Source organism: Callospermophilus lateralis, chromosome 18 (genome assembly GCF_048772815.1).
Source record: "Callospermophilus lateralis isolate mCalLat2 chromosome 18, mCalLat2.hap1, whole genome shotgun sequence".
Lineage (NCBI taxonomy): Eukaryota > Metazoa > Chordata > Mammalia > Rodentia > Sciuridae > Callospermophilus > Callospermophilus lateralis.
This window is the reverse complement of record NC_135322.1, coordinates 1,706,069-1,847,323: the sequence shown is the minus strand read 5'-3', so window position 1 is coordinate 1,847,323 and position 141,255 is coordinate 1,706,069. Positions and strand designations below refer to the sequence as shown.

The 141,255-nt window shown below is 52.8% G+C and overlaps 2 protein-coding genes and 1 non-coding gene across 7 annotated transcripts; all 3 read left to right on the top strand.

The window, feature by feature from the left end:
- Positions 1 to 41,790: 41,790 nt before the first annotated feature.
- Positions 41,791 to 45,814, top strand: LOC143384170 (zinc finger and SCAN domain-containing protein 5B-like). The gene is made up of 4 exons (XM_076839220.2): positions 41,791 to 42,168; positions 43,991 to 44,191; positions 44,892 to 45,018; positions 45,150 to 45,814. The coding sequence occupies exons 1-4, from the start codon at positions 41,791 to 41,793 to the stop codon at positions 45,812 to 45,814; spliced, it is 1,371 nt and encodes a 456-aa protein (XP_076695335.1).
- A 24,291-nt stretch (positions 45,815 to 70,105) lies between these two features.
- On the top strand, positions 70,106 to 70,179 carry Trnav-cac (transfer RNA valine (anticodon CAC)). Its single transcript has one exon. It is a non-coding gene; the product is annotated as a tRNA-Val (tRNA).
- Positions 70,180 to 100,297: 30,118 nt separating this feature from the next.
- Positions 100,298 to 135,867, top strand: Znf667 (zinc finger protein 667). Of its 5 annotated transcripts, none has more exons than XM_076838079.1 (6): positions 100,298 to 100,496; positions 115,830 to 115,960; positions 117,920 to 118,011; positions 119,739 to 119,865; positions 122,260 to 122,352; positions 132,841 to 135,867. In XM_076838079.1, exons 3-6 carry the CDS (start codon positions 117,979 to 117,981, stop codon positions 134,418 to 134,420), a joined length of 1,833 nt encoding a protein of 610 aa, XP_076694194.1. In that variant the 5' UTR covers positions 100,298 to 100,496; positions 115,830 to 115,960; positions 117,920 to 117,978; the 3' UTR covers positions 134,421 to 135,867. The 5 variants fall into 5 exon arrangements, with proteins under 5 accessions (XP_076694194.1, XP_076694193.1, XP_076694192.1 ...); XM_076838078.1 differs by lacking the exon at positions 100,298 to 100,496 and adding an exon at positions 114,787 to 115,081; XM_076838077.1 differs by lacking the exon at positions 100,298 to 100,496 and adding an exon at positions 115,277 to 115,362.
- The last annotated feature ends 5,388 nt before the right edge of the window (positions 135,868 to 141,255 follow it).

Genomic DNA, 141,255 nt, shown 5'->3' with positions numbered 1-141,255 from the left:
GATGGAGAGAGAGAGAGAGAGAGAGAGAGAGAGAGAAGGAAGGGGGGAGAGAGAGAGAGGAGAGAGAGAGAAGGGAGAGGTGGAGGGAGACAGGGAGAAAGAAGAGACAGAGAGAGAGAGAGCAGGAAGGGGGGGAGCTGGAGAGAGAGAGAGCGAGGGAGAGAGATGCGGAGACAGGGGAGGCCAGAGAGGAAGAGGCTGGCCAGAATTCCCAGAAGAGCCAGGAGGCCCACCTCACCCCAGTCTCTCCCCTCAGGCCCACGTGAGTTGTAAAGGGACAAGCTCTGCTGAGGAGACATCTAGGGACAGCAGCTTGACCAAGCGATTGGAATTAAGTCACCAGCAATGGGTGAATCACCTTCCTATTGACACAGAACGCTTGGCCCACCCAAGCAATATCTGCTAAAAAGGACAGGGTTTTGAGGAAAAGGAAAGTTCTGCTGATTCACTAGCCAGGGAAGGGCAGGGAACTGAGGTCCCAAACACTGTCCGCCTCACAGGGGCAGGAAAGGAAAGTGCAGGCACAGGGCTCCCAGTGTCCTTACGACCAGTAGCTCTAGCTCAGGCCCAGGCTGGTGACTCGGGGACCTGTATCCTTGTGGTCACTGAAGGAACTGGCCTAGGACGTGGGCTGTTGACCTGGTTCCCCTGCTGCTAGGGAGGGTGAAAGGCAGGAGGGAGAAAAAAGTCACAAAGAGAACAAGAGGCAGACCTTGCGCACAGGTAAGGTTTGTACCCCGAGCCTAAAGGGCCCGCTAGGCCCAGCCCCATGCAGGCACAGAGAGCCACGGACACACCCGACACACCATGACCTCCGTGGATTGTCCACCAATCTGAACAAATGTTGGTGACATGGATTGATGGGCACCCTGAAAAATGCCCTGCCTCTGCCCTTTAGTAATGCCAAGGTCGTGGGGGCAAAGAAGATGGAGGAGTCTGAGGGGTGGACTGACTGGCAGGCTCCCAGGCTGGACATTAGTGCCACGTCGGTGTCAACTTGGGTATTTTGACAATTGTGCTGGGGCTACACCACAGAGCATCCTTGTTTTGGGGGAAGGCATTGAAAATTGAGGGGTGAAGGGCAGGGTGTTTGCAGCTTGCTCTAAACAGCTCACACACTTGGGGACGGCGCAGACGTGCCAGGCTGAACCCGGAAGCAGAGCACTGGGATTCTTTGGACAAAGTCTCTGTGAGTAGGAGATTATTTTAAAATAAAAACTTCAAAAAAGAACAAGAAAGTTTTTCTCCTTTATCTCAGAAGCCCCCAGAGAAGTATTTTCTCTTTTCTGGAATAAATATGGAGTGTGGATGGGGACCCAGAGCACGTAGGCACTGGTGCTTACCCACTGGGGGAGGGGGGAGAGGGGAGGAGGGGCAGGAGGGCCCCTGGCCCCCGTGACAGTGGACAGAGGAGCTTTGGGGGCAGGGGGTGGGAGCGGGAAGTGCTGGTGGCTGCAGGGCAGGAGAGGGGGCTCACCCCCAGCTTCCTCGGTTCCTGAAGGGTGAGGCTCAAGGCAGACACTGGCCAGCTCAGCCACAGAGGCCTGTGTGAGGCAGGCAGACAGAGGCACCAAGGGATGGACAGATGTGACCTGCTCATCACATCCTCACCAGCCGTGGAGGGCAGCGAGGCCTGGCCTCCCCCTCTGGCTCCTGGTCCAGGCAACCTCCCCTCCCTGTGGCCATCGCACCCTGGGTCCCCACTTCCTCTTTCCCAGCAGAGCCACTGGGGTCTCCTTGCCACTTTCTTGATCAGAGTGCCTCCGGCTCCCGCCTCCTCTCCCTCTGGCCTCCTCCCCTTCTATCCTCCAGATCTCAGTGGAGGGGCGGGTCCTCCCTCTCCCAAGGCCTTCCTCTTCCAGCTGAGTCAGAAGGTAACTTAGGGGCCGTGGTCAGCTTGCTGTCAGCCAGGCCCCTCCGCACAGGCCTGCAGTACCAGCCACCTGGAGGCCCAGGCAGGCGGGAGCTTCCAGGCCAGCCTCCGCACTTAGCAAGGCCTGGGGATGCAGCTCAGCAGAGGAGCGCCATGAGGATGACACTGACCACCACAGTGATGCATATTTCCAAATAACTAGAAGAGAGGTTGCTCCCACAGAGCCGGGTGATGCTGAGAGGGTTTGATTGACAGCCTCCCGCTGTGCCTGGCGGTCCTGTCAGGTGTCCCGACGTGGACACACAGGGCTGTGTGTGCATCATGTCCATCAAATATAAAATAAGTGGAGGAAGGGGTGGGCCTCCCTCCAGGACCGAGGGCCCCTTCCCTGGTGAAGTCCTTGCTCCTCTGTCCCCACCTCCATGCTGTGCGCCTCCTGCTCCTTTCCTCTCCACCCTCCTCCTGCCTGCTCCTTCCTCCTCAAAGCCACAAGAGCCACAGGCAGAGAGGGGCAAGAGCAGCCAGCAACCCAGCGGGGACAGTCCAGGGCCCAGGGAGGATGCAGGACAGTGGGGTCCTGGGAGAGAGGAGGAAGAGGATGGGGCAGCAAGAGAGGGGCACTGGTGACCTGGAGGTGGTGGGGAGCCTGAAGAGGGCAGGGCAGGCCTGGGCAGAGGGAGCAGGACGGGTGTGGGCATCTGGGCCTGGATGGCCAGAGGTGGTCAGAGGCCCAGGCAGGAGCAGGGCTGATTCCTCAGGTCATCCATGTCCTGGGGGGTGGCTTCTGTTTGCTGGACATTGCTTTATCTGAGCTGAGTCCTGACGATGATGCAGTGTGTGCTGGGATCTGCGTACACAGCGGGTGATGACCAGATCCGGGAGAGGACGTTTGTGTCCCTGAAAGCTTTGTCCGTTCTTGGTGTCTGGAGACAGAACCCCTGTCCCGGCTCTTTCACCACCGTGCTGTGGGACTCAGACGCGTCTGCATGGTCTCATGGATGCCCCGTGGCGGGGTCCTGGGGTTCCCTGCAAGTGCTGCTCTGTTCCGCGTGGGTGACTGGAGCATCTTCCGATTTGGGTGTCCCTGACAGTCCTGGAACGTGTCCCCTACAGATACTGAGGGAGGTTGGACTTTTTATTTTATTTTTAAATTCTTTTATGGCACTGGGGATTGAACCCAGGGATGTTTTACCACCGAGCCACATCCCCAGCCCTTTTATTTCTTATTTTGAGACAGAGTCTCACTGAGTTGCCTAGGGCCTTGCTAAGTTTCTGAGGCTGGCCTCAAACTCGCTATCCTCCTGAGCTGCTGGGAAGACGTCACGGGCCACCACCCCCAGCTGTACTTCCTGAACCAACATTTTGCCTCAACCAACTCTCTCTCTCTCTCCCTCTTTTTTTTTTTAAGTAATCTTTTTTATTTAAAAAAAATTAGGTGTAGTTGGACACAATATCTTTTATTTATTTTTATGTGGTGGAGAGGATCGAACCCAGTGCCTCACATGTGCAGGCAAGTGCTCTACTACTGGGCCACAGCCCCAGGCCCCAACCAGCTCCGTAACAGAGAGGCACAGCTCATCGCGCATTTACCTTTCTGAGTGTTTAAAAAGCCCTGTCCCTGAGCTTGCAGTCCCCACAAGGCACCTTCACGCTGGAGGCGGGGTGGCCTAGACGGAGGAGTTCTCCGGGCCCCTCTGGCTGGGGAAGCTGGCGGTGTGCTGGTGCCCTGGCAGCAGGGCATGTGCCCGTGGCTAAGCCCATCCAGCTGTGAGCTCTGTGCGGCTCTCGGTGGAGATGACACTGGACTCCTCCTGGCCAGGACTGTGCGTCCCTTGCTTCTGGGGAGCAGCTCCCACACTCTCTGCAGCATTCTGTGGCCATGCATGCCCCCTCTGGTCCCTCTGGTCCTTCTTGCCATCCTTCTGAGCCTGGCGGAGACTCGGGCATCTGCACCTGCCCACAGGTAAACCTGTCCCTTCCCAGGTTGGCCGCTGCCTTCTGGGGAGAGGCCTTAAATTTCCAGAGGCTGGTGGGAGCTCCAGGTGCTCCAGGCCAGCACCTCCTGGTGCAGAGGTGCCAATAGCGCCTTCCTCGGGCCCCACCCCAAAGCAAACCCCAGAGAAAAGGTGCCCGGAGGGACCTGGGATGAGCATTTCTGGTTGGTGCTGCACAGGGGCTGGAGAACTTGCCTCCAGCACACTCCCCGGGGCAGCTGCTGCGGAGCCGGATCTGCAGGGGCACAGCCTAGATCACAGCACCCTGAGCAGGAGATGCTCCAGAGGCCTGTGGTTGGAAGTTGCGGGGAGAGTAGGCTAAGCGTTCTCTCCCCCAAATGGTGAGAGGTGACGCATGTCCGTCAGCCTGGCAGAGCCAGGTGCTCAGTATTTCAGCGTCTGCTCACCATAAACATCTGTGGTTTTTATTTGCCAATTTAAAACACACTAAAAAGCAAAACAATTGAGTTGCTCTGAATGTGGAAACCAGCTCTGCTCCACGCAGCTGAGCGCCTGGCTGTGTCCTGAGCCTCCCTTGTACCTGACCAGGCAAGGAGCTGGAGTGCTGCAGCCCGGCGCCCTGGCATGCACCTGGGATCCCAGCAGTTGTCAGACCTCCAGTGCAAGGGCAGCCCAGCAACTTAGTGAGACCCCGCCTCAAAATAAAAAATAAAGGGCTGGGGATGTGGCTCAGTGTTTCAATCTCAAGTACTAGGAAAAAACAGAGAGAGTATTGCATTCTAAGGCTTTCTTGAGGTATGGTTAACACAACGTGCATTAACAGATGCCTCCTGTGCACACACGGATGAGCTAGGCAACGCACACCCGTGACACCACAGCCCGCCCCAAGCTCCCAAAGCCACCTCCCCGTATTTCCCTCACTCCCGTGCGCGCTGTTTTGTTTGTTTGTCGGAATAATTCTTTTTTTTCCAGTCCTGGGGGTGGAGCCCGGGGACACTCTACCACTGAGCCATCTCCCCTGCCCTTTTCATTTTGAGACTGGGCCTTGCTGCGTTGCCCAGGCTGGCCTTGAACTCGAGCCTGCCTCAGCCTCCCAGAACCTGGGACACCCGTGTGGCCGCCACACCCACCTCTCAACGTATCTGAACACAGATATGGGTTATTAGCCGCAGGCTCGGTGCTGCAGAGCCCCCTCCTCACCTGCCTGCCTGGCTCTGGGTGCAGGTGGAGAGCCGTCCGGCTGCCGCCCAGCTGGCAGCCCCTCTGCTCCCACAGCAGTGCCTGTGAAGCTGTTCCTGATGACTTGCCGTGTGCCAGGGGTCCTGACTGGCCTGCTCCAGGGCGTTGGCAGAGTGGCCTGGTACCTGCACCACCCTGGGCCTGGCCCCTCTGAAACTCTGGATCCTGATTTCTCCATCTGTCCATCTCTGGCTAGACCTTCAACAGTGCTGGCTACCCTCTGGGTCCTGGTGAGGGAGCCCTCTCTCTCCTGACCCAGCTCCAGAGGGTGCAAAGACCCCAACCCACGCCAGGGAGCCTGTGGTTAATCCAGATCTGCCTCGGGGGCTTGTCCAGGCAGAGGGATGGGCTCGGAGCTCTGCCGTTTCTTGGTACACAGCCTGCTACCCCCGTGCCTCAGTTTCCCCCTTGAGTCAGCGGGGGAGGGGTGATGCACTGCTGCCTAGGAGGCGAGGATGGGGAGGGCTGTGCTGGCACACCAGGGTGCCACCCACAGCCGGCCGGGGTTCCTCCTCTTCCTGCCTTCCTCCCTCCGGGTTTCCCTGCTTTCTGGGCACTTGGGCACACGGCCATGTGCTGATTGCTGCCCTTAATCCCAGGACAGCTGAAGTCCCCCTGATGCTTGAGGCAGGTTCATGCAGGGCTCTGCTTGGTGGTCCAAGTGTTGTAGGGACAGACGAGGCAAGGCACCAAAGACAGCAGGAAACAGTCCTATTTGGCTGCAGCCAGGTTCAGAGGGCACAGCTTTTGCTCTAATCAATCAATCCCCTGAACCCCGAGTTCCTGTAGTTTCAGAGTTTTACACCCAGCATGTAAGGGGAGGGGCTCAGAAGTTCACAGTCTGCAGAAGTTCCCATAAGAGCAGTTTTTCTTTCACTGTTCTGAGCAAGTTAACCCTCCAAGGACAGCACCTGAGAAGGGGAGAGCTTCTTCTCCCCTTTCTTTCCTCCCCCTGCTAGCTGTTACCATGGAGCCCAGTTGGTAACTCCTCTTATCCTAAAAATGAAGACATCTCTGTGAAGCCCAGCTCAAGGCCAGAGGCCTTGTTTGCATATTTCTACACACTACTATACTGCATATGTTCGTGAAAAACTAGTAAGGGCTGTGCAGCCCCTGGAGTGCTGGTATCTTCTCGGCCAGTGGCCAAGTAAACAGGACGACACGAAAATAGGAAGTTTATCTACATTGGACTCTTTTGCTGACAGTCCTAAAATCAGCCATGGTGGAGATTTCTGGAGAACCCAGTTAAGACTTTTCTGTGGAGCAAGGGGGTGCCCCTTCACAGTAGACCCAGGCTCCTGCACAGGGAGGCAGAGCAGGGAGAACGGAGCCCTGGAGCCAGGCGCAGCGGGGTCCACCCCAGCCCTGCCTCCTGCCTCCTGGCTCTGAGGGCAGGGCAGGGTGGGGAGGTCCAGGTGTAGCGCCCTGGCCCCGGGGAGGCACCTGGTGCTGCACTTCACCATCTGACCCTCCCTCTCTGCGCCCTGCCCCAGTCCTCCACCACCCTCGACCCTCCTAGCTGACCAGGTCAGGGAGAGGGCGTGGGCTTTGGAGCTCCTAGACCTGTGGAGGGCCACAGGTGAGTGGGTTAGGGTCCCCTCTCCAGAAACCCCCCACTGGCTCACAAGTGCCTCAGCTGCCCCCGCCCAGCCACTTCCTAGTTGGGAACCTGGAGAGGGGACCCTGCCTCCACCTGCGTAGAGGCCCCCCAGACGTGAAGGGTGTAAGGAGTGTTCCAGGTCTCCCCCGACGCAGTGGGAGAACGCAGGGGCGGGTCCCAGGGGGGCATCTGCACGCAGGGGGAGCACAAACCCGTGGTCACTTCATGTCTTCCTGTGAGACCCCAGCCCTGACGTCTTTGCCCTGAGAAACTGACGTGACTCCATTTTTGAGAAACCAGCCTCTACCTCAGAGCAAACCCTGTCCAAGAAGGGGGCGTGACCCTTGTCCTTGAAAAGACCCACAGAGCACTCCTAGGCACATTCCCACCCTGCTAAGTTGCTTATCTACAAATAACAGGAGAGATCTGCTGCCCAGGTGTCCCTGACTCAGTCAGGCTAGGTGAGGACCCATAGCAACCCCCTAGCAACCTCCAATCACCATGAGACAGGGAAATACCTGGGATGCCAGACGACCCCCCAGTAGTTTATGGTGGTTGATAACATGTTGGGAAACCATGTAGTTCAGCATGTACACCCCTCATGGCCTAAACCAATCAGTTCAAATGAATCCCGCTCTTGTATTGACCAATCACCCCTCCCCAACTTGTTGCCGCCAGTGACTGTGCTAATCATGTTTTAGAGTTGTTTTATGATTTTCCCGCGGTGTGTGATGATTTGTTAAGGGATGCTATGATGTATGTGAAGTCCCTGCCTTCCCCAAAGAGTGTATAAAACTGCTGCAAACCCTGGGCTCGGGGCCTCTCAGCGTCACCAGTTGCTGTGTGTGCGCAGAGGACCGACTTAGGTGGCAATAAACACCTCTTTGCTGCTTACATCGATCTTGGTCTCTGGTGGTCTTTTGGGGGTCCCGAACTCGAGCATCTCAGCCTGTCCCTGGTGCTGGGACCCCAGCCCTGCCTGTCCTGGTCCCAGCCAGGACTGGCCCTGCCTGCCCTCCCAGGCTGGATGTCACCAGTCCCTCCCCTTCGTCAGCCTGAGCCTGTGTGCTGCTTCTCAGTGCCGACCTCCCAGGGTCCCAGTGGCACTCCTCCCCTAGAGGGGCCAGCACCGGCTGGATCCAGGCACCCTCCTTCAAGTTCCCACCCAGCCTTGACTGTCCCTCCTAAGTGGGCGTGGGGAAGGGAGCCGTGTGGGTGGGTGAGATCCAACAGGAGGCTGAGCTGAGGGGAGTCGGGCGCAGAAGGGGAGAAGGACGGTGGGCATGCCTGCGATTGGCCCTGAGTCCTAGCACCCACCCACCCTTCCTCTCCCAGGGCTCTGGGCTCCCTTGGCAGGAAGGTCCCCAACGCTGGCTTCCTGTCCTTCTCCCGCTCCTCCCTCCCCCTGGGAAGACCTCTACCTTGACCCCCTTACTGGGCAACCCAGAGCTTGAGCACCAAGACCCTGGAGCCGAGTCCCGGGTCTCGTGCAGAGGTGTCGGAGTATTGAAGAAGGGCTGCCAGATAGGGCTCAAACCTGCCGTCGAGCTGCTTGGAGGTAGAGGCAGGAGGAGCCAATGTTGAAGGCCATTATCAGCAAATCAGCAAGATCTTGTCTCAAAATAAACAATGAAAAAGCGGAGGCGGCAACTCAGTGGTAAAACCCTGGGTTCAGTCTTGAGCCTTAAATAAGTAAAAAAACGGATACAATATCCTTGGAGGGTCTCAGGTTTTATTGGTCAATTCTTGGAATAAGTATGGAATGTCCTTAAAGGACACAGGGGTGATCTGGGAACTGTTGGGGAGGCTGGGGAGGTCGGGAAAGTGACTGCACTCTTGAACCCTTCTGTCATCAGCCGTGAGTGACAGGTCTGAACTCTGTGGTGGCAGGACTGGGGGTCCTCCCAGGGGACAGCGCCCTTCCCTGTCCTTGGATACAGCAGGGGCGGTGGCCTGGAGCAGCAGGGCAGCAGGTGGCCGGTAGCTGGGTCTTGCTGCCCTTACCTGGTGCGGGATCTGGGGGGACAGCAAGGTCGGGGAGGGCCATTCTGGTTTCTACATGTCCCTGCTGCGTGGCTGGCCAGAGTCACTCAGGGCTCCATGGTGTCCCCCGCCCTCATCTCCCTTCTGCTTGACGTTAATGGCTCCAGGCCCCCAAACCCACTGGCCTGGGCAGCATCTCCTTTCACACAGCGCAGTCGTGCAGGTCAGGAACGGGGCGGGGCTCGGCCAGGGGTCCCCCACGCCCTGTGGCTTGCTGGCAGAGGTGCTGGCAGTGTTCAGCCTGGGTGGCCCAGTTCCCCCAGTCCAAGGTGGCTTTGCCCTTGAGGCTGCTGAGCTGGAGATACCGCAGGAAGGCTGGGTCCCGCCAAGCACGCACAGGAGCCCCTCCGTGTAGACAGGGAAGACCCACCCAGGGGCCGGGGCGCAGCTCAGGGCAGAGCCTTGGCTCTACCCGCTGCCACCTGAGGTGAGAGCCCAGGAAGGGGCTCGCAGCAGTGGGGAAGCGTCTCCCTCTCCAGCAGCACCTCGTTGCTGGCCCAGGAGGGACCACAGGGCCATCGGGTCCCTGAGAGAAGAGTCACCGTGGGCTTAGCTCCACAGCTCAGGCAATCCTGTCCCCAGGGAGGCTGGGTACACGTGCAGTTAAAAACAGGAGCAGGGGCACACTCTGATGGTCCCCTGTGCCTTGGAGTCGCACCTCAGCACACCACGTGGCCGCCTCACCCCAGGGCAGACAGGAGGTAGCCTCAGCAGGAGGCAGGAGAGGGGGAGCCTAGTCCTGCCTCCCCTTGGACGCCTTTGGCCCTCCCGCGGTCAGCCTGGGGCTCCTGGCCCCACGGGGGAGCCCAGCAAGCCTTCCTGGTCCAGAGTGCAGATCCACATCTCTGGGTCCAGGCGTCTGAGTCTTCGTGGTGCCATTGCCACCATCTAGTTGCAGGACGTTTTTCCCATGTCGCTCCACCCTCAGAATCCAGTCAGCAGTCACCCTCAAGCCCCCAAGTAGCCCCAGGTCTTCCGAGAGCAGCCGGAGGGCAGGCTTCGCCTGTGTCCAGGGGTGGGGACCTCCCAAGGTCCCAGCCACGTGAGCCTCTTGGAAGGTGTCTCTCAAGGACAAGGGATCACTGCTCTCCAGAGAGCTGGGCCCACACCTCTCATCCCAGTGACCCTGAAGGCTGAGGCAGGAGCACCCCGAGGCCAGCCTCCGTTACTCAGGCTGTCTCAAAGTAAAACATAAAAGGGTGGGGCTGTGGCTCCGTGGTAAAGCACCCCCAGATCAACCCCTAGAGCATCTTACACACACGCAGGCATGAAAAGGGAGGGGGCAGGGTGTGGTGGCCACTCCTGTGGGCCCAGTGTCTCTGGAGACTCACGCTGGAGGGTCACAAGCTTAAAGCCAATCTCAGCAATTTAGCGAGGCCCTAAGCAACCTAGGGAGACCCTGTCCCAAAAACAAAAAGGGCTGGGGATGTGGCTCAGTGGTCAAGTGTCGCCATGTTTGTTGATGGCCATTAATCACCCTGTCGGGGTGATTGTTCAACAACGTTTAATATCAAAGTCTCGGCCTGGTGACCACAGTTAAAATGTACTGCATACTTTGAAATTGCGAAAAGAACATTTTTTTTCTTTATTAATTTTTATTGTAGGTTGTTCAAAACATTACATAGTTCTTGATATATCATATTTCACACTTTGATTCAAGTGGGATATGAACTCCCATTTTTACCCCGTATACAGATTGCAGAATCACATCAGTTGCACATCCATTGATTTACATATTGCCATTCTGGTGTCTGTTGTATTCTGCTGCCTTTCCTATCCTCTACTATCCCCCCTCCCCCCCTCCCCTCCCCTCTTCTCTCTCTACCCCCTCTACTGTAATTCATTTCTCCCCCTTATATTTTCCCCCTTTCCCCTCACTTCCTCTTGTATGTAATTTTGTATACCCCTGAGGGTCTCCTTCCATTTACATGCAATTTCCCTTCTCTCTCCCTTTCCCTCCCACCTCTCATCCCTGTTTAATGTTAATCTTCTTCTCATGCTCTTCCTCCCTACTCTGTTCTTAGTTACTCTCCTTATATCAAAGAAGACATTTGGCATTTGTTTTTAAGGGATTGGCTAGCTTCACTTAGCATAATCTGCTCTAATGCCATCCATTTCCCTCCAAATTCTATGATTTTGTCATTTCTTAATGCAGAGTAATACTCCATTGTGTATAAATGCCACATTTTTTTTATCCATTTGTCTATTGAAGGGCAACATTTTTTTTTTTTTTAAGAGGCAAGGGACAGATCTGTTGAAGGTGAAGGTGGTTCTCTGTTAAGTGCACCACGGGGGGCTGAGAGAGGCTCAACGCCCCCACAGTAGATTCTAAATGTTCTCACCACACAACAAAGATCAGAAGAGGCACTGGATATGCTAATCAGCTTGATTTAATCAAGCCACAACATACACATAGATCAAAGTCTAACTCTGTACCCCATGAGTATATGCGATTGTTATTGGCCAATTAAAAATAAAGGAATTAATTTAAAAAATCAAGTTATGTACCTTTTATATAAGTGTTTGGTCAAATAAGTATATGTCATTAAACACAGAAAGCAAAGAGACTTTCAATGGAGCTTTGAATGAAAGCCTTTTGTCTGGGAAGGGATCCAGGGATGTAATCAAGACAATTCAGGGCGGGGCCGGGGCTGGGGGTGAGGGCTTGTCTGGCACCTGTGATGTGGGGCCCTGGGTTCCATCCTCAGCACCACAGAAAAATAACTCAATAAATAAAATGGAGGTCCATTGGCAACCAAAAGAAGGAATTATTTAAAAAGAGAGAGAGGGCTGGGGCTGGGGCTCAGTGGTGGCACACTTGCCTGGCCAGTGTGAGGCATTGAGTTTGATTCCCAATACCACATGTAAATAAATAAAGGTCTATCAACAACTAAAAATGATTTTTCAAAAAAGAGAGAGGTGCTGGGGATATAGCTCAGTTGATAGAGTGCTTGCCTTGAATGCACAAGGCCCCGGGTTCAAACCCCAGCAAAATAAGTACAAATAAACAAAGAGAGAGAGAGAGAGTTCAGAGGTCAGGCTTGAAGTCTACCCACTGAGCCAGCACCCCCCCCCCCCCCGTGGGCTTCTGTTAGGACAAGGCAGTGTGATGGCCCCGGCCTAAGTTAGACATGTCCAGCTCAACTGAGAACTCACAGCAGGCACACAGCCCCAGAGGACAGGTCTCCAGAGTGGAGGATTTTGCCATCTGGTAGGTAAATGGTGGTTTCAGACTCTACTAACTCCAGTTACAAATCCGTTCCTTTTTTTCTTAATTTGTAAAATACTTTTGTGCTGTCAAGGGTTGAAACCCAGGCCTCAGGAATGCTAGCCAAGTGCTCTACCACCAAGCCACACCCTAGCCTTTCCTTTCCTTTCATACCATTTCAAATACCGGGTCTCTCAAATTGCCAGTCTGGCCTTGAACTGGGGATTCTCCTGCCTCAGGCTCCTGAGTAGATGGGATTACAGATAATGTGCTGGCTGAATCCATTCTCAACTGACTTCTTATCAGCACCTCTGGTGTCAACAAGAAAAAGTAATCACAGTTTGTTTTTTGTTCTTTGATTAAATGACCTTGTGTGCCAGGCACAGGCGGTCGGGGTCTTGCTCACTGGAGGGAATGCAGGAAGGTGAAGTGTCCCTAAAGCCACCGGCAGGAGTTCAGGGTGAGGACCCAGAGGCTTGCTCAGGATCTCCCAGGGCAGTGAAGCAGAATCCATCTAAACCAACGTCCCTGGGATTCATCTTGGAGGTTGAACAAGTCCACTGTGAACTCAAATGTGCTAAGACTGTGCTTGAATGATTTTTTTTCTTCCACTTCCATCCTATGGAGCTTCCAAAATCATACCCTAATTTTGCCCAACCCTTAATTATTACCCAGCACTGACTCTACAATGCACAGTTCACAGCCCACATGAAGGCTTTTCTAAACCTGTGAGGCACAGCCAGGGGTTGGCAGCCCCGGTCCCAAGCAAGGCCCCAATCCACCAGAAACCACCCCCAGGAGCCCCGGCGTGGGGCACAGGGTGGGCCTGCTTTTCTCTGGTTCCCACTGATGCTGTAAAAGAGTACGTTGACGGATGTCAAACCAGTGATCGAATCTAGTTTGAGCCAAAGTTTTAACGTTAATTCCAAGCTGATGAAAACAAGTTAAACGTTCACTAATACTGATTATCCAGTATCTACCTTTCATTTTTCCATGATCTGGGAATTAGTACTGTCAAAACTTTGCACAAATCAGACTCCGTCACCAATGGGATACTCACCGCCTGTTGTCAACGTGTCCTGGTGGAGACACTGCTGTCTTGGGCACTTTGGGGAAGTCAGGGATACACTCTCCACCTCTCTGTCTCTCTCTCCTTTCTCTTTTGCTGCCTTTTTGAAAAGAAATCACAGTTTTACTGAGATGTCATGAACACACCACGAAACCCACACTTGGCAGCGCACAGTTTGGTGACTTCTGGTCCTGAATGGTGAAGGACAAGACCCCACCCAAGCACTTGTCCACGGTCATGCACCCAGATGGACACAGCATACGTCTGTGATCCCTGGTCACCAAATCTGGGGACTTGTCTTTCGGAGCAGTCCTTCAGGGACACACTGGGCCTCCTGGTCCTATTCAGTCCCAAGGTCCCTGGAGGGAGCGCCAGACCCCCAGCCTCTCGGCGGTCCCTCCCTGGGCCTGCCTAATCTGCTGGCGTGGTCTACAGAGTCAGGGAAGCGTGCCCAGGAGGATGTGTGGGACAGGTTGTGCCATGCGGGGCAGGCACCCCACACCCTGCCCACCCCCTCCCCGGCCTCCCGTCTCTGGGTCCTGATGTGCTCGGGTCCTTTCAGTTTACCCAAGCAAGCTCTGTCCCACTGAGCACAGCCATCCCTCTGTCAGGGTGTTCTTGTTTATTGTCTATTTATTTATGTAGCTGTAGATGGACCAAATGCCTTTATTTAATTTATTTATTTTTATGTGGATTGAAGGATTGAACCCAGGGCCTTACATGTGCTAGGCAAGTGCTCTGCCACGGAGCCCCAACCCAGCCCCAGTTGTCAATGTATTTTAAATGAAATCTTTTAATACATATTTAAAATATATATGTGTGTGTGTGTGTGCGTGTGTGTGTGTGTGTGTGTGTATATATATAAAATGAAATGTTTTCATACATATTTTAATATATATATTAGTTATATTTGGACACAATACCTTTATTTTACTTGTTTATTTTATGTGTTGCTGAGGATTGAACCCAGCACCTCACACGTGCTAGGCAACCCTCTACCACTGAGCTCTAGCCCCAGCCCCTTAATATATATTTATAGTTAAAAAAAAAAAAAAAGATGGACCCAAATTGGCTAAAAATTGTGCCTCTGCGCCCTTTCAAACTCATGGAGCACACGACATACTTCCATAGACTCGGAAAAGGCACTCCTTCCAAGTGGGTGTGTTGAATAAGTCAATTTCCTCCCGATGGGATTTTGCTGGTTTGTGTGTTTTGATCCTCGCAGAAAATCTGGAATGATCAACCTATCACTGGGCGGGGCCAGGTAACAGGAAGTGAGGCCTGACTTCTGTATAAATAGAGATGATTCTGGGAGTGGAGCCCAGATGCCAGAGGCTGGAGGCCAGGAGAGGAGGCCTGGAGAGAAGGCCAGGAGAGGAGCCAGGTGAGAGGTCCTCTGGGGTAGACGGAGGCCGGCTGCAGGGGAGCTGGTCCCACTCAGCCTTGTTGGCCGTGTCTTTTCTCTTGCTCTGAGGGGCTGTCCCATGCATGTCTGCAGGCAGCCCTGGCTCCTACGTGCTGACACCAGGTGGGGCCCAGCTGTGCCTGGAGGGGGCTGCGGCCCAGCAGGAATCAGTGCCCACCCATGCCCACATGCCCAGGCACCACCCGCATCTGCTGCCTTGACCCCCATTTAGAGTGTTTCTGTCCCCAGTTTGAGAAGGAGGTCGAGGCCTGGCAGGGCTTGGGGATGAGCTGAGGACTCTGCCTCAAGCTGTCACACAGCATTGAGGGTCTGAGGGCGGCTCCCTTGGGTGATCTGAAGGACGGGGCGATGGCTAGACTCAGGGTGAACCGTGCTGCCCTGGTTCCCTCTGGGATCAGCCTCCCTGAGGGGTGCTCAGCACACTGCCCCTCTGCTACAAAGCCTTGCAGGAGTCCTCCCTCCTCACGTCAAATCCAGCCTCTGGCTACACATCACCAGGAGGCAGTGCTCCCGCGAGGCGTCCACCCAGGACCAGGGCTTCCCCTGGGGTGAAGGGACTCCACATGGCTACGGAGCAGTCACAAGTGACCCCAGTAGCATGAATCCCTTGACTCACAATTCCAGGCTGACGTTTTTTCTCTTTTTAGAGTGTTTTCCCCCAGTGCTGGGGACTGACCTAGGGCCTGGCACTTGCTGGGAGAGGAGGCTCCCTTCCCAAGGCTGTGGACGCAGGGCACAACTGCTGTCTGCCTGTCAGAGCTGCTCTGCGGATCACACAGAAGAACTCTCTCTTTTCTTTATTCATTTTTATTTTAATCTTTTTTTTTTCTTTTTTTTTAGTATTGGGGACTGAACCCAGGGCTCTGTGCATACTCAGGTGCTCTACCACTGAGCTACAACGTAGTCCACTTTATTTTATCTGTTTATTTATTGGTACCAAGGAGGGAACTCAGGGGCACTCAACCTCCGAGCCACATCCCCAGCCCTATTTTGTATTTTATTTAGAGACAGAGTCTCGCTGAGTTGTTTAGGGCCTCACTAAGTTGCTAAGCCTGGTTTTGAACTTGCGATCCTCCTGCCTTAACCTCTTAAGCTGTTGGGATTATAGGTGTGTGCCACTCCACCCGGCTTGAGAATCTTTTTATATCCTCCTTTTCCTGGAGCAACAAAATATTCTGAGACCAGCAAGGAAATGTGGTGGGGGCCAAGCTGAGTCAATATTTCCAAAATTGCTGCGTCACATGGGATTCTCAGGGTGCAAATACTTTTCTTTTTCTGCACAATTCTGACTAAACATGATTTTTGCTCTGCATCTAGTAGATTCTGGGAGCTTCATATAATTATTCTATTTACTCTGCAATTGAACAGAACCACCTCGGGGCACTGGTGAGCCCAGCTATTAGGAGGCTGAGGCAGGTTGAGGACGGCTTGTGTAGTTTAGCAAGGCTCCGTCTCAAAGGACAGTTTCAAGAAAGAACTGAGGACCTAGCTGGGTGGTGGAGCACTTGCCCAGCATGCACAAGGCGCTGGTTCCATCCTCTGCACTTCAAAGTAAAAATAAATAACAATAATGTCCTTATTGATAGATAGGAAAACCAGCCCCACGTCTGGACATGCAGCGGTCAATCCAATGGCCACTCATACCCCTAAGTCAAAGCATGTAGTGGTGCCTGGGTGTTGGGTGAATGATAGAATGGACCAATTCCCCGTTAGGCACACCACCTGTGGGGGAGCATCTGGCGCTGGGTGTGAGGGATTTGGAAGGAGGATGGAGCGCTTTAGACTGACCAGCCCACTGTCCTGCAGAGTCCTCACGGGGAACAGGTCACCTCCTGTCTTTCTGACAAGCTCATCGGATCCTGATGGCGAGCCCTCCACAGATGGCAGCAGACCCCACCTTAAAACCAGGTGAAAGAAGGCCCCAGGACAGCCCTGGGCAGGATCAGCCCTTGTCTTCGCCGTCCCCAGGAAGCCCAAGGCCCAGCCTCAGCCCAGAGAGCTGGCACAGGGTTTTTAGAACATTCGTGGCCTCGCGGGACGCGGACCCCGTCCAGGATCTGAAGAGGATGTCAGAGCTGTGCCATCTGTGGCTGAGGCCCGACCTGCACACCAAGGAAGAGATCATGGACCAGCTGATTCTGGAGCAATTCATGATCTCCATGCCCGAGGACCTGCAGGTCCTGGTCAGGGAGAGCGGTGTGACGAGCTGCCGGGACCTGGAGGACCTGCTCAGGAGCCACAGGAAGCCCCAGAAATGGGTGAGTGCGTGGGGAAGAGGGCAGCAACGGTCAGCCGCCAGGCTGACTCCCTCATTGGCTCTTACCTGAGGGGGCAGCACCCCATGAGGGATGCTGGGCAAGGTCTGGGGACTTTTTTGGTTGTCACGATGGAATGGGCAGAGCTACTACCTGCATCTGATGGGTGAGGCAAGTGAGGCTGCTAACCCCCTGGCAAGACAGGGGACGGTCCCTAGAGCAGGGTGGCCCAGCCCCAAACGTCAGCTGCTCCAGGGTGAGGAGTGCGGGTCTACAACCACGGCGGGGGTGGGGGGGTGGGGGGGGCAAGGCCGTCCTTAAGATGTTCACCATGACGTGTTGGAGTCCAGGTGGCAGCTTCTCATTGTCTCAGATGGCCAGTGTCTGGTGGCCATGGGTTTGTGGCTGGCAGGGCAGTAACAGCCTTTGGACTCCATGAGGGTCCATGACACTGGACAGCAGGGGTGTTGGGTGGGTAGTAGTCCATTGTGAGTCCTGCGTCTGTGGGATACTAGCCGCTTCCCTGGCCTTCCCCACCAGAGGCCACTAGCTCCCTCACTGTGATGACGTCTCCAGTGTCTTGCAGGTGGCCTCCCAGCTAACGGCTGGAGTGGGTGGGGTCTAAACAGGGCACCTTCCATTAAGGTGGCTGTGTGCACCTGGATGCTTTGGAGAGTGAGGAAGGGAGTGTGGCAGGAGCAAGGGCCCCAGGGTCTAGTGGGGTGTGCACACTCTGCCCCACCATGGGGTAAAAGGTTCATTCACAGGGAGTTTTTATAAGTGGACACAACTGCAGTTTAACACGGAGTCAAAGGAAGACTTACAGACCAATTAAACTTACCAGTGTTTATGGGAGCAATTATAAACAAAACTGAGCAAAGCAGGAAGTGCAGTTGTCTGTGGGTATCCTCGGGGACCTGTGGTGGATACCCCATCCTCGGCATGGGATGGGAAGGGGAAGCCTGGTGTGGAGGTACTTTGGTCATGGTGCACTTGGCTAATTGGTTAGAGCACCCGACATTGACCTAAACTTAGCTCAACCGTCCTCCGCACAAGGCCAGTTCCAAGCCACGGCCTCCTGCAGAGTTTGCTTGACCACTCTGGCACTTCAGCCGTGTGGTGGGGTCTGTGGGAAATTCTAAGGGCGACCTGAGAATGGGAATGGTAAGCTTTGATAAAATTGCAGAAATTGCTCCCATGAGATACAGGATGTCAGCCTGGGTTACAGGGGCTCCCCGACTAGCCAAACAGCGCCCCCACAAGGCTCCAGTCTCAGGGCACCACGTCTCCACCTGTAGCCAGGTAGACAGGGACAGGACTGTGCCAGGTTGAGATGGAGCAGGTCAGCCCAACTTGTAAATTTTAAATTAGCATTTTATGTTACTTTTTAAGACAGAGACAGACAATAGGTAAGAGACCTCAGATGGTGATAAAGTCATCTTGCCCAAGGGCAGGGTGCAGATGCATTGTTATGATGCTCCAACTTCTGGCTTCTATTGGGCAGAACCCCACAGTACTGGGAGGACCCCCAGACCACAGCAAGGGTGGCTGGTCCAGGTGGCGATGGAAGCCCTGGCCCAGGGGCGGGGCACTTCTGGAGAAAGGAACCAGAGAATGCCACCATGTTCTGTAGCTGGAGACAGGGACCATTCAGATAAGACAGTGCAGCTAGAGAGTGAATTCTGTGTCCAGGAAGAGGGACTGGGCAGGGGACAACAGCGGGGCCTGAGCGTTCCAGAGCTGGGCTGAGGAGGGGGAGCCGGGCTGAGGAGGGGGAGCCATTTTGGGTCCTTACTGGGTGTCTGTCTGGTCATGTCCCCTACAGTCCATCATTGTTTTAGAAGGACAGAAATTCCTTATGCAGAATCCGGATGCTCAGATGCTGGAGGCCATGGCTGGTGAGTCAAATAGCATGGTGGACTTGTCCAGCAAGTGCCCATCCTCAGCCAGTAAGACACCTCCTCCGAGTAGCGAGGCCAGCCAGGAACTGCAAAACCCCCAGGAGGGCCAGAGACCAGGACAACGGGTGAGTGCGATGCCCCCCTGGGGAGGTGGGAGGAGGCACCAGAGGACACAGGTGTGCCTGAGAGATGCAGGGTGGGCTGGACCACAGTCCATGGCTGACAGAGGTGCTGGCAAACAAGGCTCTTGACCTTCTCCCTGTCCAAGCTGTTGGCATTCAGGGTGTGGGAGAGCGGTCCCTGAGAAACAGGGCTGGGTCTGCCTGCCATGGCAAGTGGGCTGGATCGAGTTTCTCACATCCAGTCTCCAAAAGACCCTTTCAGGGTACAACTGGCCACAAGGACCCAGTTTCTGAAACTTATTAATTCCTTATTGAAGGCGTGGTTCTCAGCCGGGGTAGTTTTGCCTTCCTCGGGGTAGCCGGCCATGTCTGGGAACTTCCTTGGATTGTCCTGTGTGTACATGGGGAGACTGTTAGTGGTGTCCAGCAGGTAGAGACTAGGGATGCTGCCACGGATGGACAGGGGTCAGGGACAGAGAGGAGCCCTGAGGAGGAGAAAGCCCCCTGGAGTGGGTCTCCAGGGAAGGGTGGCAGGTCCCATCAGCAGAGGACCTAGGAACTAGCCGAGGTCGCTTATTTTGGCCACGGGGTGGTCCAGACAGCTCCAGCAAATTTGGAAAGGTTGGTTCAGAGCAGGAAGAGACAGAAGTCCCTGCTCCACCCGATGGGACCTGTTGGCAATTCTGTGTGCCACCACTTGACAGGGTGAGGAAGTCCTGCCAGAGCCGGTTCCTGCCGAAGCAGACCTGCAGAACCAGGGCGAGGATGTGAAGGAAGGGGGAGACCTCCCTGTCCAGAGGTCTCCCGAGCCTCAGCTTCCGCAGGGTCCTGGTGAGTAGACTGGGAGCCCCAGGTGCCATTCGGGAGCTGGGGACTTCCCGCACCATCAGCATTCAGTTCCCAGGCCTCGGGCATCCTGGAGAATGCTCTCTGGTAAGTGCTGTGTGTGTTCCTTCTTCCAGCAGACTCTGTGAAGAAGCCCCAAGAAGTCTGCAGTAAAAATGCGCGCGCTGGCACCCCTGCCACCCTCGCTGGGCAGGGAGAAGATCCTCCCCGGGAACCCCGTTCCAAACGGCAGAGACGTTCCCAGGAAGCTTCCCCGGATCCCCGCCGGTTCTTGGGTCCAGCTGGGGTAAATCCCGCAGTTCCACCCAGCACCGCGCCACCTGCGGGCCCTGCCCGGCACCAGTGCGGGGTGTGCCCGAAGGGTTTCGCCTACCGATCCCAGCTGGCCGTCCACCAGCGGTCTCACACCGGGGAGAGGCCCTTCAAGTGCAGCGAGTGCAGGAAGGGGTTCATGCAGGCCTCAGACCTCCGCGTGCACAAGCGCATCCACACCGGCGAGAGGCAAGCACACTTCTACAAACTACTATTCTGGATAAATGTTTGTGAAAAACTAGTAAAGGGGTGTTAATCACCTGGAGTGCTGATTTCTTCCAGGCCACTGGCCAAGTAAAATACAGCAACAGGAAAATAGAAAGTTTACCTACATTGAACTCTTCTATAGAGACTCTGCTGTTGATAGTCCTAAAACCAATTATGGTGAAGATTTCCGGAGAAGCTTAGTTAAGATTTTCTGTGGAGGAGGGGGTGCTACTACAGGAGCATATCATGGGCCACTCCCCTCCACAACCAGAAAGACCCTCACACACATCCAAACAGACTTGTAGAGAGCTGTCTGTCCAAGGCTGCTTGGCATGGCAGAGGATTGGAGCGCAAGGAACACCTGTCGCCAGGGAGGGGAAGAGGAGGCACATCACTGAGGGAAGTCCGAGAACTCAGGGACAGGTCAGCTGAAGGTGCTGGGACCCTTGGGAAAGGAGACCTGGAGTGAGGACTGCTGAGGGCCACGTGCGGGGTCACACACCAAATCCAAGCCCTCCTCCACCCTGAGTCAACCCTTCCTCTCACAGCGGCCTGCTAGCTGGTCCTGAACCCATTCCAATTCCTCTTACGAAATACTCCCCAAACCAGCCTCTCTCTCCGTTTTCATCACCCATATGGGCCAAGCAACTTCCCCTATCTCCTTGGACAACTGGAATGACTTCCTATTGTCACCAGAGATTGGAATTGTCTTCTCAGCTGGTGTTCTCACAAAAGACAAGCAAGGCACAAAATGTAGTAAAAGTATGGCAAAGACCTTCCGGTTCTGGATGGACAGTCCATCAGGTTGGCAAACCTCTGCTGCGCATGCTTCTGTCCACAGATATCTAGGCATAACCGTTGGGGAGAAGAGCTACAGTTCCTCTGACATCATAGTGCTGATGAGCATCCTGTCATCCTGGCCCACCCACAAGTCCTAACTGGAACTGATCTTACCAAGCTTATGTTGGTGGGTGCAGGTCTTAATGTCCTGCTTCCCCAGGGACTTGGGGTCTTGTGACAACTGTGCTTTCTGGTGGGATTGTGCCTACTGGGCCACAGTCTGGTCTGTGTGGCTCATGGGCTTGTGCAGGTCTTGGCTGAATGTCTGAGCAGTTGGTCTCTTCTGAGCAAGTGTACCCTTGCCCTTTGGTTCTGACCCCAGTCCATCTGTCCCCTCCTGCTGCAAGAGGAGTAGTTTAGAGCTGAGCCCGGGCAGGGGTCTCTAAGCATCTCCCTCATCAGAGCTCACAGCGCCACTAGGGAGGGTCCTCAACTGATCCGTTCAGCACTAAGTCTTTGCTTGGCCCCCTGGCTGGTCACACAGGGCCGTCTCTGTGGTCACCACTTCTTGTGCTGCTTCTGACTCAAAAGAGGAGGGGGACATCTTCAGCTCTTTCATTTCCTGTCACTTGGCATCTACTCGTCCCTGGCAGATGGAGATATTCACTATTGTGCTGCTTGCCATCACCAGCCAGGCTACCGGACCCTCTCCGCCACCATGACGGAGTCAGCACCCTGCTCTCACGTCTCTCCACCTGACTGAGCCTGTGATGGCAACGTCCATAGTGACATTCTAACTCTGGCCCCAAATGGGCCCTCAGAGGCCACTCCATTCTGACTTACCTCGACTTCCCAGTGACAGGTTCTCAGGAGAGTCAGCTCTGAATTCTCTCCCTGGCTGCAGATTCCTATCCTCATTTCTTCACCTCTTTTTTGGCACTAGGGGTAGAACCAAGGGGTACTATACTACTGAACTATATCCCTACCCCTATTTTTTTGGGGGGATACCAGGGATTGAACTCAGACACTTGAACACTGAGCCATCCCCAGTCCTATTTTGTATTTTATTTAGAGACAGGGTCTCACCAAGTTGCTTAACGCTACACCATTGCTGAGGCTGGCTTTGAACTTGTGATCCTCCTGTCTTCAGTCTCCTGAGCCACTGGGATTATAAGCATGCACCACTGTGCCCAGCTCCCCAGCCCTTTTTTTTTTTTTTTTTTTTTTTTAATCTTGAGACAGGGTCTCACTAAATTGCCCAGGCTGGCCTCCACCTTGCAATCCTCCTGCTTCAGCCTCTCAAGCTGCAGAGGTTACAGTGTGTGTCATTGGGCCTGGCCTCTTAAACACCTTAGTCTTCCTGAAACCATTATTTTCAACTTCATCAGCACATTTGCCCTCAGAAAATCCAAGAATTTGTTTCCTCTGGTGTTATGAGTGAAGGAAAAGTGGCGCAGGACTGATCACACACACCTGGGACAGGAAGCTGGTTATTGTCCGGAGCCTGAAAAGCTGCTCTGCACCAAGAGAGGGACAGCAGAGCAGCAGGGAGAGCGCAGCCATTCCCCTTGAATGTGGCCTTTTACAGGCTGCAGTCCTGGCCATGCGCCAGGGGCGGGTTTGTCCTGACTGGCTTAGTGTGCATCCCTGGTCTTGTTTCTTGGGAACAGAGACAGGCAGCCTTCCTGTCTCTCAGAGGGGAGCAGGGAAACCAACATTTCCCTTTATCTTCTCAAGGAGAGAACAGGGAACCAGTGTGTCCCCATCTCAGGGGCAGTACGTTGTCTTCTATCTCTCAGTGAGACCAGGAGAGACCAGCGTGTGTCCAGGCTGCAGGTGGGTAGGTCTTACCTGGAGCCACTTTGTATTTCTTGGGCATAAGAAGAGTAGTCATAAAGTGGGGTGGGGAAGGAAGATGGCTGCAGCTGTGCTAACACTGGGGCAGACCACTCCGAACACTCACCTGTCCCAGTTTTGTCTGAATTGGGGAGTCTTTATTAGCCAGCCAGCAACTGCTCCTCGTAGAACCCAAAACTGTCTCTGCAGCCCTGAGCCTGAGCCTTTCAAGGTATTTAAAGGCAAAAACCACATCTGCGTTGATGTAGCTGCATGCAAGCAGGTACCGAAGCTGGATTGAGCAGTTAGCGAGGCAACACAATGCCCATAATCATATTTTCATTCTGGGAATTTCCATGTTCATAAGCAGAAGGGAAGTGGATCAAAATGACCCCAGTTGAATACAAGTTAAAGAATGATTACTAACATCTAGACAGTCATCCTCTGAAAAGGTACATTGTCCAAGAAAAATGGGAACCAAAGAGAACAATTTTACATTGTATAAGAATTGCCCTTTTGTGTAGCCAAACCTGCTGTCCTAAGCAACTGCTGATAGGTACAGGGCGGGGTGTTCCCATGGGAGAAGGATTTCTTATATGACGTGGAGTCTCAGGGTAAAATGGAGTCTGTTTGGTCATTGCCCATAGCCTGCCCAGAACACTGGTTCAAGAATCCCATCAGGGCTTTCTCCCACATTGACAGAGCTTTCTCAGCAATGTTCCCCAAAACTTGACTTTCTGGAATAAAATGGGAATCTTCCTGTCATTCTAGTGGAACTGAAAACTGGTACATGTTGCTGGAAGGCAATTTGGAAACACATTAAGAGTGTCAGAAGTTTATAAACTTTTGATTGAGTTGCTTTTCTCTTGGGACTTGAACCTGAAGAATCCCTCAGTTTTGTAGGATGTTCTCATACTAAGAAGTTCCTGGCCTGTTCTGTGTGATTGCATGTGGAAGATGAGGGTGCCACCGACACACCAGCAGATCTGTAGTGGAACCTCACCCTGTCCCTTTTGAGCTATGTGATCTTGGGCACAGCATCTGGACCCCAGACCCAAGATTCCCCTTTGTAAAACGAGGGTCATAGAAGGTCTATTTTGAGAATAAATGAGATAAATCATATAAGGCTATTTGCACAGTGCCTGGAATATAGGAAGGACCCTCTGCTGAGCCACAGATTTTTGTTGTTATTTGTTTGTTGTTGGTACTGGGGATTGAACTCAGGGGCACTCGACCACAGAGCCCCATCCTCACCCATCCAACTCACTGAGTTGCTTAGTGCCTCGCTATTGCTGAGGCTGGCTTTGAACTTGTGATCCTCCTGCCTCAGCCTCCTGAGCCACTGGGATTACAGGCATGTGCCATCGTGCCTGGCTCAGAGCCACGGTTTTATCATCCACTAATCATTGCTCTGGAAATATTTATCCCACTCCCCTAGCTCTGGGGAGCAGCACGGATCTGTTTTAGATGCAAATATTCTCTCCAGCCATCTGTGTCTTTTATCCATGTAGATGAGTAGGAACACAGCTACCTGGCCTCATCTCCTATTTTGAGCACTTCCTAAGTAGCAGGTGTTATTCTAAATACAGTGAGTGTGTTAACTCAATTTTCACAAAACAAAGGCAGAGATGATTAAGGTCCTATATCATTTAGCTGTGTAGTTTCTGGTTATCCATTGTCTGTTTAACTTCTATCTCTATCATCTGAGAGTCATCCATCTATTCCTTGATCCATCTAATACTACCTGTCAAACATCTGCCATCTGTCTGCCTATCATCCATCTAACTTCCATATAAATCATCTTTCAATCATCTATCCACCTGCCTATCATCTCCTTTTCCAGGTCTATCCACCTCACATTCTGTATTCTTTCTCAGTATTCCTAAGTGGAAGAGAGCAGATGGAAAACCTAGTGCCTCCTGCCTCTGATCTCATTCCCCTTCTTTTGATTCACATCATAATTTCATCCTCCAGGCACTTACTTAAAACTTGTTGTTATTTGGGGACAGACTGACTCCACCTCCTCCATCTCCTCCAGTACTGGACGGATAGTGAGTGGAGGGACCCTCAGTCCTTTGGCTGTGGATGGACGGGTGTTCTCAGCCAAGTAGATCCTGGGGCAGGCAAGAGGAGGGAGTGTAGAAAAAAGATTCTTAGCCACGATTTCAGAGGGATGAAGATTTGCACCCACAGAACCAAAGCGCCCAACTGGAGGGCGCAGGAACACTTGACACACGTACCCCCAGGTCCCTGCCCACCCACCCCGTGCCCCACAATCCAAAGGAGAGCTCCTGGCAGAGCCTCCTCGCCTGCTGGCTAAAGCCGGCTCCCTGTGGCTTGCAGTCTTCAACTCGGCGACGGACAGTTGAGCTTTCCAAGCAGGAAACTTTAGCTAAGCACTGAAGGTGTAGTATTGAAAAGAAAGGAGAGCGTCCCTGCCCCGTGAGCTTACCCTGGGAGACAGTCAAATCGGAAGCCCTGGAGCTGGTGCGGAGGAGACAGCCGAGCAGCGAGTGCGCTGGGGACACGGGCGAGCCTGGACCCAGGACCCGGTGCCGTGGAGCGCGGGAGGCGGGGGCAGGGCGGCGGCGCCTTGCAACTCACCCTGCTTAAGCCAGGGCGCGCCCGAGCACTGACGGCCGCCGCCCTGTTGCCCAGTCGGCCCAGGGTCCCTCCAGAGGCCACTTGCTCAGTATCCACCTGTGTGGGGCTCCTCCTCATGGTGACAGGGAGGCACGACAACAAGGCCCAGGGCTGTGGGGTTCTGGAGACAAGCAGAGACCGAGAGGAAGGAGCGAGATGGAGAGAGACAGGGAGAAAGAAGAGATGGAGAGAGAGAGAGAGAGAGAGAGAGAGAGAGAAGGAAGGGGGGAGAGAGAGAGAGGAGAGAGAGAGAAGGGAGAGGTGGAGGGAGACAGGGAGAAAGAAGAGACAGAGAGAGAGAGAGCAGGAAGGGGGGGAGCTGGAGAGAGAGAGAGCGAGGGAGAGAGATGCGGAGACAGGGGAGGCCAGAGAGGAAGAGGCTGGCCAGAATTCCCAGAAGAGCCAGGAGGCCCACCTCACCCCAGTCTCTCCCCTCAGGCCCACGTGAGTTGTAAAGGGACAAGCTCTGCTGAGGAGACATCTAGGGACAGCAGCTTGACCAAGCGATTGGAATTAAGTCACCAGCAATGGGTGAATCACCTTCCTATTGACACAGAACGCTTGGCCCACCCAAGCAATATCTGCTAAAAAGGACAGGGTTTTGAGGAAAAGGAAAGTTCTGCTGATTCACTAGCCAGGGAAGGGCAGGGAACTGAGGTCCCAAACACTGTCCGCCTCACAGGGGCAGGAAAGGAAAGTGCAGGCACAGGGCTCCCAGTGTCCTTACGACCAGTAGCTCTAGCTCAGGCCCAGGCTGGTGACTCGGGGACCTGTATCCTTGTGGTCACTGAAGGAACTGGCCTAGGACGTGGGCTGTTGACCTGGTTCCCCTGCTGCTAGGGAGGGTGAAAGGCAGGAGGGAGAAAAAAGTCACAAAGAGAACAAGAGGCAGACCTTGCGCACAGGTAAGGTTTGTACCCCGAGCCTAAAGGGCCCGCTAGGCCCAGCCCCATGCAGGCACAGAGAGCCACGGACACACCCGACACACCATGACCTCCGTGGATTGTCCACCAATCTGAACAAATGTTGGTGACATGGATTGATGGGCACCCTGAAAAATGCCCTGCCTCTGCCCTTTAGTAATGCCAAGGTCGTGGGGGCAAAGAAGATGGAGGAGTCTGAGGGGTGGACTGACTGGCAGGCTCCCAGGCTGGACATTAGTGCCACGTCGGTGTCAACTTGGGTATTTTGACAATTGTGCTGGGGCTACACCACAGAGCATCCTTGTTTTGGGGGAAGGCATTGAAAATTGAGGGGTGAAGGGCAGGGTGTTTGCAGCTTGCTCTAAACAGCTCACACACTTGGGGACGGCGCAGACGTGCCAGGCTGAACCCGGAAGCAGAGCACTGGGATTCTTTGGACAAAGTCTCTGTGAGTAGGAGATTATTTTAAAATAAAAACTTCAAAAAAGAACAAGAAAGTTTTTCTCCTTTATCTCAGAAGCCCCCAGAGAAGTATTTTCTCTTTTCTGGAATAAATATGGAGTGTGGATGGGGACCCAGAGCACGTAGGCACTGGTGCTTACCCACTGGGGGAGGGGGGAGAGGGGAGGAGGGGCAGGAGGGCCCCTGGCCCCCGTGACAGTGGACAGAGGAGCTTTGGGGGCAGGGGGTGGGAGCGGGAAGTGCTGGTGGCTGCAGGGCAGGAGAGGGGGCTCACCCCCAGCTTCCTCGGTTCCTGAAGGGTGAGGCTCAAGGCAGACACTGGCCAGCTCAGCCACAGAGGCCTGTGTGAGGCAGGCAGACAGAGGCACCAAGGGATGGACAGATGTGACCTGCTCATCACATCCTCACCAGCCGTGGAGGGCAGCGAGGCCTGGCCTCCCCCTCTGGCTCCTGGTCCAGGCAACCTCCCCTCCCTGTGGCCATCGCACCCTGGGTCCCCACTTCCTCTTTCCCAGCAGAGCCACTGGGGTCTCCTTGCCACTTTCTTGATCAGAGTGCCTCCGGCTCCCGCCTCCTCTCCCTCTGGCCTCCTCCCCTTCTATCCTCCAGATCTCAGTGGAGGGGCGGGTCCTCCCTCTCCCAAGGCCTTCCTCTTCCAGCTGAGTCAGAAGGTAACTTAGGGGCCGTGGTCAGCTTGCTGTCAGCCAGGCCCCTCCGCACAGGCCTGCAGTACCAGCCACCTGGAGGCCCAGGCAGGCGGGAGCTTCCAGGCCAGCCTCCGCACTTAGCAAGGCCTGGGGATGCAGCTCAGCAGAGGAGCGCCATGAGGATGACACTGACCACCACAGTGATGCATATTTCCAAATAACTAGAAGAGAGGTTGCTCCCACAGAGCCGGGTGATGCTGAGAGGGTTTGATTGACAGCCTCCCGCTGTGCCTGGCGGTCCTGTCAGGTGTCCCGACGTGGACACACAGGGCTGTGTGTGCATCATGTCCATCAAATATAAAATAAGTGGAGGAAGGGGTGGGCCTCCCTCCAGGACCGAGGGCCCCTTCCCTGGTGAAGTCCTTGCTCCTCTGTCCCCACCTCCATGCTGTGCGCCTCCTGCTCCTTTCCTCTCCACCCTCCTCCTGCCTGCTCCTTCCTCCTCAAAGCCACAAGAGCCACAGGCAGAGAGGGGCAAGAGCAGCCAGCAACCCAGCGGGGACAGTCCAGGGCCCAGGGAGGATGCAGGACAGTGGGGTCCTGGGAGAGAGGAGGAAGAGGATGGGGCAGCAAGAGAGGGGCACTGGTGACCTGGAGGTGGTGGGGAGCCTGAAGAGGGCAGGGCAGGCCTGGGCAGAGGGAGCAGGACGGGTGTGGGCATCTGGGCCTGGATGGCCAGAGGTGGTCAGAGGCCCAGGCAGGAGCAGGGCTGATTCCTCAGGTCATCCATGTCCTGGGGGGTGGCTTCTGTTTGCTGGACATTGCTTTATCTGAGCTGAGTCCTGACGATGATGCAGTGTGTGCTGGGATCTGCGTACACAGCGGGTGATGACCAGATCCGGGAGAGGACGTTTGTGTCCCTGAAAGCTTTGTCCGTTCTTGGTGTCTGGAGACAGAACCCCTGTCCCGGCTCTTTCACCACCGTGCTGTGGGACTCAGACGCGTCTGCATGGTCTCATGGATGCCCCGTGGCGGGGTCCTGGGGTTCCCTGCAAGTGCTGCTCTGTTCCGCGTGGGTGACTGGAGCATCTTCCGATTTGGGTGTCCCTGACAGTCCTGGAACGTGTCCCCTACAGATACTGAGGGAGGTTGGACTTTTTATTTTATTTTTAAATTCTTTTATGGCACTGGGGATTGAACCCAGGGATGTTTTACCACCGAGCCACATCCCCAGCCCTTTTATTTCTTATTTTGAGACAGAGTCTCACTGAGTTGCCTAGGGCCTTGCTAAGTTTCTGAGGCTGGCCTCAAACTCGCTATCCTCCTGAGCTGCTGGGAAGACGTCACGGGCCACCACCCCCAGCTGTACTTCCTGAACCAACATTTTGCCTCAACCAACTCTCTCTCTCTCTCCCTCTTTTTTTTTTTAAGTAATCTTTTTTATTTAAAAAAAATTAGGTGTAGTTGGACACAATATCTTTTATTTATTTTTATGTGGTGGAGAGGATCGAACCCAGTGCCTCACATGTGCAGGCAAGTGCTCTACTACTGGGCCACAGCCCCAGGCCCCAACCAGCTCCGTAACAGAGAGGCACAGCTCATCGCGCATTTACCTTTCTGAGTGTTTAAAAAGCCCTGTCCCTGAGCTTGCAGTCCCCACAAGGCACCTTCACGCTGGAGGCGGGGTGGCCTAGACGGAGGAGTTCTCCGGGCCCCTCTGGCTGGGGAAGCTGGCGGTGTGCTGGTGCCCTGGCAGCAGGGCATGTGCCCGTGGCTAAGCCCATCCAGCTGTGAGCTCTGTGCGGCTCTCGGTGGAGATGACACTGGACTCCTCCTGGCCAGGACTGTGCGTCCCTTGCTTCTGGGGAGCAGCTCCCACACTCTCTGCAGCATTCTGTGGCCATGCATGCCCCCTCTGGTCCCTCTGGTCCTTCTTGCCATCCTTCTGAGCCTGGCGGAGACTCGGGCATCTGCACCTGCCCACAGGTAAACCTGTCCCTTCCCAGGTTGGCCGCTGCCTTCTGGGGAGAGGCCTTAAATTTCCAGAGGCTGGTGGGAGCTCCAGGTGCTCCAGGCCAGCACCTCCTGGTGCAGAGGTGCCAATAGCGCCTTCCTCGGGCCCCACCCCAAAGCAAACCCCAGAGAAAAGGTGCCCGGAGGGACCTGGGATGAGCATTTCTGGTTGGTGCTGCACAGGGGCTGGAGAACTTGCCTCCAGCACACTCCCCGGGGCAGCTGCTGCGGAGCCGGATCTGCAGGGGCACAGCCTAGATCACAGCACCCTGAGCAGGAGATGCTCCAGAGGCCTGTGGTTGGAAGTTGCGGGGAGAGTAGGCTAAGCGTTCTCTCCCCCAAATGGTGAGAGGTGACGCATGTCCGTCAGCCTGGCAGAGCCAGGTGCTCAGTATTTCAGCGTCTGCTCACCATAAACATCTGTGGTTTTTATTTGCCAATTTAAAACACACTAAAAAGCAAAACAATTGAGTTGCTCTGAATGTGGAAACCAGCTCTGCTCCACGCAGCTGAGCGCCTGGCTGTGTCCTGAGCCTCCCTTGTACCTGACCAGGCAAGGAGCTGGAGTGCTGCAGCCCGGCGCCCTGGCATGCACCTGGGATCCCAGCAGTTGTCAGACCTCCAGTGCAAGGGCAGCCCAGCAACTTAGTGAGACCCCGCCTCAAAATAAAAAATAAAGGGCTGGGGATGTGGCTCAGTGTTTCAATCTCAAGTACTAGGAAAAAACAGAGAGAGTATTGCATTCTAAGGCTTTCTTGAGGTATGGTTAACACAACGTGCATTAACAGATGCCTCCTGTGCACACACGGATGAGCTAGGCAACGCACACCCGTGACACCACAGCCCGCCCCAAGCTCCCAAAGCCACCTCCCCGTATTTCCCTCACTCCCGTGCGCGCTGTTTTGTTTGTTTGTCGGAATAATTCTTTTTTTTCCAGTCCTGGGGGTGGAGCCCGGGGACACTCTACCACTGAGCCATCTCCCCTGCCCTTTTCATTTTGAGACTGGGCCTTGCTGCGTTGCCCAGGCTGGCCTTGAACTCGAGCCTGCCTCAGCCTCCCAGAACCTGGGACACCCGTGTGGCCGCCACACCCACCTCTCAACGTATCTGAACACAGATATGGGTTATTAGCCGCAGGCTCGGTGCTGCAGAGCCCCCTCCTCACCTGCCTGCCTGGCTCTGGGTGCAGGTGGAGAGCCGTCCGGCTGCCGCCCAGCTGGCAGCCCCTCTGCTCCCACAGCAGTGCCTGTGAAGCTGTTCCTGATGACTTGCCGTGTGCCAGGGGTCCTGACTGGCCTGCTCCAGGGCGTTGGCAGAGTGGCCTGGTACCTGCACCACCCTGGGCCTGGCCCCTCTGAAACTCTGGATCCTGATTTCTCCATCTGTCCATCTCTGGCTAGACCTTCAACAGTGCTGGCTACCCTCTGGGTCCTGGTGAGGGAGCCCTCTCTCTCCTGACCCAGCTCCAGAGGGTGCAAAGACCCCAACCCACGCCAGGGAGCCTGTGGTTAATCCAGATCTGCCTCGGGGGCTTGTCCAGGCAGAGGGATGGGCTCGGAGCTCTGCCGTTTCTTGGTACACAGCCTGCTACCCCCGTGCCTCAGTTTCCCCCTTGAGTCAGCGGGGGAGGGGTGATGCACTGCTGCCTAGGAGGCGAGGATGGGGAGGGCTGTGCTGGCACACCAGGGTGCCACCCACAGCCGGCCGGGGTTCCTCCTCTTCCTGCCTTCCTCCCTCCGGGTTTCCCTGCTTTCTGGGCACTTGGGCACACGGCCATGTGCTGATTGCTGCCCTTAATCCCAGGACAGCTGAAGTCCCCCTGATGCTTGAGGCAGGTTCATGCAGGGCTCTGCTTGGTGGTCCAAGTGTTGTAGGGACAGACGAGGCAAGGCACCAAAGACAGCAGGAAACAGTCCTATTTGGCTGCAGCCAGGTTCAGAGGGCACAGCTTTTGCTCTAATCAATCAATCCCCTGAACCCCGAGTTCCTGTAGTTTCAGAGTTTTACACCCAGCATGTAAGGGGAGGGGCTCAGAAGTTCACAGTCTGCAGAAGTTCCCATAAGAGCAGTTTTTCTTTCACTGTTCTGAGCAAGTTAACCCTCCAAGGACAGCACCTGAGAAGGGGAGAGCTTCTTCTCCCCTTTCTTTCCTCCCCCTGCTAGCTGTTACCATGGAGCCCAGTTGGTAACTCCTCTTATCCTAAAAATGAAGACATCTCTGTGAAGCCCAGCTCAAGGCCAGAGGCCTTGTTTGCATATTTCTACACACTACTATACTGCATATGTTCGTGAAAAACTAGTAAGGGCTGTGCAGCCCCTGGAGTGCTGGTATCTTCTCGGCCAGTGGCCAAGTAAACAGGACGACACGAAAATAGGAAGTTTATCTACATTGGACTCTTTTGCTGACAGTCCTAAAATCAGCCATGGTGGAGATTTCTGGAGAACCCAGTTAAGACTTTTCTGTGGAGCAAGGGGGTGCCCCTTCACAGTAGACCCAGGCTCCTGCACAGGGAGGCAGAGCAGGGAGAACGGAGCCCTGGAGCCAGGCGCAGCGGGGTCCACCCCAGCCCTGCCTCCTGCCTCCTGGCTCTGAGGGCAGGGCAGGGTGGGGAGGTCCAGGTGTAGCGCCCTGGCCCCGGGGAGGCACCTGGTGCTGCACTTCACCATCTGACCCTCCCTCTCTGCGCCCTGCCCCAGTCCTCCACCACCCTCGACCCTCCTAGCTGACCAGGTCAGGGAGAGGGCGTGGGCTTTGGAGCTCCTAGACCTGTGGAGGGCCACAGGTGAGTGGGTTAGGGTCCCCTCTCCAGAAACCCCCCACTGGCTCACAAGTGCCTCAGCTGCCCCCGCCCAGCCACTTCCTAGTTGGGAACCTGGAGAGGGGACCCTGCCTCCACCTGCGTAGAGGCCCCCCAGACGTGAAGGGTGTAAGGAGTGTTCCAGGTCTCCCCCGACGCAGTGGGAGAACGCAGGGGCGGGTCCCAGGGGGGCATCTGCACGCAGGGGGAGCACAAACCCGTGGTCACTTCATGTCTTCCTGTGAGACCCCAGCCCTGACGTCTTTGCCCTGAGAAACTGACGTGACTCCATTTTTGAGAAACCAGCCTCTACCTCAGAGCAAACCCTGTCCAAGAAGGGGGCGTGACCCTTGTCCTTGAAAAGACCCACAGAGCACTCCTAGGCACATTCCCACCCTGCTAAGTTGCTTATCTACAAATAACAGGAGAGATCTGCTGCCCAGGTGTCCCTGACTCAGTCAGGCTAGGTGAGGACCCATAGCAACCCCCTAGCAACCTCCAATCACCATGAGACAGGGAAATACCTGGGATGCCAGACGACCCCCCAGTAGTTTATGGTGGTTGATAACATGTTGGGAAACCATGTAGTTCAGCATGTACACCCCTCATGGCCTAAACCAATCAGTTCAAATGAATCCCGCTCTTGTATTGACCAATCACCCCTCCCCAACTTGTTGCCGCCAGTGACTGTGCTAATCATGTTTTAGAGTTGTTTTATGATTTTCCCGCGGTGTGTGATGATTTGTTAAGGGATGCTATGATGTATGTGAAGTCCCTGCCTTCCCCAAAGAGTGTATAAAACTGCTGCAAACCCTGGGCTCGGGGCCTCTCAGCGTCACCAGTTGCTGTGTGTGCGCAGAGGACCGACTTAGGTGGCAATAAACACCTCTTTGCTGCTTACATCGATCTTGGTCTCTGGTGGTCTTTTGGGGGTCCCGAACTCGAGCATCTCAGCCTGTCCCTGGTGCTGGGACCCCAGCCCTGCCTGTCCTGGTCCCAGCCAGGACTGGCCCTGCCTGCCCTCCCAGGCTGGATGTCACCAGTCCCTCCCCTTCGTCAGCCTGAGCCTGTGTGCTGCTTCTCAGTGCCGACCTCCCAGGGTCCCAGTGGCACTCCTCCCCTAGAGGGGCCAGCACCGGCTGGATCCAGGCACCCTCCTTCAAGTTCCCACCCAGCCTTGACTGTCCCTCCTAAGTGGGCGTGGGGAAGGGAGCCGTGTGGGTGGGTGAGATCCAACAGGAGGCTGAGCTGAGGGGAGTCGGGCGCAGAAGGGGAGAAGGACGGTGGGCATGCCTGCGATTGGCCCTGAGTCCTAGCACCCACCCACCCTTCCTCTCCCAGGGCTCTGGGCTCCCTTGGCAGGAAGGTCCCCAACGCTGGCTTCCTGTCCTTCTCCCGCTCCTCCCTCCCCCTGGGAAGACCTCTACCTTGACCCCCTTACTGGGCAACCCAGAGCTTGAGCACCAAGACCCTGGAGCCGAGTCCCGGGTCTCGTGCAGAGGTGTCGGAGTATTGAAGAAGGGCTGCCAGATAGGGCTCAAACCTGCCGTCGAGCTGCTTGGAGGTAGAGGCAGGAGGAGCCAATGTTGAAGGCCATTATCAGCAAATCAGCAAGATCTTGTCTCAAAATAAACAATGAAAAAGCGGAGGCGGCAACTCAGTGGTAAAACCCTGGGTTCAGTCTTGAGCCTTAAATAAGTAAAAAAACGGATACAATATCCTTGGAGGGTCTCAGGTTTTATTGGTCAATTCTTGGAATAAGTATGGAATGTCCTTAAAGGACACAGGGGTGATCTGGGAACTGTTGGGGAGGCTGGGGAGGTCGGGAAAGTGACTGCACTCTTGAACCCTTCTGTCATCAGCCGTGAGTGACAGGTCTGAACTCTGTGGTGGCAGGACTGGGGGTCCTCCCAGGGGACAGCGCCCTTCCCTGTCCTTGGATACAGCAGGGGCGGTGGCCTGGAGCAGCAGGGCAGCAGGTGGCCGGTAGCTGGGTCTTGCTGCCCTTACCTGGTGCGGGATCTGGGGGGACAGCAAGGTCGGGGAGGGCCATTCTGGTTTCTACATGTCCCTGCTGCGTGGCTGGCCAGAGTCACTCAGGGCTCCATGGTGTCCCCCGCCCTCATCTCCCTTCTGCTTGACGTTAATGGCTCCAGGCCCCCAAACCCACTGGCCTGGGCAGCATCTCCTTTCACACAGCGCAGTCGTGCAGGTCAGGAACGGGGCGGGGCTCGGCCAGGGGTCCCCCACGCCCTGTGGCTTGCTGGCAGAGGTGCTGGCAGTGTTCAGCCTGGGTGGCCCAGTTCCCCCAGTCCAAGGTGGCTTTGCCCTTGAGGCTGCTGAGCTGGAGATACCGCAGGAAGGCTGGGTCCCGCCAAGCACGCACAGGAGCCCCTCCGTGTAGACAGGGAAGACCCACCCAGGGGCCGGGGCGCAGCTCAGGGCAGAGCCTTGGCTCTACCCGCTGCCACCTGAGGTGAGAGCCCAGGAAGGGGCTCGCAGCAGTGGGGAAGCGTCTCCCTCTCCAGCAGCACCTCGTTGCTGGCCCAGGAGGGACCACAGGGCCATCGGGTCCCTGAGAGAAGAGTCACCGTGGGCTTAGCTCCACAGCTCAGGCAATCCTGTCCCCAGGGAGGCTGGGTACACGTGCAGTTAAAAACAGGAGCAGGGGCACACTCTGATGGTCCCCTGTGCCTTGGAGTCGCACCTCAGCACACCACGTGGCCGCCTCACCCCAGGGCAGACAGGAGGTAGCCTCAGCAGGAGGCAGGAGAGGGGGAGCCTAGTCCTGCCTCCCCTTGGACGCCTTTGGCCCTCCCGCGGTCAGCCTGGGGCTCCTGGCCCCACGGGGGAGCCCAGCAAGCCTTCCTGGTCCAGAGTGCAGATCCACATCTCTGGGTCCAGGCGTCTGAGTCTTCGTGGTGCCATTGCCACCATCTAGTTGCAGGACGTTTTTCCCATGTCGCTCCACCCTCAGAATCCAGTCAGCAGTCACCCTCAAGCCCCCAAGTAGCCCCAGGTCTTCCGAGAGCAGCCGGAGGGCAGGCTTCGCCTGTGTCCAGGGGTGGGGACCTCCCAAGGTCCCAGCCACGTGAGCCTCTTGGAAGGTGTCTCTCAAGGACAAGGGATCACTGCTCTCCAGAGAGCTGGGCCCACACCTCTCATCCCAGTGACCCTGAAGGCTGAGGCAGGAGCACCCCGAGGCCAGCCTCCGTTACTCAGGCTGTCTCAAAGTAAAACATAAAAGGGTGGGGCTGTGGCTCCGTGGTAAAGCACCCCCAGATCAACCCCTAGAGCATCTTACACACACGCAGGCATGAAAAGGGAGGGGGCAGGGTGTGGTGGCCACTCCTGTGGGCCCAGTGTCTCTGGAGACTCACGCTGGAGGGTCACAAGCTTAAAGCCAATCTCAGCAATTTAGCGAGGCCCTAAGCAACCTAGGGAGACCCTGTCCCAAAAACAAAAAGGGCTGGGGATGTGGCTCAGTGGTCAAGTGTCGCCATGTTTGTTGATGGCCATTAATCACCCTGTCGGGGTGATTGTTCAACAACGTTTAATATCAAAGTCTCGGCCTGGTGACCACAGTTAAAATGTACTGCATACTTTGAAATTGCGAAAAGAACATTTTTTTTCTTTATTAATTTTTATTGTAGGTTGTTCAAAACATTACATAGTTCTTGATATATCATATTTCACACTTTGATTCAAGTGGGATATGAACTCCCATTTTTACCCCGTATACAGATTGCAGAATCACATCAGTTGCACATCCATTGATTTACATATTGCCATTCTGGTGTCTGTTGTATTCTGCTGCCTTTCCTATCCTCTACTATCCCCCCTCCCCCCCTCCCCTCCCCTCTTCTCTCTCTACCCCCTCTACTGTAATTCATTTCTCCCCCTTATATTTTCCCCCTTTCCCCTCACTTCCTCTTGTATGTAATTTTGTATACCCCTGAGGGTCTCCTTCCATTTACATGCAATTTCCCTTCTCTCTCCCTTTCCCTCCCACCTCTCATCCCTGTTTAATGTTAATCTTCTTCTCATGCTCTTCCTCCCTACTCTGTTCTTAGTTACTCTCCTTATATCAAAGAAGACATTTGGCATTTGTTTTTAAGGGATTGGCTAGCTTCACTTAGCATAATCTGCTCTAATGCCATCCATTTCCCTCCAAATTCTATGATTTTGTCATTTCTTAATGCAGAGTAATACTCCATTGTGTATAAATGCCACATTTTTTTTATCCATTTGTCTATTGAAGGGCAACATTTTTTTTTTTTTTAAGAGGCAAGGGACAGATCTGTTGAAGGTGAAGGTGGTTCTCTGTTAAGTGCACCACGGGGGGCTGAGAGAGGCTCAACGCCCCCACAGTAGATTCTAAATGTTCTCACCACACAACAAAGATCAGAAGAGGCACTGGATATGCTAATCAGCTTGATTTAATCAAGCCACAACATACACATAGATCAAAGTCTAACTCTGTACCCCATGAGTATATGCGATTGTTATTGGCCAATTAAAAATAAAGGAATTAATTTAAAAAATCAAGTTATGTACCTTTTATATAAGTGTTTGGTCAAATAAGTATATGTCATTAAACACAGAAAGCAAAGAGACTTTCAATGGAGCTTTGAATGAAAGCCTTTTGTCTGGGAAGGGATCCAGGGATGTAATCAAGACAATTCAGGGCGGGGCCGGGGCTGGGGGTGAGGGCTTGTCTGGCACCTGTGATGTGGGGCCCTGGGTTCCATCCTCAGCACCACAGAAAAATAACTCAATAAATAAAATGGAGGTCCATTGGCAACCAAAAGAAGGAATTATTTAAAAAGAGAGAGAGGGCTGGGGCTGGGGCTCAGTGGTGGCACACTTGCCTGGCCAGTGTGAGGCATTGAGTTTGATTCCCAATACCACATGTAAATAAATAAAGGTCTATCAACAACTAAAAATGATTTTTCAAAAAAGAGAGAGGTGCTGGGGATATAGCTCAGTTGATAGAGTGCTTGCCTTGAATGCACAAGGCCCCGGGTTCAAACCCCAGCAAAATAAGTACAAATAAACAAAGAGAGAGAGAGAGAGTTCAGAGGTCAGGCTTGAAGTCTACCCACTGAGCCAGCACCCCCCCCCCCCCCGTGGGCTTCTGTTAGGACAAGGCAGTGTGATGGCCCCGGCCTAAGTTAGACATGTCCAGCTCAACTGAGAACTCACAGCAGGCACACAGCCCCAGAGGACAGGTCTCCAGAGTGGAGGATTTTGCCATCTGGTAGGTAAATGGTGGTTTCAGACTCTACTAACTCCAGTTACAAATCCGTTCCTTTTTTTCTTAATTTGTAAAATACTTTTGTGCTGTCAAGGGTTGAAACCCAGGCCTCAGGAATGCTAGCCAAGTGCTCTACCACCAAGCCACACCCTAGCCTTTCCTTTCCTTTCATACCATTTCAAATACCGGGTCTCTCAAATTGCCAGTCTGGCCTTGAACTGGGGATTCTCCTGCCTCAGGCTCCTGAGTAGATGGGATTACAGATAATGTGCTGGCTGAATCCATTCTCAACTGACTTCTTATCAGCACCTCTGGTGTCAACAAGAAAAAGTAATCACAGTTTGTTTTTTGTTCTTTGATTAAATGACCTTGTGTGCCAGGCACAGGCGGTCGGGGTCTTGCTCACTGGAGGGAATGCAGGAAGGTGAAGTGTCCCTAAAGCCACCGGCAGGAGTTCAGGGTGAGGACCCAGAGGCTTGCTCAGGATCTCCCAGGGCAGTGAAGCAGAATCCATCTAAACCAACGTCCCTGGGATTCATCTTGGAGGTTGAACAAGTCCACTGTGAACTCAAATGTGCTAAGACTGTGCTTGAATGATTTTTTTTCTTCCACTTCCATCCTATGGAGCTTCCAAAATCATACCCTAATTTTGCCCAACCCTTAATTATTACCCAGCACTGACTCTACAATGCACAGTTCACAGCCCACATGAAGGCTTTTCTAAACCTGTGAGGCACAGCCAGGGGTTGGCAGCCCCGGTCCCAAGCAAGGCCCCAATCCACCAGAAACCACCCCCAGGAGCCCCGGCGTGGGGCACAGGGTGGGCCTGCTTTTCTCTGGTTCCCACTGATGCTGTAAAAGAGTACGTTGACGGATGTCAAACCAGTGATCGAATCTAGTTTGAGCCAAAGTTTTAACGTTAATTCCAAGCTGATGAAAACAAGTTAAACGTTCACTAATACTGATTATCCAGTATCTACCTTTCATTTTTCCATGATCTGGGAATTAGTACTGTCAAAACTTTGCACAAATCAGACTCCGTCACCAATGGGATACTCACCGCCTGTTGTCAACGTGTCCTGGTGGAGACACTGCTGTCTTGGGCACTTTGGGGAAGTCAGGGATACACTCTCCACCTCTCTGTCTCTCTCTCCTTTCTCTTTTGCTGCCTTTTTGAAAAGAAATCACAGTTTTACTGAGATGTCATGAACACACCACGAAACCCACACTTGGCAGCGCACAGTTTGGTGACTTCTGGTCCTGAATGGTGAAGGACAAGACCCCACCCAAGCACTTGTCCACGGTCATGCACCCAGATGGACACAGCATACGTCTGTGATCCCTGGTCACCAAATCTGGGGACTTGTCTTTCGGAGCAGTCCTTCAGGGACACACTGGGCCTCCTGGTCCTATTCAGTCCCAAGGTCCCTGGAGGGAGCGCCAGACCCCCAGCCTCTCGGCGGTCCCTCCCTGGGCCTGCCTAATCTGCTGGCGTGGTCTACAGAGTCAGGGAAGCGTGCCCAGGAGGATGTGTGGGACAGGTTGTGCCATGCGGGGCAGGCACCCCACACCCTGCCCACCCCCTCCCCGGCCTCCCGTCTCTGGGTCCTGATGTGCTCGGGTCCTTTCAGTTTACCCAAGCAAGCTCTGTCCCACTGAGCACAGCCATCCCTCTGTCAGGGTGTTCTTGTTTATTGTCTATTTATTTATGTAGCTGTAGATGGACCAAATGCCTTTATTTAATTTATTTATTTTTATGTGGATTGAAGGATTGAACCCAGGGCCTTACATGTGCTAGGCAAGTGCTCTGCCACGGAGCCCCAACCCAGCCCCAGTTGTCAATGTATTTTAAATGAAATCTTTTAATACATATTTAAAATATATATGTGTGTGTGTGTGTGCGTGTGTGTGTGTGTGTGTGTGTATATATATAAAATGAAATGTTTTCATACATATTTTAATATATATATTAGTTATATTTGGACACAATACCTTTATTTTACTTGTTTATTTTATGTGTTGCTGAGGATTGAACCCAGCACCTCACACGTGCTAGGCAACCCTCTACCACTGAGCTCTAGCCCCAGCCCCTTAATATATATTTATAGTTAAAAAAAAAAAAAAAGATGGACCCAAATTGGCTAAAAATTGTGCCTCTGCGCCCTTTCAAACTCATGGAGCACACGACATACTTCCATAGACTCGGAAAAGGCACTCCTTCCAAGTGGGTGTGTTGAATAAGTCAATTTCCTCCCGATGGGATTTTGCTGGTTTGTGTGTTTTGATCCTCGCAGAAAATCTGGAATGATCAACCTATCACTGGGCGGGGCCAGGTAACAGGAAGTGAGGCCTGACTTCTGTATAAATAGAGATGATTCTGGGAGTGGAGCCCAGATGCCAGAGGCTGGAGGCCAGGAGAGGAGGCCTGGAGAGAAGGCCAGGAGAGGAGCCAGGTGAGAGGTCCTCTGGGGTAGACGGAGGCCGGCTGCAGGGGAGCTGGTCCCACTCAGCCTTGTTGGCCGTGTCTTTTCTCTTGCTCTGAGGGGCTGTCCCATGCATGTCTGCAGGCAGCCCTGGCTCCTACGTGCTGACACCAGGTGGGGCCCAGCTGTGCCTGGAGGGGGCTGCGGCCCAGCAGGAATCAGTGCCCACCCATGCCCACATGCCCAGGCACCACCCGCATCTGCTGCCTTGACCCCCATTTAGAGTGTTTCTGTCCCCAGTTTGAGAAGGAGGTCGAGGCCTGGCAGGGCTTGGGGATGAGCTGAGGACTCTGCCTCAAGCTGTCACACAGCATTGAGGGTCTGAGGGCGGCTCCCTTGGGTGATCTGAAGGACGGGGCGATGGCTAGACTCAGGGTGAACCGTGCTGCCCTGGTTCCCTCTGGGATCAGCCTCCCTGAGGGGTGCTCAGCACACTGCCCCTCTGCTACAAAGCCTTGCAGGAGTCCTCCCTCCTCACGTCAAATCCAGCCTCTGGCTACACATCACCAGGAGGCAGTGCTCCCGCGAGGCGTCCACCCAGGACCAGGGCTTCCCCTGGGGTGAAGGGACTCCACATGGCTACGGAGCAGTCACAAGTGACCCCAGTAGCATGAATCCCTTGACTCACAATTCCAGGCTGACGTTTTTTCTCTTTTTAGAGTGTTTTCCCCCAGTGCTGGGGACTGACCTAGGGCCTGGCACTTGCTGGGAGAGGAGGCTCCCTTCCCAAGGCTGTGGACGCAGGGCACAACTGCTGTCTGCCTGTCAGAGCTGCTCTGCGGATCACACAGAAGAACTCTCTCTTTTCTTTATTCATTTTTATTTTAATCTTTTTTTTTTCTTTTTTTTTAGTATTGGGGACTGAACCCAGGGCTCTGTGCATACTCAGGTGCTCTACCACTGAGCTACAACGTAGTCCACTTTATTTTATCTGTTTATTTATTGGTACCAAGGAGGGAACTCAGGGGCACTCAACCTCCGAGCCACATCCCCAGCCCTATTTTGTATTTTATTTAGAGACAGAGTCTCGCTGAGTTGTTTAGGGCCTCACTAAGTTGCTAAGCCTGGTTTTGAACTTGCGATCCTCCTGCCTTAACCTCTTAAGCTGTTGGGATTATAGGTGTGTGCCACTCCACCCGGCTTGAGAATCTTTTTATATCCTCCTTTTCCTGGAGCAACAAAATATTCTGAGACCAGCAAGGAAATGTGGTGGGGGCCAAGCTGAGTCAATATTTCCAAAATTGCTGCGTCACATGGGATTCTCAGGGTGCAAATACTTTTCTTTTTCTGCACAATTCTGACTAAACATGATTTTTGCTCTGCATCTAGTAGATTCTGGGAGCTTCATATAATTATTCTATTTACTCTGCAATTGAACAGAACCACCTCGGGGCACTGGTGAGCCCAGCTATTAGGAGGCTGAGGCAGGTTGAGGACGGCTTGTGTAGTTTAGCAAGGCTCCGTCTCAAAGGACAGTTTCAAGAAAGAACTGAGGACCTAGCTGGGTGGTGGAGCACTTGCCCAGCATGCACAAGGCGCTGGTTCCATCCTCTGCACTTCAAAGTAAAAATAAATAACAATAATGTCCTTATTGATAGATAGGAAAACCAGCCCCACGTCTGGACATGCAGCGGTCAATCCAATGGCCACTCATACCCCTAAGTCAAAGCATGTAGTGGTGCCTGGGTGTTGGGTGAATGATAGAATGGACCAATTCCCCGTTAGGCACACCACCTGTGGGGGAGCATCTGGCGCTGGGTGTGAGGGATTTGGAAGGAGGATGGAGCGCTTTAGACTGACCAGCCCACTGTCCTGCAGAGTCCTCACGGGGAACAGGTCACCTCCTGTCTTTCTGACAAGCTCATCGGATCCTGATGGCGAGCCCTCCACAGATGGCAGCAGACCCCACCTTAAAACCAGGTGAAAGAAGGCCCCAGGACAGCCCTGGGCAGGATCAGCCCTTGTCTTCGCCGTCCCCAGGAAGCCCAAGGCCCAGCCTCAGCCCAGAGAGCTGGCACAGGGTTTTTAGAACATTCGTGGCCTCGCGGGACGCGGACCCCGTCCAGGATCTGAAGAGGATGTCAGAGCTGTGCCATCTGTGGCTGAGGCCCGACCTGCACACCAAGGAAGAGATCATGGACCAGCTGATTCTGGAGCAATTCATGATCTCCATGCCCGAGGACCTGCAGGTCCTGGTCAGGGAGAGCGGTGTGACGAGCTGCCGGGACCTGGAGGACCTGCTCAGGAGCCACAGGAAGCCCCAGAAATGGGTGAGTGCGTGGGGAAGAGGGCAGCAACGGTCAGCCGCCAGGCTGACTCCCTCATTGGCTCTTACCTGAGGGGGCAGCACCCCATGAGGGATGCTGGGCAAGGTCTGGGGACTTTTTTGGTTGTCACGATGGAATGGGCAGAGCTACTACCTGCATCTGATGGGTGAGGCAAGTGAGGCTGCTAACCCCCTGGCAAGACAGGGGACGGTCCCTAGAGCAGGGTGGCCCAGCCCCAAACGTCAGCTGCTCCAGGGTGAGGAGTGCGGGTCTACAACCACGGCGGGGGTGGGGGGGTGGGGGGGGCAAGGCCGTCCTTAAGATGTTCACCATGACGTGTTGGAGTCCAGGTGGCAGCTTCTCATTGTCTCAGATGGCCAGTGTCTGGTGGCCATGGGTTTGTGGCTGGCAGGGCAGTAACAGCCTTTGGACTCCATGAGGGTCCATGACACTGGACAGCAGGGGTGTTGGGTGGGTAGTAGTCCATTGTGAGTCCTGCGTCTGTGGGATACTAGCCGCTTCCCTGGCCTTCCCCACCAGAGGCCACTAGCTCCCTCACTGTGATGACGTCTCCAGTGTCTTGCAGGTGGCCTCCCAGCTAACGGCTGGAGTGGGTGGGGTCTAAACAGGGCACCTTCCATTAAGGTGGCTGTGTGCACCTGGATGCTTTGGAGAGTGAGGAAGGGAGTGTGGCAGGAGCAAGGGCCCCAGGGTCTAGTGGGGTGTGCACACTCTGCCCCACCATGGGGTAAAAGGTTCATTCACAGGGAGTTTTTATAAGTGGACACAACTGCAGTTTAACACGGAGTCAAAGGAAGACTTACAGACCAATTAAACTTACCAGTGTTTATGGGAGCAATTATAAACAAAACTGAGCAAAGCAGGAAGTGCAGTTGTCTGTGGGTATCCTCGGGGACCTGTGGTGGATACCCCATCCTCGGCATGGGATGGGAAGGGGAAGCCTGGTGTGGAGGTACTTTGGTCATGGTGCACTTGGCTAATTGGTTAGAGCACCCGACATTGACCTAAACTTAGCTCAACCGTCCTCCGCACAAGGCCAGTTCCAAGCCACGGCCTCCTGCAGAGTTTGCTTGACCACTCTGGCACTTCAGCCGTGTGGTGGGGTCTGTGGGAAATTCTAAGGGCGACCTGAGAATGGGAATGGTAAGCTTTGATAAAATTGCAGAAATTGCTCCCATGAGATACAGGATGTCAGCCTGGGTTACAGGGGCTCCCCGACTAGCCAAACAGCGCCCCCACAAGGCTCCAGTCTCAGGGCACCACGTCTCCACCTGTAGCCAGGTAGACAGGGACAGGACTGTGCCAGGTTGAGATGGAGCAGGTCAGCCCAACTTGTAAATTTTAAATTAGCATTTTATGTTACTTTTTAAGACAGAGACAGACAATAGGTAAGAGACCTCAGATGGTGATAAAGTCATCTTGCCCAAGGGCAGGGTGCAGATGCATTGTTATGATGCTCCAACTTCTGGCTTCTATTGGGCAGAACCCCACAGTACTGGGAGGACCCCCAGACCACAGCAAGGGTGGCTGGTCCAGGTGGCGATGGAAGCCCTGGCCCAGGGGCGGGGCACTTCTGGAGAAAGGAACCAGAGAATGCCACCATGTTCTGTAGCTGGAGACAGGGACCATTCAGATAAGACAGTGCAGCTAGAGAGTGAATTCTGTGTCCAGGAAGAGGGACTGGGCAGGGGACAACAGCGGGGCCTGAGCGTTCCAGAGCTGGGCTGAGGAGGGGGAGCCGGGCTGAGGAGGGGGAGCCATTTTGGGTCCTTACTGGGTGTCTGTCTGGTCATGTCCCCTACAGTCCATCATTGTTTTAGAAGGACAGAAATTCCTTATGCAGAATCCGGATGCTCAGATGCTGGAGGCCATGGCTGGTGAGTCAAATAGCATGGTGGACTTGTCCAGCAAGTGCCCATCCTCAGCCAGTAAGACACCTCCTCCGAGTAGCGAGGCCAGCCAGGAACTGCAAAACCCCCAGGAGGGCCAGAGACCAGGACAACGGGTGAGTGCGATGCCCCCTGGGGAGGTGGGAGGAGGCACCAGAGGACACAGGTGTGCCTGAGAGATGCAGGGTGGGCTGGACCACAGTCCATGGCTGACAGAGGTGCTGGCAAACAAGGCTCTTGACCTTCTCCCTGTCCAAGCTGTTGGCATTCAGGGTGTGGGAGAGCGGTCCCTGAGAAACAGGGCTGGGTCTGCCTGCCATGGCAAGTGGGCTGGATCGAGTTTCTCACATCCAGTCTCCAAAAGACCCTTTCAGGGTACAACTGGCCACAAGGACCCAGTTTCTGAAACTTATTAATTCCTTATTGAAGGCGTGGTTCTCAGCCGGGGTAGTTTTGCCTTCCTCGGGGTAGCCGGCCATGTCTGGGAACTTCCTTGGATTGTCCTGTGTGTACATGGGGAGACTGTTAGTGGTGTCCAGCAGGTAGAGACTAGGGATGCTGCCACGGATGGACAGGGGTCAGGGACAGAGAGGAGCCCTGAGGAGGAGAAAGCCCCCTGGAGTGGGTCTCCAGGGAAGGGTGGCAGGTCCCATCAGCAGAGGACCTAGGAACTAGCCGAGGTCGCTTATTTTGGCCACGGGGTGGTCCAGACAGCTCCAGCAAATTTGGAAAGGTTGGTTCAGAGCAGGAAGAGACAGAAGTCCCTGCTCCACCCGATGGGACCTGTTGGCAATTCTGTGTGCCACCACTTGACAGGGTGAGGAAGTCCTGCCAGAGCCGGTTCCTGCCGAAGCAGACCTGCAGAACCAGGGCGAGGATGTGAAGGAAGGGGGAGACCTCCCTGTCCAGAGGTCTCCCGAGCCTCAGCTTCCGCAGGGTCCTGGTGAGTAGACTGGGAGCCCCAGGTGCCATTCGGGAGCTGGGGACTTCCCGCACCATCAGCATTCAGTTCCCAGGCCTCGGGCATCCTGGAGAATGCTCTCTGGTAAGTGCTGTGTGTGTTCCTTCTTCCAGCAGACTCTGTGAAGAAGCCCCAAGAAGTCTGCAGTAAAAATGCGCGCGCTGGCACCCCTGCCACCCTCGCTGGGCAGGGAGAAGATCCTCCCCGGGAACCCCGTTCCAAACGGCAGAGACGTTCCCAGGAAGCTTCCCCGGATCCCCGCCGGTTCTTGGGTCCAGCTGGGGTAAATCCCGCAGTTCCACCCAGCACCGCGCCACCTGCGGGCCCTGCCCGGCACCAGTGCGGGGTGTGCCCGAAGGGTTTCGCCTACCGATCCCAGCTGGCCGTCCACCAGCGGTCTCACACCGGGGAGAGGCCCTTCAAGTGCAGCGAGTGCAGGAAGGGGTTCATGCAGGCCTCAGACCTCCGCGTGCACAAGCGCATCCACACCGGCGAGAGGCCCTTCGAGTGCGCCATCTGCCACAAGCAGTTCACGCACGAGTCCACCCTGCAGGGCCACCGGAGGGTCCACACCCAGGAGAAGCCCTACGAGTGTACAGATTGCAAGAAGCGCTTCAGCCACATGGGCAACCTCAACGTGCACCGGCGCATCCACACGCAGGCCAAGCCCTACACGTGCGACGTGTGCGGCCGCGCCTTCCGCCAGCTCGGGACCTCCAAGCGCCACCGGAAAACGCACCGGGAGACGCCGCCTGCGCCGGCCCCCAGCCGCGTCTAGGTCCCGGCTCCACAGGGAGGCGTGGTCCTGCGCTCGCAAGGCCGAGCGCAGAGCGGAAGGCACCGGGGTCACCTGGTGGGAAATGACTCGGCTGCAGGTGTTGGGGACTGTGCACCACGACGGAGGGGTCAGGCGAGCGCTGCCTTCGCAGAACCGGGCTCTGCGCGGTGGGAGGCGGTTGCTAGCAGCAAACCTTGTTATTTGGATCGTCTGAACTGTAACTGGGTTTTGTTTGTTTGGTTCAAGGGATTGAATTCAGGGGTGCTTAACCACCGAGGCACACCCCCAGCCTACCCGCTGCTATTTGGGGACCGTGGCTTGCTAATTTGTGATCCCCCTGCCTGAGCCCCTCCAGCCTCCCTCCCCAGTTCCAGGAGTTAGCGATAGACTCCAGCAGGGGGCAGCAAAGGCCTGCTCTAGCTCGAGCTGGTTCTCCTTAAAATCCGGGGCGCTTCCTGTTCGTGGGTGAGCACCCTTAGAAACGAAGACTCCCCGGCAGGGGGAGGCCAACTTGTAGTCTCCACCGTCTGCCTTTTTTCTTGACTTTGAATTATGTAGAAACAAGTTTCTGATTACCGGTAATTACCGGCTAATCACGTTGTAGCCCATTTTGATTTGTTGTGTAGTTTGGGGGGGGGGGGCTGAAATTGTCATGATTTCACATATTTTTAATGGTAACAAATAAAGTGTCATATCGTTTTTTATTACCTCTCCCAAGGTCAAAGGACTATTTTAAGGTTCAGAGAGTAGAAAGACAATGAAGATAAAAGTGGAAAAAAAAAAATCTTTGAAGTGAGTTGCTTGGGAAGGCAGGTAGAGGACCCAAGTAGAAGAGTGAGCTTCTAGCTGAAGCTGAGCACAGCCGCGGAACAGGGATGGGCTCCTGCCTGTCCACCTGGGTCTTGGACTGCCTGCCTGTCCAGAACCCCTCCTGCACAGGAAGAAAGGACTCAAGCCTGTGCGCTCTTGAGCTAGCTGCCTGGCAGCGGGTGCAGGCGACTTGTTGAATGAGGGTGATCCTAGCTAGAAGCCCTGCTTGCTAGTCTGGTAGAGTAGCTCACCCAAGAAGACTCGGACGACCTCCTCTTCCCCTGGCCTGACTGGAGCCTCCCCCACCAGGACTCCCAGGCTGTCCCCTGCCCCCTGCCCCCTGCCCCCTGCGCCCCGGCACTCTACCTCCACTGCCTGCCTCTCTGATCTGTGAGCCACCCAGTTCAGACTGACCTCCTTGACCTTCCCAGGACTGGTCAGTCAGCATGCTGCCCCTCTTCCCAGTCCCGCTCGGCAGTCCCGGACCCAAGTGGACCTCCGGGATGTTTTCAGCAGACCAGCAGCCAACACGGGCCTTGGCAAGGTCAGAGGTGGCGGGACAGTAATTAGGACAGTGTGACAGCATTGGGCCAGCACCAAGGGCCCGGGGCCATGTGGCTGATCCCTAGGTGACCTTTTATTAGATGGTACTTTTCAGACAAAGGGCCAATTCCCAGTATTGCGTGCAAAGGAAAAATCACGGGAAATTAAATGGGGGACAGGGTTGAGAACAAAAAGGGGTTGTTGCTGATCATAAGCATCAGCCAAGACTGACCCTGGACCTAGGACAGACATCCGCATCCAGAGCACGCTGGGCAACCAGAGCCTTCAGGAGGCCAACCACGCATCCCCTACTGTCCCTGCTGATAGGGGCAGACAGATTCGAGTGGTGGGAACAGGAGGTCCAGGGAATGATCCTGTAAACTGGCCCACTGTGCTGATTTTCCAAGAAGCAATTCACCTGCAGCCCTGCCTGGCTTACGTGGACAGGGTGCGTCACGTTCCTCAGTATACTACCTGGTATCTGCAAGGGAAATGCAGGCCTGAAATTATGTGCAGGAGAGGAACCAGTTACCCCGAGGGGAGCCTTTTGTAGCCCTGTTCACAGTCCAGATCCTGAAATTCAGGGAGATAAGGCTTATTCCTCCTAACCCCAAATCTAGGAGAGTCTACAGTGAAGCCTTCCATTAGAACTGGTCAGCATGGGCCCAGGTGACCTAGTCGGTCAAAAGTCAAGAGCTGGACCTGGTAGGACTCTCTGGAAACTTCTCTGGGATCCCCAATAAAACTGGAGCAGAGGGGGGCATGTGGTCCCTCTCCTCTCTGAGGACCCACTCTCTCCCCTCTTCCTACCCTTCAGGCCTGTTCCTCTGAGCCACTTGCCCATCACAAGAATTGGGGTTTGAAGGGTAGGGACTCTTCACTCGCCCTGGTCTCCCAGGAGGCCCCGCCCTGGCACACCAGCAGGCTCCTCCTGCACCCCCCAGTTCTGTCTTCTCTCACTTAAATCCCACTCTGTCCACTCTTCTTTTTGTTAATGTTTGTGGATTTTATTCTTCAAATTTGTGAGACAAGAACCAGAAGGAAATTGGTGAGGCCTGCCCAGGACCAGGGACTCAGGTTCCATCACAGGACACGGCCACATCAGAGGTCACCTGCCTGGCTTCCAGGCTGGATGGCCAGAGTCCGGACAGCTAGCTTGATCTCTCACTTGATTTCCTCGCAGCTCCCCGCCCGCAGTGCCCACTTGGGACTGTCAAGGTGGGGAGTCACGAGTCATCTCGGGAGTGTCTGCAGCTGCTGCACGCCCAGTGGGTGCTGCTGGGGTCACCTGTGACGGCCACCTCGCTAGCCGTGCTGCTCTCACTGCTGGGCACAGCCTGTGAACCTGGGGCAGCTGCAGGCTGGATGCTGGCCTGAGGGAACGCAGTGATCGAGGGACATGCTTTGGATGAGGCACGCTGCCCTGGGGGAAGGAGCTGGGGTGCTGCACAGGGGGAGTCAGGGAGGAAGCCCCCAGATGTGTCACTCCCCGGGTTCGGAGGTGGGGCTCTAAGTTTTCTTTTGGAATTTTAGTTGAGATCAAGTACTGTAACAACACATCAGCTTAACCATTTTGTCTGTTGTCACCCTGTGCAACAGACCTGGAGAGCTCTCGGTCCTGCAAAAGCCGGGGCCCTGCCCCACTGCACACTGCCTTCCCCGTCTGGAGGCCTGGTCAGTGGGTCATGCCACACGTTCCCAGCTGCCCGCTAGTCCCGTGGCACAGGTGTGCTGCCCACTCACCATGGTCCTGGGCCCTGTTCTCCTGTGGGCAGTGCTGCACAGACCTGCTGTCTCCTGCGGCTGCTCCTGGGTGTTTGTGGCCAGGGGCCAGATGGTCCCCCCAGCTGGTTGGTGGTGAGCAGTGGCCCAGGGCTGTGGCCATCCCCTGTCTTTGGGGAATGTCTCTTTAAACCCGCTGCCTGTTTTCAGCCGGGTTGACATATTGGTTGTGGGTTTCAGGGGGTCTCTATAGACTGGATAGCCACCCGGGTCCTGTGCACCATTTACATCAGCTTCTCCCTCACCACAGGCCCGATTCACTCTCTTGGTTGTGTCCTTTAAGGCAAAAACTGCAATGTCTTAAAAACATTTCTTTCTAGCCAGGCATGCTGGGACATGACTATAGTCCTCAGACTCTAGAGGCTGAGAATCACAAGTTCAAGCCCAGCCTCAGCAACCTACAAGGCCTTAAGCAACTTAGTGAGACCCTGACTCCAAAAACAGAGGGGCTGGGGCTGGGGCTCAGTGCTGAAGCCCCTGGGTTTCATCACCAAAATGGATACTCTCCCCCACAATTCTGCCAGGGTTCACCACGCAGTGTGTTTTGACCTGGGCGTGTGCTGCCCACCCACAGCCCTCCTCACCCTGGCCATCACTCCGCTTCCAGCCACTGTGGATCAGCTGCCCTTCAGCGATTCAGAGAAGTGGACTGGTAGCTAGAGAGCCTCCCTGGGCGCCATCTCCCAGAGTCCTGGCCCCGTCCCCCTTGTTTCTCCCACCAGGGAGTGGGTGCTGGTGGACACCTGGGCTGGAAACGCAGCCTTGCAGGGCGCACAGGACCCTGCTGGTGTATTTGGACCTCCACCCTGTTCAGTGGCCCTCCTTGATCAAAGTGTTGTTTTTCTGTTTGTATTTGGTTTTATTTTTGATACCAGGGATTGAACTCAGGGGTGTTTAACCACTGAGTCACATCTCCAGCCATTGTTATTATTATTATTATTATCATCGAGACAGGGCCTCACTAAGTTGCTGAGGCTGGCCTTGAACTAACCATCCTCCTGCCTCAGCCTCTGAGCTGTTGGGATCACAGGGGTGTGCTCCTTCACCCGGCTCAATGTTGTTTCAGTCTCTGATGTTTTACACACTTCTCTCCTCACTGTTCTTTCTTTTATTTCCAGTTTTTTGTTTAGTTTGGTGCGTGGGCATGTTTTATTCCGTGTGAATTTTAGAAGCTGCTTAACAAATTTCATGTGACTATCCCATTAAAAACCCATCAGATTTTTCCTTTTTTTTTTTTTTTTTACAATTGTATCTCTAGTAACAGAGTTATTATTCTTTTTCTTTGCAACCATTTTTTTTTAATCAAGTATTGCACAGTAGCCCTCCTGTGTTACACGTCCCATAAATATTTGCTGAAAGAATGAATGAATAACCCTAACCCCGGGTGTGGTGGTATCCTCCTCTGTAATCCCAGCAACTCAGAGTCACAACTTCCTTCCCCTGAAGAGGCTGGTTTTCTCCAGCTGCAGGGGAAGGACATCACCATAATCCGCCTGCAGGCACCGTGAGAGGCGATCCTCCTCCAGGGCCCCTGTTCAAGGCCAGCCTGGGCTACTGAGCAAGACCCACCTCAAAATAAAAAATGAAAAGGGTTGGGGATGTAGCCCAGTGTAGAGCGCCCCCGGGTTCAATCCCCAGTATTAAAAAATAAAAATAGAAAATTATTTTAAAAGTAAAAAAAATCCATTTATTTTGAGTGATACATAAAAACATGACAATTGTACGTATTAAAGGGTGGCTGTGAGGTCTGGATACAAGCACGCACTGTGGAGGGCTCAGATCCAGCCGAACACGTGCACCTCCTGGAACACCCGTCACCCTTGGGGGGAGAAGCCTTTGTTGTAGCTTGATGAAGCAACCGTGCAAGGTCCTGGTCAGCGCCCCAGAGACTCCTTCCAGCTGTGACGTGGTGGCCACTGAGGAGTAAGGGTTATTTGCTGTTCTGGAAATATGCCCGTCACAAATTGATAACTGGAGAAAACCCCAAAAACAAAAAACAAAGCAAGTTCCCTAAGGGCAGTGGGGGGGCGGGGGTGGTGTGTGGTCCACAAGCAAGTCAGCCCTGCCAGCCGCAAGACCTGCTCTCCTGCTGGGCTTCTCCTGGAACCCAGGGGTAGGTCCCAGGGACATCTGCGCTCCCTCCGGATCAGATTGGGAAAAGTCGGTGCCTGTTTAGATACAGAAGAGATGTGCAAAGTTGCATCTCATCTGCAATTCCAGGGGGGACCGCAACTTGGTATGTCAGCCAGCAGGGAGCCAGAGCACCTACTGCCCACGGGACCAGGTGCAGAGGGACTCCCTGCTCCGCGTGGGGGTTGCGGGCTCTGCTTCTCATCCCCTGCGGTTTAGGCAAAGCTCCGAGCAGCAGAACAGCTGGGGGCAGGGCTGGGAGGGGTGGCAGGTGACCTCACTGCAGCCCAGGGAGCTCAGAAGTTGGTGCAGGGCTCAGTGGGTTTATTCCCAACCTTCGCCTCTGGCACTTCCTTTCCCTAAAGAGGCTGTTTTTCTCTGGGAGCGGGGAAGTAAATCACCGTAATCAGCCTGCAGGCACCTGAGTCCACCACCCTCCTTCAGGGCCCCTGAGGGACTGTGGCTACTTTTAATGAGCCCCTGTGGGAGGGAGCGGAGCAGCACTGTTTCACCTGCTGAAAGTTTACTTCAAGTCAGAAAGTTAACTCTGAGGATCAGGGAAACACCTGGCCCCCAACCCCCAGGGTGGCCTGCTTCCCTGCTGCTCATTACCGAGCGGGGCCTGCAGCTGCGCTGATCTTAAAGGTGACAATCTTAAAGGAACACGTCCAGCCAGTAACACCGGATATGTGTTCTGATACTCCGGGTGCATCTGTGTGCATGTGCACAAAGGGGATTTCTTTTAAGCCCACCCTGTGAACCCAAACCAGAGGCTCCCGTCCCTTACAGGAAGGTGCCTTATTCCCACTGTCCCACACGCATCCTTCCACATCCTTTAAACCGTCTGGATTACGTTGGGTGGAGATGCCATCACACCCCATGGCTTAGGAGTAACCGGGAGGAAGCCTGTGCATGCTCAGTCCAGGTGTAGACTTTCCTGTCGACATTTTCTGTCAGGTGTGGGCTGAATGGAGGATGTGGGTCTGTGGAGATGAAGGGTGACACAGATAATATCTATGTGCAGGTAGCTGTATAGGCATACATATGTACCTAAATGTAACATCACCTGTGTGCATGCACACGTCACGCACAGCAGACGTGCATATTAAAAGGCAGAACAACTGGAGAGGCTTATACACAACAGTGACGTGATCCAAATTTCCTTTAGACATCCCCGTGTAAGGATGACTGTTGGAGGAGATGGCTGTGCTAAGCACCTGACTTGATCCCCAGCAGTGTATTCTCATCCTATAACCCATAAACATGGGCGGTTCTTATGTCAATTGAAAACAGACATTTTAAACTCAGTCAGTGGGAACTCCTGTGGGAGCCCCTGGAGGCAGGAGCCAGCAGGGAGGTCATCGGGACACCTCCAAGATGCTGGCTGGTGACCATGCGGCCCAGAGGTAGGCCATGGGTGGAGGAAAAGTCTGGCAAGAGAGGTGCGCTGTCTGCCTGCACAGGCTGCTGCCAAGGAAGGCAAGCAGGTAGTGGTAGGGTCCCACAAGGGAGACCAAGGGTGGAAACCAGGTTGGGGAAATTGAGTTCCTGTGTCTGTGGATGTCTGGGGCCAAGGACACCTGGATCTCGGGGTCGGGTGGACGTTGACTGGGCCATCACCAGGGGGACGACACCAGGGACATGTGCAGAGCTGCATTCAGGCCAGGCACAGGGGCCAGCTGGGGAGAGATCGGGGAGGACGGGTCCTGAGCTCTTCAGGGCAGTATGATCAGAGACAGAGGTACTGGGGTGCACCAGCAGCTGGAACCCCTGCAACCCGGCTGACCAGGCTGCAGGAGGACCCAGGAGCCGTGGGGAAGGTGCAGAGGCCCATGGGCTTGTTCTCAGGAGGCGTCGGGGAGGACACGGACCACTCGTCCGGGGACACAGACTGCAGTGGCCTCAGCCGACACAGATCTCTGATGCAGAGAGTACGCACACGCTGCCACCTGGCTGGGGACTGGCCCCCCACGCCTGTCCCCATCTGAGCTCAGACACAGGCCCTGGAGGCTCTGTGAGCCCTGGGCAAGTTTCTGGGACTGTCCCTCACCTGCCCTCGGAGCTGCTGCAAGCAGTGGTCACCCGACCCTGGCCACCTCAAGGCCTCAGTGACCACTGGGCACCCCTGTGTGGAGGGCTTCTGAGGGCATCAGGACACGGAGGAAAGGTTCTTGTCCTTGCAGACCTCGTGGCCCCCACAGCCCCGTGGGGCACAGGCCCACAGACCGCCTGCCTCCCACCATCCTCACCAAACATGGCAGTTTCACACCAGAGACCAGTCCCTTTCCCGGGCCTGTGGGCAGGCGGCTAGCCGCTGTCTTGTGTCCAACAGAAGGTGGCAGAGAGGACACCGCATGGTTCCCAAGCAAGTAAGAAGGAAGTGCGACCTCTCTTGAAGTGCCCTCAGCTGTCCCTGCCTGGGGGTCACCATGTTGTGAGGGAGCTCAGCTTCCAGCTCCCAGTCCGAGCCCTGAGGAGGGCGGGCCAGAGCCAGGCCAAGGCTTCCACCCTGTAGGTGCAGCCCTGGTGCCCAGTGAGACACTGGGCAGGGCACCCAGCTGAGCCCTCCCCAGTCCTATGGCCTGGCCAGTTTCCCATGTCAAGTTGGTGAGTCTTGAGGGATAACTTACATGTGGTGAAACACGAGTCTTCTTCTTCTCCTTCTTTTAGAGAGAGAGAGAGAGAGAGAGAGAGAGAGAGAGGGAGGGAATTTTTAAAATATTTATCTTTTAGTTTTCGGCGAACACAACATCTTTGTCTGCATGTGGTGCTGAGGATCGAACCCCGGGCCGCATGCATGCCAGGCGAGCGTGCTACCGCTTGAGCCACATCCCCAGCCCCCTTTTTTTTTTTTTTTTTTTAACTTTTTAATATTTACTTTTCAGTTTTTTGGTGGACACAACATCTTTATTTTATTTTTATGTGGTGCTGAGGATTGAGCCCAGCGCCCTGCGCATGCCAGGCCAGCGCGCTACCGCTTGAGCCACATCCCCAGCCCCTTCTTCTTCTTCTAAGTTGTCAATGGGCCTTTATTTTTAAATTTATTTTTGTGCGGTGCTGAGGTTTGAACCCAGGGCCTCACACATGCTAGGCAAGCGCTCCACCCCTGAGCCCCAGCCCCGGCCCCCAAAGGCACCATTCTTAAATGACAGTTCAACAAATTTTGACATTTGGACGGGCACAGCTGTGACCACTCAGGATGTGGAGTATCCCCAGCAGTCGGGAGTGACCCTCCTGCGCCTTCCGACTCCTTTCACCATGACTGACTTTGCCTGATCCAGAGCTGCACTCGCTGGTGTCACACGGCACATGGTCCTGGCATCTGGCCGGCTTCCTCCCACGCTGGTGTCTAGGTCTCCGCGTGGGGTGGGATCCGCGTTCCTGCTTCCCGTGCAGTAGGGTCTTCGTGTACAGACTGGTTGCCTTTCACCCTGTCCACGGTAACGGAGTCCAACTCTCCCGTGCGCCTCTGCTGTGCATTTCATGTGTCTGTTGGTAGAAAGAGCTTTAAAACACACGTGTTGTGGGCGTGACTTCCTCACTGGTGGGCTGCTCCTGGGCTGGGGAGCCTGGTGGTGCCTCCCTCAGGGAGCCTGGGTCGTGCACTGACTCGGGGTGGTCCTTGCCCCTCTTTAGGGTGGAGCACAATCAGTTTGATAAGAGCTTCAGCTCTTCTTCCCAGAAGAGTGTCCACATGCTCGATGTTGTGCACGTGGCCCCAGGATGTGGTGACTCCGAGGGTTCCTGCCACATGTCCTTCGTGAGGTGATGCTCTGGGAGAAGTGAGTCCTGCGGGTAAGTCCAGCTGGTCAGGAATGGCCCCTCCGTGGGCCGGGAACATGCTCAGTGCCCCTGGACCCACCGCGACTGACGAGAGGCATCTTATCCAACCCCCCAACTTCCAGGCCCAGAGGGCTCACAGGTTCTGAGGAGCATCCAGAGGAGGGGTCCCACAGCCAGGCCACCAGATCCCAGCTCCAAGTGGCTCCATTTGATAGACACTTTCCCAGAGCTCCTAAGTACCTACCCCCGAGCCCTGGACTGGGCTCCCCTGGAGTCTGGATGAGGCTGCGGGCATCTTCCCACATCCCTCCCAGGTGACGCCAACAGTCACTACTCTTTATAGGTCACTCCTTGTCCGGGGGTGTGTTCCAGAACCCCAGTGGGGTCCTCCTTGTCCCTGGGTGTGTTCCAGCCCTCAGTGGGGTCCTCCTTGTCCCTGGGTGTGTCCTAGACCCTCAGTGTGGTCCTCCTTGTCCCTGGGTGTGTCCTAGACCCTCAGTGGGGTCCTCCTTGTCCCTGGGTGTGTCCTAGACCCTCAGTGTGGTCCTCCTTGTCCCTGGGTGTGTCCTAGACCCTCAGTGGGGTCCTCCTTGTCCCTGGGTGTGTCCCAGACCCTCAGTGTGGTCCTCCTTGTCCCTGGGTGTGTCCCAGACCCTCAGTGTGGTCCTCCTTGTCCCTGGGTGTGTCCCAGACCCTCAGTGGGGTCTTCCTTGTCCCTGGGTGTGTCCTAGACCCTCAGTGGGGTCCTCCTTGTCCCTGGGTGTGTCCTAGACCCCCAGTGGGGTCCTCCTTGTCCCTGGGTGTGTCCTAGACCCTCAGTGGGGTCCTCCTTGTCCCTGGGTGTGTCCTAGACCCCCAGTGGGGTCCTCCTTGTCCCTGGGTGTGTCCTAGACCCTCAGTGGGGTCCTCCTTGTCCCTGGGTGTGTCCTAGACACCCAGTGGGGTCCTCCTTGTCCCTGGGTGTGTCCTAGACCTTCAGTGGGGTCCTCCTTGTCCCTGGGTGTGTCCTAGACCCTCAGTGGGGTCCTTCTTGTCCCTGGGTGTGTCCCAGACCCTCAGTGGGGTCCTCCTTGTCCCTGGGTGTGTCCCAGACCCTCAGTGGGGTCCTCCTTGTCCCTGGGTGTGTCCCAGACCCTCAGTGGGGTCCTCCTTGTCCCTGGGTGTGTCCTAGACCCTCAGTGGGGTCCTCCTTGTCCCTGGGTGTGTCCTAGAACCTCAGTGGGGTCCTCCTTGTCCCTGGGTGTGTCCCAGACCCTCAGTGGGGTCCTCCTTGTCCCTGGGTGTGTCCTAGACCCCCAGTGGGGTCCTCCTTGTCCCTGGGTGTGTCCTAGACCCTCAGTGGGGTCCTCCTTGTCCCTGGGTGTGTCCTAGACCCTCAGTGGGGTCCTCCTTGTCCCTGGGTGTGTCCTAGACCCTCAGTGGGGTCCTCCTTGTCCCTGGGTGTGTTCCAGCCCTCAGTGGGGTCCTCCTTGTCCCTGGGTGTGTCCTAGACCCTCAGTGGGGTCCTCCTTGTCCCTGGGTGTGTCCTAGACCCTCAGTGGGGTCCTCCTTGTCCCTGGGTGTGTCCTAGACCCTCAGTGGGGTCCTCCTTGTCCCTGGGTGTGTCCTAGACCCTCAGTGGGGTCCTCCTTGTCCCTGGGTGTGTTCCAGCCCTCAGTGGGGTCCTCCTTGTCCCTGGGTGTGTTCCAGCCCTCAGTGTGGTCCTCCTTGTCCCTGGGTGTGTCCTAGACCCTGAGTGGGGTCCTCCTTGTCCCTGGGTGTGTCCTAGACCCTCAGTGGGGTCCTCCTTGTCCCTGGGTGTGTCCTAGACCCTCAGTGGGGTCCTACTTGTCCCTGGGTGTGTCCTAGACCCTCAGTGTGGTCCTCCTTGTCCCTGGGTGTGTTCCAGACCCTCAGTGTGGTCCTCCTTGTCCCTGGGTGTGTCCTAGACCCTCAGTGGGGTCCTCCTTGTCCCTGGGCGTGTCCCAGACCCCCAGTGGGGTCCTCCTTGTCCCTGGGTGTGTCCTAGACCCTCAGTGGGGTCCTCCTTGTCCCTGGGTGTGTCCTAGATTCAGTGGGGTCCTCCTTGTCCCTGGGTGTGTCCTAGACCCTCAGTGGGGTCCTCCTTGTCCCTGGGTGTGTTCCAGCCCTCAGTGGGGTCCTCCTTGTCCCTGGGTGTGTCCTAGACCCTCAGTGGGGTCCTCCTTGTCCCTGGGTGTGTCCCAGACCCTCAGTGGGGTCCTCCTTGTCCCTGGGTGTGTCCTAGACCCTCAGTGGGGTCCTCCTTGTCCCTGGGTGTGTCCTAGACCCTCAGTGGGGTCCTCCTTGTCCCTGGGTGTGTCCTAGACCCTCAGTGTGGTCCTCCTTGTCCCTGGGTGTGTTCCAGACCCTCAGTGGGGTCCTCCTTGTCCCTGGGTGTGTCCTAGACCCTCAGTGGGGTCCTCCTTGTCCCTGGGCGTGTCCCAGACCCCCAGTGTGGTCCTCCTTGTCCCTGGGTGTGTCCTAGACCCTCAGTGGGGTCCTCCTTGTCCCTGGGTGTGTCCCAGACCCTCAGTGTGGTCCTCCTTGTCCCTGGGTGTGTCCTAGACCCTCAGTGGGGTCCTCCTTGTCCCTGGGTGTGTCCTAGACGCTCAGTGGGGTCCTCCTTGTCCCTGGGTGTGTCCTAGACCCTCAGTGGGGTCTTCCTTGTCCCTGGGTGTGTCCTAGACGCCCAGTGGGGTCCTCCTTGTCCCTGGGTGTGTTCCAGCCCTCAGTGGGGTCCTCCTTGTCCCTGGGTGTGTCCTAGACCCTCAGTGGGGTCCTCCTTGTCCCTGGGTGTGTCCTAGACCCTCAGTGGGGTCCTCCTTGTCCCTGGGTGTGTCCTAGACCCTCAGTGGGGTCCTCCTTGTCCCTGGGTGTGTCCTAGACCCTGAGTGGGGTCCTCCTTGTCCCTGGGTGTGTCCTAGACCCTCAGTGGGGTCCTCCTTGTCCCTGGGCGTGTCCTAGACCCTGAGTGGGGTCCTCCTTGTCCCTGGGTGTGTCCTAGACCCTCAGTGAGGTCCTCCTTGTCCCTGGGTGTGTTCCAGCCCTCAGTGGGGTCCTCCTTGTCCCTGGGTGTGTCCTAGACCCTCAGTGGGGTCCTCCTTGTCCCTGGGTGTGTTCCAGCCCTCAGTGGGGTCCTCCTTGTCCCTGGGTGTGTCCTAGACCCTCAGTGGGGTCCTCCTTGTCCCTGGGTGTGTCCTAGACCCTCAGTGGGGTCCTCCTTGTCCCTGGGTGTGTTCCAGCCCTCAGTGTGGTCCTCCTTGTCCCTGGGTGTGTCCTAGACCCCCAGTGGGGTCCTCCTTGTCCCTGGGTGTGTCCTAGACCCCCAGTGGGGTCCTCCTTGTCCCTGGGTGTGTCCAAGACCCTCAGTGGGGTCCTCCTTGTCCCTGGGTGTGTCCTAGACCCTGAGTGGGGTCCTCCTTGTCCCTGGGTGTGTCCTAGACCCTCAGTGGGGTCCTCCTTGTCCCTGGGTGTGTCCTAGACCCTCAGTGGGGTCCTCCTTGTCCCTGGGTGTGTTCCAGCCCTCAGTGTGGTCCTCCTTGTCCCTGGGTGTGTCCAAGACCCTCAGTGTGGTCCTCCTTGTCCTTGGGTGTGTCCTAGACCCCCAGTGTGGTCCTCCTTGTCCCTGGGTGTGTCCTAGACCCCCAGTGGGGTCCTCCTTGTCCCTGGGTGTGTCCAAGACCCTCAGTGGGGTCCTCCTTGTCCCTGGGTGTGTCCTAGACCCTCAGTAGGGTCCTCCTTGTCCCTGGGTGTGTCCTAGACCCCCAGTGGGGTCGTCCTTGTCCCTGGGTGTGTTCCAGACCCTCAGTGGGGTCCTCCTTGTCCCTGGGTGTGTCCTAGACCCTCAGTGGGGTCCTCCTTGTCCCTGGGTGTGTCCCAGACCCTCAGTGTGTTCCTCCTTGTCCCTGGGTGTGTCCTAGACCCTCAGTGGGGTCCTCCTTGTCCCTGGGTGTGTCCTAGATCCCCAGTGGGGTCCTCCTTGTCCTTGGGTGTGTCCTAGACCCTCAGTGGGGTCCTCCTTGTCCCTGGGTGTGTCCCAGACCCTCAGTGTGTTCCTCCTTGTCCCTGGGTGTGTCCCAGACCCTCAGTGGGGTCCTCCTTGTCCCTGGGTGTGTCCTAGACCCTCAGTGTGGTCCTCCTTGTCCCTGGGTGTGTCCTAGACCCTCAGTGTGGTCCTCCTTGTCCCTGGGTGTGTTCCAGACCCTCAGTGTGGTCCTCCTTGTCCTTGGGTGTGTCCTAGACCCCCAGTGGGGTCCTCCTTGTCCCTGGGTGTGTCCTAGACCCTCAGTGGGGTCCTCCTTGTCCCTGGGTGTGTCCTAGACCCCCAGTGGGGTCCTCCTTGTCCCTGGGTGTGTCCCAGACCCTCAGTGTGTTCCTCCTTGTCCCTGGGTGTGTCCTAGACCCTCAGTGGGGTCCTCCTTGTCCCTGGGTGTGTCCCAGACCCTCAGTGTGTTCCTCCTTGTCCCTGGGTGTGTCCTAGACCCTCAGTGGGGTCCTCCTTGTCCCTGGGTGTGTCCCAGACCCTCAGTGTGTTCCTCCTTGTCCCTGGGTGTGTCCTAGACCCTCAGTGGGGTCCTCCTTGTCCCTGGGTGTGTCCTAGATCCCCAGTGGGGTCCTCCTTGTCCTTGGGTGTGTCCTAGACCCTCAGTGGGGTCCTCCTTGTCCCTGGGTGTGTCCCAGACCCTCAGTGGGGTCCTCCTTGTCCCTGGGTGTGTCCCAGACCCTCAGTGGGGTCCTCCTTGTCCCTGGGTGTGTTCCAGACCCTCAGTGTGGTCCTCCTTGTCCCTGGGTGTGTCCTAGACCCTCAGTGTGGTCCTCCTTGTCCCTGGGTGTGTTCCAGACCCTCAGTGTGGTCCTCCTTGTCCCTGGGTGTGTCCTAGACCCCCAGTGGGGTCCTCCTTGTCCCTGGGTGTGTCCTAGACCCTCAGTGGGGTCCTCCTTGTCCCTGGGTGTGTCCTAGACCCTCAGTGTGGTCCTCCTTGTCCCTGGGTGTGTCCTAGACCCTCAGTGGGGTCCTCCTTGTCCCTGGGTGTGTTCCAGCCCTCAGTGTGGTCCTCCTTGTCCCTGGGTGTGTCCTAGACCCTCAGTGAGGTCCTCCTTGTCCTTGGGTGTGTCCTAGACCCTCAGCGGGGTCCTCCTTGTCCCTGGGTGTGTTCCAGCCCTCAGTGTGGTCCTCCTTGTCCCTGGGTGTGTCCAGGACCCTCAGTGAGGTCCTCCTTGTCCTTGGGTGTGTCCTAGACCCCCAGTGTGGTCCTCCTTGTCCCTGGGTGTGTCCTAGACCCTCAGTGGGGTCCTCCTTGTCCCTGGGTGTGTCCTAGACCCTCAGTGTGGTCCTCCTTGTCCCTGGGTGTGTCCTAGACCCTCAGTGGGGTCCTCCTTGTCCCTGGGTGTGTCCTAGACCCTCAGTGGGGTCCTCCTTGTCCCTGGGTGTGTTCCAGCCCTCAGTGTGGTCCTCCTTGTCCCTGGGTGTGTCCTAGACCCTCAGTGGGGTCCTCCTTGTCCCTGGGTGTGTCCTAGACCCTCAGTGGGGTCCTCCTTGTCCCTGGGTGTGTCCTAGACCCTCAGTGGGGTCCTCCTTGTCCCTGGGTGTGTTCCAGCCCTCAGTGTGGTCCTCCTTGTCCCTGGGTGTGTCCTAGACCCTCAGTGGGGTCCTCCTTGTCCCTGGGTGTGTTCCAGCCCTCAGTGGGGTCCTCCTTGTCCCTGGGTGTGTCCTAGACCCTCAGTGGGGTCCTCCTTGTCCCTGGGTGTGTCCTAGACCCTCAGTGGGGTCCTCCTTGTCCCTGGGTGTGTCCTAGACCCTCAGTGAGGTCCTCCTTGTCCTTGGGTGTGTCCTAGACCCTCAGTGGGGTCCTCCTTGTCCCTGGGTGTGTCCTAGACCCCCAGTGTGGTCCTCCTTGTCCCTGGGTGTGTTCCAGACCCTCAGTGTGGTCCTCCTTGTCCCTGGGTGTTTCCTAGACCCTCAGTGGGGTCCTCCTTGTCCCTGGGTGTGTCCTAGACCCTCAGTGGGGTCCTCCTTTTCCCTGGGTGTGTTCCAGACCCTCAGTGTGGTCTTCCTTGTCCCTGGGTGTGTTCCAGACCCTCAGTGTGGTCCTCCTTGTCCCTGGGTGTGTCCTAGACCCTCAGTGGGGTCCTCCTTGTCCCTGGGCGTGTCCTAGACCCTCAGTGGGGTCCTCCTTGTCCCTGGGTGTGTCCTAGACCCTCAGTGGGGTCCTCCTTGTCCCTGGGTGTGTTCCAGCCCTCAGTGTGGTCCTCCTTGTCCCTGGGTGTGTCCTAGACCCTCAGTGAGGTCCTCCTTGTCCTTGGGTGTGTCCTAGACCCTCAGTGGGGTCCTCCTTGTCCCTGGGTGTGTCCTAGACCCCCAGTGTGGTCCTCCTTGTCCCTGGGTGTGTTCCAGACCCTCAGTGTGGTCCTCCTTGTCCCTGGGTGTGTCCTAGACCCTCAGTGGGGTCCTCCTTGTCCCTGGGTGTGTCCTAGACCCTCAGTGGGGTCCTCCTTGTCCCTGGGTGTGTTCCAGACCCTCAGTGTGGTCCTCCTTGTCCCTGGGTGTGTTCCAGACCCTCAGTGTGGTCCTCCTTGTCCCTGGGTGTGTCCTAGACCCTCAGTGGGGTCCTCCTTGTCCCTGGGCGTGTCCTAGACCCTCAGTGGGGTCCTCCTTGTCCCTGGGTGTGTTCCAGCCCTCAGTGTGGTCCTCCTTGTCCCTGGGTGTGTCCTAGACCCCCAGTGTGGTCCTCCTTGTCCCTGGGTGTGTTCCAGACCCTCAGTGTGGTCCTCCTTGTCCCTGGGTGTGTCCTAGACCCTCAGTGGGGTCCTCCTTGTCCCTGGCTGTGTTCCAGCCCTCAGTGGGGTCCTCCTTGTCCCTGGGTGTGTCCTAGACCCTCAGTGCGGTCCTCCTTGTCCCTGGCTGTGTTCCAGCCCTCAGTGTGGTCCTCCTTGTCCCTGGGTGTGTCCTAGACCCTCAGTGGGGTCCTCCTTGTCCCTGGGTGTGTCCTAGACCCCCAGTGTGGTCCTCCTTGTCCCTGGGTGTGTCCCAGACCCTCAGTGGGGTCCTCCTTGTCCCTGGGTGTGTCCTAGACCCCCAGTGTGGTCCTCCTTGTCCCTGGGTGTGTCCTAGACCCCCAGTGTGGTCCTCCTTGTCCCTGGGTGTGTCCTAGACCCTCAGTGTGGTCCTCCTTGTCCCTGGGTGTGTCCTAGACCCCCAGTGGGGTCCTCCTTGTCCCTGGGTGTGTCCTAGACCCTCAGTGGGGTCCTCCTTGTCCCTGGGTGTGTCCCAGACCCTCAGTGGGGTCCTCCTTGTCCCTGGGTGTGTCCTAGACCTTCAGTGGGGTCCTCCTTGTCCCTGGGTGTGTCCTAGACCCTCAGTGGGGTCCTCCTTGTCCCTGGGTGTGTTCCAGCCCTCAGTGGGGTCCTCCTTGTCCCTGGGTGTGTCCTAGACCTTCAGTGGGGTCCTCCTTGTCCCTGGGTGTGTCCTAGACCCCCAGTGTGGTCCTCCTTGTCCCTGGGTGTGTCCTAGACCCCCAGTGTGGTCCTCCTTGTCCCTGGGTGTGTCCTAGACCCTCAGTGGGGTCCTCCTTGTCCCTGGGTGTGTCCTAGACCCTCATTGGGGTCCTCCTTGTCCTTGGGTGTGTCCCAGACCCTCAGTGTGGTCCTCCTTGTCCCTGGGTGTGTTCCAGCCCTCAGTGGGGTCCTCCTTGTCCCTGGGTGTGTCCTAGACCCTCAGTGGGGTCCTCCTTGTCCCTGGGTGTGTCCTAGACCCCCAGTGTGGTCCTCCTTGTCCCTGGGTGTGTTCCAGCCCTCAGTGGGGTCCTCCTTGTCCCTGGGTGTGTCCTAGACCCTCAGTGGGGTCCTCCTTGTCCCTGGGTGTGTCCTAGACCCTCAGTGGGGTCCTCCTTGTCCCTGGGCGTGTCCCAGACCCCAAGTGTGGTCCTCCTTGTCCCTGGGTGTGTCCTAGACCCTCAGTGGGGTCCTCCTTGTCCCTGGGTGTGTCCTAGACCCTCAGTCGGGTCCTCCTTTTCCCTGGGTGTGTCCTAGACCCTCAGTGGGGTCGTGCTTGTCCCTGGGTGTGTTCCAGCCCTCAGTGGGGTCCTCCTTGCCCCTGGGCTGTATTCCAGCCCCCAGCCGAGGCCTGAGGCGGACAGTACCTGTGCCTTGTGCACTCTGCTCTTCCCTAGGTGTGCACTCCTAGGGTGCAGCTTGAGGGGTGAGTCAGGCATAGCCAGGGGTTCGCCAGGGGTTCGCCACGATTCACGAATCAGCGCAGGGTGGCGGTACACTGCAGCCATCGCCAGACTTACTGTGCTCACACTTTGGGGCTCTTTTAAACCAATATTGTGACAGTCAATCTGATACTGGGGGTGGCTACTAAGTGTCTGACAGTGGGCAGGTATGCAGCAGGGACACCTGGGACAAAGGGACAGGTCACCTCCCAGGAGGACAGCGCAGGCAGCGAAGTCCTTGTTCATCAAGTATGCAGAGCAGCGTGGACTAGAGATGGGATGCGGGCTGTACTTCTACCTGAAGGGAGGCCAGAGAGAAGGATGTGCTTCAACCAAGACCAGGAATTGATAAAGCCACATTTCAAAGGAGGATAGATTTCATAAGAACCTTGAGGTGGTCCCAGTGCATTACAATGACAACGGTCATAGCACTATCAGTGTGTCCCCAGGAGCCACATAGATTCTGTGCCACAGAACAGCTACATGTCTATGTCCCCACCTAGTTACTTTCCCCAAGTGTGTATGATTCCCTGTAAGTCGAAAAGAGAGCTCCAAGAGGGACTTTCTGCACTGTGTGGCAGGTGAGTGGCAGGTGAGGAGTGGCAGGTGAGTGGCAGGTGAGTGGCAGGTGAGGAGTGGCAGGTGAGGAGTGGCAGGTGAGTGGCAGGTGAGGAGTGGCAGGTGAGTGGCAGGTGAGGAGTGGCAGGTGAGTGGCAGGTGAGTGGCAGGTTAGGAGTGGCAGGTGAGTGGCAGGTGAGTGGCAGGTGAGGAGTGGCAGGTGAGTGGCAGGTGAGTGAGTGGCAAGTGAGTGGCAGGTGAGTAGTGGCAGGTGAGTGGCAGGTGATTGGCAGGTGAGTAGTGGCAGGTGAGTGGCAGGTGAGTGGCAGGTGAGGAGTGGCAGGTGAGTGGCAGGTGAGTGGCAGGTGAGTAGTGGCAGGTGAGTGGCAGGTGAGTGGCAGGTGAGTAGTGGCAGGTGAGTGGCAGGTGAGTGGCAGGTGAGGGGCAGGTGAGTGGCATGTGAGTGGCAGGTGAGTGGCAGGTGAGTGGCAGGTGAGGAGTGGCAGGTGAGTGGCAGGTGAGGGGCAGGTGAGGAGTGGCAGGTGAGTGGCAGGTGAGTGGCAGGTGAGTGGCAGGTGAGGAGTGGCAGGTGAGTGGCAGGTGAGTGGCAGGTGAGGAGTGGCAGGTGAGTGGCAGGTGAGTGGCAGGTGAGGAGTGGCAGGTGAGTGGCAGGTGAGTGGCAGGTGAGTGGCAGGTGAGGAGTGGCAGGTGAGGAGTGGCAGGTGAGTGGCAGGTGAGTGGCAGGTGAGGAGTGGCAGGTGAGGAGTGGCAGGTGAGGGGCAGGTGAGTAGTGGCAGGTGAGTGGCAGGTGAGTAGTGGCAGGTGAGTGGCAGGTGAGGAGTGGCAGGTGAGGAGTGGCAGGTGAGTGGCAGGTGAGTGGCAGGTGAGTGGCAGGTGAGGAGTGGCAGGTGAGGGGCAGGTGAGTAGTGGCAGGTGAGTGGCAGGTGAATAGTGGCAGGTGAGTGGCAGGTGAGTGGCAGGTGAGGAGTGGCAGGTGAGTGGCAGGTGAGTGGCAAGTGAGGAGTGGCAGGTGAGTGGCAGGTGAGTGGCAGGTCTGGATCCAACTCCCGAGCTCTTGCTCATTTCACATAGGAAGGTGACCCACAGGACTGACCAGAGCCAGCCCAAGCCCAGCAGGGGGCTGCCAGCCCAGGCCCTGGCCAGTAGCAGGGGACTTGGGCAGCTGGGAGTGGTCAGCCAGGCGGTCAACAGCACAGGAGCCTCGCTGTGGAGAGCAGTGGGCGCTGCTCCGTGGGAGTGACGGTCCCCACTGAGGGCAGGGACAGAATGCTCATCCCTCCACCAGGACGGAGCCTGGACCTTGCCAGGAACTGCACGAGATCGTGACCTTTCCGCCAGTCCGCCTGAGCTGCGCTGCGGCTGGGTCACCACGTTCTGCTCCTGCATTTGGTCAACACACAGTTCATTTTATGGATATTTTTGGAAGTTTTAATATATTTTTCCACACTTAAAATAATTTGAGGTAAAATTCACACAACATAGAGTCGCCCATTTTCTGTGAGTCCATAGAGGGTCTACCCAGGTGTGACCACTCCCCTCGCCCCAGGAGCCCGTCTCTCTCAGCAGCTGGTCCTCTTTCCCTGCTGTCCCTACATTTTGGAAACCACCAACCTACTTTCTGTCCTAGAAAGTGACGCACCTGCACCCATGGCGTGACCCAGCCAGTGGCCTTTTGTGTCTGGTGGAGTTCTCGGCCTGCGCCAGGGGTTCGGTGCTTCCTTTATTCCTGTGGCTGAGTGGCCACCCTGGCGTGGCAGCGCTGCGTCGATTCATTCATCTGTTGATGGACATTCTGCTATGAACACCGCGTGCAAACGCGTTGGATGCTGGTCTCGGATTCTTTGGAGTACAGGAGCGGGAGAGGGGCTGGTGGAGTGCTTGCCCTCCAGGTGCAAGACCCTGGGTTTGAGCCCCAGCACCAAATCATCAATCAATCAATCGATCAATCAAGTGAAAGCGAGAGGCAGGGACCAGGAAGTGAAGACACAGGAGAGCTGGGGCTCCGGCGAGAGGGAGAGGAGTGGCCCCCGATGGCCTCGACCAGGGATGGGAGTCCACAGGGACTCAGAGGTGCTGTGGTCAGGGCTTTGAAGACGGAGGGGGACCTCTGAGCCGAGGACTCTAGGGGCCTCCAGAGCTGGGCCCCCAGCAGCAGAAGGAAAGTGGGGCTTGGCCCTACAATCTCGGGCACGGGAGCCCGGGGCCTGCAGAGCCTCGTGGTCAGCGGGCCTAGGACGCGTGAGCTGCTGCAGGGAGGTGAGAGGAGGGCCCTGTGAGGCTGGACAGGCATCAGTGTGTGGGAAGAGCGAGGCACAGCCCCCGTGGGACCCCGGCTGGACCACAGCAGGCGGAGCTCTCAGATTCACCGATGGTTCTTGGCAAATGAGGTTTCACATGATGATCTTCGGGAGGAAAAGTTCTAGGGTCAGATAAATCCGGGGAATGCTTTCTGTTGTTCGTCCCTTTCTCCTTGAGCATTCTTGGCACCTGTTATCTGTGAGGCTCCTCTTGGGGGTCCCCCACCCTTTAGTGATTGACACCCCTGAGATGTTGAACCCAGCATTTCCTGAAAACATGGGACCCCAGAACATTCATTTCTGTCTCCCCAGATACCTGTTAGCTCAGCAGACACAGCCTGCACCCCACTGGTCCACACTGTGACTCGCAGGCCTGCGGTCCCACGGCCGGCACAAGACGACGGCACCAGCAGGCAGTGGACCTGGCACGTCCCTCGTGTGACTAGTAAGTGCCGGAGACACGTGTCAACACAGACGGTGTACATGCTTGTGGCCATGTACAATCTGACGAGGTTGTTGGCTTGCTCTGTTTTTCTGAAATTTGGAATGTGTTTAGGACACAGATCCACAGATGTGCTTTCTGTAAAGGGCCAGGCAGCGCATATTTTAGACACTGGGGACCAGAGGGTCTCGGCTGCAAGGGCCACCTTGCCCCGTAGTGTGCGAGCAGCCGAGTGTCCACGGTGAGAGGCACGGTGAGTCCAACAAAAGCTCACATTCTGTCATTTTCGCACGTCACAGTTTTCTTCTGCCTTTTCCCCCAAACACTTAAAAATATAAAAGCCACAAAAATAAAAGACAAAATAAAAATATAAGAGCTGCTCTTGGCATGGGCCCTCGCCCGTCGGCAGGTGGGCAGGACTCACCACGCGTAAGCAGATGACTGGCAGCGGGAGAAGCAGCCCCTTGGCCGGCGGCTGGTGGCGTGGGCGCCAGTCTGCAGCTGCCAGCTAAGCTGGAGGGCATGTGTGGGCAGCTGGCTTTGCCCCTGCAGCCTGGAAGAGGTGGAAGACCAGACTGCTGTCCACCCTGGAAGGAGGACATCAGCCCAGTCCCGGCCCCACCATGTGCTGCCTGGAGCCGTTTCTGAAGATGTCCCCGGTGTTCCTGCTCCTCCTGGGCCTCGCCCAAGCCTGCATCCCTCGAGAGGGTAACGGTCCCCGGGCATCTTGGGCTGGGTTCAGACAGGACCCCCAAGGCCTCACAGATGCCCCTGGTCCAGGCCTAGGCGTCGGGCTTCCTCTCCCCTTGGAGGAGGTGGGCGGCTGGGCGAGTCCCCGCTTGCTGGCCCAGCCTTGGAGACGCGCACCCGGTGTCTGCATCCTGAGCCTCACTGACGGCTTCTTGCACTCACTGTCCTCATCTCACTAGGGGGTCCTAGGGTCCCCAGTTCCCAGGACTGCTCGCGTCGTTGAAGAGGTTGCTATTGTGTAGATGCAGGACATCCCCATGGGGAGAGGGTCCAGTGAGGCTCCGGCCCCTGCGATGTGCGGACACCGGAGAGCATGCTGGGAAGGGACTCCCTCCACACGTGCTCTGCATGCTCAGGGCTGGGGACCCAGAGGTGTCCTCCTGGGATCCTCATGCTGGGCCAGCAAACGCGTTCTGACTGGGTACCCAGAGAAGGTCTGTCCAAGACCCCAGTGAGGCGCAGGGCTAGCAGCTGAAGAGTCAGGAGACCGTCCAGGCAGGCAGAGCTGCGCGTGCGAAGGCCCTGGGGCAGAAGGCCCCGAGGAAGGTGGACAGATGGAGGAGGAGGTGGGGAACAGTAACAAGAAGGGAGAGGGCTGGCAGGGGGTCTGAGGGCTTCTGAATGTCTTCCTCAGGGCAAAAGGAAGTGTCTCACACTTCTAGGAAGGGAGTGCGGGCGTGTGTGTGTGTGTGTGTGTGTGTGTGTGTGAGAGAGAGAGAGAGAGAGTCAGCTTTTCCCCAGGGTGAGGAATGTTTGGGTGGGAATCAGAGCAGAAGCAAAGTCACGAATTCAGACATGTCAGTCACCAAGGAGGACAGCAGCATGAGCAGGTGACAGACGTGGAGGAGCAGGAGTGGGGACCGGGTGCTGGAAGTCAGGGAATAAGGAGCGGGGTCCCCCCCTTTCCCTTCTGTGATCAAGGTGGCCCCTGACAGGCAGGAGGGCGCTGCAGAGCACGGTGCCACCCCGGGTCCCCGAATTCCCTCACCTGCTTCCTCCAACGTCACTCCTGCCTGCGGCAGCCCCACAGCCCACGAGAGCCACACCACACAGAGCTGGGGCCTAAAGACAGCTGGCACTCACATTCTCCCCTTTCCCTAACGGACGGCCTCTCCTGGAGGATCCGGCAGGGGTCCTCTTAGCGCTTCCTCACGCGGGGCCACCGGGGCCACCGGCTCGAGGCTGACTGCCCCTCAACACTCGGGCTTGGGCCCCCAGCCTCCCTTGTCTCCCATGAGCTCAGGACATTGGGACAGCTCTGGTCAGTTGTTCTCGGAATGTCTCTCAACCCGGGTTTGTCTCCAGTTCTCCCTGGAGGGGACCGAGGTCAGGCATTGGGACAGGAGTACCACCCTTGTGGGTCTCACAGTGCTGCTGGGTCTCACTGCGCACGTCGACTCTGGCACGTTGGTGGAGCTGGTCTGCCAGCCTCTCGTTACCGGTTCTCCGTGGTGGGCACCACATCTCGGGGGGTGCCTGGAGAATCTGTAGATATCCTGCTTCTCTGGTTTCAGCATCCATCTGTGCATTTCGCCTGCAGATGGGATCACTGTAGTGTCCCTCCAGGGGTGACTTTCCTGTCCCCCTTGTTCCTTTCACATGCATTAATGGAATTTCTCTGTAAGGAAGAGCTGACCCTTCTCCCTCGTTCACTTTTTTTCTCTTCAAGTTTTCGTATCCGTGTGAACCCATGGGTATCTACTGCATCGATAGATGCATTTTGTGGGCAGCAGAGTGATGACCAGAAGCTCCCTCTGGGCTTGCCGAGTCTGAAGTGTCGGCAGATGACCGAGACATTCACAGACTCCAGGTTCCATGAGCACGGGGCTTGGGAAGTGCTATTTACTCCTGCCCCCACAGCTTTCTTCCCATCAGATTTGCAAAGGCCCACAGAGCAGGGGCTGTGTCTGATGTTTCTGTGTCTCTAGCAGGAGGTATAGACCAGTGTCTGGAGTGTAGACCAAGGGAATGTTGGATGGTCGGATGGATAGTTGGGTGGATGGTTGGGCAGATGGTTGGGCGGATGGTTGGACGGATGGTTGGGTGGATGGTTGGGCAGATGGTTGGGCGGATGGTTGGGTGGATGGTTGGGTGGATGGTTGGGTGGATGGTCGGATGGATGGTCGGGTGGATGGTTGGGTGGATGGTTGGGTGGATGGTCGGATGGATGGTTGGGCAGATGGTTGGACGGATGGTTGGGTGGATGGTTGGGCAGATGGTTGGGTGGATGGTTGGGTGGATGGTTGGATGGAGGTTGGTGGACGATGGATAGGCAGACAATGGATAGGTAGAGGGATAGACAGTAGACAGACGGATGGATAGATGGGTGAATGAGGGTTGGGTGGATGGAGAGATGGGTGGCAGGTAGATGGATGGCTGGGCAGACAGATGACCTGGGTAGCTCCATTGATACAAAGTGGATGAGCCATCTGTCCTCCAGGGGCACACCTGCTCTAGTCTTCTTGGCTACTGTCGTGACCTGAGCCTAATGCTTACTTCTCTCCCTGCTCCCTGCTCCCTGCTTCTGATCCTGTTGGAATCCGAATGGCTGACACTTTCACCCCCAGTCGCAATTGAAGAAAAAAGTAAGAACTGTGATAGCCTCAGCTCTCTATCCCCGCAGCTAGCACCTCTTGACTCCCTTGGATCTGGAGATGCCCCTGGGAACTCTGGGGAAGAGGGGCCCCTCACTCTAGCTGGATTATGGTCTAGGGGCCTCTGAACATTTAAAATTTAGTAAGAACCCCAAAGAGCTAATTTTTCTAGTTTGGATGATCTTTATTGATATTTACCTTATTATAAACTAAACAAACGTTCCTAATTAAAAATATTTATTTGCAAATGGCCAATAGCAAGGGAAGATGCCCCACGTTGTTAGTCACCATGAAATGCAAGTAAAACCACAGCAAGATTCCCATGTAGACACCCTCCGATGACGCATTACAAAAGAGGGACAGAGGGCTGGGGATGTGGCTCAGTTGGTAGAGTGCTTGCCTCACATGCACAAGGCCCTGGGTTCAATCCCCAGCACCAAAAAAGAGAGGGATGGTACCAAGTGCTGGCCAGGATTCCAGGATCAGGAGGAATAGAGCGCTCCTCTTTCCCCTCTGTGGAGGAGAGCCCTGCTCCTGAAAATGCTGAACACTGAGTCACACACAACTCCACTCATTTTTTTCTTGTGGTGCTGGGGATTGAAACCAATCAATCCTTGTGCATACGAAGCGAGCACTCTACAAATTGAGCTATATCCCCCAGCCCTGACAATTCTACTTCTAAGTACATGCCCGAAAGAAATCAAAATAGGAGTCTACACAGGCACTTGAGCATAGATATTCATAGATGCTCTCTTCATAATCGTCAAAAAGTGGAAATAGCCAAGTGACCTTTAACTAATGAGTGGCAAACACAAGGTGGTCTGTGCATACGGTGGATTACTATTTAGCCGACCGTGGAATATTAGTCAGCCGTAAAAACAAAGAGCCAACAGATGCTGCGGCATAAATGAACCTCAAGAACCTCCTGCTCAGGGCTGGGGACATAGCTCAGTTGGTAGAGTGCTTGCCTTGCATGCACAAGGCCCTGGGTTCAATCCCCAGCACCAGTGCCTGTCATTTTTCAGTTGTCTGAATCCACTGATATGTGACACCCCGAGAGGCAGATCCATAATGACAGATGTGTGGTGGTTGCCAGGGGCTGGGTGTAGAATTGGGGGGTGATGCCAGACACAGTGGCGGATGCCTGTAATCCCAGCGGCTTGGGAGTCTGAGCAAGAGGATCATGAGTTCAAAACCAGTCTCAGCAACTTAGTGAGGCCCGAAGCAACTCAGTGAGGCCCTGTCTCAAAATCAAATACAAAAAAAGGGTAGGGTCATGGCTCAGCACCCCTGGGTTCAATTCCCAGTACCAAAAAAAAAAAAAAAAAAGAATTGGGGGTGATGATTATAGGATTTAGGGTCTATTTTTGAGGTGATGGAATGCACAAATCTATTCTGGAAAATACAGAAATGGGTGAATGGTCTGGTATGCCGATCACACCTCCATACAGCTATGGCTTATTACTTCATTAAAAATAGGGATAAAAACACACAGCATGTTAACATACAATATTTTGATGAAATGACTTTTCTCCTAAGCCAAGCCACTCTGGTGGGAGGAGAGGGCTGCTCTCCAGGTTGCGCACTGCTTAAGGTCTGGCTGACAGGAGCCGAGGCCTCGCTTCTGCCTTCTGGTCCCATCTGTTGGGATGCTCCGTTTTGGTTGAAGCAAACGGAAGCCCAATCCCCCGACAGGGAGGTGGGAAGGAGGATCATGACCTTTTGGGCCACCTGGGACTCTCCAGAGGACAGATCAGCAGCCTGGAGAGGGAGGGCCCCTGGGGAGAGGGCTTGCTCAGTCCCGTAGACGTCTGTAGAAGTCCGTGTGGGCCATGTGCAAGCCGGGCAGCCAGGGGAGTTGCTCCTGTGGCTCTGTCCCAGTCCCAAACCCCCGGAACCGGGAACACTGATGGGGAATCTCACTGTAAGGCCAAAGACCCAGGGGCCCAGGGGACACTGGTCTAAGACCTGGAGTCCCACAGGTGTCAGAGAGCCTGGAGCTGGACGTCCAGAGACAGGAGGAGATGGGCGGCCGAGTGCGGGAGCGGGGCAGGGGCCGGGCCTCCTCTACCTCTGTGTTCCCCAGAACGGAGCCCAGCAGGCCCAGAGCTGACCTGCCTGCTGGGTCCAGCCCTCATGCCAGGCTCCTCCAGAGACCCTCTCCCAGATGCACCGGGGCGGCCTGGTCATTCTCCCACCAGACAGGCACCAGGCTTCCCTTCAGAAAAGGGACTGGCGCTCTGAGATGGATGCCGTGACGACTGAGGAAGCATCCCGCCAGCCACCGGGGCACCCCCAGCCCAGTCAGTGGGACACGCCAGATCAGCCATCGCCCCTGGAAGGCCCAGGCCCCCGGTGGTCCCTGGATGAGACTTTGAGAAGAGGGTCTTTCTCTCCCACCCCTGCAAGCCTGCAGACTTCCAGAGGACAGGGAGGTGCATCTATTCCTGAGGCCCAGGACAGTTCCTACAGAAAGGGCTGCCCAAACTGGGGAGTGTTGCACAGACACAGATCAATGCTATTCCCAGACTAAAGGGAGAAGCGCGGCCGGGAGCCCCGCTCCAGGCACCCAGCGTGTCCTGAGGGTTAAGCGCCAGGCAACGTAGCTTTCAAACTAGTGCCGTCCCCAAGGAGCCCAAGGCTGTCAGCGCTCTGGATCCTCAAACCCTCACTCACCTGGGACGTCCCAAAGCCTCCAGGCCCCGCCCAGCCCTGTCAACCCACAGGCCTCAGGTGACAGTCTGGATCCCTTCCCTGAGAAGCTGGCCTCTCGGTTTGGAAAAACCTGAGTAAAGGCAGACTTCTCAGGAGTCAACTTCAGTCGCTCCACAGTACACCCTTTTAATTGTCTGATTTTTATTTTATGTTCAATTACTAACGTATTAATATTTAGATTAGCTGTATAGATTACCATTTGCATTGACATTTAATAATATCTGAATTCATAATCAAATATTTAAGATATCATGCTGTTTTAACCTAAAATATTTTACTTTCACTTAATATATAAGATTTCCAGGGGGCTGGGGTCGTAGCTCAGTGGCAGAGCGCTTGCCTAGCAAGTGTGAGGCACTGGGTTTGATCCTCAGCACCACACAGAAATAAATAAAATCAAGGTCATGTGTCCATCTACAACTAAAAATTTAAAAACAATAATAAGATTTCCAGCATTTTAAAAGTTCTCCAGATTCCACTGTAAAAACTTCCTTCCCTACCTATTGCCCAGTTCTCCTTCCTGAAGGAACACAATATTCTTTTTTTTGCTTGCTACCAGAGATTGAATCCAGGGGCACGTAACACATCCCCAACCCACTGTTTTTATTATGATTATCATTTTATTTTGAGATGGGGTCTCACTACGTTGCTGAGGCTGGCCTTGAACTTGCCATCCCCCTGCCTCAGACTCCTGAGCTGCTGGGGAAACAGGTGTGTGCCACCACACCCAGTTAATCCCAGTTCCTTGAAGATCCTTCAGAGATGTGTGCTGGCCCGCTCCAGGTCTTCTGTGTCTGTTTTATGTAACAGTCAGTAAGTCGCACAGGCGGCTCTGCGTGCGCCTGCGTCCTCCACCTGCAATGCCCCCCGAACACTGCCCCGGCAGCCCATGAAAAGCCATCAGTCTCGTGGACGCAGTTTGGCTGTGTGGTTTTTCCTGAGTCATGTCCACTCTTTCATCTAAGCAGTCACTCACTGATGGGCACCGGGGTGCTTCCCGTGGTTTGCTCTTTTAATCAATGCAGGAACTCATCCTGTGTGAGGTCAGACGTGGGAGACACACAAATCTATGACCATGTATCGTAGGCATCTGTAGAATTACGTAAATGTATGCAGTAGTCCCTCAGCATCCAGGACCCTCCTGCCCCCACTGCCCAAGGACACCTCCATCTGGATGTTCAAATCCTATGTAAACGGGGGTGGGACTTGCCTCTGACCTACTCGTGTCCTCCTGGTGCTCTACCTATCCATCCTAGATTTCCTATTGAACCTGGTACACTGTAAACACTAGATGCCTGTGCAGTGTGTTCTTGAGGAGGGAATGAAGAGTGGGAAATGTCGCACATATGCAGGTTTGTCCAGCAGCGGGGACTGAACCCAGGGTGCTTGATCAATGAACTACCTTCCCAGCATTTTGTACTTTTGATTGTTTTTTTTTTTTTTTGAGGGGGGCAGGACGGGGGATTAAACTCAGGGGCACTCAACCACTGAGCCGCATCCCCAGCCCTATTTTGTATTTTATTTAGAGACAGGGTCTCACTGAGTTGCTTAGTGTCTCACTGTTGCTGAGGCTGGCTTTGAACTCACAATCCTCCTGCCTCAGCCTCCAGAGTCTCTGGGATTACGGGTGTGCACCACCTTGCCAAGCTGCATATACAACTAAATATATATATTAAATATATTTTTTGTATATTTGTACACACACACACACACACACGCACACACATTTCTGTCTGCTGTGGGTTGAATCCTTGGGTGCAGACCTGCGGTTTTGAGGGCTTACCGAGTATGTGTAGGATTAGATATAGGTATCTGGGCTCACCTATCACACGAGACGCCAGTTACCTATTAGGCCCAAGGCTGTGGGTATATGTACAGAAGTGGCCTGTGAAGCCCATTTCTAACTGTCCAACTAAGGGCTCTCAGCAGGGCTCGGAGGTGCTTGCATGTAATGCCAGCAGCTTGGGAGGCTGAGGTAGGAGGACCAGCCTCAGCAATTTAGGGAGGTGCTAAGCAACTCAGTGAGACTCTGTCTCTAAATAAACACCAAAAAGGGGCTGTGGGTGTGGCTCACTGGTTCAGGGCTCCTGAGTTCAAACATTGGTACCAAAAAAAAAAGAAAAACACCTTTGTCAACACAGTGGTGTCACCGTGCTGACCTCTCATGTGATAACAGCCCCTCTTGCAAGGCCCTGTCCAGGTAGCCTAGGCCACACGTCCTCGGAGGGCATTGACTGACCCTCTCTCCTCCTGCCTTTGTTTTCCGCTGACCCTGACCTCTGACTCCAACGTCCTTCAGTCAAACGTGAGTCACTTCTCCCTCCCCACGTGCGGCGGGGTCCTTGGCCCACAGGCGGGGACCAGGGAAGCCGCACCAGGGTCTGACGCCCCACCCAGGGCAGGTGGGCACACCAGAACCCCCTGGAGGGCCTGGTGGGACCACAGGACGGACCCCCGTGTGCCCCGGGCCTCGTGGGAGGCTGGGTGTGTGCGAGACGGCAGGAGAACCCAGGGTTGCTGATGGCACACCCATGTCCACTGTGTAGCGGGCTAGATGTGAGTGGCCACAGGTGGGTGAGAATAGCCCTGCAGGGTGGACACACCTCCCTCCTTTGCAAGAGTTACCATCCTGGCCTCCAGCTGAGAAGTGGAGGTAATGGCAGGTTCCCAGCTGCACCCTGGGGTTTCTGAGGTCTGGGACAAAGGGACCCTTGGGAGGGGCCACGCCCCCGTGTCCCAGTAACTTATCTGCCTCAGGGCTGGTGGGGGGCAGTGAGGTGCTGAGTGTTAATTCATCTCACATTCTCTCCACACCTTGGTTGGCAAAACGATTCCGCTGCCCGCTGCCCGCTGCCCCGCTGCCTGCTGCCCCGCTGCTGGACGTCCACAGTGCTGAAAGGTGAGGTTCTCCCTCCCCTCAGTCCTCGCAGCCCTGACCCAGCAGAGGTGGCCGCTGCAGGCCTCCACCCAGCTCTCCTTCTCCGGGTGTCCACTGCCCACTTCTGGGGCGGAACCGAGAAGCAGGAGCTAGAGCCCTGACAGAGAGGAGCGCTGTCCCTCTCCCTGAAGCAGAGTGTCGCGGTGCGAGCTGCAGCGCGCGCTGTGACCCAACAGGAAGCCGCTGGGCGGGGGGCTGATTTGGCCTGCCCCAGAGCTGACCTTGGTGCACACTGATGTCCATCTCTGCCTCCTGAGGTCGGGTAGAACAGCGGCCACCGGCACTGTGGGGAAGTCCCTACGGACGTGGTCAGAGCAAGTCAGTGACCACACCTTGGGACTGGGTTCACAAGTTTGCAAGGTGGGAGGCCAAGTCAGGAAGCGAGATGAGGACCCTCAATGATGGGGGCAAAGGTTCAGCTCTGAGCACCTCTGTGCCACCTTCCTAGCTGGGCAGCCTTGGAGAGGAGACCTCACCTCTCTGGGCCTTCACAGGACTAAATGCTGCTTACAGGTGTGAAACACGTTCACCAAACCCAGGAATCCAGGACCAAGCTCTCCCTGCTCTGCCCTCCATACCACAAGTGCCCAAGCACACTCACACACACTCACCCTCACACACACACTCACACACTCACTCACACAGAGACACACACACCCTCACCCTCACCCACTCACACACCCTCACACACACTCACCCTCACACTCATACACACACACACTCTCACATATACACACACACTCACAGTCACATTCACACACACATGCTCACACACTCTCACATGCTCAGGCTCACACACATGCTCTCACACAATCACACACTGTCTCATACTTACACATATACACACACTCTCACACTCACCACATACACACACACTCACAAACTCTCACACACACACTCTCACACTCACACACTCTCTCACAGTCTCACAACACTCTCACACACTCTTACACTCACACTCACATGCTCACACACATACTCACACACACTCACACACTCTCACACACTAACAACACACTAACACACACACTCTCACACTCACACACATACACACACATTCATACACTCACACTCACACACTCACATACCCACATATATACACTCTCACACACACACACTCTCACACTCACATACGCACTCAGACACATACACACTCTCTCACACACACTCACACAGTCTCACACTGACACATATACACACACTCTATCACACAAACTCTCACGCTCACACACATACACACACTAACACACACTCACACACACACTCTCTCACACAGTCTCTCACACACACACTCTCACACTCACACACATGTACACATTCTCACACACAGACTTACATAATCACACACACTCTCACACTCACACACTCACACTCACATACTCGTACACTAACATACTCTCACACTCACACACATACACACACTCATACTCATACACTCACACCCACATACTCACACACACTTTCACACACAACACACACACTCTCACACACTCACACACACATATACACACACACACTCTCTCACACTCTCACATATGCACTCAGACACATACACACTCTCACACACACACTCAGTCTCACACTCACACATATACACACACTAACACTCACATACTCACACACTCACACACTCTCACATACTCACACACACTCTCACACACACTCACTCTCAGTCACACACATACACACTCATACACTCACATTCACATACTCACACACACTCACACACACACTCTCATACTCACATACTTACACAACTCTCTCACACACACTCTCACACTCACACACATACACACATGCACACAACACACTCTCTCACACACACACACACTCACACACACACTCTCACACTCACACACATTCTCCCACACACACACACACAGAGTCTCTCACACACACTCTCACACACACTCACATACACACTCTCTCACGCTCACACACATACACACACACTCATACACTCACATTCACATACTCACACACTCTCACAGTCTCTCACACACACTCTCACACACACTAACACTCACATACACACATCCACACACACTCTCACACTCACACACTCTCACACAGTCTTACACAAACACTCTCAGACTCACACACTCACACTCACACACACTCACACACTCACACTCTCACACACTCTCACACACACACACTCTCTCACAAGTCTCACACACACTCTCACACTCACACACACTCTCACACTCACACACACTCACATACTCACACTCTCACACACTCTCTCACACACACTCTCTCACACAGTCTCTCACACAGTCTCTCACACACACTCACATACACACTCTCTCACGCTCACACACATACACACACTCACACTCATACACTCACATTCACATACTCACACACTCTCACAGTCTCACACACACTCTCACACACGTACTCACACACACTAACACTCACATACACACATCCACACACACACTCTCTCACACACATACTCACACTCTCACACACACACACACACTCTCACACAGTCTCTCACACACACTCTCACACTCACACACACAGCACTACTGGGAGCTCACTGGTGGCTGCTGTCACCACTCACCTGTGCCTCTGGTGTTGGCCGTGTCACCTTGGCCGGGCGAGGTGCTCAGCACACCCCGACTGTCACCACACTCAGTGGGAGTGGGGGGCCCACTCTGCAGGGCCAGGAAGAGCTCATTGGTGACCCTCCTGTGACCACAGGTGGTGAAAGGCGCGGCTGGGAACCCAGCCCTGGGCCGTGCACCACTCCTGACCGCGGAGGGCACAGACTGCAGGGCACCCAGGTGGCCAGGAGGATGCTTTGCGGGCCCAGCGGGTTGGACTCTGCTTTGTGGAAGAGGAGGTGGACGTAGGCGGAGGAGGGGGAGGTCTGCGTGTGTCACCTAGAGCTCTGTGGTCCCCACTGGCAGTGCAGGGACAATGCTCTGGTCCCTGCGGCCGCGGTGGGCAGCGGAGCCCCCCTCTGGAGCCAGGCAGTGGTCTTTCTCCCCTGCCCAGCGGGTCTGCAGCGGGCCAGGCCTGCCTTCCAGCCCTTCCCCGCCCAGCGTCTGATCTCCTTTTCTTCTCTCTGGTGCGACTTGGTCTCCGACCCTTGGGCCCCCCGCTCTGCTGCCGTGTCTGTGACGCCGTGACGCCCCGCGCTGCTCCTGGATGTGCGGCTCTCAGGGATCGTAGGTAGGTACCTGCCACACACGGCACCTGGCGGGGACTTCTGGACTCTGGGGCCTGCCCTCACGCTTGGGCCACAGGGACACAGTAGGTTCACACTTCAGCAGCTCAGCCCTGGTGGAACTGGCAGGTGACACAAGCCTCAAGGGACATTTCAGTCACCCACGGGCCCCACGTAGCCAGTGGTCCCAGGTGACGGTGCCGGTGATGCCAGAGCCCTCAAGGCATAAGCCACACTCTGTGGCACTGCACCACGGAGATCACCTCACCCAGGTCCAGAGGGGACTTCAGAGGCCAGGGCCCCTGCAGAGGACAAGGGCCGGTGGCAGTGTGGGGAGGCCCTAAGCGTGGCCACACTTCCTGGGAGGAGAGGTGCTGAGTCGGCAGGGCGGGGGACCTCTGTGGGCCTCTCCCCTGTGGGCCTCCCCCTGGGCCTCTCCCCTGCGGGCCTCTCCCTGCGGGCCTCTCCCTGTGGGCCTCTCCCCTGCGGGCCTCCCTCTGGGCCTCTCCCCTGCGGGCCGTCCCCTGCGGGCCTCCCCCTGGGCCTCTCCCCTACGGGCCTTCCCCTGTGGGCCTCCCGTTAGGCCTCTCCCCTGCGGGCCTTCCCCTGCAGGCCTCTCTCCTGTGGGCCTCCCCCTGGGCCTCTCCCCTGCGGGCCTTCCCCTGCGGGCCTCCCCCTGGTCCTCTCCCCTGCGGGCCTCTCCCTGTGGGCCTCTCCCTGTGGGCCTCTCCCTGTGGGCCTCTCCCCTGCATGTGCTCATGACCCTCCTGTCTCCTCCCTCAGGTCTGATGAGCAGGCTGTCCCCGGATGGTGAGTGGGGGTCCCCCGCTGGCCCTGGCCCTTCTCCCTCCACAGTGCTACACTCCCTGGGCCCTGGGCTCTGGACGGTACCAGCTGCAGGTTGTGTCTGCTGGAGTTTGAGTGAACTGGCCCCTTCCTTGCCTCAGGAGGCACAGCCGGAGCCTGCGGCTTTCCCTGAGTTTTAGAAATAGGACATGCACATGGGAAAGTCCAGGGAACGTAAAGTAAGAGCCAGGCCATCCGCCTCGTCTCCTGCCCAGTTCTGAGAACCAGCGGCAACACGGTCACCCGTGTCCTGTGTGTTCTTACAAAAGCATCACACAGGAGCTTTGCTCTGCAAGTTAGAAATGGTAGTGCGTCTTCCCTCCTTCTCTCCCACGCCTGGCCATGCGGTCACACCTGAGGAAGGGCCCTCTGGTCAGTTTCGTCCTGTTTTTACTCAGGTTTGTGTCTTACTGACGTCACAAGCCCTGCTGCAATGAGCATCGCATGGCCTCTCGTGCTTTGCAAGCTCAATTCTGTTCAGTCCCTCAAAGGGGAACGGTGTCAGCAGGGGCGCGTGCAGGTCAAGCCTGGACAAGGTGCGCAGACCCGCACCCCACACACAGCCTGGAGGAGCGCTGCTCACGCCCGCTCAGCAGCCCAGGGTGACACCTAACTTCTCACTTTCCAACATGTGGGGCTGAAGACAGTCGGCCCCACGAGCTCTCCCGGTGGACTGAGCCCTGGTTTTCTTTGCCGTCGGTTCTCATCTTTTAAAAGGAAACTTTGCCTCATTTGAGTAATTGGACAGCAACAACCACAGGCCGTGAGAAGACAACGCAGGCTAAGCAGGTGAGAGCTGGGCGCTGCTACCTGGACGCCGCTCTCTGCTGCAGGTTCTCGTGGGCAGCGAGGTTAGCCAGCGCCAGAGGCTCAAGACCAGTGGGCTCCGAAGAGGCTCGGCTTTTGCTACAAGATGCTCGGGGAGTTAGAGCCCAGTCTGCACCCATCACCAGGAGACTCATCGGTCTGCGGCCATCACCAGGCACCTCCTGTGGGTCCTTCGCACACCTGGAGTCTTGGCCCAGCGCCCTTGTCCACTAGCAGCCCGCCAGGAGGACCTGCCTTGGCCCCTGCACAGCAGAGTGGCAGCGCTCGCTGTACAGGTGGGCACACAGGACCATGAAATGTCAGAGGACGGCGTCCCCTCTCCGCTCCTGAGGCTCCGCTGCTCCTCAGAGGCAGCTCCTTGGTTCTCCCACCCTGGGGGCACGACAGCTGTGCTCCACTTGCTGTCTCTGCAGAGGAGTAGAAGGCGCCTCTCAGCTCCCCGGACAGGTGTGCAGACCTGCAGTGGAGGAGCTCGGTGAGGATCCGAGCCGCAGGAGGGGCTGACTCCCCCAGATGGTGCCCCGGGGCCAGCTCACCCCTGCTCTCCTCCTGTCTCCCCCTGCCCGCCTATGCAGCCGCAGACCCTCCAAGCCACCCCACAGGCCCCCCAGCCATGACGGCAGCCTCTGTGCCCCTGAACCACCTGTGGACGGCAGTGCACCTCACCAACAGCAGCATGTTCTCATCCACACGCAAAGCGCCTACTGCAGAGCAAAGCTCAATCTAACGCAGCCATTGCCAGGCACCGCAGGCGGAACACCGGTAGAAGAGCAGCATCCTCTTAGTACCCCGCAGAGGTCAGCAGAACCAGCCTGGAGCTGAGCTGGAGGAGCCGGAGCCCTCCTGGGGCTGGGGTTCCTTGGCCTCACTTACAGAAGGGGAGTCTGAGGCCTGGGAAGAAGCAGAGCATCAGAGACAAAGTGGCAACTAGAAAGCATTCATGGCGCACCCTGAAGGAGCCGTCGGATGCTCGTTCTTCAAATGCAGTCTCTGCAGCACCCGAGACGGCAGACGCCATTGGAACCTGGACCGGCCAGCTTGGCCTCGTTTCTGGGACTTCCAGTTTCAGCACTGAAGCCCTCACGTCCTAGGAATCTGTCAATCCTGGGCGAACCAGGACGGTTGGTCTCCCCCGATGATTTGCGCTGGTGATGAGACCAAGGGGTTCAGCTGCTGGCGCTCACCAGCTAGCAAGCAGCAGGGCCAGACCCAGCTCAGATGCACATGCTCAGAGACCCCTGCTCCCAGGAGGGACTCCCTGAGACGCCTGCCTGTCCGCGGCACTCAGCTGAATCCCAGGTCCTTTTCCATCCTTCAGACTCTGGACTCCTTCCCAGCCAGGACCGTGCCCACTCGACGGCCCTCTGTCCTGGACCCTTTGCTCCTTCTCCTCCCGAATCCTTTCTCCCCACTAACCCTGCTCATCTTTCAGGTCTCAGACACATCAATCCCTCCAAGATGCTTCCCCTGGCTCCCCCACAAGGTCAGCACCGGCACCCACAGGCTCCTCAGCCCTGAGGTCGGCCCACAGCTCCCCCTGACCTGTCCCCCACTTCACAACCCCTCTGTCACCTGCGCCTCGGAGGAGACTGCACCCCGGGCCTGTGCCCCTCGCCCTCGCTGCCCTGTGCCTCACCTTGCCCTGCCTACACGGGGCAGATTCCCCATGGCTCTTGGAGGAAGCCAGACTCCAGCAGGGCATCTGTCTGCACCAGCACCGTCAGCCCTGGGGCTCGCTGGCATCTCCAGCCCTGGTCTCTGAGGGGTCGGGACTTGTCAGCCAGTCCAGGGCCTGAGTCCTAACGCCTGTTTCTCTCTCTGCCCTGCATCTCCTCTGGAACCTGGCTGCCTGCTTTCCTGCCTCAGATAGGACAGAAGAAGAAAGTAAGTCCCGGGACAGCGGTGCTCCCCCAACTGGATGCTCACACCCTCTGGGCCTTGAGACCCCTTTGAAAAATTGGGGGAGGCCTGGTGCAGGCCCTGGCATTGGGCCTTGGTCGGGGTCAGGAGGGTAATCACTGTGGTATGTACTCAGCACCTGGCCACCTCTGAGGGATGCAGGGAAGGCACCCTGAGATAGAGCGGTTGCCGTTTCCCTTGGCTGGTTCCAAGTCGCTGCTGGCTTAGATGGCCCAGTCCCCTGAACATCTAATGGCCATGGCCATTGTGTGCAAGCCATGTTGTGAATGGCTCCCAAGGGAATAGCTCTCTGGAAGGAGAAGAGGTGACCTGGGGGCTCATTCAGCGGAGCAAGGCTGATAGCAGAACAGGAGCCCGTTCACCCTGAAATCTCACCACAGCTCCAATCAGATGGAGCCCAGTCATAAAGCACGGGGCCCCCAACTAGCTGATCACCCCAAAACTTTTTCCAAAGCCAGGTTCCTTCCTGACTGCAAAGGCCGTTACGGAAGTCCGCTGATCTCTGAGCTAGAGCGAGGTCCTCAGGCCTTTGTTTGGGGTGAGGTTCTGGGGTCCCAGCTCAGGTCTGAGGGAGGGGGCTCCATTGGTGCCACCCTTCGGGGAGGCTGGGGATGGGGAACCGGATGCCTCTGTACAGGTTCTCAAGGTCTCCAGAGCATGCTCTCTCTGTTTAAAGGTGCACCGAGGCACAATAAGAGCCCGAGGGGTTCATCCGACAAACAGTAGTTGGTCAGTGGAGCAGCTGCAGGCCAGCTCCACCAGGGACATCAGGGCGGCCTCGAGGACAGGCCCCAGGCAAGGCGAAGGCCTGGCTCAAGGGGGAACACTGCACTTGGTGGGCCCTGCACACTCCCTGGTCAGGACGACAGGCACCTGGCCGTTCTGCCTGGCTGACCCTGAGTTCTGCCTTCCTCCAACATGACGCAGGGTGAGAATCCCGCATCTGGAACACTCGGGGCCAGAAGCATTCCACATCTGAAAAAAAATACATTTTTTTTTTTTTTTTCAGATTTTGGACTCTGTTTAAATTTTACCAGTTGAACATCCCCAACCCCAAACCCCCAAAAGCTGAAAAGCTCTCAAATCCCAAACTGCCTGAGCATTGTGCTGGCGCTCAGGAGGCCCAGCCGCAGCTCTCCGGATTTCAGGTGTTGGTGGGGGCGCTCAAGCCGCTCAGGCACCCGCAGGAGACAGCTCCAGGTGCCTCTGCACGGCCTGGAGGGCCACTGTCTGCCCGGGCTCCCTCTGGCCTGTCCTCCACCCAGCGGGGATTTAAGGGAGCCGCTGGGAAGTTCAAAGCAGCAGAATGTGTCTGGCGCAGGAGAAGCGGCCCGGGGCGTCTTTCTCATTTCTCTCTCTCTCTCTCTCTCTCTCTCTCTCTCTCTCTCTCTCTCTCTCTCTCTCTCCCTTCCATGTGGCTCCTGGTGACGGTCCCTGCAGTGAAGAGTGAGTGGTTTTCCTTCTACCTGGATGTGCTTGGGTCCCGGGAGGAAGGAAGGAGGGAAGAACTCCCGTGTCCCGAACTCAGGCGTCCTGCAGAGGCTGTCCAGAGGCTTCCGGGCTGCCCCCAGAGCTGGGAGGAGAGCCCTGAGTGTGTCCTGGAGCGTCCAGTTCCCGAGCTCCCAGAGGCCCAGGCCCGTCGCCCCAGATTGCAAGCACAGGAGAACTGAGCACATCCATCTATTTCTAGAGAACAGAGGAGCGTGTGCCCTCCACGGGCTTCCCCACCTGTCCCAGCGGGGACCGGGGAGGACAGGGGACCCAAGGCTCCGGGGCTCCCTAATCTCTTCAGGAGGAGCCCGAAGGGAAGCAGGGCACCTGGGAACTCTCTCCTGGGGGGCCGGGCTGCACCCAGCAAGGCCCCCAGCCCTCCGAGGCGCGGGGTGAGACAGGAGGGTGTCTCTGACTCTCTTCTCCTCTCTGCTCTGCACTTCGCCGACCTTGCCGGACCCCCGCTCCCTGCTGCGCTCACGGCTCCACAGTACTGAAACGTAAGTTCACGTCTCTCCCTCTGCTGTGTCCACCTTCTTATCTCTGGCAGAGAAGTCTCTTAGCCCAGGGACTGGATAAATGACTATATGGCTTTCACCTTCTGAAAGGTGGGGCATCTTATCTGAGGGACCTCCTGGGACGAGGTCTGCAGAGGGCTGGTGGTGATCCTGAAACTGAGGGCTACCTAGGAGTCAGGTCTGTTTCTTCCCCGCCACTTCTTCCGCAGGCAGGCAGTATTTACCCACACTGTCGCAGGCACAGAGAGGTCCAGCAGCCGGACCCGGGTTGCACAGCCCCTTGTGGGGTGGGTAGGAGGTTGGTCTGCCACCACCTCCACTCTCAAGGAGACTCAGTCTCCTGAAGGACGGCTCTGACCATTTCACGACACCATTCCCTGAAAATCACTGCTAGGTAGAGGTCACGTATCCTCTTTCAAACTGAAAATCCTGATACGGGCACAAAGCATAAAACTCACACTTTACCCTCTTTAAAGGGTCAATTCCGTGGCCTGGTAAATTTGGTGTCACGCAGCCGCTGTCCTTCCACATCAGAGCGCCCTCCTCTGCCTCCCCTCTCCTGCACCCACCAGGAGCCCATGCCCTCACTGCCTGGCCCTGCCCCCTTCCTGCTTCTGCCCTGGGGCTGAGGGAGCGCTGGACCGTGTAGTCTCTGTCCCTACGGCAGGAACGTCCAGGGTCCCCATGCCCCCTGTGGCTCGTGTGACTTTTCCTGGTCCCCTGCGTGGCTGCACCACACTTTGCTCACCCACTCACCCCCTGAGAGACATCCGGGTCGCTTCTACCTCCCGGCCCACCTTCAAAGCTGTCTACACTCAGCCCAACACGCCTCGAGCCACCTCCAAACCCCACCTTCACGCAGGAGGGGCTTCAGTCAAACCCAAGAGACCCCAGATGAAAAACCATGCCACACATCCCAGACCTGTCCCAAGTGCTGTGCTTGTCCCCTCAAGAGGCCATCCTGTCCTACAAGTGGGGATGCTGCAGCAGAGACGGAGAGTGACCTACTCAGATCAGTAGTGACCTACTCAGAGCCCAGGCAGCCTGGACCCTGCTCTCTGGTCGCTGTCTCTGCCCACCCGACTCAATGTGCTCCTGTGATCTGATAATGCTTGAAGCACCTCCTATTAGCAGGTCCCTGCCTGGTTCTTGCACTGGGAGGGTTATTATCACCCTGTTGTTAAGGAGGGTGGAATTCAGAGTGGGAACAGGCGGGTGTGGCCTCCTGGTGGAGCCCTGCTGCACACCCAGGGCTCTGAGGACGGGGAACTCACTCCACAGCTGAGGGCTCAGTCTCCTGGTGTCTGTGCTGCTGCCCTGCCCAGGTAGCTCCTGCCCCCTGGGCCTGGGGGAGAAACAGGACCTGGCCCTTAGTGGAATGGCGGTCTGTGGGGAGGTTTGCGCTCTGAGGCATCTGGATGCCTGGAGACATTTCTGCCAGAACCCAGGGGGTGGCGGGAGGCAGATGGCACCTGGCTGAACCGGGCATGTTGCTAAGCACCTTGCATAGAGCGCCCACAGCCAGACTCCTCCGGCCGACTCTGGCTAGTGTGGAGGCTGAAGCCCGCTGAGCACCGTGCCTGGGCTAGGGGCTGGCGAGGGCTGTCCTGGCCAGTGGGCGCTGCTGTCTGCCCATTTCCCTGGGGCCTGCCCACCTCACGCGGCAGACACCTGAGCAGACAGCACCCGCCAAACAGCAGAGCAGCCTGCGCAGCAACAGGGAAAGCAGATCCAGAAAGCCCCCAAGGCTCGCTGGAGACCCACGTGCGTCAGGCCGCAGCCCGCGGTCGCCTCTTACTGGAGGCTGCGTGGAGAGGCTGGGTGTTGAGGCCATGGACGGGGCTGGGGCTCCACTCTGCAGGCTGCTTGCTGGGATGTAAGTCAACCGCCGGGGGCTTTTGTCTTCTCCCTGAGGAGCAGAGGCTATTCTCTTAGATTCAGAGATACAGAGCAGAGGTCCTCAACAGTTTCTTCCGTATAGCCCCAGGGAGCAGACATCTTGGGCTCCCTGGTGAGTGCTCAACGCTGGCGCAGCCTGCCAATACGTCAAGGTGGACTGGCTGTGTCCACTGAGGTTTCTAAGTAAAGGGCCCCAAGTGCCCGTCTGCCAATGAAGGGACGGAGAAAGGAAGTCAGCCACACTGGAACGAGGCACGGCGCCCCACACCCGAGCCTTGAGCACACGCGCTCAGGTGGGGAAGCCAGGCTCAGGCCATCTGTGGGAAATGTCCAGAACAGGCAGACCAGAGACAGGAGGTCTCCAGTGGTTTCCAGGACCCCCCGGACTGTGGAAGGCCAGGGAACGGGGTGGCCAGCCTGGGCGGGACTTGGAGCCGACGGCTAACTACAGGATTCTCTCTGGGGTGGCCAAGATGCCTGAGGTTACCTGTGTGAAGTCTGCACAGCCCTGTGAACGTGCTAAACCGCCGACTGCGTGGCTGCGGTCCTGTGGTCATGTTCAGGTGGGGTTGTTATAGCAGCAGGTTCAGAAGACGGTGCCACCTGCTGTGCACAGTGGGGAGGAGGGGGTGCCCGCCTGGGCTTGCCCTCCGTGGCTGGCACCTCCCACCGGGTCTGACTGGGCTTTTCCTCCTTGTGGCCCACCTCTCGTGGACTCAACACTGTCCTGTGCCCTGGACCACGCTGGCTTCTGGACGGAGGACAGAGATTCTGGGTGAGACTGTGGGAAGCTGGCCTTGGCCCTCCTATGTGCCAGGAGGTGCGGGTGGGCGGCCCTGACTGTGCTCCTGCAGGGGCCTCCGCAGTAGTCCGATGGGGGAGGTGGACAGTCACAGATCATCTAAGGACAGTATCAGTCGATGTCCTGAGGGAGTGGGCGGAGAAGGGTGGTGGGGACAGAGAAAGTTCTGGAACCCAGCAGTCTGTGGCCTGTGGGCGTGGTCTGGTGACTCCCCCATCTGTCCTTGCCCTAGGCTTGCTGAGTCTTCAGGTGCTGAACGGTGAGTCCCCGTCTGTGTTTGCTCTGTGTTTGCTCCTGGCACAGAGGCACAGCACTCCCAGCTGCCCGGGGTGCAGCAGCCTGGAGAGCCCGGACCACCCTCTTGCCGCCCCCACAGCGGCAGCGTGAATGCTCTCACCTTTCCAACCAGCCCGCAGCCTCAGGAAGCTTAGCTACTGCACGCTGAGCCTCCAGCCAGGAGCAGGGGCAGCACAGGGAACAAACGACAATCCCCAGCCAGAGAGGGTTGTCTAACCAACATGGTCTAACTGACTAACATGGTCTAACTGACTAACATGGTCTAACTGACTAACATGGTCTAACTAACTAACATGGTCTAACTGACTAACATGGTCTAACTGACTAACATGGTCTAACTAACTAACATGGTCTAACTAACATTATCTAACTAACATGGTCTAACTAACTAACATGGTCTAACTGACAGGGTCTAACTAACTAACATGGTCTAACTAACTGACATGGTCTAACTAACCAACATGGTCTAACTAACTAACATGGTCTAACTGACTAACATGGTCTAACTGACAGGGTCTAACTAACTGACATGGTCTAACTAACATGGTCTAACTGACTAACATGGTCTAACTAACTAACATGGCTAACTGACTAACATGGTCTAACTGACAGGGTCTAACTAACTGACATGGTCTAACTAACTAACATGGTCTAACTGACATGGTCTAACTAACTAACATGGTCTAACTGACATGGTCTAACTAACTAACATGGTCTAACTAACTAACATGGTCTAACAAACTAATATGGTCTAACTGACAGGGTCTAACTAACTAACATGGTCTAACTGACAGGGTCTAACTAACTAACATGGTCTAACTAACTAACATGGTCTAACTAACTAACATGGTCTAACTGACATGGTCTAACTAACTAACATGGTCTAACAAACTAATATGGTCTAACTGACAGGGTCTAACTAACTAACATGGTCTAACTGACATGGTCTAACTAACTAACATGGTCTAACTAACTAACATGGCTAACTGACTAACATGGTCTAACTGACAGGGTCTAACTAACTGACATGGTCTAACTAACTAACATGGTCTAACTGACATGGTCTAACTAACTAACATGGTCTAACTGACATGGTCTAACTAACTAACATGGTCTAACTAACTAACATGGTCTAACTAACTAACATGGTCTAACTGACAGGGTCTAACTAACTAACATGGTCTAACTGACAGGGTCTAACTAACTAACATGGTCTAACTAACTAACATGGTCTAACTAACTAACATGGTCTAACTGACATGGTCTAACTAACTAACATGGTCTAACTAACTAACATGGCTAACTGACTAACATGGTCTAACTGACAGGGTCTAACTAACTGACATGGTCTAACTAACTAACATGGTCTAACTGACATGGTCTAACTAACTAACATGGTCTAACTGACTAACATGGTCTAACAAACTAATATGGTCTAACTGACATGGTCTAACTGACTAACATGGTCTAACTGACAGGGTCTAACTAACTGACATGGTCTAACTAACTAACATGGTCTAACTGACATGGTCTAACTAACTAACATGGTCTAACTGACATGGTCTAACTAACTAACATGGTCTAACTGACATGGTCTAACTAACTAACATGGTCTAACTGACATGGTCTAACTAACTAACATGGTCTAACTGACATGGTCTAACTAACTAACATGGTCTAACTGACATGGTCTAACTAACTAACATGGTCTAACTGACATGGTCTAACTAACTAACATGGTCTAACTGACAGGGTCTAACTAACTAACATGGTCTAACTAACTGACATGGTCTAACTAACTAACATGGTCTAACTGACATGGTCTAACTAACTAACATGGTCTAACTGACTAACATGGTCTAACAAACTAATATGATCTAACTGACATGGTCTAACTGACTAACATGGTCTAACTGACTAACATGGTCTAACTAACTAACATGGTCTAACTGACTAACATGGTCTAACTGACTAACATGGTCTAACTGACATGGTCTAACTAACTAACATGGTCCAACTGACATTCCAGAGAGAGGAGGCTCCTGTCCCCAAGGATCCGCGTCCCCCAGGAGGGCAGAGTAAGGGAGGGGCGCACCGGCTTCACGCGGGCTTCTAGACTGTTGGGTGGGTCCGGTCCGGGAGGGGACTACTAGCAAAGGGCCAAAGAACTGAGGGCGCAGGCCTGTGGGGTGCTGTGGGGGCGGAATCCCAGGTGGGGGAGCCACAGGGCAAAGGCCCTGAGGCAGGAGAGCCTGGCCGACAGCAAGGCCGCCACAGTCCCCTCACCCCAGGGTCCCCTCACCCCAGGGTCCCCTCACCCCACGGTCCCCCTCACCCCACGGTCCCCCTCACCCCACGGTCCCCTCACCCCACGGTCCCCCTCACCCCACGGTCCCCCTCACCCCACGGTCCCTTTCACCCCACGGTCCCCTCATCCCACAGTAACCCTCACTCCATGGTCCCCTCACCCCACAGTAACCCTAACTCCACGGTCCCCCTTCACCCCACAGTCCCTCACCCTATGGTCCCCTCACCCCACGGTCCCTTTCACCCCACGGTCCCCTCATCCCACAGTAACCCTAACTCCATGGTCCCCTCACCCCACAGTAACCCTAACTCCACGGTCCCCCTTCACCCCACAGTCCCTCACCCTATGGTCCCCTCACCCCACGGTCCCTTTCACCCCACGGTCCCCTCATCCCACAGTAACCCTCACTCCATGGTCCCCTCACCCCACAGTAACCCTAACTCCACGGTCCCCCTTCACCCCACAGTCCCTCACCCTATGGTCCCCTCACCCCACGGTCTCTTTCACCCCACGGTCCCCTCATCCCACAGTAACCCTAACTCCATGGTCCCCTCACCCCACAGTAACCCTAACTCCACGGTCCCCCTTCACCCCACAGTCCCTCACCCTATGGTCCCCTCACCCCACGGTCCCTTTCACCCCACGGTCCCCTCATCCCACAGTAACCCTAACTCCACGGTCCCCCTTCACCCCACAGTAACCCTAACTCCATGGTCCCCCTTCACCCCACAGTCCCTCACCCTAGGGTCCCCTCACCCCACGGTCCCCTCACCCCACGATCCCCCTCACCCCACAGTAACCCTAACTCCACGGTCCCCCTTCACCCCACAGTCCCTCACCCTAGGGTCCCCTCACCCCACGGTCCCCTCACCCCACGATCCCCCTCACCCCACAGTAACCCTAACTCCACGGTCCCCCTTCACCCCACAGTCCCTCACCCTATGGTCCCCTCACCCCACGGTCCCCTCACCCCACGGTCCCCTCACCCCACTGTCCCCTTCACCCCACAGTCCCTCACCCTATGGTCCCCTCACCCCACGGTCCCCTCACCCCACGGTCCCCTCACCCCACTGTCCCCTTCACCCCACAGTCCCTCACCCTATGGTCCCCTCACACCACGGTCCCTTTCACCCCACGGTCCCCTCATCCCACAGTAACCCTCACTCCATGGTCCCCCTCACCCCACAGTAACCCTAACTCCACGGTCCCCCTTCACCCCACAGTCCCTCACCCTATGGTCCCCTCACCCCACTGTCCCCCTCACCCCACGGTCCCCTCACCCCACGGTCCCCCTCACCCCACGGTCCCCTCACCCCACGGTCCCCCTCACCCCACGGTCCCCTCACCCCACGGTCCCCCTCACCCCACGGTCCCCTCACCCCACGGTCCCCCTCACCCCACGGTCCCCTCACCCCACGGTCCCCTCACCCCACGGTCCCCCTCACCCCACGGTCCCCCTCACCCCACGGTCCCCTCACCCCACGGTCCCCCTCACCCCACGGTCCCCTCACCCCACGGTCCCCCTCACCCCACGGTCCCCTCACCCCACGGTCCTCCTCACCCCACGGTCCCCCTTACCCCACGGTCCCCTCACCCCACGGTCCCCTCACCCCACGGTCCCCTCACCCCACGGTCCCCTCACCCCACGGTCCCCCTCACCCCACGGTCCCCTCACCCCACGGTCCCCCTCACCCCACGGTCCCCCTCACCCCACGGTCCCCTCACCCCACGGTCCCCCTCACCCCACGGTCCCCTCACCCCACGGTCCTCCTCACCCCACGGTCCCCCTTACCCCACGGTCCCCTCACCCCACGGTCCCCTCACGCCACAGTCCCCCTCACCCCACGGTCCCCTCACCCCACGGTCCCCTCACCCCACGGTCCCTTTCACCCCATGTTCCCACTCATCCCACAGTCCCCCTCACTCTACGGTCCCCCTCACCCCACGGTCCCCTCACCCCACGGTCCCCCTCACCCCACGGTCCCCTCACCCCACGGTCCCCCTCACCCCACGGTCCCCTCACCCCACGGTCCCCCTCACCCCACGGTCCCCTCACCCCACGGTCCCCCTCACCCCACGGTCCCCTCACCCCACGGTCCCCTCACGCCACGGTCCCCCTCACCCCACGGTCCCCTCACCCCACGGTCCCCCTCACCCCACGGTCCCCTCACCCCACGGTCCCCTCACCCCACGGTCCCTTTCACCCCATGTTCCCCCTCACCCCATGGTCCCCTCACCCCACGGTCCCCTCACCCCACGGTCCCCTCACCCCACGGTCCCTTTCACCCCATGTTCCCCCTCACCCCACAGTAACCCTAACTCCACGGTCCCCTTCACCCCACGGTCCCCCTTGTCCCACGGTCCCCCTCACCCTAGGGTCCCCTCACCCCACGGTCCCCCTCACCCCACAGTCCCTCACCCTAGGGTCCCCTCACCCCACAGTAACCCTCACCCCACGGTCCCCTCACCCCAGGTTCCCCTCACCCCATAGTCCCCTCACTCCACGTTCCCCCTCACCCCAGGGTCCCCCTCACACCACGGTCCCCTCACACCACGGTCCCTTTCACCCCACGTCCCCTCACCCCACGGTCCCCCTCACCCCACGGTCCCCTCACCCCATGGTCCCCTCACTCCACGTTCCCCCTCACCCCACGGTCCCCCTCACCCCACGGTCCCCTCACCCCACGGTCCCCTCACTCCACGTTCCCCCTCACCCCACGGTCCCCCTCACCCCAGGGTCCCCTCACACCCCACGGTCCCCCTCACCCCAGGTTCCCCCCACACCACGGTCCCCTCACCCCACGGTCCCCCTCACTCCACGGTCCCCTCACCCCACGGTCCCCTCACCCCACGGTCCCCTCATCCCACAGTAACCCTCACCCCACAGTCCCCTCACCCCAGGTTCCCCTCCTCACCCCACAGTCCCCTCACACCACATTCCCCCTCACCCCATGGTCCCCTCACCCCACAGTCCCCCCCACCACCCCAGGGCCCCCTCACTGAGGGCTGGCGCTGTTCAGGGGTGATCTCCCTGTCCTCCCTTCCCCCTCCTCCCTCTTCTTCCTCTGCAGAAGAAACCAGTGACTGTAAGGAGGAGGGTGAGTGGCACCGGCACCCTGGGGGGTGAGCACCTTGGGGTGGGGGTGAGCGCCTTCCCTGGGGGGTGAACACCTTGGGGTGGGGGTGAGCGCCTTCCCTGGGGGGTGAGCACCTTGGGGTGGGGGTGAGCGCCTTCCCTGGGGGGTGTCTTTCCTGGGGGGGTGAGCACTTTCCCTGGGTGGGGGAGCACCTTCCCTGGGGGGGTGAGCACTTTCCCTGGGTGGGGGAGCGCCTTCCCTGGGGGGTGAGCGCCTTGGGGTGGGGGTGAGCGCCATCCTCTGGGCATAATAAAGCCCTGAGAAGAGGAAGTCCGGGCAGCTGGGGGCAGGAACCTGCACCTGGCAGCTCCTGATCTGAGCCACTTGGTCCCATGGTCCGCATGGCTCGTGGCGGACAGTGGCACACCCGGGCACGCCCAAGGCGCTTCTCCTACTGACCACCGAGTCCCCTCTCTCTCACTGGAGAAGTAGGGTTAGTGGATGGAAACTGAGGGAAAGTCAGAGGACAGCAGGGGGCGCCCGGTGACCCAGAGGATGGAGAGAAGTGCATTAAGCAGCCAGGGTTACTGAATTCACAAGAAATTCCTGAAAATGTCTCTCCGGGTTATGGTTCATAGAGAGTATGGAATGAAATTAGAATCCAGACGCTGCTGGGCTTGGAAGCAGCAAGGGGAATTAGTGAGCAGACCACAGGGGACCAAGGAGGGGCAGGGAGACCAGACCCGGGAGGGTAGGGCAGGCGGCTGGGGCAGTGTCCAAGAGCTAATAAAGGAATATAAAGAGGGTCCCTTCCCAGAAGCCTCACGGGGCCCTTCAACTCTGAAGGCTAACATCTCTCATGGAATGTTCCAGAAAATTAAAATCGGTCACTTCCAACTCATTTTGAGGACAAAGCCACCTTGATAAAAGCTCTGAGAGAGTACCAGAGAGGAGACTTTCATTTAATCTTTCCCACAAACACAGATGAAAAATTCCAGACTAGAATTAACAAATCTAATCAGGCAAAATATTTTTTTTTAATTATGACCAAATTAAGTTTATCTCAACAATGCACAGATGGCTTAATATGTGAAGATTCTCATGTAATATCAGATTTATCATCTTAGTAGATACAGAAAAAGACGATAAAAATCAACAGTTATTCATGATTAAAAAAAAAAAAAGTCTTGGCCAGCCAGGAATGGAAGGGAACATCCTTTTTAAAAAATGTCTTTATTAGCTGCTGATGGGCCTTTATTTATAAAGTTACATGCGGTGCTGAGAATTAAACCTGGGGCCTCACACATGCCAGGTAAGAGCTCTGCCAAGAGCCCCAGCCCAGCCCCGGAAGGGGACATCTTGTGTGTTAAGGAGTCACCAGGAGCGTGACACGCTGCAGCATCTAAGGTCCCTTCCCGAGATCCCAGGAGACATGTGTCCTTACCACTCCCACACTGGTGTTCTCCCAGGTGTGCGTCCCATCCAGCCACCTGGCAAGAGACTGGGGACAGAGGAACCAGGTGTGCAGAGAAAAAAGACCATGCCCCCTCCCCCCAGGGCTGGGATTGAGCCAGGGCCTCAGCACATGAGGCCAGGCTCCACTGGGAGGCACCTCCCCAGCCTCCTCATTTTACTTTGAGAAAGGGCCTAGGTCGCTGAGGCTGGTCTCCAACTTGTGAGCCTCCTCCACCTTACAAGGAGCTGGGGTCACAGGCGTGCACCCCATGCTTGGCTGAAAACTCATTTCTTAACGTGAACCTAGAATCTGCCTTTGCATGGGAGGGCAAACCTGCGGACAGGCTGCTGCTGGTGAAATTTTAAAACAAAATGCCCTCCCATCCAGAACCTCTTTCCACAAAGGGAGAAGAGAGGGAACAGGTTTTTTACTGAAAAAGCATTGAGCCAGAATGCAGTGGGCGTTGAGAGCCTGCAGACAAGGGAGAGAGGGACACAGCCCACAGCACAGCGGCCCTCAGGATGGAGCCAGAGCACTAGAGGGCAGTGAGGATCAACGCGGTCCCCACGGGAGGGCTACGTCCCCACGTCTGCATCACCCAGAGAGGGGCTCAGGTCCTAGAGCTGGGGCAGGAGGCTGGAGATTCCCTACAACCTGCCCCCACTTCCAAGGGACCCAGTGACACTCTCAGAGAGGGAGGGGGACCACTTCCTGAGTTTCAGCAGGAGAACACACACTCTGTTGGATGTGCATTTACCTGTCCAGCAGCAGTGGTCAGGGCTTCTACCTGGGGCTGCTTGGGCAGGCATGCGGGCCTGACAACGTGGGTTTCCCTGAAGGGAACACTGGGACACGGAGGGGAGGGAGGAGGAGAAGCCGGGCCAGGAACACCGTGGTGGCCCTGATAGTCTGAAGGAGGAAGCAGCAGGGCCAGGCGGGTGCTCCCCGGAGGGACCTGAGGGTGCCACAGAGGCCCATGTGCGGATCCAGGCCAGTGGTGAGGGGCAGGGGTCTGATGAGGCCCGGGATGGGGTCAGCCTGGGCCATGTCTGGACGGGGGGCTGGCATGTGTGGGTGGCGGTGGCAACAGGAGCCAGCGTGGGCCCGATCCAGCTCCGGGGGCTGTGGGGACGGGGGTGGAGCTCCCGAGGGCGAGGCTTTCTGGAACAGCAGGAGTCCCACCCTGTCCCCTCAGTCAAGCCTGTCCTGGTCACCAGCCTTCCCAAGAGGCTCAGCGTGAAGAGGACCAGCTGGAACTTCTTCAGGTGCGCCTACATGATGATGACCTTCCTCTTCGTGTCCTACAACCGAGGAGACTGGGTGAGCAGCAGAGGGCTCTGGACCCCGAGGGGAAGGGGGCACCCAGGGCCGCCCGGGCAGGGCGGGTGGGGTGGCGGGCAGGGGCGGGCCTGCACCTCACCTGCTGCTTCTGTTTGCCTCTTCCTCTGACTGGCCCCGTGTCCCCAAGTGCTACTGCCACTACTGTAACCCGGAAGTGGACAACAGGTATGGCGGCCGGGAGGGTGGCGCAGCGTGGCGGCCTGCAGGCTCCAGTCACAGAATCACAGAATTGTGGGGAAGCCCCAAGTGGCTTCATGTTGAGTGGCCGCCAAGGTGGCCCACTAAGCCCACTGGGAGTGAAGCAGGCGTGCGGGGGGCGGGGGGCTCCTTTGTGAATGAACTCGACACCTTTGGTCTTGGGTTTTTAGAAATGTGAAAAGATACACAGAACACAGAACTTACCCCTAGCGACATTCATCCCCACTACCTTCAGAAAAGGGGAACTACCATTTAGGAGTCCCTCCCCAGGGCCCGGGCAGCCAGGAGTGCACTGTCCGTCTCTACTGGTCCACACATTCTGGACCTTTCCTGTAAGTGGACTCCCACTCTGTGTTGCGTGGCTGGCTTCATGCAGTTGGCCAAGTTCACCCAGGTCATGGTGTGTGTTGGCACACCATTCTTTTGTATGACTGAATAGTATTCCATTGCATGGATCTACCACACTCATTTATCCACTTAGACTTGAAAGACATTAGGTCATTTCCACTTTTTGATGGTTGAGGACAGTGCTTTCATGAACATTTGTGGACAAATTTTTGTTTGAACCTGTAAGACTCTTCTGAGTACACACCTAGGAATGGAATTGTGAGGTCAAGTGAAATTCTGTGTCTAACTTATTGGGGAACTTACCCAGTGAATTTTTATTGATCAGCTACTCTTTTTTTTAAAAAAAAAAAATGTCTTATTTTTTAGTTGTAGTTAGACACGATACCCTTATTTTATTTATTTTTATGTGGTGCTGAGGATCGAACCCAGGCCTCACATGTGCCAGGCGAGTGCTCTGCCATGAGCCCCAGCCCCAGCCCCGATCAGCTACCCTTTAATGGAAGGATCCTGCACTCAGTGGTGAACAGGGTGGAGAAGAATCTTGGTCCCTCGGTCAGGAATGGTGTCCCTCCTGAGCCTCAAGATTCACCTAGGCACCCCTTGGGCTCGGGGGGGACACCACTGTAGGGCAGCTGGCGGCGATGGAGGAATGATGCTCCCCCCGCCCCGACGTACTTGGCCGCACGAGTCACACCTTTCTGTTTTGGTATGAGAGCATCTGACCCTTTAGGCCAGAGGGGGACACCGTTCTTTGTGAAGGCCAGACAGTCAAGTATTCTGGCTTGGCAAGCCATACTGTGTCCACTGCAGCCAGAGCGACCACAGGCGGTACACAAACAGCTGGGCCTGGCTGTACCCATCTGCTGATGAATGCATGAACAAAATAGGGTATATTGGTACCATGGAATACTAGTTAGCCATAAAAAGGAACGGATCTCTGGTACATGCCACAACATGGGTGAACCTTTGAAAAAGTTATTCTAAGTGAAAGAAGCCTGACACAAAAGACCACAGTGTACAATTCCATTAATATTAAATGTACAGAATAGACGAAGCCTGAGACAGAAAGCAAATTGCTAGTTGCTAGGGACTGGGGCAGTAAGGGGTTCTTTTTTTGGGGGTGATGAAAATTTCTGCTATTAGTCATGATGACTGCACAACATCATGAGGGTATGAACACAAGACCGAACTGCAGACTTTAAAATGGTTAAAAGGGGGAGTTTTACGTCAGGTGAATTTTGCCTCGATTATTAAAAACAGCACCTTTGTTAGAGGGGTGCAGGCTGGACCCAGCCCTCCACTCCAGAGCAGTGTGAGAGCCCCTTCTCTGGGCGGTTCCTTTGGGAGCTGTGGCACCTGGGCTCCGGACCGCATGGGCCTGACCCTGGCTCTGCACTGAGGGTGTAGAGTGGCTTCCGGGAGAGGTCTCTCTTCCTGGAGCGGACCCTCTAGTGACAGTGGGGGACAAGCAAGCGGCCCGAGAGCTCACAGGTGCTGTGACCCAGGCAGCCCTCTCCCCACTGTGGGCTACAAGAGCCCCTGCTCTGAGCCCCTGCTGAGATGGGGAGGAGCCAGCGGGGGGGGGGGCACAGTGAGCAGAACATAGTGAGGGGAGAGGGGCCCGGGAAGAAGGTGGCCGGACTGAGCTGCAGAGGGCCATGCAGAGGAGGGCCATGCAAAGGTGCATGGGCACCGTGGGTGGGCACCGTGGGTGGGCACCGTGGGTGGCCTGGCAGTGCATGAGGACTTGAAGACAGGAGGACACCCACAGACTGTTGCCCTCCCCTTTCTTCCCTTCCTCAGGAACGACCCTTGCTGTGCTTTCTAGTGCGCGTCCTTCTGCCCAACTCAACCTCAGGGTCCTCCATCTCCCAGAGAATCCTCTGTCCCCTGGACGGCCAGCGTGGAGGGTGGCAGCAGCTCTGTCTGCCTCTTTGAGGCCGCGTTAGAGGATGGGCCCAGAGTAGCCGAGTGAACCTCTTGGGGGGTCTCCGGACATTGTCGACCCCCCCCCCCATTAAATGCACACTTGTTGAATGGCTAAGTGCTTGATTCTTCCACCCACTCAACGCGGAGCATTGACACAGGGGACAGGAGTAAGTCACCTATCATATAATACAGGTACAGTTCTACAGAGCTTTAGCTGTACAGGTGGAGGGAGCTGGCTCAGAGGGTTCCATGCTGGCCCAAGGTCACACGGTGGCAGAGCTGGGACTGGCCTCGGCGGACCTTATTCCAGCATCCCTATTCTTTTGTGTAAAGACCTGGGGGCTGCCCCAGGAGCGGCTGTGTCCCCTGTCCAGCAGCATATTCTTGCCTGCATTTGGGGAGGCCCAGTGTCCTGGTTGAGCCGAGGCTCCGGACATGCTTTTCTTGGGTTCAATCCCAGTTCCACTTCTTATTGGATACAGCAATGTGGAGGAAGCTATTGTCTGTCTGTCTGTCTCTCTCTTTTGGTACAGGGAATGGAACCCAGGGGCGTTTAACCACCAAGCCACATCCCCAGCCAGCCCCATTCCTTTTTAATATTTATTTTTTAAAATTTAGAGACAGGGTCTCGCCAAGTTACTTAGGGCCTTGCTAAGTTGCTGAGGATGGCTTTGAACTCACCATCCTCCTGAGCTGCTGGGATTACAGGCTTGCACCACCGTGCCCCGCGGAAGTTATAACCTCTTAATGCCTTATTTTATCATCTGCAAACTAACAGCACAGAAGTCCTATCATAATAGAAGCAACATCTGGTTAGTTCATCAAGTTGGTTGAAATGGATAATTTAAACATATTTTAAGTATTTTGTTTTAAAATATGTAACTGTATGTCCATTTGCCAATCTTCTGATATAAGAATGAGGTGATCGCCGTGGCACACGCCTGTAATCCCAGCAGCTCAGGAGGCTGAGACAGGAGGACCTCGACTTCAAAGCCAGCCTCAGCAATGGCGAGGCCCTCAGCAACTCAGTGTGACCCTGTCTCTAAGTAAAATACAAAATAGGGCTGGGGATGGGGTTCAGTGGTCTAGTGCCCCTGAGCTGAATATCCAGAACTGTAGTGGCACGCTCTTCTCCTCAGAAAACCTTACCTAAGCTTCTCCAGAAACCTTCACCATAATTGATTTTAGGACTATCAACGACAGAGTCTCTACAAGAGTTCAATGTAGGTAAACTTCCTATTTTCCTGTTGCTCTATTACTTGGCCACTGGCCTGCAGCACTCCAGGTGCTGCTTCACAAACATTTATCCAGAAGTTTGTAAAAGTGTGTCTGCAAATGAAACGTGATTTTTAGGCCTCTGGCCTTGAGCTGGGCTTCAGAGAGATGTCTACATTTTTAGGATAAGAGGAGTTACCAACTGGGCTCCATGGTAACAGCTAGCAGGGGGAGGAAAGAAAGGGGAGAAGAAGCTCTCCCCTTCTCAGGTGTGGTCCTTGGAAGGTTAACTTGCCCAGAACAGTGAAAGAAAAAGCTGCTCTTATGGGAACTTCTGCAGACTGTGAACTTCTGAGCCCCCCCTTACATGCCAGGTATTAAGTTCTGAAACTATCTGAACTCGGGGTTCAGGGGATTGATTCCAGCAAAACCTGCACCCTCTGAAGCTGGCTGCAGCCAAATAAAACTGTTTTCTGCTTTCTTTTCTGCTCTGCCTCATCTGTCCCTACAACAGTACCAAAAAAGAAAGAAAGAAAGAAAAAAGAATGAGGTGATGTTTTGTGTGTGTGTTTATGAACCCATGTCCAGATTATCCCTTAAAAGGGAGCAGAAATATGGACCCTTGGTGCACTGAAACTTCTATACTAAAATGGAGAAAACTTGCATCCTTACAGCTGTCTCGCCAATCGACTCTAACTCAGGTGGCGAGGCAAAACGTACAAAGGCCAACGCACACCAAAGGTCACAACCAGCCCAACGCCCGACGGCACCCAAGAGGCCAGGACGCCCGTTCCCCACGGACCCGCCTCCTCCCCCAGCGCACGCGCAGACGACCTGCATGTGACATCACCACGCAAGGGCGGAAAGTGTTACCGTGGTGACCGCGACGCTTTCAGAAAGCCGCAAGCGACCGCCCAGATAGCTGCCACCCGCGCCCGGCTCCCGCCTGTGCAGGGGCTGGGCCGCCGCTCGCGCCCCGCCCGCTGCCCCAGCCGACAGCGCGGAGAGGCTTGCCGCCCTGTGGGCTTCTGATCCACGAGCCCGCTGGCGGCCGGGGCTGCCTCCACACATTACCCAGAAGTCCCTGGGCCGCTGGCGCTGAGGGTCGCCGTGGAGATGGCGAGACGCCGGAAGTCTGGGGAAAGAGGCGGGGCCAAGCCGGAGGCGGGACTTCGGCTGGTGGAGAGGAGCTTCCGGAGCGGGTAGTGGCACATGCGCATTGCGGGGGCCCGCCGCCTTTCTGTGCCGCCTGCCGGGGTCGGAGATCCTGGGTTGCCCCGCTGGGTCGCTGGCCGCGCCGGGCCTCGTTCCCGAGCGGAGAGGCCCCCCCGCGGCTTCCCGGGGTCCACGGTGTCTCCCCCGCCTCTGTGACGTCACAGTCCTGGGTGGGCTGAGCAAATCTGAAGCCGTTGTGAGCTCTGCGCCGCCCTGTACCCCCTCTTTCTGGAAATGGTAGGCCTCTTCGTGCCCTCTGCGCCTCGGTTTCCCCTTTTGTGGAATGTTCCGCGGAGCTCACGCTCAGCGGCTTCGAGCAGGGTGCATAGGCTCCGTGCCTCAGTTTCCCCATCTCTGCAATGAGGGTGACTGTGGAATTCGCCTCGGTAGGATTGTTGCGAGGACTAAGGGTTCCTAAGAACAGTGGTCCTCATGTAGTGACTACTCCTGTCACTGGCTTTGGTAACCGTCGCCCTCATTTGGGGCTGAGGATTTGGACAGCCACCCCTTCCCTTGGGATCTGGGAAGTTGATCTGCAAGCTGAGTACATTGGGTTTTGTACAATGGCTTTTTCCTCGCTGAGGGATGCTACAGGTTTCGTGCTAAGACACTGAGTTCCAGAAACCGCTTATTGCCATGTCCAATGCTGTTTGACCCCTGTCAATCCTCCCCTTTCAATGAGCCACGAGTTTCCTCGGGATTAAGTGATGGGAACTTGTAATTCTCGTTTCTGGTCCAGGCACTGCCCTGACTTTGCTTGAGGACCTTGGACAAGACACCACTGGGAACAACACAGGGTGCACCCCTAAACTTGGAGTTTCTTTCACTGAGAAAGCCCAGTTAGTAGTTCTAGGGCCTCCCTGCCCTCCCTCCACCTGGTGCCCTCATTGTGTTGCCCAGCATCTTGTTCCTGTCAATCTGAGGTCTGCTGCCCCATTGCTTATAAATGCTTACCTTAAAAGTTGTGGGAAAGTTCAGGCCCTGTCCTGTTTCCCTTGTGGCATCTCTGAGCAGAAGGGACGAACTAAGCGCCCTGGCTGAGGCCCTGGAGGGAGAAGGCATGGGCCACCCTGCTGCATTTGTTCAGGAAATCTGCTTCCTTTCTAACTCTCCTCCAGTCTCTCTTGTTAGTGTGGGGGTGTGTGTCGGTAACAGCTCCAAAGTTCTCCAGTCTCTTTGGGATCCAGTTTTCTCTATTATATGTCCTGTTATCACTGTCTTCTCTCTAAGTAACACTGGTGTTCCATACTATACTATAACATTTTATCTTTTAAACAAATTTGGTACATTCAGTGGTTCTTAAATTTGGCACATGTTGAAGCCATTTGAGAACTTGTAATTCTAGTTTCTGGCCAGGCACTGCCCTGACTTTGCTTGGGGACCTTGGACAAGACACCACTGGTAACAACACAGGGTGCACCCCTAAACTTGGAGTTTCTTTCACTGAGAAAGCCCAGTTAGGCACTATGCTGGCAGGGCGAGTTGGTGGACACCTGTAATCCTAGGGGCTCTGGAGCCTGAGGCAGGAGATTGCAAGCTCAAAGGCAGCCTCACCAAAAGTGAGGCACTAAGCAACTCAGACCCTGTTTCTAAATAAAATACAAAATAAGGCTGGGGATGTGGCTCAGTGTCAGTGTGCCCCTGAGTTCACTGTGCGGAACTCACCTCCAGAGGTTGGCTCAGATGTCTTGGTGAGAGCCTAGGGCAGTGTGAGTCAAAGTTGCTCAGAGAACCCTAATGTGCAAAAGATGGAGGGGCACTGACTAGACGGCCTCCAAGTTCTGTGTGGCCCACTGTTCACCAGTTCTCTCATTCCCAAGCATGCAAAGGGTCTTTGCCTGTCCCCACCTTTTGCTGCCCTCCTCTGTTCACTGCCGGCCCATCACTGCCTCCTAAGCTAGCAGCTGGGGAGAATCCATTCCTTACTTCCTCAGCTGCGGGAGCTCTGGCAGGCCTTTGCGCAGTCTTTCCTCTGTGGGCAAGCCAGCGGCCTGAGGTCGTCCTCTGTGACCCCAACACTGACTCCCACTTGAGGGCCCTATGTTATGGGCCCCCAGGTGACCCAAGGTGACCTCCCTAGTTTAAAGCAGCTGAGCAGCAACTTTGATTCTGCTCAGCCCTGCTCACCCTGCTGGGGCACCTCACCTGTTCACAGCGGCTGCGGATTAGGACATGGACATGTTCTTCAGGGTGGGAAGGGGTAGTGTTCTGATCCCTGGGTGCCCTAGGGTGAGTCATGTGACTTCTTCCAGTCTGTTTTACCAACTCAGAGATGGGTACAGTAATTCTCTCCACTTAGAGCTGCTGTCAGGTATAAAACAGGGTCCGACTGTGGTACACAGTAACCCTGAATGCTGGCTCCATCCCTCCTTGCTGTGTTAATTTTGACATATAGTTGCCTCTGTAACTGTTACTTTGTCTGAACCTCAAAGCCACTCTGTTCCCCTGTTACAGATGGAGAACATGAGGCTTAAAGAAATGGATTCCTGGCCTCTGGGTTTTGTGGCTTCTAAGAGGCAAGCCAGGACAGAAACCCAGGGTTCTTGGCATGAAACACATTCTTATCCCTTCTGGTTCATTATCACCTCCAGAAACTGAAATAAGAAACTGCATTAAGGCCTGTGTCTGCTGAGAGCCATTGCCAAGTAGGAATGACGCATGGCAATTTCTTTATCAGCTTACCCCATGTTGCTTAGAGGGAGGACTCTCCATTGTGGAAATGAGCTTGCCTTGGACCCAGGTCATTTGCAGAGACATTGCATGATTATTTGAGAAAGGTGACCCTGCTCAAGGACCAGGGTGGATCCAGGTTTAGGGAGGATCCTGCTGGATTAGGGTGGGTCCAGGTTTAGGGTGTATCCTGCTGGGAATAGGGCGTATCCTGCTGCCTCAGGCGCCCACCTGCTCCTTGAGTTCCCCTTGAGTTCTCCTGGGATTCAGAGAGTATTTTGGGATGCAGAGCCTGGCGGAGGTGTGGATTTTCCCCAGAACGTGCTTGTAGAGTGGCGGTGTGAGTTCCGGAATAAAGAATTGCTGTTTGAATCTACAAGGCTGTGAGTGGCTCGTGACTTTGTGCCCAGCTAGACTGCGGCATCTGTCTATACAATGTCTTTGTGCCCGTTGCCTATCTGCACCTTTACTATGTATAGTGTCCCTAGCACTTGGCCCTGTCCCCAGCATGGCATGGGTGCTCTGAATGATCATGCCCGACTGCCCCCCAGTGGCACAATACAGGAGATGATGGATGGCCTGGTATGTCTCTGGGGAAAGTTCACAGGTTTCCACAGGATGTGCAGAAAGGGAAGACCTAGATTCAACACAGACCTAGTCCTGCCTAGGTCTTCCCAGAGACCAGCCCCATCATAGAGCCACTCATTACGGAAGTCACTAACCACCCTGGAGATCCCAAGGGTTTCAGGAGCTGTGTGCCCGAAAAGGAACCAAGACCAACTGCACATTTTACCTCGTGCTTTTATGGGTGGCAGCCACCATTGATGCCTGGATCTGCTTGAGGATCTCCAAATTGCCATAGTGTAAGAGTAAAAGAAATTGAAGTTAAAGTGTAAAAGACCGGGCATTGTAAAGTTTCTAGGCTGCAAGGCCTGAGTTAAAAAGTAAAGGACCAGGTATTGTTAAGTTCCTCTGCTACCCCCAAAACCTGAAATTCCTGTAGCTGTTAGGACAATACCCAGAACTGCCCAGTAAATATTCCCCCTGACCTTCTGGTTGTTTAATAACCTAGGACCCTGTGTAGCCTGGCACGTAGGCACTCAGGGCCCAAAACCAATCAGTTTGAATGTGTACCCCGCTTAGGAGTGACCAATCACCCCCGCCCAACCTGTTCCCGTCGATGAATGTACTAATCATGTCTAAGAATTGTTGTTTGATTTTCCCGCGGTGTATGATGATTTGTTAAAGGAGACTGTGATGTATACAAAGCCCCCGCCCTCCCCAAAAAGTGTTCCTAAACACTGCTCAAGCCCTGCCCGGGGCTCTGGGCTGCTCTCCCTTCTTGAGTGAGCACGGAGCCCCAGCGCGCTGGATTGGATCCTCAATAAACCCCTTTGGCTATTGCATGAGTTGGTCACTTGGTGGTCTCTTCCTCCGACGTTCGCCGGACCCTTACAATAGAAGGCATCTGTTGAACGGGTCTGTCTAACTGGAGCATACAAATCATCAAAGTAGGAAGAGAGTCATCTTTATGGTAAAGAAATTGGACTACCTTCAGGTTGGTTCTGAGTTTCTGCATGTTATCTTTAGAGGAGTAGGCCCAGTGAACCTACCTCTTATTTAACTCAATGAGGTTTGAGTATCTTAATAATAGGAATTTTGTTATCCACTGACCACGTAGTTAGGAAACACTATAGTACAGATGTGGGCAATCTCACATCACCCTGACCGGTGCTCCTTGGCTTCCTTTTCTACTGGCAAACACTGTACTAAATTGGTGTTTACTATTTCTGTGCCAGAGCTTGTATTTTTTCACAGATATGTGTGTCTTGTTTTGCACATAGTTAAATTTTAAATACATGGTGTCATACTATACATCTGCTAGAAGTTAGGCATTGCCATGAGACTCTCATGAGGGTACGTAAAGAAAAAAATCAGGACATTTATTCCATTATTTCACCCTTTAAAATCTATTTTTTAGTTTTTTTTTTTCTATGTATAAGATCTATTTGTACAGTGTGTTTGTAACTTTTCTAAGTTCTTAAGTACAGGTGTAGGTCATCTGACCTAGCCCTCCTCCCAAGGGGGCCATCTGTGGCCCAGCTGCGTCCACTCCAGGGACATTGTCCCAATGCTTGCTTTAGGCTGAGTCCTTGCTTCTGCTCCAGGGCTGGACTCTTCACCCACATGGAGACCCCACCCCAAGGCCTGCAGACAGAAAAGTTGAAAACAGATATACTACTTCTCAATAACTGTAAGTAGCTCTTGAATGCCTCGCATTGGGGTTTGCAACAAGGAGGTATTCCAATGTGTCACGCCCTCCCAAGTACTGGTTGGCATCTGTGAGGAGCCTCTACTCCACTCGGGGCATATCCTGCTTTGTATCTCTATGTACTCATGGCTGCTTATGTGTTAAAACATGTTAAAGTCCATCCAGAGGGGTGCTTTATGCCCCGAAGGGCTGCCTTGCATCTGGACAGAGGGGTGCTTCCAGGCTGGCAGGTAGACCGCCATCGCACCTGGTCAGGGGAGCGCTTTACCTCTCTGTCACTTGTGCAGCCGCTCCTGCCTTGGCACCTGAAGATCAGTCCCCTCACCGGGTTTGCACCGCTCTCCTTGGTGGGGAGTGGTGGCTGCAATCTTGGCTCCTGGGCCTCGGGAGCAGAGTTCACAGCACCCTGCAGTTCCTCCCAGTCCAGCCCCTGAGCCCACCTGCCGTGCAGCCCCCCCCAGGGCTGCTGTGCCCACACCTGCCTGCTGCCTGTCTGGTCAGTCCTGTGGGACTGTCTAAGGGTGAGGTCGGTGCGCTGACTGCAGAAGGTCCTGCTCTTGGTGTGATCAGTTTCTTAATAAGCGTAGATTTGTGTTTCTGCTGTTTTTGAATTTTATGGACTGTGCCTCGCTCCCTTTGTTTTTATTTTTCATTTGCCGTATTTTTGCAGGGCTGGGGATCTAAGCCAAGGCCTTGCACGTGCAAAGCACGTACCTGTCACTGAGCTATATCCACTATATCCCACTGCCCCTTCATTTTTATTTTGAGTATACACAATAACTGCATGATTCAAAAGTCAAATTTATTTAAAAAGGTGGGCAAGCGGAGGTTCATTCCTACCCCATTTCCATGGATCCATTGTACATGTAACCATCTTCATTTGTTTTTAGTGATTTTTCTGTGTTTCTTACAGAGGATGGAACAGTGCATGTGCCCATTTATGCTCTCCAGTTTGACTCAACAAATTTCTTGAAAATCATTTTCTTAACAGGTGCCAAGTTTATCCAGATCTTCTCATGTCTGTGTGCATGTGTTTGTGTGTTGCTCCGTGTCCTGGTTAATATTTAGTGATTATAGATTTTAAATTTTTATCATGGTACTGAGAATAAACTATTTTATGGTTCCTTAAATTTGAATTTTTATTACTGTTTGGGTATAGTCTCTTTTTGTTATTCATTGCGTATTCATGTTTTGCCTGTGAATTGCCTGCCTGTATCTCATGACCATTTTCTTCACCTAGGTCATTTGTTTTATGTTTACTAATCAATAATGAGTAATTTCTATAATTAGTTTACACGTTCTGTATCACTGATAGGCGTTAGTCCCTCCTCCATCTGTTTTACTTTATCCCTACATCTCAGGCTTCTCTGATGTCGTCCCTAAAGACTACAGGGTGTTCCCTTCTGGATGAAAAAGTATCACTTGAGGACCAAGATGCAGCCCAGTAGCCCAGTGCAGAAGGCCACAATAAAGAAGACTTTCAGGGTCCCCATGGCCCTGTCCTGGGTGCGTGGTAACCTGAGAGGAAGGCCACTCAGGTGCTGTAGATACCAGCATGCTGAAGGCGGGGGGCTGGCCTTGTTGGACATGCCAGGCAGGTTCCTGGCCAAGAAAGCTCCCGTTCAGGCCCCCAGCCCCAGTGGGCCAAATAGCCCAGGACACAGTGGAGGGCTGACAACACTCTGGCTGCACTAGACTGCGATGTAGCCAGGTGGGGACTGTGGTGTGGGTCCTGTTGGGGAAGGGAGGAGAAATCCTCAGCCAGACCCCCCCCTCCAGAAGATCGCCTGTGTGAAGGCAAAGGAGGACAGCACAGGGAGTGTTCCCGGGCTTCCCACCTTCAGATCTTGTTTGCTGGCCTCGTAGCCTGGAAGACCATGACCACAATGATGGTTTTGGCCAAAACAGAGGACATAGCCACCAAACCCAGCTGCTAATTAGGTCTGTTGGAGGAGGCAGGTAGCCAGGGTAGTGTGGCTGATGCAGAGCAAGGGCAGAGGAAGCAGGGCGTGAGGAAGGTGAGAAGGGTGGCTCAGAGTCTGGTTGTCGGCTCTGACCATGGCAGTGTTTCAGTGCCTCACAAACAACACAAGGACACAACTGCAAGGGTAAGACAGAGCCATTCATGCCAGAGTCAGCCCAAGGGTTCATTGGGCTACGAAGGACTCCTTTTGGATAGGCAGTATTCCCTCTTCCTTTTTGGATAGTGGCCCTCAGGCCACAGCCTGCATTGGGAACAGAAAGGGTGTCTTAGAAATAGGCACACTGGGTAAGAGCCCACTGCCCAGAGCCACCTCCACCACAGCCCTGCTTTGACTGCTCTCTTGGCTGTTTGGTTGGGAGAAAGCATTGTGTTTCAAGGAAAACAAACAGTTCACCAGCTGCACCAGTAATTCTGGGGACAAGTCATCCTGGAAAAACCTCTATTGAAATGTATGAAATAACTGGATTTTTTCTCTCTGCCTCTGCCTGTGGACAAACACACGGCTTTCAGATAGACAGATAGGCAAGCAGATCTAGATAGGTAGCTAGGCCAGTAGATTCAAGCCCATCCTTGTAAATAGATGTGTGAACTGACTGATGCAGAGGGAAAGCTTGAGAGGTCCTTGGTAGAATGACAGTTGACCCTGATGCTAGTGAGCACTGGCAGTTGCCACTTCACCTACCCACTCCTGGGGACTTCACACTAGTGTCATCTACTTATTCATTCTTTCATTTACTTTTTTACTTTTCTGCAAGTTTACATTGCGGCATGTTCCTGCCAGCTAAAGGAGCCTTCCTGGGCAGCCATGGTTTTTCTGGTCTCTACAGGGTGCTGCCCAGGGCCAGCTGTCCTGCAGAGGGACTTGCAGGCAGCCTATCTAAATCTTCTAAGTCTTACATGTAATTCTCCCCCAAGTAATTCCAAGGCCTCATGCAGACATGACATGTTCACCTACACAGAGACCCAGATTTGGAGGTAACAGATTGGAGGTGGCTAGACTGCACACAGACTGCACAGGTAGATTAAATCTCAGGGACATGCTTCTCAGCCCCAGCCTTGGCCGAAAGGACAGATCTGTGTGCTCCCTACTCAGTCCTGGACCCTGACCCCCATCTGCAGAGAGGCAGGAACACAGTGTGCAACCCACCAGTTAGACGCTGGTGAGGTACTGCAGGGACAAGTGAAGTGGTGGCATCTGCTCAGGGCCTGTTCTGAGTGTAGGGCAAGGATAGTCTTGGCAACACGTTCACGCCCCACCCCCAGGGCAGGCCGAGGACCACTCCGAGGTGCTCAATAGTTCCTGGTTGGGCCAACCCCACTGGGGGCAGGAGGGAAAGGGAAGAAAGGGGATCTGTCTTTGAGGCACTAGGTCATCTCCCCAGGAGGTGGTTTTATTCCAGTGGCCCTTTAGCCAACCACAGACACCAAACCCGCCAGCCCAGCCTGCAGCATCTTACTGGGCAAGATTACCAGTGGTCAAGGCCTCACAAAGTGAGAGTGAACCATCTGTCTGTGGCCTAAGCCAGTGGTACTCAGCAGGGGTGACTGTGCATTTCCAAGGGACATTGGCACTGAAGCTTTTTATATTGTCATATTAGGTGGAGCTGCTCCTGGCACCCAGAGCCCAGAGATCTTAAACACCATAATGTGCACAGGGAAAAAGAAAAAAAGACCCAGATTCAAAAATCAACTCTGACCATTTTGTAGCAGTAATTCACTTGCAGGTCAGCATGGGAAAAGAAAGAAGAAGAAGAAGCATAGCAAGCGAAGCAGCAGCAGAAAAAAAGTCCTTTATTGTGTACAAGCAATCTTTTTATAGTATTGTGAACAAAGAAGGCAGCCTACCAACATCAATAAATCAGGTCTTTCAGCTAATTAAACATAGCATACAGAAGTTTTACTTTCTAATCAGAAGTGACCCTCTTCTCATGGCTAATCTACTTTTTGAGCTCTGCTCTTTGTTAAGAACAGATAATAAAAATTTTCTCAGCGCCCTCTAGCCCACTTGGCAGAACATCCTGTTTGCAGGCAAGTCCTCCCAAGGACAGCAAACACCTCGTTTTCAAGCATGTCCGCTGTTACCTATCTATACCTTGACAGAATATCCCGTTTGCAGGCAGACTCCATCAAGGACAGTAATAGTAACACAGTCACATCTGATTCTCTACACATTTCTAGCTGGCAACCTTGGGGGTATTACTTAAGTCCCTGTGCATCAGTTTATACACCTGGAAAACGGAGATATTTGATGAAAAAACTCAGAAGAGGATTGAAAGAAGCAAGACCTTGAGGGCCATCTTAAATTTTGTTGTTGTTGTTCAGGGACACACAGCCCATCAGTTCTAGGGTGCCGGTAGTTAATAAGAATAGTCGATGGTCAGCAATCAGAAGTGACACCCCTCGCCCCCTGGTTTTGTTCAAATGCAGAAACCACACCTGGAGGTTAACAGGTAGAAATTTTAGCAGGCACCCTTAAGGCCTATTTCAAATGTAGAAGACCTGAGGCTCCCCAGTGGGAACTCCTCCAGCCAGTGAACCCAAATAGGACTTATAGGAATGCTTGAAACTCAGGCTAAAGGACATAATAGTCTTGATACTTTTTCAATCCTTTTTAACATAGCTTTTGATCAGTCCTCAAACCCAAAACCTATATAAATCTTTAAGCCAGCACATCAAAATTGTGTCCTGCTTCCAGGGCCCTCCCACATCGTAGGGTTTCTCTCCTTACTTAAATCCTACTCTTACTCTGTTGGCTGTTCCTGTCAGATCAGGCTGGGCAGGCAGCGACCAAAGGAGGTAGATTTAAAAGGGCCACTGAATAGGCTTTATTGAGATATCACTCCCGGGCGGAACTCGATCAGACCCACAGAGGGGACAGGGGAAGGGTCTGAGGAGAAACCGCATGGAAGCTCGACCGGACTGGACTTTTATGGGGCTTACAGCAGGAAGGGAAGGGCTTGGGACAGGAAAAGGTGTCTCTAGGGTCCCTTGCCCCCTTGGAGTTGGTCAGGGGCGTTGGCTGAACTCCAGGATTGGCCAGGGGGTCCTGCTGATTGACAGGCGTTAGTCAGGAGATCTGGCTGATTGACAGGCGTTTCTGCTGGCATCTGATGGATGTTCAAAGCAGCGCGGGCTGCTTTGTTGTAAGTTGCCACTAAGTCGCCACCAAGTTGCTGCCACTGACCTAACACTTTCCTTTCCTGATTGCCTGTGTATTTTATTCTTCAAGTCTGTGAGACAAGAACCAGGGAGGAAATTGGCCACGAGTTATTGGGGTTTGCTGCAACACACTGCTGGGTTCATAGAGCAGGTGTTATGTCAGGTTCCTGGGACCCCATAGACCTCCAGGAGCTGAATCCTTTGCAATCACACAAGAGTCTTTATTGCAAGCTGGAGCCTGGACTCACAACCGTTCCCAACACAGCGGTCCCAGGGAGTGAGTCCCTGAACCCCAGATTGGGGGAGTATCCTCTTCAGATTGGGTCTGACACTCCAGATTGGGGGAGTATCCCCCTCATATTGGGGTCTGGGACATCTCCCAGGAGCCCCGGCTGGTGACCGTATGTCAAGGCCAGTTGCCAGCCCAGAATACAGATTCTACGGGCCGTAGTCAGAACAAAGCAGACAACAGACACACAAATAACAAGACTCATCAGTGTTAGACTCTCCGGTTCGGGGGTTCTGGGGTCTGGGGGATCCCAGACGAGCCCCCAGATGTAATGCCAGATTTGTGGGACCCCAATAGACCTCCAGGAGCCGAATCTGATGCAATCACACAAGAGTCTTTATTGCAAGCTCCAGCCTGGACTCACAACCGTTCCCGACACAGCGGTCCCAGGGAGTGAGTCTCGGTCCTTTGTCCAGTGAGATTTTATAGGTTCTGGGGGGATACTGTATGTGTCACAACATCACACAGCAAATCATTTCATACCACGGGAAAGTCAGACAACAACTCTTAACATTGATTAGCACATTCAATGGCGGGAACACGATGGGTAGGAGTGATTGGTTAGTACAAGAAGGGGATTCCTTTGAACTGATTGATTTAGGTCACGAGGGGAGTACGTGCTGAACTACATGGTCTCCCAACATGTTATCAACCCCCATAAACTACTGGGGGGTCATCTGGCATCCCAGGTATTTCCCTGTCTCATGCTGATTGGAGGTTGCTAGGGGGTGGCTATGGGTCCTCACCTAGCCTGGCTGAGTCAGGGACACCTGGCACAGCAGACCTCTCCTGTTATTTACAGACAAACAACTCAGCAGGTGGGTATGTGCCTAGGAGTGCTCTGTGGGTTTTTTCCAAAGGACAAGGGTCACGCCCCCTTCCTTAGGACAGGCTTTAAGGTAGAAGCTGCTGTTATTCATTTATTCTTCAAAAACTGGAGTCACATCAGTTTCTCACAGGAAAATCCAGCTTTACTATCAGCAACCCTTACGAAGCTCCTGCTGAAGATCCCTCCTGCTGTGTGCAGCTGCTAACACTAAAGGGTATTTCAGTTGCAGAGATCAGCAGCTAGCGAACTCCACTGGCCAACAGAAGTGAATATCCAGCATCTTAAAGCTCTGGTTTCAGTAGCAACACTAAAAGTCCCAAGAGTCATATATATTAGCTGCTCTTTTTATTATCTTTTTAAAAATTATATTTTATTTTTTAAATATTTTTACTTTTTAAATTATATTTTATTATCTTTTTATTATCACCACCGGGTTACACAAATGAGAAGCCAAAACTAGTCCCCCCATATATAAATATATATAAAATATTATATATAAATACATATAATATTTTATGTATATATGTTGTAGTCGGACAGGATACCTTTAATTATTTTTATATGGTGCTGAGGATCAGACCCAGCGCCTCCCACACACTAGCAGGGAAGGCTGAGCCACAACCCCTGCCCCTCCCCGCAAACATTGACTCTTTAATACTGCTATGGAAATCAGGCCCAGCAAGAGACTAAGAGGGCTGGAGAACTCATGTTTAGTTACACAGAGGAGCTAGTGCTCTTAAGTTCTGGGCCTCAAGTTGAGGTTACATGGGGCTTTTATAGGAAATTTGACAATTTCTGTTAACCATTACAACATTGGTGGGTTTGAATTCTTGGCCTGCATGACCAAAGACCACGCAGAGGGAATTTATGATAAGTGGTGTAGAAAAAAGACAGTTATCTGTCATCTGTGAGTGTTAGCCCAAAGTGGCCTTCACCACAGGCAGCAGTAATTCAAGATAACTTGAGTCTACCTCCTTAAGAGCTTTATTTCTAAGACGTAAGTCTACCAGGTTATAGTTTAGGTGGCAGTTAATTGGTCGAGCATTAAGTGATGTAGCCACATTCCTAAAGAGCTCAAAAAGTCACAAAGTATAAGAAACAAGACTATTTGACAGGCACCTGTTCAATCTCTGGCTTTGAAAACCTGTCCCAGGGAAGTTCCTGCGCTGCATGGCCACCAGCCTCCTGGGAGTCACCCAATGGATGGAGCTCTTGCCTGGTTTTGTGGCCGCCCTGGACTGCAGGTGTTGACCGCTGTGGCCTATGTGCCCAGCCAAGCCAGCTTTAACCTCCACTACCTCAACCAGATCCTGAATGTCAAAAAGCAGAGTGTCTTATCTCATGCCTTTGAGGAACTCAGGATCTTTGGGCAACCCAGGCTCTCTAGACGAAACCGCCTATGAAAGACCAGCAGAGGAAAACGCTGGATGCCTTGGCAGAGTTTTCTGAAGACCTTGCAGGCAAGCCCTGTACACTGGAGGACTATGTCTCTTTGGGAGTGGTGTCCTAACAGTTAAACTGGGTGGAGATCTAGGAACTTGTGTGACCAACAGGTAGACCCCAGACAAACTATCTGGTTATCATCTACTTCCAGTGGACCCAAGCAGTAGGACTGGACTGAGAAAACCTGGGTGTACTCCCACGATGGTGTGTCCCTCCACAACCTGCTGGTTGCAGAGCTAACTGAAGCCTTAAAAATAACTGGACTTATCATCCTTGGTCTATTCCAGAAAAGGCACTCAAATGGCTGCCTGCCCTCTCACAAAGACATTAACAGCTATCAGGCAAGTCCCCAGCTTCCTTCTGCAGCTGAGTGGCGGTTTTCTGTTTTTGTCTTCCATTCTTGCTTTTGAGGACAGCTCTGGAAAGAATGTGCCACCTCCCACCCTGCCTGCAGGATCTGGTTTAATTTCTAGTTTATTTGGATTGTCTGATTTCCTGCTTCACGTGATACCCCTTATACCCGTACCTTAATAATGACTTTACAAAAAGAAAAATAAGGAAAAATTCCCTGGGCGGGGGGGGGGGGGGGTGGGGTGGGAGGTGGAGGAGAAAACCTGTCCCGGGACATCTACAATCTAATAGGTAGGGACCCATGGTTAATTTAGGTTCCCTTGAAAGACCCACCGATTCCCTGTCCAAGAAAGACGCACGAGGCACTGGCTGCAAACGCATGAGGTTTATTCAGACACAGACGCCTGCGGGTGCTCAGCGAAACCTCAGCTGGAGCTTTGGTGAGCTGGCACACCGGGCTTTGGGGTACAGGTCTTTTATAGGGTAAAGGGGCAGGTTTCGCGCGTGCGGTAAGCAACAGGTTTCTTATTGGCTATTTTGAACCCAGTATATAGGTTACCTAAAGGGTAAAGTTATTTTTCATTTTATGTTCCTGGAAAAATACCACATGACAGTTACATATGAGCACTCTGATTTTTCTGTTCCTGCTTATTAGCCCCTGTTTATTCAGGCATGCCCTGGAATCTGTTTTTCTGCTCTTTCCCAACCATCCTGTTTTTCCCTTTTCAATCGGTCACACTTAACTGATTATCTGAAAAACACATTGTCTGCAGGTTTGTGACGTGCCCTAATAATTTTGTAACTAAGCCTAAGGTTGCTGGGCTGGGGTCTTTCACCCTAAAGAGAAGCTGACAGAGGTGAGGGGGGGAAAGACAACCCTTGCCTCAGGCATTGGTTCTTCATCATAATGTTCTTATAATTGCACGCAATAATCAGGTCTGGTTCCTCCATCTCCATACCTAGTTTCCAAAACTCACAGGGTCACGTGCCTGAGAATGCAAGCCCTGGGCTGTGCGCTCATCTGAACAACCACAAAACCTGCGTCTCAACACACCTGGTCACAAAACGTGACTTTTCACGCATAAATCACGAAAACTGATCTAAAGAGACAGCCAATGAAGCATCTCAGGCTTTCTGTGTTGCACCTGCAGAACTGAGTCCTGGTGCAAACGCGGGCAGACAAGTGCTGCCAGTGCCCCCGCATCACACGCACACTCTCCACCGGTGAGCACCCAAGCCAAAAGGGCCACACGTGACTCGATCTCTGTGGGGCGTGGAAGCTATCGCACAGCTCTGCGCTTGCGCAAAAGCCTAATGGATGCTGAGGAACCCGCGTCCAACAAAAACGGGACTTCTGCATGCGCGCGCAGCCACTCGTCACGCCAGCCCCACCGCCCGTCACCTCACCGCCACCACGCCTGCCCCTCCCCGCTGCGCAGGCGCAGTTCACAGGAGCGCGTGCCCGGGGGCTTCTGGGAAGCATAGTCCGGGACCGCGCAGAGTAGCCGGGCCTCCCCATCTGCGAGGGCGCGGAGTTGTCTCCTTGGCCCTCTCTCGGTCCGCTCTTGCCACACTGGACAGATGGGAATTCGCGCGGCTGGAGCCTCCTTTGCCCCGCGTCCTGAGCGAGGCCCTCCTCAGTTGTGCCGCCCGGAGGCTTCTGAGAGTTATAGGCCGACCAGCCCGTGAGTAAAGCCGCCTCGAAGCCCACCAGCCAGGGGCGCGGCCTGAGAACGCCGGCCGGACGGCGAGCACAGAGATGGCGTGGCGAGCACATCAGGGCGGGGCCTCAGCCCGGAGGCGCGTGCACGCGGCTTCCCGCCGGGTGAGGAGCGGGTTGGCTGGCGGCTTGGGCTCCCTTCACGTGAGCGCGCTGGCGTGGCTTCACGCTGAGGGGCGGGGCCGTGGTTGGGGGCGGGCCTTCCCGCTCGGGGAAGCCCTGGGGGCGGGGCCGTGCGGGCCGGGGTCCCGGAGGCGATCGCGCATGCGCGGGGGTTATTGCGCAGTTGTGGCGGTGGTCGCCACCAGGACGCTGGTGTGGAAGTGTCTGAGAGCTAGTGCCTCGGGTGATGGGCCTGGGACTGCGCCCGATTCTGCGACAGCGAGGTGCGTTGGGTCTAGGGTCACAGGATGGTGCCACATCAAAGGTTGGTGGGTGCGAGATTCTCCGACCAGGGTGATGGGCCCAGGATCGCTGGATTCTGCAGCAGTGTTGGGTGATGGGCCTGCGTGCTTTTCTGTTGCTCTGATGTGTACACTTGACAATCTGATGAGGCTGTTTATCAAGTCCATGAGACCCCGCTGAGGACTGTCAGTGGTTTTACAAGTATGTGGCAGTGTGACTAGGTTTCTACCAGATCTTACTTAAAACTGTGGAATTGGAGGTCTTCCAGAGAATTGCACGACTGTGCAGTTGAGTTGGGCTACACTTGTAAACTGAGGCAGGAGCTAGTGTTTTGGTGCTCTTTCTGGCCCTTTCGAGTGGCCTAACAGGCTAGTTTCAGCCATCAGCAAGCATACTTCCCCCTGCATACCTGAAATTCTGAATTACACATTTTTTTTTTTTTTTTCAGCATCAAGCCACCGACAAAGCAAAAAGAAGTCCATTTGGGGGTTTCCTGAGTTGGAAGGAAACAATGGAAGGTTGTTATACTCGTTTCCTGTGGCTGCTGTAAAAAGTTGCCAATGGCTTCAAACTATACATGTAAATATTCAATGTCAACTAATTGATCTTAGCTTTATTTGTTGCTGTTACTTTTTGCTACTGTTGTGTTCTACAGAGAGGAGTAAAGAGTTTGTTCCTCCTCTGATCTTCTCCAGGGGACAAGTTAGAGGGCTTTGGCCAGCAGAACTGTTTCTCTGTGATATGGTTTCAGCATAAAATGATTGAATTCTGCCTCTGGTTCAGCACCCAGAGGGTGGTTGGGCAGTTTACTGGGTGTGTTTCTCAGGCCTTGGAAGCATGAACAGGAAGTGCTCTGATTGGTGGCTTAGGTCAGAGGTAGAGCACTTGTCTAGCATGTGTGAGGCTCCCAACTCCAGAAAAGTACAAAATCAGTAAGTGATCTGAAGAAAAAGGAGCGATGTTGGAACATAGGTTCTGTGGTTTGGAAGAGTACTGTCCTTTATAGGTGCAATAGAAGCATGTACAATGTAAACATTCCAGTAGCCTTGTTGAAAACAAGTGAAAAGAAGCAAATATGCTGTTAAAGTTCATTTTAGTGACACGCTTTATTTAAGTCAGTGTATCCCAAACATTACCATTTAACCTGTAACAAATAGAAAAAAGTATGTGAAGTATTTCGTATTCTTTTTTCATGCTAATAAGTCTGTTTATTTCATAAAATTGACTGTTGGAAAAATAGAGCGACACACCAGATTGTTCTAAAAATGCTTTAAAGCTTATGGTAACTGGATTATCAGTTTTTCATTTTAATTTCATAATAGATTTTTATCTAGAGATTTTTGAATTTACTATTCAGTTGTTTCAGTAATGAATTAATTGGAATTCAAATACAGTTAATGCCTCGGTTGCACTGACCTTATTTCCATTGCTAATCACTTGTGGCTTGTGGCATTTATACTGGATGGCATACGTGTGGCTCACTTAGGCCTGAGACTCCTTTAGACTAGAGGGGGTATTTTGTGTTTCTCACTGTGATGCTGGAAGTTGAGCCTAGGGCCTTATGCATGCCAGTCAAGCTCTACTGCTGAGCTACATCCTCAACTCAAGGAGGTGGTTTGACCATCTCCCCTGCATCCCTCCTACCCTAGTCCACACTGTTGTTCCCCCATATAATGTTGTCCACCCCCCCATTGTATCACTATCTAACCAACTTCTGCTTCATCTCTTGCTTCCCTCATCCCCCAAACAAATTTATGGCCACCCCCCAACATTTTGTTAAATGTAAAGTTAGATTTTGTCGCTCCCTGCTCAGCCCCTCCCTTCTGTCCACTAGTGGTATCTAGCACTTAGGATCAAATCCAAACTGCTCACCACCTTCTTGATCTTTCCCTCCTGCCCTCCTACCTCACTCTGCTTCAGTATATGACCTCACTTCCTTATTCACCAAGCCAGGCCTGCTGTGTGGCCTTTACACCTGCTGTACATCTGCCCAGAAGCTCTCCTCTGTGACTTGGTAGCTCACATTCTTTCTGCATTCAGACCTCAACTCACTGTCACCTTCTAGGGAAGCCTTCCCTGACCACCACATCATTCTCTATTCCTGTACACTGGTCCTCTTCCCTTCATAGCAGTGACCTTGGCTGTCATTGTGCTCCATGTGGATTGCTTTTCTCTGTTGCAAGTACAGGGGCATGGGAGCAGGTACTGTTTGTCCTAGCTTGTTGCTCTCCCCAGTGCCAGGGACAGTGCCTGGCACCTTTAGATGCTTAATACATGCGTGTCAAGTGGAAAATGAGATAATAGCACATTCCTCATTTGATTCCGATCAGGAGCCTGCCATGATCCTAAAAGTGGTCACTGTTGGCCATGGCCAACAGTCCCTCCCCTTGCCTGACTTTGGGAGAGGGCAGGCTTGCTGCAGATGCCATGGCATCTGTGCAAACACTTGTATTTGCACGTCATGTCCAGGTGAGGGTCCAGGGGACTCTGGGACCACTCAAAAGGTCCACTTGACCCCAAGACCTCTCTTCTCCCCAGCACTGCCTTCCCAGCATTCCGCCTCTCTCTGAACGTGGAGCCTGAAGGGAAGGGAAAGGATGCCTGCTGCACGGCGGAAATCCAAATCCAAGGTAAGTGGCAGTTCCTCTTTTCAGGAATAGTCCATTCTGTTTCGTAAGGTATAGCCATTTGCTTTCCTTCCAGAGACTTCCTGCCTGTAGGAGACCCCTCGTCCGTCCCTGGTGTTCTCCCAGTGATATTGGAGAATGAGAGGTGAGAGGCCCAGGAAGCTGCCCAGGGCCCTGTGCCCATTCCTCAGTATGCCCATGACCGTTCAGCATCCCCAGGGGCTCTGCAGTGCTGGCAGAGTGCCTTCTCCTGAGGGGAGGACAAGAACCCTGTGGTTTCTCTGGGTGGGGACAAGTGCCCACGTGAGACCTACAGAGGCAGAGAAGATTCAACATGTGCTTCATATTCGTCCCATTGATGGCTTTGTTTCTCCTTGTAAAACCCATATTAGCACAGAGTAGAGTTCTCCAGCAAAGAGCCAAGTCTGAGAGGAACCTGTGGGTGCTTTGCAGGCAGGGCCACATGGTGTACTAGCCTCCTGTGGTCAGTACTCCTCACCATTGGACATTGGAACAGTCTTCAGGACGAGTGTGGAGGAGTTTTCCAAAACAAGCACATTTCTCTCTGTGTTGGGGACATTCATTCTTTCCTGCTTTCGTGACAAATTCCAACTTGGCCTCTCAGCACATGTTTCTTATTGTGCAGTCTCATGGGTCAGGGTCCAGGCACAACATGGCTTAGTGGGGTTCTCTGTTTGGGTCTTCTAGAGCTGAGGTCAAGGTGTCAGCTGTATTCTGATATTCATGATGTTCTCTTGGCCGCCTTTTCCATCTTTAAGCCAGCAACAACCAACAGCCAAGCCAGACTCCCTGTGTTAAGTGGTTAGTGTACCTGCAAGGAACTTTTTGTCATACAAAACTTATTCACATGTTCTTTAACAGAGTCTGTGCTTAGGAGCTTGAATGGGGAGCCAAACTGCCAGGTCCTCCTGTTAAGTCAGGTGCCTTGCCTGTGTGGCCTCAGATCCTTCACCTGCATAGTTACTGTGGTCCTGGGGGCAGGACCAGGACCTGTGGTTCACAGGAGCACTAGTGAGCCAGTTTAGGCAGGTGCTAAAGATGCCTTTCTTCGTGAATTCCCAGCATGTCTGAGTTGGTCCGCTTTTTATTCAACATAATATTTTTTGGTTTATTTGGGTTTTTTCATACTGGAGATTGAATCCAGGGGCACTCTGCCACTGAACTACACCTCCGGTCCTTTTTATTTGATTTTAATTTTTAATTTGTTTGGGTACTGGGAATTGAACTCAGGGGCACTCAACCACTGAGCCACATCTCTGTCCCTGTTGTGTATTTTATTTAGAGACAGGGTCTCACTAGCACCTTACTGTTGCTGAGGCTGGCTTTGAACTCTAGATCCTCTTGCCTCATCCTCCTGAGCCACTGGGATTACAGGTGTGTGCCACCGTTCCCGGCTTTATTTTTTAAGACAGGGTCTTGTTGAATTTGCCAGGCTGGCCTTGGACATGTGATCCTCCTGCCTTATCTTCTGGGATTGTAAGTGTGTGCCACCACACCTGGCATACTCTTTTAATAGCAGTTATATCATATTGCACTGCATTTTATTTAATTTATGTAAAACACTTGCACCCTTTAGCCTCAGAACCCCCAGTGCTCCCTGCATGATTCCTGGTACCATGTGTTATCTGTGTTGGGATGAGGCTACCATTTTCTCCAGCTTTGTGGAAACACAAGGTCATGGTGAATGGACATTCGATTTTTCATTTCAGGCACCAGTGACTTTTGGGGACTTGGCTATCTACTTCTCCCAGGAGGAGTGGGAATGGCTAAGCCCCATTCAGAAGGATTTGTATGAAGATGTCATGTTGGAAAACTACACGAACCTGGTCTCACTGGGTAAGGCCCTTCCCTCCATAATCCACAACAAGCCTATTAAGGGATATTTGTCAATTAGGGTCTAGTTAGGGAAATGGATGCTAATCCAGTTGTGGTACTTATTTGTTTGTGTTGGTTTTTTGCTTTTCTTTTTATTTTTTAACAGGTTTATTATATCATTCACTTAAAATATAGTTTGTCTATATGAAGTACATGATTCAGTGTTTTTGTTGTATTAACAGAGTTGTACAGCCATCACAACCAATTTTTTTTTTCTTTTTCTCATTTCTTTATCTATCTATCTATCTATCTAGCTAGCTAGCTATTTATTCATTCATTGGTACTGGGGATTGAGCCCAGGGGCACTTAATTACTGAACTATATCCCCAGACTTTTTTTTTGCTACTGGGGATTGAAGTCAGGGACACCTGACTACTGAGCCACATCCCCAGCCCTATTTTGTATTTTACTTAGAGACAGGGTCTCACTGAGTTGCTTAGTGCTTCACCATTATTGCTGAGGCTGGCTTTGAACTTGCAATCCTCCTGCCTTAGCCTCCTGAGCCACTGGAATTACAGGTGTGTATCACTGCACCTGGCATTTTTTTGTTTTGTTTTAAAATTTTTTTGTAGTAGTAGATGGATAGAATGCCTTTATTTTATTCATTTCATTTTTACGTGGTGCTAAGGATCAAACCCAGTGCCTTACACATGGAAGGCAAGTGCTTTGCCACTAAGCCCCAGCCTTTTTTTTTTTTTTTTTGGAGACAAGGTCTTGCTAATTTGCTTAGTGCCTCACTAAGTTGCTGAGGCTTCCCATCCTCCTTCCTCAGCTTCCTGAATTACTGGGATTACAGGCATACGCCACCTGCCTGGCCACACAGTGAATTTTAGAATGTTTTCATTGCCCCCCGAAGAAAACCAATACCCATTAGAATCACTCTTCTTTCCCTGCTCACCTGATTTACCAGGTTAGATGACTGCTACTCTTCCTCCTATCTCTATGAACTTGTCTGTTCTGGGGCTTGCATACAAATGGAATCTAAAGTATGTAGTCTCTTTGACTTAGCATAGTTTTTGAGGTGCGTCTATATTATAGCATGTATCAGAACCCCATTCCTGTTCATTGCCACGTAATGTTTCATTGTGTGGATAGACCACATCTTGTTCGTTCGTTCACTCATGAACTCCTGGGTGTTTGGGTCATTTCCACCCTGCTGTGAAACATTCACATGCTGTGAACATTCATATGCAAGCACAGGGGTTCATATTCTGAGGAGAAGGGGAGTTGCACTGCCTGTTTGGTTTTTACTTCTGAGGGAGCCAGAGGCGGCTAGTTCTGGGAGTGCAGGGACAAAAAGAAAACCAGAGATGGAAGTCAGCAGAGCCCCTTTGGTGGACACTGAGTGGAAGCAGCTGCTAAAGTCCGACCCTAGTGTGACAAAGCCGAGCATAGAAGGGTAGAGCTTGGAGCTGAGAGACAGTAGCCTACTAACCCAACTTTGAGCATCTGACCTCCTTGTTCAGGAAAATAATTGGTTTTGAGGAGTTAGAATGGAGCACTCTATTGGCTATAGCTGAGTGTGCATCCTCCTGGTATAAGACTTTAAAAACCAAACAATTTCTCCAACTGTCACTCACCACTCAGCACAGAACAGTCTGATCTCCACGTGTTTGGAGTTTTCACCACACACCACGATTCTCATGCCTGGCTGACAGTCCAGCTCTGGTACTACCTGGAGATGCATCAAACCCACAGCCTAGGGGCTTCATCTCATAAGACTGCCTAATCTGGCAATCCCCTGGGATTTCTGACCAACCCAACTGTAAATTTGGGGTTCCCGTGAGTCCCCTCAGGTTTTACCCCAGAACAAAAGAAAGCACATTACTGAGGCTTTGCCAGTTAAATATCAAGATATGTCAGGATGCAGATGAAGAGCAGGTGAAGAGATGCAGGGGGCAAGGTGAGGGGAAGGGGTGTAGAGCTTCTGCTCCCTCTCTGGTGGTCCACCTCCACAGGTAAGCAACAGGAAGCTCTCCCAACCTGTCTTTTTGGGCCTTGTCAAGGCTTCATATGTGGTCCTGATTGATGAGATCATTGGCCATCAGTGATCTCTGTCCAGCCCCTGTCCTTCTCCAGAGTTTTGGGGTGAGGTGAAAGTCCCATCTCTCTGATCACATACTGGGATCCTCTAACCCATGTGGAGGCTCCCAGGAGTACCTGGCCACCAGTTATTTTCTAGGGTTGAGGGTTTATGTGTCTTACAAGTCACAGTATCACAGAGCCCATTCTCCAGCTGCCCTCCATGTCCTGTGTGTCCCACTGGGCTGGTACACCCTCACCCCATTGACACAGGGCTTGGCTCCGACTGTGGTGCTGACAGTGAGGTCAGTTCCATGCTTGTCCTATGTGCAGGTCTTTCCTCTCGAAGGCCAAATGTCATTGCCTTACTGGAGAAAGGGAAAGCACCCTGGACGGTGGAGCCTCCAAGACGACGCCAGGGCCCAGGTGAGTGACCAAGGACAGGGCCTACTTCTCACAGTTCAAGCTACTGTACCAGATGCTGGGTGGTTCACGAACAACAAAAACTCCATGTCACAGTTGGAAGTTCAAAACGAAGGCACTGGCAGGTAGTGCCTGGGGAAGGCCTGCTTCCTGGTCATACACGACCGCCTTCTGTGTCAGGAGGGACACCTGTGCCAGGAGTAGGGATCAGCAGTGTGGTGTAAGCCAGGTGAAGAGGCCACCCGCTGAGGCATCGAGCTTTGGAGACGTCTGGTTTCTTAGGGTATGTATTAAAAGAAGCCAGATGGCAGCACAGGGAAAACAGTAGGGCTCATGTTTTGACATTAAAAGAAGAAATTTTCTTTATCAAAATACTGTTTTTTAAATTACATAAAGTTCAGAGAAAGGAAAAGATGGAAAAAACAGCTACATGTGGTTATTGGTAACTATACTTATTTTTTGAAAATTATCATAGTCATAAAATTCACATATTTCTGCTGTTTTTACAAGTTTTAGTTGAAATATTCATTTCTATTCATTCCATTTTCTATTTAGATTCTAATTTCACATTAATGTTAACGTGAGTGTGTGATGTGTGTATGTGTGTGCACACGCTATGTGCACTTTTGCCCTTTTTGCTGTAGGACTGAGTCACAGGAACAGGATTGCTGGGTCAGAGGGTAGGATCACTTTTCAGACTAAATATTTCTGAATTGTGTTATAGATTTGTCAGCTTCCTAGCCCCCAGTAAAAACTCTGGGCACTAACTCTAGGTATTTTTCTTGTGGACATCATTTCCTGGTCGGCCATAGTTTATTGCTTGTGAATCCATAGGAAGCTATTGCTTCATTTCCACTGGACCTTGCCCCATTAACCCACTCCCTTTGCTGATTCTGCTCTGTACTCTTTCACTGTAATAGATCCCAGCCATTGGTCTAACAGATCAGCACCATGGACAGAAACAAAGCACAGTGTCAGTGTGATTTTTCTTACTCACAATACTGGATATTCTCATTAAAACTTTTCTCGGCTGAGGTTGTGGCTCAGCGGTAGAGCACTCGCTTAGCACGTGTAAGGCCCTGGGTTCGATCCTCAGCACATAAAAATAAATAAATAAACGTATTGTGTCCAACTACAACTAAAAAATAAATATAAAAATAAAAACCCAACTGTCCCCTTGGCTTATGAAGAACTTACTGTGTGCAGGTCCTAGGCAAAGGGCCATAGTCCCCGCAACATTTGTAGGTACCTCTGCATTCCTGGGCAACAGAAGAGGATTTGAGTCTTGAGTTAAATAACTTGTCCAGGGTCTCTTATTGGGCAGACAGTGGGGCAAGGCTTGGAGCTCTGGCAGTGTTTCTTGACCCCCATATAGAGCTGCTCAATATCCACACTCTCCTACCCTGTAGACCATACTGTTTTTCTTATGTACTTGCTGGCATTTGTTTTCTGATTTAACTTATTCTCTTATAAATTGTCTCCTCACGATCTCTTTCTTTCTTTTTTCTTTTTTTGTAGTTGTAGGTGGACAGTGTGTCTTTATTTTGTTTGTTTTTATGTGGTGCTAAGGATCGACCTCATTGCCTCACATGTGCTAGGCAAGTGCTCTGCCACTGAACTATAGCCCCAGCCCCTGATCTGTGTCCTTCTTATAGTGATTTTATGGTTCTTGCAAAGAATGTCAGCTTGTATAGGGAGTTTTATTATTAAAAATACATTAACCATTATATTTTACTATTACTTTTATAGAGTTTTATGGTTATTCATAGTAGTTGGGTTCATCCAGTTAGCTCATACGTCATGGAAATTGATTTCAGTTCATGCTACAGCCCTTCTCTCCCCCTTTCCCTCCAGCCCTCCCTCCCCTCTCCCCCTCTCCCTCTTCTTTTCTACTAGACTTCCTTTCACTTGTCCGTTAATTTGTATTTGATTGGTTCTTTATGTAATCTTATCTTCTCCCTTTCTTCATTTTACTTCTGCTTCCATATATGAGAAAACATTTGACCTTTGAGTCTCTGAGTTTGGCTAATTTCACTTAGCATGATAGTCTCCAGTTCCACTCATTTCCCAGCAAATTCCACTCTTTTTTTTTTTTTCATAATTCTTTTTAATGGCTGAGTAGAATTCCGTGTGTGTGTGTGTGTGTGTGTGTGTGTGTGTGTGTAATCACAAATTCTGAATCCATTCATCTGTTGATGGGCATCTGGGTTGATTTCGTAGTTTAGCTCTTGTGAATTGTGCTGCTATAAACATTGTTGTGGCTGTGCCGTTTTAGTATGCTCATTTTAGATATTTTAGGGAAACACCAAGGAGTGGGATAGCTGGGTCATCTGGTGCTGCCATCCCTAGTTTTTTTTTTTTAACAAATCTACAGACTGCTTTCCAGAGTAGTTGGACCAAGCAGCAGTCCCAACAATGTACAAGTCTTCCTTTCTCCCCACAGCCTCTCCAGCATTTATTGTATGTCTTCTTGATCACTGACATTCTGACTGGAGTGAGATGAAATCTTAGTGTAGTTTTGATTTGCATTTCCCTAATTGCTAGAGGTATTGAACATGTTTTTCGTGTATTTACTGGCATTTTGTGTTTCTTATTTTGAGAAGTTTCTGTTTGGTTCTTTTGCCTATTTGTTGATTGGGTTGTTTGGGTATTTTTGGTGTTAAGTTTTTTGTATTTTGGATATTTAATCTCCTATTGGAGGAGTAGCAGGCCAAGATTTTCTCCCATTTGCAAGCTCTCTCATCATGCTCTTAATTCTTTCCTTAGCTGTGCAGAAGCTTTTTATTTTGAGAGTATCCCACTTATTTTTTTCTTAATATTTTTTAGTTGTCAGTGGTCTTTTATTATATGTGGTGCTGAGGATCCAACCCAGGGCCTCACATAGGCCAGGCAAGTGCTCTACCACTGAGCCACAACCCCAGTCCGATAGCATCCCACTTACTGATTGTTGGTTTTATTTCTTGTGTTTTGGGCCTTGTTCAGGAAGTCTGTGCCAGCACTGCATGATGGAGGGCAGACCCTGTGTTTTCCTCAAGCAGTTGTACAGGTGTCCAAAAGCTCCCTGTGGCTACCATGCTGTGTCCCTCCCAATTCACAGCAAATCATTACTTATACTCAACCATGTGTGGAAACTGTCACAAAATTTGCAAGATTTAAAACAACAAGAAAAAAGAAAAAATAACTCTCCACAAAGTATGTAAACTGAAACATCATGCTTTGAGAGAATTATCTTAGAAAAGAAAAAATGGTTATAACAGTTTTACTTACCTTTTAACTTCTGCTGGATCTCTAATTTTCCTAGCCTTATATTTAAAATGTAAGTTTCAGGACCTACAAGATTTACTAGGCTTATGAAAAAACAGTTAAGACAAAAGGAAAAAAAGTGTCTCTTTTAAATCCAAGCTGCTTGGCTGGCTATCTTATCTGTTTTCAGCCTGCTTTCTTAACTAGTTCCTCCCTAATGTTACAACATGGAAAGAAAAAAGTAGAAACATTCTAAATGTACAAGCTTTCTTTTTGAAAATGGTGAAACACTACATGAAAATCCACTCTGCTACCTTCCCTGCCTCTGCACCTTGTCTCTGTCTCCTCTTTTATTATTATTCTTTACATACAGATTCTAGTGTAATTCCTAAGTTTCTGATCCATTTTTATTTGCATTTTGTGCAGGTGAAAGATAGAGGTCTAATTTCATTTTTCTACATATAGCAGTCCAGTTTTCCCATTTGAAAAAAGGCTATCTTTTCTCCAAGATGTATTTTAACACTTTTTCAATATCAGACAGCTGTAGGTTTGTGGGTCTGTCTGCCTCTTCTGTGCTGTTCCACTGATCTTCCCGACTGTCTTGTGTAGCACATGCTGTTTTTGTCATTGCAGCTCTGTAGTATGATTTAGATCACATGTTACAATGCCTTCTACTTCTGCTTCTTCTGTGATGTCGTCCTCTACTTTTCTACTTCTGCTTTTCTTGCTTAGTATTACTTTGGATATTCTGAGTCTCTTATTCTCCCAAATGGATTTAAGAAATCTTTCCTTTCTAATTCTGTGAGGAATGTCATTGGTATTTTTATGGGGATTGCATTGGATCTGTATATTGCTTTTGATAATATGGCTGTTTTGACAGTATTAATTCTGCCTATCCAAAAACATGGGATGTTTTTCCATCTTCTAAGGTCTTCAATTTGTTTCTTCAGTGTTCTATAATTTTCATTTTCATTGTAGAGCTCTTTTACCTCCTTGGTTAGGTTAATTCCCAAGTTGCGGTGTTTTTATTTTTGGGGGGTGGGGTGTGGATCCTGTATATATGGGATCTTATCACCAGCAAACAGAGATAGTTTGACTTCTTTTCCTGTTTGCATCCCTTTGATTTTCTTTCCTTGCCTGATTGCTCTGGCTAAGGTTTTGAGGACTATATAGAATAGGAGTGATGAGAGTGGACAGCCTTGTTTTGTTCCTGAATTTAGTGTAAATGGTTTTAGTTTTTTTTTTCCATTTAGTATGATGTGGGCTTTGGGTTTGTCATAAGGCCCTTATGATGTTGAGGTAAGATTCTTCGAGCTGTAGCTTCTCCAGCATTTTTAACATGGATTTTATCAAAGGACTTTTCTGCATCTACTGAGATGATCATGTGATTTGAATTCTGTTTCAGTGATGGATCACATTCATTGATTTGTGTGATTTCTATATCTTTATGGTTCAATTTGGGCAGGTTATATGTGTCTAGAAATTTGTTCATGTCTTGCAGATTTTCCAGTGTATTGGAGGTAAATTTTCAGAATAGGATCTGATAATCATCTAAATTTCAGAGGGGTCAGTGTTGATATCTCTTCTTTCATCTCCAATCTGTCTTTTTAAAGAACCAACTCTATGTTATATTTATCCTGTATATTGTTTTCTTATTTTTAATTTCATTGATTTCAATAATTATCATAATTATTTTCTGCCTTCTACTGGTTTGGGGGGTTAGTTTGTTGTTCTTTTTCTAAGGCCTTGAGGTGGGAGCATCAGCTAATTTCTTTGGGATCTCTAAATTTTTTATTATAGGCTGAGAAGGTAAATTTAGCTGTTTTGGGGTGGAATATTCTATAGATGTCCTTTGGGTCCCTTTAGCATTGTTTAGGTTGGATTTATCTTTGTTGATTTGTTGTTGTTTTGATGACCTATCTATTGGTGATAAGGTATTGAAATCCTCCTGTATAATTGTGTTGTGGTCTGTGTAGGACTTAATGTCATGGAGTAATTTTTCCATGTAAGGGTGCATTGACAGATGTTTACTATGGTTATATCTTGTCGAATTATTTACTTTAGTAGGATGGAATGGCCTTCTTTGTGTCTTCTGATTAAATTTTGCTTGAAATGTACTTTGTCAGATATGAGAATAACTACTCCTGCTTGTTTTCTTGGACCATGTGCCTGGGATATTTTTTGCAATCCTTTTCTCTTCAGCGGGTGGGTGTCTTTGCCTATAATATGGGTCTCTTTTAAACAGCATATATTTGGATTTTGTTTTTTTAATCCATTCTATTAATCTGTGTCTTTTCACTGGGGAGTTGAGACCATTAGCATTCAGTGTTATTATGGATATGTGTTTGGGGCTTCCTGCCATTTAAAATTTTTTTTTGCTGTATTTTAGCTATTCTTGATTCTCACTTAGTGGCTTTTTATTCTATTGTTTGTCCTCTGTTTGAGGGCTTTGGAAATGATCTTTTAGTTCCTCTGTGTGAAGTTTATCTTTGGATGTTCTTTGTAGTGCTGGTTTGGTATTCATGAATTTTAGTTTATTCTTATTGTGGCATGTTTTAATTTCCCCCTTAAAATTGAAACTGAGTTTTGCTGGGTATAGTAACCTTGGCTGCAGGTCTTTTCTTTTAGAGTTTGGAGCAGCTCATTCCAAGCCCTCTTTTATTTTAGGGTATGAGCAGAGAAGTCAGAAATGGACCTTATTGATTTGCCTCTAAATGTGACCTGATATTTCTCTTTGCAGCTTTTAATATTCTTTCCTTGTTTTCCACTTTAGGGATTTTGATTATATGTCTCCACAAACATTTCATTTGGCTGGGTCTATTTGGGGTCCTGTAAGCCTCCTGTTTGTGGTAGTCTATCTCGTTTCTGATATATGATTAGTTTTCTATAACTATCTCATTGAAAATGTTCTCTGTGCCTCTAGTTTGTATCTGCATGTTCTTTTCTATCCCAGTGATTCTCAGGTTTAGTCTCTTAAAGTTGTCCCAGTTTTCTGGTCATGTTCTGTTCATTTTTTTCTTTATTATTTTTGGACTCAAGATTATATACCCTGTCCTCAGTGGCTACAGTTCTATGTTCAAGGGCTGAGGTTCTGTTTTCTACACCATCTGTTAGTGATGCCTTCAAATGAGATTATGATTTGATTGATTTTGTGTTTAATTTCTGAGAGGTCTGCATGGTTTCTTTGCACTATGTCTATTTCTGTATTAAACATTTCCCTGTAATTGTTCTCTTAATTTCTTCCTTAGATCTTCTTTTAGTTCATTGAACATTTTGATAATTAGTTTTTAATAGTCTTCCTCTGGGTTTTCATCTGCCTCACTGTCAGTGAGATCCTTTGTTGGGGGATGTTGGATTTTGGGGGGACATTTGTCAGTCTGATTTCTCATGTTTTCAGAGGTCTTGGTCTTGTGCATCAATTTAAATGGATTCCTCTACCTCTTTTTTTTTGCACGTGTCCTTTTGTGTGTAGTTATCTTATTTGTTCTGGGACTTCTTCCTGTTTTTTGATGTATGAGTAGATACCAAGGGGTGGGACTTGAGTTCCCTCTCGGGTTGTTCCTCCTTGAGTTTTATTGTTGGTTTGGGGCTTTTGTCTCTTCATTTCTTGAGTTGGTGTAATGTCAGGGAATGTTTAGCAGCAGGGTCTCCAACCTGTGCACTTTTAATGTCCTAAAAATATGGGAGAAAAATAAACAATAGTGACAACTATTGGAAACAACAGATAGAAAGCAGTGTTAAATACCCAGTTCCTATTATGAGTCTTAAACATTAATTGCCACCAATGAACAGGATTGGTGGGTTCAGCAGTTGTCAGCAGTGAAAACAATAACCATGAACGCTAGCCACAGCTTTAAAGGAAACAGCAGGTGTGAGCTATTTCACCATAGTGGCAGTGATTGTTTTAGCTTTAATGGTGGGGGCAGGGGTATATAAACCATTTAGTTCTGAATGATGTAGAAATGCAATTAACTGGGGCGGAAAGGAAATGTGTTAGCACATTAGAGAAGACTTCACAATTTCAGAAAATGAACAGAGAAAATGCAGAATAGCATAGCAGGTGATATTAGGTAGTGGGAGTTGAGAAAATCAAAGTCTGTATTGGGAGAGAGAATGTTAGAATTTGGTGAATAGCAAAAGATAAGATATAAGAGAAATAAACTGAATAGACTGAATATTTTACTTTGATTTTGTATTATTTTCATGTGTTTATTTCTCATATCTTGTGAAGTCTTCTCTAATGTGCTAATATAGAACCCTCACAAGACAAAGCTAGAAAAAGCTAATTACATTTTTAAAATGCTGAATATGAGAGAAAACATGACAAATAACTGTAATCTATCTGTCCCTGAAAGAGGACAGCAGAATTCACATGCTTATAGACACACAAATTCACACACGGGAGGAATAAGAAAAAAATGATTTTAAAAAATACATGTGTATTTTAAAATAAGAAAGAAAAATATCCAGTGTTTTAGTTGTAGACCAAAGTGACCTCCACTGAAATGGTCAAAATATTTGACCAGCATGGGTGGTCAGTGTCTGTTCAGTAGTCTTTCTCGTCCATTTTTCCTGAGTCAAGTACTGGTAGAACGGATGCAGGGCCTTAACCCACACTGTGGCTCTCTGAGCTGCCTGTGCACCTAGGGTTGAAGCTGTGTGCCTTCCTTTATCCCGATAATTCCTAGATTTGGTATTTCAGGTTATCCCATAATTTTTGGAGGTTCTGTTCATGGATTCTTACCATCTTCACTGTGTGGTCAACTTTTTTAAGATTATACATTTTTGTCTTCATTGTGTGAGGTTCTGTTTTCCAAATGATCTAGTCTGTTGGTGATGCTTCTGTAATTTTGTAGTGTCCCTGCAGGTTACCAATACCTCATCTTTAAGGGGGAAATCAATATTTAGAGCACTCAAGGTGAACAATATGCTTCCTTAAATCATATAGACTCTATTTAGACAGTTATAGTTTTTTCACAATAAACAGAAACGATGAATTTGATTAATATCTATAATGAAATAGTAGGTTTGCGTAAGGGTCTGCAGTTTCTGATGGTAGAGAGCAGGGGCGGGTGGAAGGTGAGAATAGAGAGGTGTTAGCTCACAAGAAGAGTGAAGGAGGATCAAGAGAAGCAGGCTAGCAGGGGTGCCTCTGGTGTAACCAAGCCTGCAGGGACCTTGGTGATGGTCTTCCAGATTCCGGCTGTTGTTTTTAGATTGTAGCGAGCATGTCCCTCGTTGGTGGCAGTGGCAGTGTCAAGCCTTCCAGGCCCCTAGCCGTTGTCCTAAGATGGAAGCTTCCCTGACTAAAGATGATGGTGGTGGCAGTGGTGGTGTCCCAAGATTGAGGTGATTGCTTTCAGAGATGGGGCTGAGAGGGTAGTTCATGCATTGGCCAGCAGCGCTGTGATGTGTAGTGCTGCAGCAGGCTGCTACCTCCAGGCCCTGTCCATTGTCCCAAGGTGGAGGCTAACACCTTGGAGGGGTTGTGCAGGTAGCTGGAGTGTCCCAAGATGGCAGCAGGTGGGAAAGCCATGCGTTGGTAGACGGGGCTACAGCATGGTCACTCTCCTCCACATGTACGTGTTCACTCCCAGTTTTATATGCTCACATTGACCTTATGTACTGGGGTGAATTCTGGTATGTGCTGTGGTTTAAGGGACTTCTAGATACACAGCAGAGAGATGAGCTGAGGTGATGTTTATGTTCACACAAAAAAAGTGAGGTCTTGAATGAGGGATGTGCAGAGAAGGAGAGGAAGACAGCAGGGTGTGGGGCAGGACAGACTCTAGGGTAAGACCTGGGTTCCACTTGGCTGAGGCCCCAGCCTTGCTGTGAAGGTTTCCCTGGCCTCCCTTTCTTGATTCCCCATTTGCATGATTATTTAAAGGTGCATCTCCTAATGGGAACTACAATGGTAGTTACTACCAGATATCAAATAGCCACAGGTCCACAGAATTCTTCTCTAGAAGAATTTGTTGTCGGGGACTTTAGCCCCCGTCTCCTCCTGACCAGCAGGAGACCCGTGAGGTGGGTAAGTGTACACATTTGAAAGAGTATAACAGTAATAGATGTAGAGTTTCTCACATGATATAGTTAAACGACACTCTTCAGTAAGTTCAAGTTCCATTTAACACATGACTGTTATAGGAATATAACACGAGCCACATATTTAATCAGTTTTTCTACTACCTACATTAAAATAACTTTAAAACCGGGCAAAATTATTTTGTTAACCCAGTGTATTTAAAATACTGCAATGTATGATCACTGTTTTTACAGTGAGATATTTTACTGCCCTTTTTTTGTACTACATCTTCACAATCTGGAGTGTATTTCACACAGCACGTCCCACATCAGACCAGCCATGTGTTGTGGAGCTCAGTAGACCCATATGCCTTGTGGGTGCTGTATTGGACAGCTCTAAACCTGTGTTGTGTTTATTGTTCCCTGTAATTTCAGCTTTATAGTCAGTCTGCCGTACATCATTTTAAATTATCTGGATTTTTGTGTCCTACTCCATTTCATCTATTTTGCCAGATAAGAGGTTCATTTTTATTTAGTCTAATCTTTTACCTTTTTTCCTACTTCTCTGAGTTTAAAGTTTTCACTCTTGTAAAATCTAAATACTGAATCCTAATTGCTACGAGGTTTGCAGTCTTTAAGTATTTGATTTCTGCATTTTGAGGGATTTATAATTTTATAAATGTATAATTTATAATATAAGAATCAATAATTTTAAAGAACATAATTCAGTGACTTTTTAAAAAATGTATTTTCCACATGGTGTAACCATCTCCACAATTCTGATTCAGAACATTTTCATCACCCTACTAAGATTCCTTTTGCCAAGTTACAGATTATACAGATAATTATTGACACCGCCAGACCCAGACAACTAATGGTCTTGTCTCTGTAGATTTGCCTTTTATAGACATTTCATAAAACAAAACTACATTTATTTGTCCAGTGACAGCCTGTGGGGTTGAATGTGGTATGTGCTACAGATTTATCCTCTAAATAAAAGTTTGATTTATTTATTTTCTCATCACAAACTCTCCTGAAATATTAAATGTTTCTTTAAAATCTTTCATATGATAATTCAAACCCCAAGAAGACACTAAAAAGTTATTTTTCTGTTTTTCATAGTTATTCTGATCAGTAATGATAATGATTGCATGCATATTGTAGAAGATTGATTTCTCAAGCACAGGAAAACAACCAATCAATTTTTTTGGTATCTTTCAGACTCCAGGTCTAAGTGTGAGGTGAAGAAATTACCACCAAATCAGTGCAACAAATCTGGGCAAAGCAGCTGGCAGAAACCAGTTTCTACAAAACAAAAGGTTCCAACAGGGAGCAGGGGCTACAGCAAAAGTTCATTCCTAAGCAAACCCAAGAAAGGTAATTCAGGGAAGAAAGCCTTAAAATGCGATTACTGTGCTAAAACCTTTAGTCAAAGCATCTCTCTTAAACTGCATCAGAACTCACATACTGGAGAGAGACCTTATGAATGTGGTAATTGTAGAAAAGCTTTCAGACAGATCTCTTCTCTTATTCTTCATCAGAGAGTTCACAATGGGAAGAAAAGCCATGAATGTGATAAATGTGGGGAAAGTTTCAATAACAAAATAGCCTTTATTCTACATAGAAAAATTCATAATGGAAAGGAAACGTCTAATTGTGGGAAGGGTTTGAGTTCATGCCCATCTCTCAGTGTACATCACAACATCCAAATTGTGGAGAGAGTCTACCAGTGCAGAAAATGTAGGAAAGCCTTTAGTCGGAAGTCATCCCTTTTAGCTCATAAGAGAATTCACAGTACAAAGAAAATACATAAATGCAGTAGATGTGGGAAAGGCTTCAAAAAGAAACCAGCCCTTGTTACACATGAAAAAATTCATATTGGAGAGAAACCTCATGAAAGTGAGAAGGCCTTAAGTCAGAGTGTGATGCAGAGAAGTCACCATTTAGAGAATGCCTTTAAATGTGGAAAATGTGGGAAATCCTTTAGTAGGATTTCACCCCTTCTGCTTCATCAGAAAATTCATGCTTCAGGTAAACCCTATAAATGTGACAAATGTGAGAAGGACTTTAGGCGCCTTTCAACTCTTATTCTGCATCGAAGGGTTCACAGTGGAAAGAAGCTGTACAGATGCAATAAATGCGAGAAGGTCTGTAATCGGCATTCATCCCTCATTCAACATCAGAAAATTCATAAACGGAAGAAGAAGCTCTTTGAGTGTAAGGAATGTGGAAAGATGTTTTCTGGAACTGCAAACCTTAAAATACATCAGAACATTCATTCTGAAGAGAAACCTTTCAAGTGCAATAAATGTAGTAAAGTTTTTGGTCGCCAGTCATTCCTTATTGAACATCAGAGGATTCATACTGGAGAAAAGCCCTATCAGTGTGAGGAATGTGGGAAAGCGTTCAGCCACCGAATATCCCTAACTCGACACAAGAGGATTCATACTGAAGACAGACCTTATGAATGTGACCAGTGTGGGAAGGCCTTCAGCCAGAGTGCACATCTTGCCCAGCACGAGAGAATCCACACTGGAGAGAAGCCGTACACCTGCAAGACATGTGGGAAGGCCTTCAGTCAGCGCACCTCCCTCATCCTCCATGAAAGAAGTCATACCGGAGAGAAACCCTACGAGTGCAATGAGTGTGGGAAGGCGTTTAGCAGTGGCTCAGACCTCATTCGACACCAGAGAAGTCATTCTTCGGAGAAACCCTATGAATGTAGCAAGTGTGGGAAGGCGTATAGTCGGAGCTCGTCCCTGATTCGACATCAAAACACTCATTCTGAAGAAAAGGCCTAATGTTTTAAATCTGTAAAAGCTAAGAATGAGGTTATCAAAGAAGCAGTCACAGGCATGGGGAAAATGTACAGATCTTCCTTAGGGGGTGGGGTTGTGTCCTGAGAAACTCCCCAAGGTTGAAAATATAGTGAATAACACACTTGATGTACCGAACATCAGAGCTTTGTAGCACAGCCCAGTGCAGAGTACCGATCATTCATCATTGCATGGCTGACAGGGAGCTATGCCCACTACTGCCACCCAGCACCATGAAAGACCATCATACTGCCTGCTGCTAGCCTAGGAAAAGATCACATCCTGAAGAACAGTTTCTACAGAACATACTGCTTCTGCACCATCATAAAGCCAAAACTCACAGGTTAAGCCTTTGTATATTGAGGTCTCTCTGTACCTGTCTCTAATATAAATTCTGTATATATGGGGTGATGTGATGATGTATCCCCTTTGAAAGCCAAAGAACAAAAGTCACTGGTGACTTTTGACCTCTGGATTTGAAACCAACTGAGGCAAGCTCAGGAGAAAGATAAGTCTTTTGAGGATGAAGGCTATTTTTCTTTGATGTTTTATTTTCTAGTGTAGTTTTGAAGAGACTTCACTGGCCACATGCCACACAATGGAATTGTGAAGTCTGGTTTTGTAGATGGGGCGTTGAGCCTGATTTGAGTTCACGTGAGTTTGAGTCAGTTCCTCAGAACCAAAACCGTCCCATAAAAGGGAGTTCCTGGCAAAATAGGGTGCTGCTTTCACCTGACAGTCTTTAGGGGGATAAAGATAGCACCTGTAATGGTGTGCAGCAGCAATGTTCACCATACTGTCTTCATGGATTTGAAGACATGGTGTGAAAATTGAATATGGCCAAGACAGGCAAATGGGGAAGAACCATGAGGTGGTAACAAAATGAGGAACTTCAGAGCAGGGAGAAAATTTATATTTGAAAATAAATTGTTTATATTTATATGACTATATATTGGTATTTTCATGTAATACCGATGTGTAATAAGTGACTTGTGAAATGTGTTACAGACTAAATGTGTGTGTCACCCAAAAATCATATGCCGAAGCCCTCATCCTCAATGTGTGGTATTTGGAAATGGGGCATCTGGGAAGTATTTAGGATTACATGAGGGCAAGGCTTCATGATGGGTCATTGCCCTTAGAAGAAGAGCTACCAGAGAGCTTACTCTCTGCACCATGCAGGAACCTAGGAAGGCAGGTGTCTGCAACCAAGGAGACAACCCTCCCTGGAGCCCGACCTGGTAGACATTCTGATCAGATTTCCAGCCTCTGGAACTGAGAAGTTAATTCTGTTGTTTAAGTTCCCAGTCTGGGGTGTTTTATTATGTCAGCTCAAGTGGACCAAGACACTGGGGAACCTCTAGGTATATATACTGGGCTCTTTTCGTTTCAGCTGTTTACCTGTTTCCAGTGTGTGTAAAACATGTCAGAAATAAAGTCAGAGTTCTGTTTTGTGATTAATTATATAGTCAGGCTTTTCTGTTTGTGTTTTCCTTCTGCAAAAAAATGTACTTTTATTAATACTTGTATCTTGTTAATACAACTTTCTGGAATATGGGATCACATGGATTAGGTTATTTTGACTTTGACCAAGTAAAAACAACAACAAGAATTGTGAGGAGTGAACATGTATGCAGCATAACAAAACAACTAAGTTTCCCGTTTAAATTCGACCTTTCAAATATGAAAAGTAAGCATTAAAAATAAATCTCCACTTGGAGTAAATGGGTAAGGGCCTGGGGGAGGCAACAGGAAGCATCTTTTCTCCTCCTGCTTCTGCACACGTGTCCCCGCGTCCACCTTGTTCTTTCTCCCAGGTTGCCATATGAGTGGTTCCTGATGGAGGGTGGTGTACCTAGAGTGGGGAGGAGCGAGAGGATGACCTGCCCCAGTCACCCACTCCCTTCAGTCTCACTGCCTGTTGGCCTTCTTGCCCTTCTTGGAAACTGCAAGAGTGCATCGGGATAGCAGTACATTCACTCAGAAGCCGACTCGGAATGGGTTATGAGAACTGCTTATTGTAGCTGCCTTATTGCTGACCCCATCAGAAATCCTCACTTGATCTTGTTAGACCTATTCTCACAGCTCTTTAGTCCACGAAGGCTTTCCTGAGGGCGCCACATAGGCAGTGTGACTTAAGGCCTACCTACCTGTTCTCCCAACTACTAGGAACTCAGTTATTTTCTATAGGATCAAAACCTTCATTATTTAATTTTTTAGTAATATACATAAGTTTTAGAAGTACATTCAACCTCAAGAAAATCAATATTCATTTGCTTTAATCCCTAAAACTTTTAAAATCCTGATAAAATTTGTTTTATTCACTTGCCTGGTATAGAAGAGGCAATTTTGACAGTATTATTGTAGTTGTAGATGGACAATACCTATATTTTATTTTTATGTGGTGCTGAGGATTGAACCCAGTGGCCCACATGTATGAGGCAAGCACTCTGCCACTGAGCTGCAACCCCAGCCCAGTATTTTCCTTTTAAGCTGTGCCTATGGACTTTCCATAATCCTTCAGTGACATCATGTCTGCACGTTTGTGTGTCGCTGTCCTGGAAACAATTACTCCTACACCCAGGGATGTATGAGCTGGCTAGACATTGTTCCTGCCCACAGGCATCTGCTGTTGACCAGAGAATACAGGATGTGAGAAAAGGGAAGTGGGTGCAAGGTGTCAGGTAGAGGGTGATGATCTCCACGATGGGGGAGGCATGTAGGCAGACTGCTTCTAGAGATGGTGAAGGTATTAAAGGAGGAACAAGGGGGGAGGCCAGGAGAAAAGTATTCATGCATAAATAATACAGGAGAAGTGGAGTGTTGGGGATACTGCAAACTCCATCACTTAGTACCCCACAGGTGAGTGGTAAGCACTTAATAAAATATTTCACTGAAAATATTTTAGTAGAACTGGACTGTCTCTGAGCAAGCCTTAACCTCAAGAGGACCTGGATGCTGAGGTAAACACTTGGGAACCAGCCCTCACCCCAGACTAAGAGTCACGAGTGGTGAACTTTAGGTACTAGCCACAGCAAACCTGAAGATTTGCCCGACACGGAAGGCTTAACAGAAAGATGTGGCCTTTTGAGAACCTCTTTCTATTGCCCTACCCAAGATACTGGACTTCCAGAAAAAAACAGTACAGGGCACAAAAAATGCAAGGAAATACAGCACCCCATCAGGACAGGAGGCCATCCTTAGAGGTACTGATGGAATTGAAGTAACAGTGACGTGTTAAATGTTCTAGCAGAAAAAGTGCACAATGGGCAGATATAGATGGGCAATTGAAACTGAGATAATCAAATGAAAATGCAAAGAATGAAAATAATAGATGACAGTGTCTTCAGCAAGTTCATCAATATAATTGAAACTGATAAAGGAAGAATAAACCCGAAAGTAAGAAATATACGTATATGTCTCCATACTGAAACAAAGTGTTGCTGGTGTCAGAAGCACCCAACAGCTGCGGGGAAATATCTTTTAGTCCAACAAAATAATTGAAATTCCAGAAGGCATATGGAATATGGGGCAGGAGAAACTCCAGAAATGAGGCTAGGAAGTTTCCCAAGTTAATGATCGCAGAATGCCAATGTGAAGCTCAGAGAGCACCAAGAAACAAGTACCAAAAGCACAGACACCAAGGCAAATTATATTCAAACTGCTGGGAAAATCTGACGTAGTCCACTTTGGGGTTGGGCTCAATGGTAAAGCTCTTGCCTAGCATGCGTGAGGCTCTGGGTTTGATTCTCAGTACCGCATATAAATACATAAATAAATATCCATAGACAACTAAAAATATATATATTAAAAAATCCTACTTAGTACATGCAGAATACACATTCTTTTTTGATATTTTTAAATATCACTAAATATTTGCAAGATAGCATTAAACATTTAATAAATGCTAAAAAGTTATTAAAAAGTATGTTTTTTTGTAACAAATAAGCAGTAATATCATGAAGAATGCTAAGCATAAATTACAAATTCCATCTCTTAAATTTAATAGTCTGAACTGTTTTGATTATCATGAGTAACCTTGAGTAGTTTGATTCTTTCCAAAAGTTCTCCCATTTTATCTGTTATGAAATTTATTTCTGGAAAGGCCATTATGTGTGTGTGTCTGTATATGTATTTGTGTGTTTGTGTGTGTGTGTACACATATTTTGCCATTCCTGTTATGGCTAGAATTTGTCATGTCACCTCTGCTGCTCCATCTATCGGTAGCATATTTTCTCCCTTTTTTTCTTGATCAGTCTGAATGAAAGTTCATTGGATTCATTGACATTCTCATAGAACCAGCTCCTTAAGTTTTCTGTTCTTTGACTTCCGTCCTGTTAGTGCGAGATGCCCGGAAGCAATGCAGTTGTCTAGGGACATCCTAGTACTTGTCTTGTGTTCCCGTTTCTCAGGGGTCAGTCTTCCCTTGCGTGATGTCCATTTCAAACTGGATTCTGAACCTCTGCTGCTGCAGTTGCTGGCGGGTGTCCTCTGCAGCAGTGGCAGTCTTTGCTTCAGGGTGCCCTCAGCCAGCAGGACCACACTACGAAGCAGTGCAGTGTCCCGGCTCTTGGTGGCAGGCAAATGCCCTCTTGTCATTGCAGCAGACCCAGCCACACCAGTGATTTCTTCCCAGGTTCTTGTGAATCCAAAGAATGGAACCCACAGACAATGGAAGGCAAGAGTTAAAAGAGGATTTAAGTGAGAAGAAAAACAGTTCTTGCCAGGTGAGAGGGGACCTAAGGGTAGATTGTCATCCAGGGGTGCTAGTCTAGGAGTTAATATACTACAGGGTCAGGTCACTGGCCAGTCTGTGCTAAATAGGTGTTAGAAGAGTGCCATGGCTGCTGTCTGCATCTAAGCTAAACATGCTGGATGTGGGGAAGCTCTCGGATCAGTCTGGGACTTCCCAACTGGTAGTGCCCTCTTTGTCCTTGAGTCTGTAGCCTTCGCTCAGGTCACACCTGCTCAACCCTTTCCACCATGAGAGGACCAATGTTTGGCTGAATGTTCCCACAGGTTAATCTCATGGGGTGGCCTGTACATTTGGAGCAGCCTGTATGGTGATTGCGCTACCTGCCTGTTTTACTGTCTGTCCTTCTATGCACAATGTCCTGAACACCAACACTCCTTATGTTTTGTTCAGTATTTTAAAAGACATTTTAGATAGGTTAAACCAATCCCTATAACTCTTTCTTTGCTAGTTTAGTTCTTAGATAAACATTTAGAGAGGAAAGCAGAATCCATTTAACATTCCTATACATACATATTTTTATTTTAAAATAATCTTTTTAACTGTAGATGGACATAATACCTTTATTTATTTTTATGTGGTGCCTCACACGTGCTAGGCCAGTGCCCCACCACTGATTCGCATCCCCAGCCCCCGTATGCTTTTGTTTGTTTTGCAGCAGTGAGTGAATCAGGGATGCTTAACAACTGAGCACATCCCCAGGATTTTTTTTTTTTTTTTGACAGGATCTTGCTAAGTTGCTTACAGTCTCACTAAGTTGCTGCCTCAGCCTCCTAAGCCAATGGGATTATAGGTGTGTGTCACCACTCCTGGCTTGTACATATGCTTTTGAAAAGCTTTACCCAAATTTTGGAAGACAAATGGAGCAAAGGTAGCCATGCCTTAATGATGTTGGCCACTTGTCTTTGCTAACCAAAGCAGTGTCCATTTGGAGTGAAGCAGAAGGGCCTTCAGAGCAATTCTGTGTGCCTTCCTTCAGCGCTGCCCTCTTATTGCCACCCAGTGAACAGAGCAGTGAGGTTGTTCACGATTTCTTTGTGTAGATTTTTCCATTATGATGCTTTCATCTGACAGCAGAAAGTACCAAAGATGCTGGATGCACTTTTAGTGTGTCCCAAATCATCGTTTTTGCACAACTTTTTTCTCTTTTGGTGCTGGGCATTTAACCCAGGTCCTGCGTAGAGCAAGACCTCTTCCCTGAGCTCCGTGCCCAGCCCTGCATTACATCAGGGTGCTTAGGATTGACTCCAGGGCTGCTGTGTGCTGAGTAAGCACTCCACCACTGAACACATCCCCAGGCCCCAGCGGTATGAAGTGGTGCCACTCCTAAGTGATTTTTTTTTTCTTTCATTTTGTTGAGTTTGGGAAATTATCTGTAAATTGGAGTCTCTAACATTCGACATAATCTGTGAAAGGATGGACTTACTTTAAACGTTATTTTGAGACAGAGTCTCGCTAAGTTGTTCAGGCTGTGCTCACTCAAGAAGGGAGAGCAGCCCAGAGCCCCGGGCAGGGCTTGAGCAGTGTTTAAGTACACTTTTGGGGGAGGGCAGGGGCTTTGTATACATCACAGTCTCCTTTAACAAATCATCATACACCACGGGAAAATCAAACAACAATTCTTAGACATGATTAGTACATTCATCGACGGGAACAGGTTGGGCAGGGGTGATTGGTCACTCCTAAGCGGGGTACACATTCAAACTGATTGGTTTGGGGCCCTGAATGCCTATGTGCCAGGCTATACAGGGTCCTAGGTTATTAAACAACCAGAGGGTCAGGGGGAATATTTACTGGGCAGTTCTGGGTATTGTCCTAACAGCTACAGGAATTTCAGGTTTTGGGGGTAGCAGAGGAACTTAACAATACCCGGTCCTTTACTTTTTAACTCAGGCCTTGCAGCTTAGAAACTTTACAATGCCCCGTCTTTTACACTTTAACTTCAATTTCTTTTACTCTTACATTGTTACCTTGCTGTGATAGAATGAAGGTAGGAAGGCCAAAAGGAGGGAGATAGGTGGGCTGGAGGAGTAATCTGGGCAGAAGGGCCTGGGGCAGCTTTGACCA

What these genes read in the sequence shown, in the direction of transcription:
- Znf667 (XM_076838079.1), top strand. Translation starts at nt 117,979, where the DNA reads ATGCCTGCTGCACGGCGGAAATCCAAATCCAAG. An exon ending in CACGAACCTGGTCTCACTGG is followed by an intron (nt 119,866 to 122,259) that starts GTAAGGCCCTTC and finishes TCCTATGTGCAG; the next exon opens with GTCTTTCCTCTCGAAGGCCA. An exon ending in AAGACGACGCCAGGGCCCAG is followed by an intron (nt 122,353 to 132,840) that starts GTGAGTGACCAA and finishes GGTATCTTTCAG; the next exon opens with ACTCCAGGTCTAAGTGTGAG.
- LOC143384170 (XM_076839220.2), top strand. Translation starts at nt 41,791, where the DNA reads ATGGCAGCAGACCCCACCTTAAAACCAGGTGAAAGAAGGCCCCAGGAC. An exon ending in ACAGGAAGCCCCAGAAATGG is followed by an intron (nt 42,169 to 43,990) that starts GTGAGTGCGTGG and finishes TGTCCCCTACAG; the next exon opens with TCCATCATTGTTTTAGAAGG. An exon ending in GCCAGAGACCAGGACAACGG is followed by an intron (nt 44,192 to 44,891) that starts GTGAGTGCGATG and finishes ACCACTTGACAG; the next exon opens with GGTGAGGAAGTCCTGCCAGA.